Raw genomic sequence first — 131589 nt, 5'->3', positions numbered from 1 at the left:
CTCAATGTGTCAGCTATTCGGTAACAAGACCCATCAGTCCAGTACTCCACGTCGGATTCAGGTAATGGAAAGGCCTGCAAATCTGATCTGAGCTTTGCATACCTCTCCACCTCCCCTATACAATCATGTGGCTCTCCATCTTCCGGGGTTGGCAAATGTTCAGCCGGATTTACCGTAGCACATCTCACTAAGGTAACATCTTCTTGCTCTAAAAGTCTGTGATAATCTCTAAGCCTGGGCATAGTCAATGTGCATTTACCAAAGTTCAAAAGATTCCTAAGACTGTGATGGGTAAGAATTGTAACCGGATAACCCATCGTCACCGATGACGCTCTATCGTACATTAGATAAACGCCTACCATGGCTCTGTAGCACAGTGGCAGTCCTAATTCCACTTCTGAATAAGCGGTAGAGTAATACGCAACAGGTTGAGGACTTATTCCTGTTCCCGTGGACTGACAAAGAACTGCATTAGCATATTTGCCTCCTGTTGATGTTGCTACATATAGCAAAAAGTTCTTAGAATAATCTGGCAGAGCTAGTGCCGGTGCTTCCTGTAATCTCTGTTTAATTGTTTGAAATGCCATAAGCCCTTCCTGCGTCCAGGTAAGATTGCAATAGAGTCGATCACTCCCTGTTTCTTTAATCATGGCCCTCAAAGGTCCTGTTAGACTGGCATAGTCTTCTACCCAGGCTGAAGAATAACCTGCGATACCAAGAAATGTCATCATTTCTCTGACTGTTCTAGGTTTTGGTGCTGTACGGATTGCTTCTAAATGGCTTTCAGAGATACTTCTCTGTCCATGAGTTATCCTCTGACCTAGATAAACTACTGTTTCTTGGCAATACTGCAGTTTCTTCTGAGAAGCTTTGTGACCTTTGTTTGCCAATGTCTGCAACAATTTGATCGAGTCTTCATGGCATGTTTCTTTATTTGGCGAGCAGATGATGATGTCATCAACATACTGGATAACAGTGCTTTTTAAGATCAGGCCAAGTCCAGTCAAGTCATCTTGTATCACTTTGTTGAAAATATGAGGGCTGTGTTTGAACCCTTGAGGGAGTCTTCTGTACTTGAAATGTTGCCCTTTATATGTGAAACCGAACAACTCTTGACTTTCCTCGCTTAATGGGATACTGAAGAATGCTCCACACAAATCTAACACTGTGAAATGTGTTGCTTCTGGGGGGATTTGAGCTAACAACGTGTGCGGGTCTGGTACATCTGCGGGATAGTCTGCCACCACATCATTTACTGCTCTCAGATCATGTACCAAGCGAAATGTTCCATCTGGTTTTTGTTGTGGCAAAAGGGGAGTATTGCTTTGTGGATTTACACATATGTCTATGACACCGGCCTTCATCAAGCCTTCAATTTGTGATTCAATTCCCTTGGTTGCTTCTTCTTTCAACGGATATTGATTCCTCCAAGGGGGTCTAGCTCCTGGTCGCAGGTCAACTTTCACTGGTTGGGCTGATGTTACAAGTCCGATGTCAGTACTATGTTGAGACCACAGACATTCTGGAACTTTCTGCAGCATTTCTTCTTTCATTCTGTCGGAGTCATGGTTTGCACTACACATTGATTCATGTGTCATTTGTACTGCTTGAGGTTTACCCCGTCCTTGAGCCGAGATCATGATTTTCATGAATTTTCGATCTTCACTCATCCATATAGCCAAATTCTCTTTAAGAGGTATAAAAAGAGTCTTTTCGGCCTCTTTCATCATGTGACTCACATGCTTTTGCTCGAAACCTTCAGCAACCATTAGCGTCACATGAGGGATGCTTTTATCAATGTCATGTTCTTTTTCAAGGTATTCGTTAGTGTTTATCTTCATGGCTGCCCCTTCTGGGCCCAATATTATGCAGTACGAAGTCAGCTCAACATGTTTGGGTTGATTACTTAACCACTGTTCTGGATTTGCCTGGTCAGAGTTCTTGAAGTATTTGAGTGTGCAATGATGTGGATACTCTGGCAGCCTGGCGTTAGGCATGTTTGCCACGATGAACTTTTCCCACATATTAGCTGATTGTAGCAGTTCTGGATCTAGATCTCCAATCCAGTATACTGAAGAGGTCCCTGAGTCTGGTGCCATGTGTAGTTGATGGTGAGTATCAGAAGGTACATCCACCTGGCAGCCATTAGGTGTGCATTGTATCGTACATTCAAGTTGGCACATTGCATCTCTTCCCAGGAGAGCAATGGGTGTATGTTCTGACACCAATATGGGTAAGGTGATTTTTCGGTTTTTGTAGCAGAGCTCAACTGGCTCTGTGAGAGGAATCAGCTGTTTCACGCCCTCAAACCCGATTGTCCGTATTAGTTGTCCAGACATGGGAAGATGTATAGCGTCTTTCGGCCGAATACAGGTGAAAGCAGCACCACAATCAGCCATAACTTCCAATGGTTGATTGTTTATCTTCACCTCTATTGTTGGTTCTTGCTCCGACCCTGACACTACCAGCTGACACCTCCCCTTCGAGTTCTCTGGGCACCTCTAGAAACCAGGTACCGGGCCCCTATATGGGTTTACCGGTCCCCTGGCTGACTGTTGTTGACCTCTGTAGCCTCTTCTGAAGCTATTCCTGAAACCTCCCCTGAAGTTTCCTCTGAAGCTTCCTCTGGAGCTGTAGCAATTACGAGCAAAATGGCCCATTTGTCCACAATTATGACATGGTCCTTGTATCTGTGGAAAGTATCCTTCTCTTCCGAAGTTTGCTTGGCCTCTTCCTCTCTCTATATGTGGTTGATCACACGATGGCTGTTGTAGAGAGGCAATGGGAACCTCAAGTGGCTGTTGCTGAAACTGTTGTTGGGGTTGGGGTTGCACTTGAGTAGGTTGTGGCTGACTCTGCATGACAATTGCTTGATTCTTTTCTTTTTTCTTATTATCGATCAACTGTATTTGGGTGAGCTTTCGGAGAGTATCTTGATCTTGTTCCTTCTGGTCATGTTCCTTTTTCCGATACAATTCCACCTGATGTGCGATGTGATCTGTATATATTCCTTTGGTCATACTTCCAAGACCAACCACTTCAGCCAGCTTGCTCCTCACCGTCAGGGGCAATCCTTTCTGGATTTTGGCCCTCAAAATTGATTTCTCCATTTGGTTCAATTCGGGATCATTTCCCGTAACGTTTCTCCACATTTGATGAGCTCTTGATACATATGCTCTCGGATTCTCTTGGTGGTCAAGTGGCTCAATGAAGATGTTGTCAGGGTGCACGTTTGTTGGGAAAAGTCCTCTCACGGCTCTCCACACCCGTCCTCGACTTGCAGCAAACAGTTCTGGATCATTGACTGACGTGCCAACATATCTGTTTAAGCCTGCTGATTGCAGAATCTCTTCCATCGCTGGGACTCCAATAAGGCTGGCCAAAAGCCTCTTAATATCTCCGATCGCTGGCTGTGTTCCCACCAGAACCTCTTCCAGCTTTGAGATCCATGGGTGTGCACCATCTTGAAGCGTTGGTAGTTTTTCAAGTATGTCAGACATGTCAGTATTCTGCCAGGGCTTATACTCCAGATTTTGTCCCCGAACTATCACTGGGCACATTTTGTCGTCTTTCTTTTCGGTTCTTGGACGTAGTGCATACTTCCAGGTGTCTGACTTTTGAGACTTTTTCTTTTCTTTGGTGGGTAGACTCCGTTGGAGATATTTTCCTCCTTCCACTTCATCTTCACTTTCATATTTTTCACTATCATCTGTATCGTCTTCCTCTGATGTCAGTTGCTTTGTTGAGCGGTCTCCTCTTCTTTCTGCTTTTGCCAACATTCGTCTGATTTCAGGATCATATCCTCCAATTGCTTCGTCGGGTTCACTCACAACTTCGTCCCCGATTTCCAGGCTTCTGAACTGTCGTCCGCTTAAGCCACTCAAACGGGACCTTCTCTTTGGAATGTTGGATGTTGGGTACATTTTTATGCTTGTCCTAGCAGTTCCCATCTCTGTTATTTGTTCATCATCATCTTTAATGTTATAGTTGCCTTCTTGAGTTATCATTGGCAGCTGAGGATAGACATCAGTGAAACGTACTTCTTTTCCATATGGTGGTGGCTTCTTTGTTGATGTTGCATGAGAAAAAGACATATTGGCTTTCTTTGTCAGTCTGCCTGTGGTCTTCTCATTTTCCTTAATATCTTGTATGTTTTGTATCTTTTTATCATTTGCCAGTTTGGACAGTCTTTGCCCTTCAATCTCAAACAACTGCAGTATGCCAAGTTCAATTTGTCTTTTTTCACTCCGTTTCTTTCCTTGTTTTCCTTTCCTCTGACTTACTTTATAGGTAGACACTAGGACTTGTAAGGTGTTAATCACATCTGGATTAAAGGTACCCTCAACTGGCCATGGCTGTGTGATGCAAGGCCACCGCTTATTCCATTTTTCCGAATGTTTAGCAACACTCTGAACAAGGGGATTATTCTTGATTACCAAATCCACAGGTGTAATAGCCTTTGTGATTTTAGAATCCATACTCGACATTATAAAGAACTTCTCTTAACTTTATCTGTACTGTAAACCTAATGTTGAATGAAATATGGTATGCTTTACGCAGTTTATGGTCATCGAACTTTGCCAACCGCAGAAGAAGTGATGTGAGAATAAATCCACTTGAATCGTACTGATATAGTTGACCAAACCTTAAATCGTCTCCAAACTGGAATGATATCAATATCTCAGACAGTCCACTTCAAAGTAAACTTAAGCACAGATACTGAAATTATTATTCACTATATTCACTTGATAGTTTAAATAGATTAGCTATCTCGCAGACAACCAGTTAACTTAGTCTCAATAAAGTAAACAAATTCAGTATTCAGTCACTTGTCAAGCCCTTTCATGTATATGTAAAGCCATGCATAAGTGAATAAACCGTGTATTTATTGTTTGTGTGAGGTAATGTGTCGCTATAAATGTGTGAAAAATAAACAAAAGCAAATGCTCTATTTGAGTAATGTCGTGAATAAACGCACCAGTTTCTCTCGCCAGGAATTCGGGGATCGTATCGTCCACAAAGCCAAAGCCACCAGATGTATTTCAGTGCGTTAGGATTTGTGATTCAGGTACTCCTCTCCTCAACTCCTCATGTGAAAAAGGAAAAAAATAAATTCAGCCTCATATCAACAGTCATCACCTTTTTAAAGCTTTAAATCCAATCTAAAAATGAAACCTTGAAAAGTTTCTGTAAATCCTAATCATGGCTCAATTTTGTGGAGCAATTATAATTATGATCAATTATAATACGTAAATATTAAGGAATAAACTGTATTTAAATGAACGAGTAATTTCTATATGTGTTAACTTCATGTTACCAGCAGAGAGCAACATTACTTCCATAAAAGCATGCAATTTCCCATATGTACCGCTAGAGGGCAATATTTAACCACATTGGAGTAAAAATTGTGCAGTTCTCCATCTCTTCAACTAGATGGCGCCACAACTAATAATCCTCCCCCCTTTGGGCGGACCTCAGTCCGTCCACACCATGACGTAACTCGTAGCTCCGCCTCTCAAAAACAAATGGACTCCCAGTAACAAAGTTGACGACGACGAGTTGATATCACGGGAGCTCAAACAGACGCCAAAAAAACAACAAGGAAACAAATCGACACAACACATTCACATTATACCGGAGCAAACTCACAACGAAATTACAACACTAACCAGGACGGCTCAACAAAAAGACACATTTTCCATAAACATCAACATCCGAGAACAGACAAAGTCCCAACAACCAAAACCCACGAACCCGGCGCCCCGGGCCGAATATATTCATGCATAATAACACACCGCTAGCTCACAAAAAGACAAAAAATACGAGACAGTCAAAACAAAAACAAAACAACATGGCATGTTCACAATTATCTTACGTTAACAAAAATTCTAATGGTCACAGTCAAACACTTAACCAAGATTCCTGCCCGCCGGAAATTACGGACCAGTTCTTATTACCAAATACACAGTTTACCACTTCGTTCACAACACCCACAACTTTCTCAGCGGAACCAAATAAACCTAAACAGCTTACACATAAACACACATGACAAACAGAGGCACAAATCACAGAATCACAACAGACGCACAAAAAGAAAGACGCGATCGGTCCGAGACAGGTCACTCCGAACCCTGCAGCGGAACGCCGTGAACAAGTCCGAAACCGTAAATACACGTCAGTGGAATAAGGAAATGCCAACGGACAAAACAGATCCATAAATACATAAAACACCGCTGAACAATAACATAATTCAGCAAACAATGCCATCAAACGGCAAAGCAAATAAGCGATCACATAATTAAGAAAAACCACACGTTAATCCAATCAGATTGCTAGTCAATAATCAAAAGCAGCATCGAACATTATCATTATCATTATTGTTATCATTATTAAATCAGGCCTTCATCCGGAACGTATTTTACCATAACCAGATGAATACTGATATTGTATGTAATTTAATTCATCATTATGAATTAATCCAGTAATATAACGCTGTAACACCAACAGCAACACTGAATTAAAGAATGCATGTAACGGCGGCTGATGCCGGCTTCATGTATCAGACAATGCTAAAAGTGTAAAATCTAAATTAAAACCCAGACGTCAGCATGCAGCACAACGCTATTTATTTATTAAGAACTTTAAACCAGAGCGTCAATCGTGGCAACAGTCAGAATCCAAACACACACACACAGCTCCGTCAAACACTGAATAGTAACTTCACCAATAAGTCACAAGTTATATTAAAATCAGTTATAACAGCTATTTCACTACCATTCATTCAACGCATGACAGGGAGAGAACACACACACACGCATTCGCACACACAAACACACCCCCCTGCAGCGTGCAGGAGGAACACAAGGGCAGCCACAGCGGACCGCAGATCAACATAGGGCAAGCGGCCCCAAACAAGGTCGACATCAAAACCAACCTCAAACAGAGCTAAATCATTATTTTTTAATTAAGATATGTTTAACATTATGTTGAAAATATATTCTAGATAATAATCGATCTCAAAAAGCACCATAGTCTAACAAAAGTCCCCATAATTTATAGGGCTCATATTTCTTAACCCTTAACCAAATCTATCTTATGTAACATTAGGGCTTATATCCAATTACCCTCTTTTGCATTAAATCATATACAATTCAAAACACAACTTACATTTACAAACATGACATACAAATGAACATTAAATTCACACACAAACAGAAAACAGAAAAAACAAATACAATTGACCAGCAGATGTATTCGTTAATTCCTATTGACACACAAAACATCAAAACAGCGCTTTATTCCATAGTGGCTCATTCATTTTCCACCATATTGAGTAAATTCCTGAATCTTTACTCAAAAATAATCATCTTAACTCAACTCATGAATTCATACCATAGTCAAGTCATTCTTATTTCCATTATTTCAACTCAACTCAACTCATGAATTCATACCATAGTCAAGTCATTCTTATTTCTCTCTCATTTCCTTTATTTCAAAATTTAACTTTACCAAATTAAGTGTTAATCCCCTATAGCATATCTCATGATTAAGTGACAAAACCTGCGACAGAGACTTACAGAATGTAGGAAAAATGGGCCCTTATTCCCAATTCTTGCATGGATATTAAGTCCCAAAACCATAAAATAGCCATTACATCCCTACCATTCCAAACAAAACTATCCTAGCAATTTAGTTCTCATTTTCTTTTGTTATTGTTGTCATTACCGATAATCCAAAGTCTGTCTCAATTTAACAACATAATTTAGGCGAAACCCTTTCCACTCCTCATCGTTACAAACATCACACAATGCACAAGTTCTTTTAAACTGTACAATATCCATGTTAACACAGTGACCCCAAACACCCATCTCATACTCACCAAGGATGTTGGATGAACTCAGGGACACCATGGCACGGAAGAACAATTGTAGCAGCCGCTGCCCGACAACGCCAAATTTGTCGTGGTTTTCCCAGGTGGAGATGTGAACGATGAAAAAGATGTAGAGTGGAAAAAAGGGATCGTAGAAACTGGCTTGCATAATAACACAAAGTTTATTAACACAAGCAGAATCAAAAGAACAGGGCTGAGGCAGAAGCCCTGTGAGAGCAGCCGGGGTCAAATTTACTCTGAAGAATCTTAGCCAAGAAAGGCATATATGATATGACAGGAAACTGGAAACCAACGGGAGGAGTCTAAGACTTTAGCCTTAGACCAAAGAAAGAAAGCCACAAACTTTCACACCTCAACAAATGGAGGAAGTACCAACCTGGGAACAAGAAACTTTCAGGGTTCACAAGTTAATCAACATCCAACAGTCGAGTTACAGAGATAACGGCAGGGGTCACAAACCCCCTATGTCTAAAGCCGTCTGTTGACATCTTATACTCAGCTTGAAGTGAAGAGGTATGTTGCATAGAATGAATACTTTCCAAACAAATACATATTCTTTGATCTCATTTTGAGGGGGAAACAAACAGCTGGTATTCTTCCAACATCCTGAGTAACCTTTGGGGGTGATAAAATCCCCTGGGCTCCGATTGGGGTCGGAGCCCAGAGTCTGAAAACTTAGCAAGTAAACATTGATTGATTGTTTTAATGTAACAAAAAGGTGAGAACAGGAACGAACCTGTTCTTTGATCCTACTGTTCCTTTGCTTGGCCAGGAAGGGGAAAGGATCCCCCCTTGGTCCACATTTACACTTCACAGAGAGAGAGAGACCTTCTGACCCCAAGACTGAGGCTAATACAGTTTCTCAGTCAAAGTTCAATTTAGATGCTTTAATTTCCTACACATGTGAAGCAGTCAATACACCTCAGCCCTCTGAAGTGATTTTTAACATTGCATCTTGAAACTTTAAGACAACAACTAAATTTTATAGTATGGCCTAAAACAGCTTCAACTCGCTGAGAAAACGTCAGTTTGGGCCCTCTGAAGTGATTTTTAACATTGCAACTTGAAACTTTAAGACAACAACTAAATTTTTAAGTATGGCCAAAAACAGCTTCAACACGCTGAGAAAATGTCAGTTTGGGCCCTCTGAAGTGATTTTTAACATTGCAACTTAAAACTTAAAGAAAACAACTACATTTTGAAGTATGGCCTACAACAGCTTCAACACGCTGAGAAAACGTCAGTTTGGGCCCTCTGAAGTGATTTTTAACATTGCAACTTGAAACTTTAAGACAACAACTAAATTTTTTAGTATGGCCAAAAAGAGCTTCAACAAGCTGAGAAAACATCAGTTTGGGCCCTCTGAAGTGATTTTTAACATTGCATCTTGAAACTTTAACAGAACATCTAAATTTTATAGTATTGCCTAAAACAGCTTCAACAAGCTGAGAAAACGTCAGTTTGGGCCCTCTGAAGTGATTTTTAACATTGCAACTTGAAACTTTAAGACAACAACTAAATTTTATAGTATGGCCTAAAACAGCTTCAACTCGCTGAGAAAACGTCAGTTTGGGCCCTCTGAAGTGATTTTTAACATTGCAACTTGAAACTTTAAGACAACAACTAAATTTTTAAGTATGGCCAAAAACAGCTTCAACACGCTGAGAAAATGTCAGTTTGGGCCCTCTGAAGTGATTTTTAACATTGCAACTTAAAACTTAAAGAAAACAACTACATTTTGAAGTATGGCCTACAACAGCTTCAACACGCTGAGAAAACGTCAGTTTGGGCCCTCTGAAGTGATTTTTAACATTGCAACTTGAAACTTTAAGACAACAACTAAATTTTTTAGTATGGCCAAAAAGAGCTTCAACAAGCTGAGAAAACATCAGTTTGGGCCCTCTGAAGTGATTTTTAACATTGCATCTTGAAACTTTAACAGAACATCTAAATTTTATAGTATTGCCTAAAACAGCTTCAACAAGCTGAGAAAACGTCAGTTTGGGCCCTCTGAAGTGATTTTTAACATTGCAACTTGAAACTTTAAGACAACAACTAAATTTTATAGTATGGCCTAAAACAGCTTCAACTCGCTGAGAAAAGGTCAGTTTGGGCCCTCTGAAGTGATTTTTAACATTGCAACTTGAAACTTTAAGAGAACAACTACATTTTTTAATATGGCCAAAAACAGCTTCAACACGCTGAGAAAACGTCAGTTTGGGCCCTCTGAAGTGATTTTTAGCATTGCAACTTGAAACTTTAAGAGAACAACTAAATTTTTTATAATGGCCAAAAACAGCTTCAACACGCAGAGAAAACGTCAGTTTGGGCCCTCTGAAGTGATTTTTACCTTTGCAACTTGAAACTTTAAGAGAACAACTAAATTTTTTAGTATGGCCAAAAACAGCTTCAACATGCTGAGAAAACGTCAGTTTGGGCCCTCTGAAGTGATTTTTAACATTGCAACTTGAAACTTTAAGAGAACATCTAAATTTTTTAGTATGGCCAAAAACAGCTTCAACATGCTGAGAAAACGTCAGTTTGGGCCCTCTGAAGTGATTTTTAACTTTGCAACTTGAAACTTTAAGAGAACAACTAAATTTTATAGTATGGCCTAAAACAGCTTCAACTTGCTGAGAAAACGTCAGTTTGGGCCCTCTGAAGTGATTTTTAACATTGCAACTTAAAACTTAAAAAAAACAACTACATTTTTAAGTATGGCCTAAAACAGCTTCAACACGTTGAGAAAACGTCAGTTTGGGCCCTCTGAAGTGATTTTTAACATTGCAACTTGAAACTTAAAGAAAACAACTACATTTTTAAGTATGGCCAAAAACAGCTTCAACAAGCTGAGAAAACGTCAGTTTGGGCCCTCTGAAGTGATTTTTAACATTGTAACTTGAAACTTTAAGACAACAACTAAATTTTATAGTATGGCCTAAAACAGCTTCAACTCGCTGAGAAAACGTCAGTTTGGGCCCTCTGAAGTGATTTTTAACATTGCAACTTGAAACTTAAAGAAACAACTACATTTTTAAGTATGGCCAAAAACAGCTTCAACACGCTGAGAAAACGTGAGTTTGGGCCCTCTGAAGTGATTTTTAACATTGCAACTTGAAACTTAAAGAAACAACTACATTTTTAAGTATGGCCAAAAACAGCTTCAACACGCTGAGAAAACGTGAGTTTGGGCCCTCTGAAGTGATTTTTAACATTGCAACTTGAAACTTAAAGAAACAACTAAAATTTTTAGTATGGCCAAAAAGAGCTTCAACACGCTGAGAAAACGTCAGTTTGGGCCCTCTGAAGTGATTTTTAACATTGCAACTTGAAACTTTAAGAGAACATCTACATTTTTTAGTATGGCCAAAAACAGCTTCAACACGCTGAGAAAACATCAGTTTGGGCCCTCTGAAGTGATTTTTAACATTGCAACCTAAAACATTAAGAGAACAAGTAAATGTTTTTTTATAACAGCTTTTTCAAGCTGAGAAAACATCAGTTTGGACCCCCTGAACTGGTTTTTAACTTTGCAGCTGGAAACTTCAAGATTACAACCTAATTTTTTACAATGGCCTAAAAACACATTTTCATGCCGAGAAAACATCAGTTTGTGCCCCCTGGAGTGATTTTTAGCATGTTTTCTTTCACCACTAGGCCCAGATTACAGCCTTCTATCACTTGGCTAATAAAGGCTTCTTACACCAGGCTCAGGCTCCAGCCTTTAACCACCAGGCCCAGGTTACACATTGATGCCTTCTATTACTAGGCTACAGGGTATGGCCTTTTACCACTAGGCCTCAGGGCCAGGCTATAGCCTTCTACCACCAGTTTACAAGTTTCTACCACCGGGCTCAGGCTACAGTCTTCCACCATCAGGCTAAAGGCTTTTACACCCAGGCTAAAGGTTTCTTTAGTATGGCCTACAGGCTAGATCCTACAGGCCTCTCGGTATTGAGCGCGCTATTTCCGGTTCCAGTTTCATGACCTCATTGTGTCGCAGTTTGTTTGGGTGTAAAAAAGGTCAAAATTAAAAAAGTTTTTGTACTGCTATAAGTTATTTAAGTTTATATTTCATTGTTACTTAAAATGAACCCCATGATACTAAACTTCCTTTAAATCACGGAGTTCACTTTCTCGTCAGTCTCCATTACTGTGCACAGCGGCACCATATCACAAACTATTTGTTTTGTCAGACAGATGGGTCCACAATGACAATGATTTGTTCTGCGCAAGGGTGAGTGATATACTAGCAAAGCTCTCAAGTTGGAGTAGGTGCATGCGCGCGGCAGATGCGCGTGCATGTGTGTGAGACTGCGCCCACGGAGGAGTCCACGGACAGGTACACACAAGCATGCACACACACACGTATGAATTAATGTCTTTTATCAGATTTTACCGAAACTGCCGCTTTAGTACAAACTTTATTTATCAATTCATCATGCACATGTCCCAACCAGGGAAATCACAGATTGCTATTTTACTTTGCACCTGCAAATACACCCCTTCATAACACTACAGAGTATGTACATCTTTTTTGTGCATCCAACCTTCAAACACATACTCATTTGGCCATAACTGACAACTCTACTTAATCTCCCACATGACTACATACTTCCAACGGGCACTCGTCTTTAATAAAATCCTATTGGCGACACAAATGCATTTGTCCCAATGTTGTGGTAAACATTTAGTTTTAAAGATTAATAGATTTAATGCAAGGGCGTCAAACTCATTTTAGTTCAGGGGCCAAATACAGAGCAGTTGGATTTCAAGTGGGCCACATGTGAGAAAACAAGTAATTTCAACATTATTCTTACATAAAATACAGAATATGTAAGAAACCAACAATATCCAATTAATAAGTGACAGCTATTAGTCCCAACATCTTCACTTTAAATTTCCTAGATTTGGTGACTAATTTCTATTTAATTAAGGGAAATATGTGGTAATTATATGAAAATAAAAGTATTTTGTAAGAATGTATCGTTTTTTCAACTGTTCAACATTAAAAATGACAGCAATCATAAGCACCGGGAAAACTATGAGGACCTACAATTATTGTTGGGCTTCATTTACACAAATGTCATACACCCCTCGGGTGTATGACATTGTTACTTTAGTTAGGCATGGAATAAAGTTCATATAGCAATTCAGGTTTAGTGTGCAATAATCCACTTTTTTTTTTTTTCTTTTTTGCTGTTATTCTTTGTGTGGGGCGTAACAGGTGTCAATAATATTTTAGTGCGCAATACTCTATTTATCTTTATTTCTGCATGTGTTATGTCTATGTAAGTTTTTGTAATATTTCAAGAAAATAACTCGTGATTTGTAATTCATACATCAGACACAAGTTCCTGTATTTTTTTTCCAATCTTTGATTTTATTGTAATTATAGATCTTTGTATTTTTTTATTTTAAAATAAATACATTCAGTTGCAAATGCAAAGCTGTATTTGTTTTCTTTAAGTGTTTAAAAAATGCTATTTGTGGCGGAATTGGCTGAAAAGGTTGAATTTCCCACTACTTCCTCTGCAGATCGCCAATGTCAAGACCGGAAATATAAGCCTATAAACTATTTCAAAATAAAATCTGGTCGCACTTCCTGTTTAGCGTTTCTATTTATAAATGCTTCACGGGAATGCCCGCAAAATATTCAATAAAATATATTATGTCAATTCCAAAACTTGAGATTAAAGGCAAAAAAAAAATTATATTTTATGTTTTTAGTTTACAGCAATGAGGGAATACATGGCAGGCAGGCCTAGTTAGTTTCAATTTCTTAAGTATCTTCACTTTATGACATCACAATATGTAATAGGTTGTATTTATCATGTTTCATTCTGTTGACATGCTTCATGAAGTGATCATTTCACTCTGAGGCACTACTGGCTGAAGTCTCTGAATATAGTTTAACTATTGTTTATCATTATAGTTTTGGTGGGCTGATGTGGTTCAAACACAATGTGCCATCAAGCGGCTGCTTTGGACTTTTTGCTTCATAATCTGGGTGATTTAGAAATGTTTGGCTCATTCAAACATACAGCACAGCGGTATGTGTGGTCAATGAGTTCATGTGAAAAGGTCAGTTTGGAAGCTGTAAGAACTCGTCAATGCTCCAATGAAAGAAATGCTCGGGAACATTTACACTGCCATATGACTTGAAAGTCATTCCCATGAAGTCAACTGTGTTTGTCCCTATTTTCACTTCAGAATGGAATCCCAATGGACCTGACTTGGTGTAGAGAACATGTGTAAGTGCATACTGTTTGTAACATGACTGGAGATGTTAGGGAACAGATGGAGGGCCAAGGAGGTGTTTATTAGGATCATCATATCCACATGAGACACAGAAGCGTCAATATCCAATCCCCACCCATCAACCCTCATTAGTCAGCTGCCAATCTTAATTCACTTCCTGGATTGATTCAGTTCACAGCGACCATGGTCAGTACCCAAAGATATCTCCAGCATGCAGTACAGCAGCCTGTTGGTCCTCGTCCTTCAGTGAAAAACTGGAGAGACAGAAATGAGCTTTCTATACATGTTTCCTATAACCCTAATCCTACCCTGCTGGAGAGTCGAGTATGAAGCTCTGACAGGAAGTGGATCCTTTGCTGTGATGTTCTGATGGAAACTCCTTTTGGTCTGTGCCTTACTGACACAGTAAGGCACATCATGGTTGGATTGACTTAATAGAATACTGCGATTTGATTTAATGTTTAAGATGTGGAGGTTTTAAAGTCAAATGAAATATAATTTATTATTATAGTAGTTGTTACGCTCCAGTCTCGGAGCTCCAACATAAAAAAAAACATAATCTAAATAAAACTTGGTCTCCAAAAATTAACACAAGTTTATTCCTGAACAAAAAGTGGCCTGCCCAGCAGGTACAAAATGCAATGAACAAAAATATGCTGAGAAACGGAAAACTGCACAAAATGCAGGAACTCAGAACTATATAAGAAGGGAAATAAAGTACACTATATATACAGTACAGGTGACAAGCTTAACCAAAATAATAATCACTTCACAAATGGGGATTACAAAAGTACAAACAGATTCGAAGACAGAGTTTTTCATACAGACAAAAAGTGATGCTGCTGCTGTCAAGGTTGGTGAACCCCGACTGGCTTTTTGAAAGTGGTGACATCCTCCTCAGCCAATCCGAGCTGCTCACCACTCGTTCTGCTGGCAGCCAATCCTGGGATGCGTCATCAAAGTTGTTCCATTGGGGAGGACATCCCACTCTGTCACAGAAACACAACCCAAGTAGCAAACAAACAAGAGCACAAACTGAACACGATATATATATATATATATATATATATATGCATCCCAAACTGGGGTACGTGAACACCTTTCAGGAGGTACAAAAAACATTTAAGTTTATTTTTTACCATTATAGATTTTTATTTATTTTTTTACATGCACACAGGCTTCTTTCTATTCCATCAATAATAATAATAAATAGTCTAGATGATTTGAATAATTTGCTTAATTTCCTGTTTAGCTTCATTTGCCCTGTGCTGATTGATGCTCTGTGCTCCGCCAGAGGGTTAGGGCTAGGGTTAGGGTTAGGGTTAGGGCTTCTATATCTGGCGGAGGGCACCGGACTGCCGCAGCTGGGATGCATGATGTCTGCACTCCAATGTTCTACTAACAGACCTCTGAGACCATAACCAATCAGCAGTATTTGAACTGAGATTAGATTAGATTGGACTTTATTTAGTCATTAGGTCAACATGTGGCCATTCAGAAATCATCATGCAACTTCTCAAGGCAATTGGTTGCACTAAGAGGAAAGGAGGGTAGATACTTTTGCACATCCCACTTTTCAGTTTTTTGTTTTTTTTTTTAAAGTTCAAAATCTATCCCCTATCTATCTATGAAGCAAGAAAGGTCTGCTGTGTAGTCTTGTACATAGGCCGAATGTGTGCATGCATCAATTTGGTCTTATTTGGTGATTTCAAAACGTTTATTTTCATGTTTGTTATACCGTTTGCTGTTAAGACCATACAGACGGGACCCGAAAGTTGAAAGCAAACGGCATTGTAAACACTGATATTTTTACCATGTGCTATATAACCAAATGCACACCTTGCATGTACTGTACATGCTGAAGCACACAGCCGTTCAGAGAGTGAGTTGCGACAATGGAAGAGTTCCCGCAAGAAACAAAAAATAAGCTATGATCAACACCGATGCTAAATTATTATGACGCATGCAATGTTCGCTCCAAAACAAAGCAAAAGGTAAGGCAAACGAACTAGTCAGTCTTTAACTATGCAGTCGCAGTTAATAAAGGAAACGTATACATTGTAACAGAGCCAAAAACAATAACACAACACAATCGCTTACAACAGTGTTTCCCAACCAGGGGTACGTGAGCACATTGCAGGGGGTACATGGAAAATTTAAAATGTATTTCCAAGATAATAAAAATATTTTCAGTCATTTCACAAGTTCATCAATAAAAAGGTATGTGTGCGCGATGACTTGTTTTTAAAGTTTAAATGTCTGTTCAAAGGGGACATATTCAAAGAAGTGCCTTTTGTGTCATAAAAGTTATATATAACACAGGCAGATTAATAATTTGTTTTTTCTGTATTTATATTACTATTTTTATTACTTTTTTTCTAATTTCAACTTTATTATTTTTTATTTAATAACAATATAATCATAAAATATGCGTATTAATAATACAAACATTTACTATATTATTTTTTCTTATATTTATTTGTATTGCCTTGAAGGCAACATCATTTTATGTTTAATTTGAGTTAAATAAGAAGATATTGCCTGATCATAATAGTTCAGTTTAAGAAGATGAAAAAAATGATTTGCGTTGAATATTCAGTTGTATTATATTCTACTTTTGGAGAATCATGAACACGTATGAGTGAGGGGAATGTCATGGTATGACAAAAACGCTCAAAGGGGTACACAAGACAAGAAAGACAAAAATATTGATAAATAAAGCATACCTTCCACCATTTCTGACAAGAACGCCAGTTCTTTGCAGCAGAGAGAATCAACTTGGGTCGGTATTAGTGAGCAGCAATCAGATGTAAGGTATTTGTATTTACATGCACCGAATCGTCTCCCTCCTCTTCCGTTTCACTGACCGGTCAGTCTTCTCCCGAGGAATACATTTCTGCGCCATTTTAATTGCTTTTGATGACGTAAACAACACGACACTTATTGAGCATCATAGGAAAAAAAATGCAATGGGGCTGTATGATATCAATCACATAAGGGGAGTAAACTAAAGATCCCTTTAAGGAGCTCCTCTTCTCTGCTTCATGTTGTCTATGAAACGGCAGAGCTGGAACTGTCACTCACTGTGGTCACAGATTTTCTCGGGTCACTTCTTTCGGTAAACAAGTGGTTTACATCGACATTTTCAACTTTTACTGATTTTTAGAGCAACCTAAAGTAGCACAAGTTGTCATTTTGACTGAAAAACCGTCATCAATCACGTGATTTCAAGATGGCGGTGCACAGGTCGTAAAATAGTAAAGTAGTGTCATTTTTAAAAGTTAATAAAACACATATAGTGCATAATAATTTTGTGTTTTGTTAGACATAGATCTTCTAATCAGGACATTTTCAAAGGCATTTGATGCATGTCCAAAAGCATCTTCAGTTTGTTTTGGACACAATCAGGTCGATGAAATAATTTTACAGTATTTTAATTTCTTTTCAAAATCTTCCTTGCTTTAGAAAAATGAGTGTAGTAGTAAATAATGTAATTGTTGTCTAAATTAAACTATCTTTAACCAAAGTGGAGACTTATTTAATACAAAGCTCCATTGCACCTGTCGGGCCCTCTTGGACACGTAGCTGTAGGTCTGGGGGCTGGACCTCACTTGGCTGAAATTTTTTCCAAAAATGAAAATATAATGAAACATAGGCCTTAAAAGAAAATTGTGCATATACAACCAGAAACTCTGGCACCCTGTTGGTGACGTCCCCAGTGTGTGTGTGTGTGCAGCAGAATAATTTGACCTATATGCTGACAGAAGTGAGGCTGTAGAAACTGGGGATTTTATTGTTTTCACCATTTTACTGGTGATAGAAAGTTAACAACAAACATATTAGAACAAATAATAGCAGTCTACAAATCTGGAACAAAAACCCTGTTAGTGTGTTAAAAGAGCTAATGTATCAATGGAAACAAAGTGTCACTTCTTCTCTTTAACAAACCTCATGGTATAACAGATTGTAAATGTAGTGTGTTGGAGAAAAGTACAAACTAAAATGGACCCCAGTCATCAGAGTCTTTCTGCAGCAGTCTGTCCCAGTAGATGTTCATCAGAGCGTTGGGCAGTCTTTCCTCATCACCCACCAAATAGATAAACTTGATATTCATCACGTCCTGCAGGGACACGGCCTCGGGGGAGAGGAGTGTAGAGGACACACAGATGGAACGATGGACAGGAATGCTTCCAGCAGGGGGAGACAGAGGAAAGCAGGCTGCCTGCTCTGTGTGTGAGTTTTATGAAAGAGGATTAGGGACAACTTTAAAGGAGAAAATAACCTTGGGTAAATCGAGAATAAAGGTGAAATGTCAATATTAAAGTTGACATTTTGGGAATAAAGTTTAAATATAATATCGTGATCAACTTCAAAGGTATGATTATGAAAACAAATCTACAGAAGCTGACGAGGGCCAATTCACCATATGAAAACAAACAGCAGATTGTGGCAGTATATCTATGAATGCATTAAACTAAACTTAGAAGTTGGGTTTAATAACAAATAAATAATTTCTGTTTTAGCTCAAACACAGCGTTGTAATGTCTTTAATGACTTTGAAGTGATATTGAAAAAAATGAATCTGTTCAGTTGCTATCGAAGAGCTACAGAAACAGACTCGGGCCAGTTTGGATGACTTCATTAGCAAACCTTTGACTTTTATCACAATATTGTATTTTGAGTTTATTTTCAAAATTTCGATTTTGATCTCGTATTTTCAACTTTATTCTCAATGTTATTCTTGGTTTGCACAGAATTATTTTCTCCATCAAAATTGGCCCTAATTCACTTTTGTAGAGTTTAAAGGCAGAGGAATGTGAAAACCTGTGCTCAGCTCCTCCTGAGGCGAGACGGGGTCCTCGGCGTGTGTCTGAAGAGGATTTTTTTCACCCTCCTCACTCAGTATGAAGTCAGACAAAGCTCTGTCACTGTAGAGCACCTGGAAAAGAAAGGAAGACATCCATCTTTCATCCCTGACTTCTTTGCTTTCCCACTGTGATTCATTTATTGTAATCCATGAAAGGGAGACGTTTGACAGCTGATTTAATCACATCCAAACACACTAGGGATGCACCGAAATGAAATTTTTGGCCGAAGCCGGAAACCAATAATGAACAAGCCAAGACCTGACTGACTGAGCTGCTGAAAGAGGGTCAAATTACATCTGTTATCTCATAGAAACTCAAAGTGCACTGAAGTCAAAAAGATCTGTGTGCTTTGTGATCTGTGCTATGATTGCGGCGTGAATCATTTCTTGTGAGCGTTGCTTTAATCCTAGCCAAGTGAAGATCTTTATAACGCAGATCAAGTACAGTAATGATGAAGAGGATTTTTGTGGAATGTGCGCTGACAAACTGAAACTAGATTCTGCCGCTAATACGCAGCCATTCACAACCATGCTCTGTGTTTTTATAAACGTACACTACAGTGTCGACGTGACACAGAAACATAAATCACACTAACTGCTCAGAAAACTCTTTAGTGCTCACATGTATTGGAATTAAAAGAAAACAAGTTAGCCTGTTTCCAGACAAGCGCTCGCATCACATCCTGTTTAGAAAAGTGTTTTGGTCGAAAACCAAAAAAAGCTTTTTTTGGCCGAAAATTTTTTGTGGCATCACAATAATGTACAACTCATAATAGGTCTGACGTCAAAATGAGTATGTAGTGCGTTCACATCAGATAGTATGGGAAGATTGAGTCGGTGAGAAATACCCGGATGTATACTGTACTATAACGGAAGCACACTAGTCATACTCAGCCACCCCATGATGCATTGCGAGCGGAATGGTCAAACATCCTTTTTTCAGAACAAAAGCATCTCTTCTTGTCTTCCATTAGTTTTTAATGCTTTTGTAAATAGGGCTCTTGTTTTGAAGATGACCGGTAGTTTTGTCAGGAGCACAATGGAGGATTTCTGAAAATCTGTGAATGAAATGTGTATACGTGAGTTTTATGGATCAAATGAGCACATGTTGATATTCTACTTGGCCACTTTCTCACTTCAAATGTTTTCAGAACTTTCAAAAGTGGAGATATTTAGCCTCAGTGTGCTTCAGGTTTTTTGTCGTTGTAGGTTCCAAATGCATCTTGGGAAACTTGGAAGTATACTTTAGTGAGAACGGTCACCATCCTAATCATAGTTATAGTATATAGTAAACAGTATATACTCATTGAGTTCATTTCATTTTTTTTTTTCATTTAATCTAATTGGGGGTTTTTTTCGAGCAGGGACAAGAAAACAAAACAAAAGAAACAAAAAATCTCTGTGTACAAGGTACACCAGAGAAAAACAGTGAGAGATTTTCAAAATAATAGAGTCCCTGTCACTTATAATTGTAATAATAGGTCTGTTCAAAAGAGAGTGGGAAGAAGAAATACTTTTTGAATCTCCCCCTCCCCATTTCTTAATGAACCAGTTTGATCATATTGCTTCTGTATGTTTGGACTTCTAGAAATACACAATAAATACTAAACAGAATAGGAAATAACTGACTAATAATCAGTAACTAAGATATACAAGAATACATTTAATTCAGCTAAATTTGCTTTTAAAGACACCACTTGCCATAGATGTAATCGACCTATTAGTTGCATTAAGCCCCGCCTCTATCCTCCTGTTTTGTGACCAGATCATACATTTATGAAGTTATTTGAAACTCTGAATACTGTGGCATTGCTTTTATACTGAATCCAGGCTGTTCCAAGATTTCACCCCACACACAAACAGACAAAAACTCTTCCTAGTGCTTCCAATCTTGGGTATTAGTTTGTAGTGCATCGTACATTAATGGGACATTTCAAACACAGTCCCTCTGATGTCCTCACTCTGTAACTCAACCCTGTCTGTCATCTGTGCTCTGGAGTAAAAGGCTGCCCTCTAGTGTTCAACAAGGCCTTCCTCAATCTGACTTGAACAAAGTGTGTTCACAGTAAAGAAACTGAGACGTAAATTGCAATCATGAACTGCTGCTGCTTGTGAAATAACAGATTTGTATCACTATTGTTTCCTATGTGGACATTAATCAATGTAATGATCAAATCTGGACAAATCCAAATCAATTTGCTCAAAGTTACAAACATCTGACACAGGCTTTTATTTCATAGTTCCTGTTTTGTCAGTAACTTTCTTCTCTTACTAGATGCTATGATGGCTAAAAAAGTGCATTGATTTTGACACATGTGCATTAGTGATTTAGTAAATTACTAAGTTCTACATATCTGGAACTTAAGCTACACTGCAATGCACTTTCAGAAGTGTAATGAAATTAACCTTAACCTATTATTTACCTTGTAGAGAGACAGCAGCCCATAGTGTCTGATGTATTTGGCTGGTACAATTATAAACCTTTAACAGCTAATGCACAGCCAGCCAAAAACTACGGAAGAGGATTAGGTCCAATTTTGTGGAGAAAATAATTTTGGGCAAAATCAAGAATAAAGTAGAAATCTCAAGATTAAAGTCAAAATTTGGAAAATAAAAAGTATTGTGATAAAAGTCGAAGGTTTGCTATTGAAGTCAAATCTATGGAAGCTATTGAGGGACAATTCACCATAGGACAACAAACAGCAGATCGTGGCAGTGTATTGATGAATGTGTGAAACTATACTTCAAAGTTGGGTTTAAAAACAAAGAGATTATTTCTCTTAGCGCATAAACACGCGTTGTAATGTTTTTAAGGACTTTGAAGAGATATTGACAAAAAACTTAATCTGTTCAGAAGGAAAAACCAGTGAAGCTCTTGTCATTTATGGTGAATTGGCCCTCGTCAACTTCCATAGATTTGACTTTAATAAGAAACATTCAACTTTCATCATGATATTGTATTTTGAGTTTATTTTCAAAATTTCGATTTTAATCTCGTCACTTCGACTTTATTCTTGATTTGACCAAAATTATTTACTCCATCAAAATTGACCCTAATCCGCTTCTGTAGAAAACAGCCATGGCTCTATTGAAGAAAAAATTACACCTTTAAACACTACTGTAAGCAGCAAAAATAGCCTTTTTCCAAACAAGATACACCGTACTCTCCCACTACCCCTGTCTGAGGGATCAGGAACACTGACGTACATTTCCTCCTTTCATTAAAGGCTAATAAGTTGAGCTTAGGCCCGTCTGGTAGGGAGCTGAAGGTCCATCTCACCTGTTGACCAGTGATGTTTGTGGCAGCCGTCAGAGCACGGTGCTGCTCGGCCTGCTGTCTCGCTGTGATGACCCTTTGATGCTTGGGAGCAGCAAAACTGTCCACAAAATCCTTGTGTTTCAGGAGGACTTCCATCAGCTTCCTCTGACAGGAGGCGAGGGAGAGGAGCTCTCCTTTCAGCACACGTTGTCGAAGAGGATCCGACATTTTCCTGTCCCAAGAGAAGATCAAAGAGTGGATATCTACAAAAAGCTGCGTTTACAAATGCAGCAGAATATTGAAGCTAACACCTTCCTGAATTTCACTCTACAATACATCCACTGCAACTTCCTGAACCAGAAGGATCTGTAGCTAACCATGAACTCAACATGCATTCCTTTACTGTGAAAGACAGGCTGTGCTATGTGAACCAGAGAATCTTCACACTGCAGCTGACCCAATGTGACACATGAACGAGAGACATTCTCATACGTTATTAAAAACACACAATTTCATAACATTCAGTGAGTGACAAAAATACTTAAAATGCAGTCCACTGGTAGAGGGCTTCTAAACATTGGGCATTTGGAGAGGGTCGCCAGATGACTTCAAGAAACTATTCATATTTTTTGCATATTTTTACCCTTTTTCTGCAACTTGACCAAACTTCGCCATATTTTTGCTTCTTTTAATGCATTTATGCTGCATTACTCCCATTTTTGACACTTCTCCATCAAATTGCAATGTCTTTTCTACAATTGTTTTCCACTTTCAAGACATTTCAGCACTTATATACCTCTTTTCGCCATATTACATGCTTATTTTTGGCAATTATTTTTTTCTGATTCACTGGGACCTGATTCACTCTCCCAGATGAATCAGGCTTTGGGACAGTGCGGCAAAGGGACAGGACTATCAAGGAATCGGATCATTTACATTTTTACAGCTCAAAGCATGATATTCCGTCCAACCTTTCTTCTTGCTTCTCTCGACGAGGTCAGTCGCACTCTCTGTTTCTCCCTCCCTTCCGTCTTATCTCTCTCCTAGCTGCTGCTTTGTCAGGTCTTGTGAAACTAACAAGAGCCTCTCTCTGCAACTCATCCAAAACCGGAATAATGGAATTAATTAGTTGTTCTCTCAGTGCTATCGATCAGATTTTTTCGACGCAAAGAACCAGGGGTGGTGACCCCGCATGTCCAAGCGGGACGTTTGCGGCTGGATACACACTTGACCCTTGGAACAAGTGGCGAGTTGTGTGTCTGTCCATCCTTTCCGTGGAAGACGTGGAGGACATCTACATGATTGGAATAATGATAGTAGGCATGCTGCTGATTGGAGCTGGTGGCTTCCTAATCTATCGAAAAGTCCGTACTACGCTGGTGACTGTTTTGGAAAAGCTGCCAGTGATTTCTGAAGGATGTAGCAGGGCTCTGAACACTCAGACTCATGTGTTGATCGATATCAAAAGCAAGCAAGAGCTGCTTTTGGATCGTCTACGCGTTATGGATAACAACTGGGAGAAGTTTGGAGACCAGGCTTGGAAGCGGAAACTAGGCCACTCATTGGATTACAGCAGAGAGACCCAGGACAGAAGGCTATTGGAAATTAACATAGCCTGTATCAAATCACATTGCTTATCTCCCTTTCGGCTCCCCAGCCAGCCAAGGCTAAAGCCAAGGTTGTCTCAACTCTTATCACCAGGAAGTTTCTGCAGACGGCGGCTCTTACCCCCACTCCCTCCCCCCGCTCCTTCCCTACATTCCTCCTGGAACTGTTGATGCTGAACTTTTCCACACGTCATCTGGTTGTCAGTAACGCAGCTACAGGTCTTCAACTTCAAATGCCTCGTCGGCCATCTTTCCCCACCTCCCAACCGCAGCTGCATGGAGGCGTGGTTGCAGCGCCGACTGGCAGCACGCCCATGTCCCCAAATGGCTGGACTCCTGTTGTTCTTCCCACCTGACCCCCTCCCCCAGCCAACCTCCCACCCAACCCTTCCTACATGCCTTGTCTCGAGTTGTTTGACTGTGTCATGCTTACATTATGTTTGCAGAGGCGTTTTTTTTTTCCTGGTTTCACACTGCTTTCTCTGTTTAGGGAAATCAGTTTCAAACTGGCAGTTTTTTTTTCCCCTCACCCCTCCTCTCCTCCTGTTATTGATCCCTTTTTCACCTAAATATGTGGGCGCCGCAAATGGCTGCTCCGGTGTGTTGATGTGTCTCCTTTCACTGCAACTACCTAGTCAAATTCCTCGTATTGTTCTAAACTGTACCTGGTCAATAAAGTTGATTCTGATTCTGATTCTGATTCTGAACCTATGGCACAACGCACTGACACAAAGGAAGAAGGAGAGAGCGGACATGTCAGTTTTTAGCTGCGGGAAGATTGATTGTGGCTCGCTCAGTGGATTGGTGCTGCTGCTTCATACATACAGTAGGTTGGATTTCCACTATGGTCCATAAGAAGCGAAAACTAAAACAAAAACATCAGTAATGCAGTAATTGTATTTTCTTTTTTACTTTTTTCTTTCTTTTTTATTGTGCTTATTGTGTTGTGTAATCAAGCCAGTCTGGTGATAAGCATGAGGCTTAGGTATAATGGTGGTGGCTGTGGACAGAAGGAAGGAGTGAGTGGTAATACCTAAAACAGGTATTTGGGATTAACGTGTCTAAAGTTAAGCCCACTACGAGTTTTATCCCACAGTCCAAGGCATGCCAGTGAATCATAGACCAATGTATGTGCAAGAACCGCCACTGCAAACCCAAGCGCTGTCCCGGACCCAAAGATGCAGCCAGGCTAGCAGAAAGAGCGGGGGCCAGGGAGCCCAGGCACCCCCCCACAGCCGAGCAGCACACCCCTAAGACCCCAAGCCGAGAGGCAGCCACCGCCCCCTACACACACACACCCGAGAAAGCACCAAGGAGCCGAGGACCCAGCGCACCCCGCCACCAACCCCAACCCCATGGCCCCCCTCCAATTGTTGTCTTTTCTGAGTGAGTGTGGTGTGTGAGTGTGTGTCTTTGGACCAAGAGTCAGCTGGGACTTGGATCAGTGCATGGAGGATGAATGTTGGGACTGACCGGTATTTGTGGGCGAGCTTCTCCTTCTCCATGCGCTGCTTGGTGAGCACTTCAGTCAGAACACTCTGGATCTCTGAGAGCACTGAAAAAGCAAAGAATACACATGAAATCACACAAGCTTGGCATCCTTTGATTTTGTTATCAACCTGACAAGGGCTGTAAGCTAGAACTTTGACTTATTTTTGTTTCCATACATCACCTTCTTTGGTATACATTAAATACTGCACATGTGAAGCAGGCCACTCATACCCTAAAGCAGTGCTGATATGCTGTTGGAGCATTTTCAAAAGGAAAATGCAATATTACTAGTAATACTTTTAAAGTGTAACTGAGCTACTGGTAATAACACTTTGACTTCAAAGTACAAGAAACAAAGTAAACATCAGACAGAGGGGAAAAAAAACCTTTGATGTTTAATGTACTCTTTTCAATGTCTGGTCACATTCAAAGTGTGTATGTGTGGGCATTCATAGGTTCGAATGGGAAGTTGTGTGTGACGTGTGCTCTGTTAATTTGGACAGGCTACAGCAGGGGTCCCTTATCACTGGGCCAGTACTGGTTCATGGACCATTTGGAGCGGGACCGCAAGAAATAAAGCATAAAAAATTATAGGTATTTTGTATTCTGGGAGTTTTACTTTGAAAAATTCTGACTTCAGCACTAAGGCTGTCTGATATAACGATATATATTGTTGTGCAAAACAACATCTACCGTACGATATAACCCTCTGGTTTATATGGCTAATTGAATGTGTGTCGTTTTGGTTTACATCACCCAGACACTAGATTACAGCACTGTTGGAGGTGTTAGTGCCTGATCCTTTCATGGGCCGGTGTCATGTTCTGAGTGTGCATCATACTGACATTGTATATGCGCATATATGCACATGCGCATAAATGCTCACCACCAGAAAATGAATTTTTGCTAAAAAATAATTCATTTTTGTTTTCAAAGTGAACGGACACGTGTTTTATTTGTTTATTGGATTAAGTTAGGGATTGGGTTATAATCTCAGTACGGAGGTAAACTCAGACCGTAACATCGGATCTTTTCGGATCCTTTCAACGAATGCACGCACGCTACGTCACTTCCTTCAACTGCAATCTTTACGACAGGACTCCTGGGATGTGATATTTGAATGTAAACCGATCATACGACGTTAGTTAAAGATTTTAATAGTACACATGTAAATACAGTATGTGATTGTTTTGTGATGTTTTTAATTGTTAATTTAAAAAAAAGACAAAAACTAAAAAAACAACTGCAAGATGATATATACAAAAATGAATCAAAACACAATACACAACAATGACAATCAAAAACCAAACAAACAAACAAACAAAATAGTACACTACCTGTCGTAAAATAGGCCGACCAGATGTAGACGCGTTTCACGTATGCGTTGAGAGGATACGAAAGGATCAGGCCCATGAAAGGATTGGGCACTGACAAGAGGAGCAGCTCTTGTCAGTGGATCGGTAAAGTAGGTCCTCTTTGTGTAAGCTACCATCAGCTACTGAAGCCATGCCCACTGTCAGATCCAACCTAATTCTACATCATTTAACACCAGAAATGAGCATTACGTGTTTAGTTTAGAGCCACAAAGATGCACAAAATTAATACTATGGTATGCGGAGGCAAAACGCTGCTTATTTTGCTTAGTAGCAATCGGCATCATCAATTAGTCTGGTTACAAACTGTGTCACTACAAAATTGTCTCACAAATAGAAGTTAATTTATCTCCCCGGAGGCATTTCCACATTCAAATTTACAAATCAGAACACGTGACAACAGCATATGTAGCAAAAGTCACGAATATTCCTTCATTGAGAAAATTCTTAAAGGAGAAGTATCATTTAATTTAATTAAACTTACACAAACACTGATACTCTATGTAATATTATCTGCACTAGACCTTGAAAATTGTTGTGAATCTGCCCTTTTCTGTATTGATATGAAAATAATTGAAAATCAATCAGTTTTTTAGGGGGGAAATTCACCAGTCTATGCAAAGTTATAGAAAATAATAACGCCTTATTGTAAAAAAAATAAGTAGCCTTAGTCACAACTTTTAAAACAATATTTGGGAAAAGCTGCTGCAAAATCAAGCATTTTAGGCCCAAACAATTGCAGAAATTGGTCCTAAAGGTACTGAGAAATAGGAAAAGGTGATGTTACAAATTTATTTATAGAAGCCTTTTTCTATATAACAAAATAGCAAAGCAATTTTTCATTTTAAGGAAGAAATACAATATCGAGAAATATATCGTTATCAGGATATAAATCTCGTTATATAAAATTTTCTGTTCAGTGCTCATCACTCCTGCTCGATTGCTGCGCACCACTAACGCCTTAAATGCTGTTGCAATTGTGTGTGTCAGAATAAAGACCAGAAAAGCTACACACTGCCCTGGGTTTGTTTGAAGGATGAGAGCAAATCCTTCATCTTGTCTTCCTTTGCCATGTTGAAGGCACTGAGACCACCAACAGTCTTGTCCTCAGGATTACACCCAGTGAGAAGAAGAAGTTTCACCAACTGTATAAAGAAAACAAAGTGGGAACATTCAGATCTAGCACTGGTTCAGTGCTGGATGTTTGCTGTGTATCCCATTATATACATGAGGTGGCTCACATATCTTGACATTAATGTGTGCTAGATAAGAAATGGTCGTATCAACACCAGCAGAAATCCACATAGAAGTAGGAAAAGCCTCCAAGATATTTACTTTGCTGCATACGTGCTGATCTCTGGGAGAACCAACCAATCAGTGACAAAGACTGAGTTACACATTAAACTTCTGCTTTGGTTCAAATCAAGGTAACCCAAAGGTAGGCTGACTGTGTCAATGTAAATGGCCCTGGTTTATCCAGTGTTTACAGTATGATAACTTTGATAATAAGTTTTTGGCTTTGTTATGGGGAGAGATTTGTCTCACAAATATTCACAATTTTCACATTTTTATCCTAATTCGAATGGATTTTTATTAGTAAATTTTCAATGACACTTCTCTTGATTAATGTGATGCTATATCTTATATAACGCACAGTAAAAATGGCGTAGGTCTACAGTGCATTGGTTTGGCAAAACACACGATAGTGTATAGTAATTACACACAGAGAATCAGACATTAATATACCAATAAACTATTCAGACTGCACCTCAAGTACAGACAAATAAGAGGAAATAAAAAAGTACTTACAAATTTGCCAAATCAAGTGTTGTATTATGATCAGCAGAACCTTTGAGTTTCATTAGTCTACAGCAGGGGTTCCTCTTAAAAAACAGAACAATGTAATGTCATATACATTGTATCACTACAGTGAAATTTGCACTGCATTTTAGCTCTCCTGTTGAAGAATAATATGTAATTGAAAAAAGAATAATAATCTGTAAGCACACAAGAAAACATCTTGTTTAGAATAATCACTAGACCTGCCATTTTCAGTGAGAAACAATCTCTTTTATTTTGGAAAAAAAATTCTACCAAACATTTATTGATTTAAAAATATAGCAGTAATACAACAAATTCATCACTGTGAAACAGTATAATAAATAGGGATGTAAAGCATAATCGTGAGGCAGTTAAAAATGGATTCATAGGTGTAGGTTCATATCGATACTCTGAAAATCTAATCGCAGCACTTTTTTTAAACAGCAGAGGGCGTTATCTATTTATTCTTCTTTTCCCAAAAAAAAAATTTGTCTACAGTCCCATTTTGTAAAATAAATCGCGAGAGAATCGTATCGTGAACCCAGTATCGTGAATCGAATCGTATCGGGAGTTGAGTGAATCGTTACATCCCTAATAGTAAACAATGCAAAACTACATAATAGTTGTTTTTCTTTTTAAAAGTGCAACTGAAAATTTATTTTGTGCCTTAACAATTGGACTTAAAAAAAACAGTCTGCATTGTATTTACCTTAGATATTTGTTTGAACCAGCAGAGGGCGCTGGTACCCCAGTAGTCTGTTGGCATGCAGCTAATCTAACAGTGAAGAAGAGACAGAGCTAATAAAAAAATGTGAGATATTCACGTATTATTACAGATATTCTTTCGGTGCTAAAGGGGTAAGGAATCATTTATTAACATGTTTAAGAGTAGTAGGCGGCCAGAAAGACAGAAGCAGCAGATTCCGCCCGCCGCCTACACTTTTGGATGAAAAGAATAAATATATATATAGCGCCCTCTACTGCGATTCAATTTTCAAAGTATCGATGTCAACCGTGATACCTATGAATTGATTTTTAACTGCCTTACGATTAATCGTTACATCCCTAGTCTATAGTATCCTTTTGTAAAAGAAATCGGGAGAGAATCGCATTGTGAATCGAATCGTATCGGGAGTTGGGTGAATCGTTACATCCCTATGTTCTCCTATTGATGTTACGGCCGTCTCTGCCTCTCAGTGTGAGCAAAGGCCTCATCTGTTGTGTCCTGTGCGCGGGTATGTGGATTTGACAGGAAGTTTCAGGAGGAGCGATCAACTCTTCATCTCCTGGGCTCCGCCCCATAAGGGGAAGCCTGTTGCTAAGCAACGCCTGTCACATTGGGTGTTGGAAGTGAGTGCTTTGGCTTATTCGAGTCAGGGTTTGCAGCTGCGAGTGGGCCTGTGTGCACATTTGACTCTGGGTTTAGCCACCTCCTGGGCCTTGTTCAGGGGGGATCTGTTCAGGATGTTTGTGCGGCGGCAAGCTGGTCCTCGCCCCTCACTTTGACTGGTAGTCATGTTATCCCGTGACTGGTTTGACTGCTTTGTATTGGGCACTCATAAAATAGTGTTACACTTTGACTGGTGGTCATGTTATCTCGTGACTGCTTTGTATTGGGCGCACATAGAAAATAGTGTTACATTTTGACTGGTGGTCATGTTATCTCAAGACTGGTTTGACTGCTTTGTATTGAGCACTCATAAAATAGTGTTACACTTTGACTGGTGGTCATGTTATCTCGTGACTGCTTTGTATTGGGCGCTCATAGAAAATTGTGTTACAATTTTACTGGTCACCATGTTGGCAGCAGTAAAAACAGTGGACTAAAAAAGATAATAAAACAATAGAAACAAAAAGAAAAAGATTGTATATCTTGTCATGTCATTACATTATAGTTGTTTCTAGCTCTATTGTTTCATATGAATATGCCTAGACTTTAAATATTTATGATATCTTTAACTTACCAGACTTTAACTTTGTCTGCTTTTGTGATTCTGACGGTCATTGTTACTTATTGTGCCATGAGCCTTCACTGTGCCTATTATATTAAGTTGTTAGTCATTATGCTATACCACATCACCCTCCACTGGATATATAATCAGCTGCAATGAACTATATTTTAGCATTTTAGAATGCTAGTCATACTTAAGCAGTAATTTTGGTGAAAGTAACTCAAAAGTAGTGAAAAAGTAAAAGTACCTAACATTTGTACAGTTGTTTGCTTTGTTACTTAACAAAGTTGTTGATTCATGAGCCGTTTATATCATCCACTCTCATTCTCCACTGCTTTTGCTTTGTTCTCAACTGCACTGCACTTTCTACATAGGATGAAATAACAAACATTAACAGGACTTACATAGGGCACTATAAAATAAATTTTATTTTTCTCAAATTCTGTTTTCCACATTGTTATTTTGTATTCTGTTTTTTTATTTTTTTCAGAAAAATTGCATCTATTTTTTTTTTTCAGAAAATATTGGTTTTCAACTCTTGTGAGTAAACAAAATGAATATTTTTTTTAAAAAAAAGAAAAGAAAACCATAATTAAACCGAAAAGTATGTAAAAAAAAGTGTAATTTAAAACCATGTGTACACTCCAGTTGAAAGGTAGCTATAGATTGCACTGACTTGGATTATTCTTACTGCTCCTTTTTAATTATTTAAAATATGTCATATACAGATTCATGAATGAGAGCAGCATTAATGTCACCCAATTTCCCCTCAGGGATCAATGGTTTACTGAATTTGAGCAGGTTTACTAAGTACTGATCAACCTAATTTAAGATAACCTAATTTAAATTATCCTGATGATATTATGACTAGACAAAAATAAATAAACACAAGATACATCAGTTACTTCACCAGAAATGGGTGTAGCTTCACAGACACAAAAGTTAAGCGGGAGCTGCTCGGCTCTGTATATAGGAGTGCGTGATGAGTTGCATAGTCTTTTTTTTGGAAGTTCAGTCGGTGTTGTGGGTGGCCGATTCGACAAGTGTTTAGCTCTGGACCGGGAAAAGTGCGGGGCGGGGGAATTAATGAACGGCCACTTCATAATGACGGCGTTTCATTCACATTATGTCACTTTCAGTGGATTAAATTTTTATTGGTCGATTAAATGATTCCTTAACATGAAAGATATAGGGGTGTGTATTTTTCTGGTCAAGTGAAACCGGTTTAATCCACTCCTGTGACTTGTCCCAAGCAGGTCCGTGCAGAGCGCTGAGGGCTACGCGCTCACATAATAGTCCGCCGTGGAGTAATATGTAGAAATTACATCTGTTTGTGTATGGTAGATATGTGTGGAATGGATCTAGTCTCCAGCATGCAAGGAGTGGCAAACAGCCTATGACCACGACCCCCTCCATATCTATACGATTCACATAAATGGCCTATTTTGAGTTCATACATGCAATTGGCAAGTATGACACACACACGCACACACACACATGAAAATTGTGGGTATAGCTGTGCATCTTAAAAAAACGTGAAAATCTGAAAATCACAAATTGTGGACATATTTGTGAATATTTTTGAGACAATTTTTTCTCCCCATACTTTGTTTGTTTTTAGCAGTCGAACATTATTGCCGTCTCAGGCTTTACTAGAACAAACTTCACCATCAGCATCATCACCTGATCATTTCCAGCAGAAACAGCATCATGTAGGGGTGTGACACCATCACAGCTGTTAGCATTGATGCTGGCTCCAGCCTTAAGTAACGCCTGCACTACTGCCTCATCCCCAACCACACAGGCCTCATGCAGGGCAGTCCATCCTGGAAACAGCAGAGAAGCACATCCTGCATCTTCTGCTCATACTGCAGATGAGTGGATTTGGCGTCACACACCGGCGTAGTCCTCTATGTTGACATTAATACCAGCCTGAATGAGGGCTGTGACTGCACCAACGTCTCCTCTGCTGCATGCTGTGTGCAGTTGAGTCTCTCCACGGCCGTTTCTCTTATGAAGACACTTCAAATTCCCCTTTGGCATCATTTTGGCTGAAATAAGAACAAATGGAAAGTTTGCAGATGTTAGAGGTGGAGCTGCTTTAGAAGAGGACGTCCCTCAGCATCAGCACCTTGGACCTGATCCACATCTCCCACAGCTTTGTCCGCAGCTTGCTGATCTTCGCTGTGATTGCTCATGTCCTCGGCTGCTCCTTGGCTTTGGTCGGGGCAAAGATCCCACAGCAGACTTACGGAATCGTCATCTGAAGGTGCTCCATCTTCACTCATCTTCCAAATGTTCTCACTGGATTTCAGCTGTAATTCACAGTAAATAGGAATGAGAGGAAAACATTTCTAAAAGTCAGTATTGAGAATTGTTACAAGATTCAGAAAGCATCGCACTCACTCAGCCCAACAGAAGCTTTGGTTTTTTTATTTGACAAAGTTTTTCTGCAGTGACACTGACCGCTAAACCTCAAGGAAAAGGACTGACACCTAAAAATAACACTTATTTAGACTGCAAGAAATGCACCTTTTTAAGCTTTCGTTTTGAATAAAATTAATCTAATTCTCTGCGTAAACAGGAGTTGTTTAATTTGTAACATTACAGTTCGTTAAATGACAAATATCTAATGTAGTTGTTTTTAAGCAGGTGGAGGCTGTACCTTTACCCCACAAGTGGACTAGGGCCATTTTTGATGGACAAAATAATTTTGGGCAAATCAAGATTAAAGTGGAAATGTTGAGAAAAAAGTTGAAAAAACAAGATTAAAGTTGAAATTTAAAAAATAAACTAAAAATACAATATTGTGATAAATATCAAAGATTTGCTATTAAAGTCAAATCTACAGAAGCTGACTTGGGCCAATTCACCAATTGTGAGTTTATTTTTTATTTGCGCTATGGAATAAAGTTATCTTAATGATATAAAGCCTTGTTTTAATCAGAAATAAAAATGGGTTAAAGCCTAAATGTGGCCAAAAAAGGTGGAAAAGGTGGTGAAATGGGATTTTAAAAACAAGAAATTGGTTAAAGGTTGCAAACGAGAACAGAAAAATGTCAATATTGGAACAATGTGTTTAAACTGGCAATTAATGGGCATGACAAATCGTGAATGTGGTTAAAATGGCAAAAATAAGCATGAAATATGGTGAAAATAAGTCAAAAGTGACAATAATGGGTCAACATATGCAACATTAGGTGGAAAAAGGCTAGAAATGGTTTATAAATGCTGAAAATGTATTGAAAGTAGAAAAAATGTGTAGAAAAGGCATTCAAATCTAATGGAGAAGTGGCAGTGAATGGGTGGGCAAAAAGATAGAAAAGGACATTCTTGCAAAAAATCTGACAAAATATAACACATTATTAAAGAGTTCGCCTACTGAAATGGAATTAGCTGAATGACATGAACTAAACCCTCAAATACTATGTTGTTGCGGTTCTTAGAACAAATGGAGATGGGTGAAAAATAGCATAATACTGGACCTTTAAAGGCATCTGGCGACCACCTCCCAATGTCTCGATACCCCAAATGGGGTCCTGACCCTAAGGTTGAGAACCCCTGCTTTATCAAAAACTCTTAAGATGGATGTGGATGTTTTTATGGGGAAAGATTTGTCTCAAAAATAGTCACAAATAGATCCACGATTTTCACATGTATTTTTCAGATTTTCACATGTGTTTTTTACAGATCCACAAATATCCACAATTGAATGTACACATGTGCTTTATCATGAATTGTCATGTGTAAATCTTCAATTGTACTTGTGGCTGGTGTGTGCATTTATTTTTCAGAGTCACACACAGAGCTGCCGACCCACATGTGTGTAGAGCCCCACGCCTCCACTAGGGGACAGTATTAAAGTGTTAATAAATTCCATTTACCAATACGAAAACAGACACTACTAGAATATCTAATAAAGTCACTGGTATTTACTGCAGTGTCACCAAAATCACTGCAGCTTTTACTTGCTTCCTGCTGATCATAGTTGGTTTGACAAAAAATACAGAATTAATAGATTTTTATATTTGTAAAATTGTTTTTAATGAGACTTCTCTTGATTTATGTAACGAATTTTTAAAAAAAATATTAATTCGGACAACGGATTTTAAAAAAAAATTATTTCGGAAAACGGATTAAAAAAAAAATTAATTCGGAAAACGGATTTAAAAAAAATTGAATTCAGAAAATGGATTTTTAAAAAAATTAATTCGGAAAATGGATTTTTTTTTAAAAATTGATTGGGAAAACGGATTTAAAAAAAAAAAAATTAATTCGGAAAACAGATTTTTTTTTTACTGACTACAATGGTACACAATCGTAAATACTGCCAAATGGGAGGCATGGGATCTGTTCAGGATGTTTGTGCGGCGGCAAGCTGGTCCTCGCCCCTCACTTTGACTGGTAGTCATGTTATCCCGTGACTGGTTTGACTGCTTTGTATTGGGCACTCATAAAATAGTGTTACACTTTGACTGGTGGTCATGTTATCTCGTGACTGCTTTGTATTGGGCGCTCATAGAAAATTGTGTTACAATTTTACTGGTCACCATGTTGGCAGCAGTAAAAACAGTGGACTAAAAAAGATAATAAAACAATAGAAACAAAAAGAAAAAGATTGTATATCTTGTCATGTCATTACATTATAGTTGTTTCTAGCTCTATTGTTTCATATGAATATGCCTAGACTTTAAATATTTATGATATCTTTAACTTACCAGACTTTAACTTTGTCTGCTTTTGTGATTCTGACGGTCATTGTTACTTATTGCGCCATGAGCCTTCACTGTGCCTATTATATTAAGTTGTTAGTCATTATGCTATACCACATCACCCTCCACTGGATATATAATCAGATGCAATAAACTATATTTTAGCATTTTAGAATGCTAGTCATACTTAAGCAGTTATTTTAGTGAAAGTAACTCAAAAGTAGTGAAACGCATTACAATCCAGAAACAGTAATATTGTAATGTAACTAATTACTTTTGAATGACAGTAACTACTAATATAAAATGTGTTACATTTTGAAAGTAACTTGCCCAACATTGTCAGGGAATGAATGTCGCGGGCAGCGAAGAAACCGCAACGTTAGTGTTACCTTACGCTGTGTGAGAAAAGTACGTCTATCCCTGATAAAGTCAACCGCAAACATTATCCCTGCACGATCAAACACTAAACATATGTCCTTAGGTTGCTTTGTGTATACGGGCACAGGACCTTTGTGTGTGTGAATTTGAGCAAAACTGTGAAGTGTTTGCCTCAAAAATAAATGCACATGATGATAATTCATGATAAATACACGCAAACACCAAAGGCATGAAAAAGGTGACAAAAAAATCCATCATAGGGAGGGTTTGGTGGGATCCTCCCCTAGAGAAATGTTTTGATTTTAACACATAAATTAAGCAATCTTGAACACTCTGAAGAGTACACTAAGGCAAAACACACTTTTTTCTTCAAGCAAAAAAATAAACAAAAATATATATATGAAGAATTGTGATGTTAAAGTAAAAGTACCTAACATTTGTACAGTTGTTTGCTTTGTTACTTAACACAGTTGTTGATTCATGAGCCGTTTATATCATCCACTCTCATTCTCCACTGCTTTTGCTTTGTTCTCAACTGCACTGCACTCTACATAGGATGAAATAACAAACATTAACAGGACTTACATAGGGCACTATAAAATAAATTTTATTTTTCTCAAATTCTGTTTTCCACATTGTTATTTTGTATTCTGTTTTTTTATTTTTTTCAGAAAAATTGCATCTATTTTTTTTTTCAGAAAATATTGGTTTTCAACTCTTGTGAGTAAACAAAATGAATATTTTTTTTAAAAAAAAGAAAAGAAAACCATAATTAAACCGAAATGTATGTAAAAAAAAAGTGTAATTTAAAACCATGTGTAAACTCCAGTTGAAAGGTAGCTATAGATTGCACTGACTTGGATTATTCTTACTGCTCCTTTTTAATTATTTAAAATATGTCATATACAGATTCATGAATGAGAGCAGCATTAATGTCACCCAATTTCCCCTCAGGGATCAATAGTTTACTGAATTTGAGCAGGTTTACTAAGTACTGATCAACCTAATTTAAGATAACCTAATTTAAATTATCCTGATGATATTATGACTAGACAAAAATAAATAAACACAAGATACATCAGTTACTTCACCAGAAATGGGTGTAGCTTCACAGACACAAAAGTTAAGTGGGAGCTGCTCGGCTCTGTATATAGGAGTGCGTGATGAGTTGCATAGTCTTTTTTTTGGAAGTTCAGTCGGTGTTGTGGGTGGCCGATTCGACAAGTGTTTAGCTCTGGACCGGGAAAAGTGCGGGGCGGGGGAATTAATGAACGGCCCCTTCATAATGACGGCGTTTCATTCACATTATGTCACTTTCAGTGGATTAAATTTTTATTGGTCGATTAAATGATTCCTTAACATGAAAGATATAGGGGTGTGTATTTTTCTGGTCAAGTGAAACCGGTTTAATCCACTCCTGTGACTTGTCCCAAGCAGGTCCGTGCAGAGCGCTGAGGGCTACGCGCTCACATAATAGTCCGCCGTGGAGTAATATGTAGAAATTACATCTGTTTGTGTATGGTAGATATGTGTGGAATGCATCTAGTCTCCAGCATGCAAGGAGTGGCAAACAGCCTATGACCACGACCCCCTCCATATCTATACGATTCACATAAATGGCCTATTTTGAGTTCATACATGCAATTGGCAAGTATGACACACACACACACGAAAATTGTGGGTATAGCTGTGCATCTTAAAAAAACGTGAAAATCTGAAAATCACAAATTGTGGACATATTTGTGAATATTTTTGAGACAATTTCTTCTCCCCATACTTTGTTTGTTTTTAGCAGTCGAACATTATTGCCGTCTCAGGCTTTACTAGAACAAACTTCACCATCAGCATCATCACCTGAACATTTCCAGCAGAAACAGCATCATGTAGGGGTGTGACACCATCACAGCTGTTAGCATTGATGCTGGCTCCAGCCTTAAGTAACGCCTGCACTACTGCCTCATCCCCAACCACACAGGCCTCATGCAGGGCAGTCCATCCTGGAAACAGCAGAGAAGCACATCCTGCATCTTCTGCTCATACTGCAGATGAGTGGATTTGGCGTCACACACCGGCGTAGTCCTCTATGTTGACATTAATACCAGCCTGAATGAGGGCTGTGACTGCACCAACGTCTCCTCTGCTGCATGCTGTGTGCAGTTGAGTCTCTCCACGGCCGTTTCTCTTATGAAGACACTTCAAATTCCCCTTTGGCATCATTTTGGCTGAAATAAGAACAAATGGAAAGTTTGCAGATGTTAGAGGTGGAGCTGCTTTAGAAGAGGACGTCCCTCAGCATCAGCACCTTGGACCTGATCCACATCTCCCACAGCTTTGTCCGCAGCTTGCTGATCTTCGCTGTGATTGCTCATGTCCTCAGCTGCTCCTTGGCTTTGGTCGGGGCAAAGATCCCACAGCAGACTTACGGAATCGTCATCTGAAGGTGCTCCATCTTCACTCATCTTCCAAATGTTCTCACTGGATTTCAGCTGTAATTCACAGTAAATAGGAATGAGAGGAAAACATTTCTAAAAGTCAGTATTGAGAATTGTTACAAGATTCAGAAAGCATCGCACTCACTCAGCCCAACAGAAGCTTTGGTTTTTTTATTTGACAAAGTTTTTCTGCAGTGACACTGACCGCTAAACCTCAAGGAAAAGGACTGACACCTAAAAATAACACTTATTTAGACTGCAAGAAATGCACCTTTTTAAGCTTTCGTTTTGAATAAAATTAATCTAATTCTCTGCGTAAACAGGAGTTGTTTAATTTGTAACATTACAGTTCGTTAAATGACAAATATCTAATGTAGTTGTTTTTAAGCAGGTGGAGGCTGTACCTTTACCCCACCAGTGGACTAGGGCCTATTTTGATGGACAAAATAATTTTGGGCAAATCAACATTAAAGTGGAAATGTTGAGAAAAAAGTTGAAAAAACAAGATTAAAGTTGAAATTTAAAAAATAAACTAAAAATACAATATTGTGATAAATATCAAAGATTTGCTATTAAAGTCAAATCTACAGAAGCTGACTCGGGCCAATTCACCAATTATGAGTTTATTTTTTATTTGCTCTATGGAATAAAGTTATCTTAATGATATAAAGCCTTGTTTTAATCAGAAATAAAAATGGGTTAAAGCCTAAATGTGGCCAAAAAAGGTGGAGAAGGTGGTGAAATGGGATTTTAAAAACAAGAAATTGGTTAAAGGTTGCAAACGAGAACAGAAAAATGGCAATATTGGAACAATGTGTTTAAACTGGCAATTAATGGGCATGACAAATCGTGAATGTGGTTAAAATGGCAAAAATAAGCATGAAATATGGTGAAAATAAGTCAAAAGTGACAATAATGGGTCAACATATGCAACATTAGGTGGAAAAAGGCTGGAAATGGTTTATAAATGCTGGAAATGTATTGAAAGTAGAAAAAATGTGTAGAAAAGGCATTCAAATCTGATGGAGAAGTGGCAGTGAATGGGTGGGCAAAAAGATAGAAAAGGACATTCTTGCAAAAAATCTGACAAAATATAACACATTATTAAAGAGTTCGCCTACTGAAATGGAATTAGCTGAATGACATGAACTAAACCCTCAAATACTATGTTGTTGCGGTTCTTAGAACAAATGGAGATGGGTGAAAAATAGCATAATACTGGACCTTTAAAGGCATCTGGCGACCACCTCCCAATGTCTCGATACCCCAAATGGGGTCCTGACCCTAAGGTTGAGAACCCCTGCTTTATCAAAAACTCTTAAGATGGATGTGGATGTTTTTATGGGGAAAGATTTGTCTCAAAAATAGTCACAAATAGATCCACGATTTTCACATGTATTTTTCAGATTTTCACGTGTTTTTTACAGATCCACAAATATATCCACAATTGAATGTACACATGTGCTTTATCATGAATAGTCATGTGTAAATCTTCAATTGTACTTGTGGCTGGTGTGTGCATTTATTTTTCAGATTCACACACAGAGCTGCCGACCCACATGTGTGTAGAGCCCCACCCCTCCACTAGGGGGCAGTATTAAAGTGTTAATAAATTCCATTTACCAATACGAAAACAGACACTACTAGAATATCTAATAAAGTCACTGGTATTTACTGCAGTGTCACCAAAATCACTGCAGCTTGTACTTGCTTCCTGCTGATCATAGTTGGTTTGACAAAAAATACAGAATTAATAGATTTTAATATTTGTAAAATTGTTTTTAATGAGACTTCTCTTGATTTATGTAACGAATTTTTAAAAAAATATTAATTCGGACAACGGATTTAAAAAAAAAAAATTATTTCGGAAAATAGATTAAAAAAAAAAAATTAATTCGGAAAACGGATTTAAAAAAAATTGAATTCAGAAAATGGATTTTAAAAAAAATTAATTCGGAAAATGGATTTTTAAAAAAATTGATTCGGAAAACGGATTTAAAAAAATTAATTCGGAAAACAGATTTAAAAAAATATTAATTCGGAAAACAGATTTTAAAAAAAATGAAATAATTCGGAAAACGGATTCAAAAAAATTAATTCGGAAAACGGATTTTAAAAAAATTAATTCGGAAAACAGATTTTTTTTTACTGACTACAATGGTACACAATCGTAAATACTGCCAAATGGGAGGCAATAAAAATAGGACACCTGAAACGGTGTCAGTGTTAATTTATTATTGAAACCAGAATATTTAAATTGATGAAATAGCCTTTTACTATTTAAAAAAAATGTTTTAACAAAAAGCCATTAAAATTATGATTTATTTTTTTTTGCAATACTAAGTGTACAGTGGTGTGATCAACACTTTGCTCAGTCCACAAGCACAATTAACACATGATAATTAATGATGAATACACAAGCAAATGATAAAACACGTGGAAATTGTGGATCCATGTGTGATATATTTTTTAGACAAATCTCTCCACATATGTTTCTACACTTCACCAGTTGTTCACCAAGTCACAAAGATTGTACACAGATGTACACAACTTTAAATGGTGACTGACTGTGCTAAGCTAATTAGCATTAGCTACTTCATGCATACAAGAAGCAAAAAAAATCCTCTTTTTAAGACGACACAAATACAGAAGTCTGCGTGGAAATCATTTTTACAGTTAAAAACACGTCAGGTGTAAAAAATGAAATTAAAATAAATGCCATTCTTACCGTTTTAAAAATGAGAAAAACACGGTCCTTCTTTTCTGCCAGGCCTGGAGGACTGAACGATCCACTGCAGAAAACTGAGCAGAGAAGAAGAAAGAGAGCGGGAAATATTTCATATTTAAAACTGGAGAGTAAAAAAAAAAAACACAATGTGTCAGTCCCCAACTGTTAATTCATTTAAAGTCCCTCCGGAATTCAAATATAACATACAGCACAAAAGTTTAATTCTTTTATAATTTCACATGCAATACAAATACTGTTACACTTAAAGTAAATGTTTGAAACCACTAAGGCAGACCCCAAAAAAATCTTAATATTTAATCCAAAAGACAAATGATAGTCTATAGCCTAGGTTCCCAAAGTGATGTACCGGTACCCCCAGGGGTACGCAAATTGTCATAGGAAGTTTTTTTAATAAAAAAAATTAAAATTGGAAACTAAAATATAAATCGACCAGCAGTCAGGAGCCTCCATGCATTACCATTTTTTTTTTTTTTTAATTCTTATATAGTCAAATTTCACTGTAGGGCTACATTGTATGTGAGTCGTGACAATATTTTCCAGATATTTTTTTTTGTTTTTTAATTTCTAGAATTAGCTTTTGATAATCTTAGTTGTTGCCAGGATTAGAGCGCAAAGTGACAAGATGTGTCAGCTCAGATACTGTATATATGTTAAATGACTTGACATGATATATAGATAGGTAAACATATTATAGACAGATAAATTATTGAGAAAAACGTTAATATTTACCCGTGCCCTTTTTACTTTTACATTTTTAATAAAACTGTATTTTATATGTAAACTTTTGTTTTATTAGTATTCGTTGTCAATCTACTTCATAAATAATAAATAACTTTCATCTACTTTTATCTGTTGTGTGCTACATCTTAAATTTGTACATATTTTATTTTATTTATAAATATATAAATATTTATCAATTTCTAATGACATCATGCATATCCTATGACTTGATTTGCTTGATAGACTAGCCAGTGGGTTCACATTCTGTTTTTGTTTTCCTTCAGATGAACAGGAAATTTGCCGATGTCATAGATTACTTCACAGGCAGGAAAACCAAGGGCCTCATGTACAGTACAAAGACTTGCATGACAAATGGTGTGAAATAGGCGTACGTCTCAATCCAGAGACAGGCGTACGCTCGTAAAAATTCAGATCTTTAAATCTTTGCATAGGACTGGTTCCACGCACCTATCCTTTGAACATCTGAATTAGCGTGGATGTGAGTACACGTGTGGCCTCCCTGTTAACGCCTCCATTTACATACAGTATGCAAATGATATTGAAATGTCATCAGCACCGGGATTCCCCTCAGCGTGATCAGAAAAAGTGGCAGCTCTTACCACCAGTAACAGGAAAGAAGATATCTTTCAAATCATTAGACCGACAGCAACATGTAAGACAAAGATGATTCAACAGTGAAGATACTTGAATTATTATAGGCAAAGACACACACAGTTCACTGAATGCTTGACTGTGGGTGTGAGGAAGTGACGGAAATGCTCTACTTCTTACTTTGTCTGCACATGCTGTCGGAGGTCAACACTACAAGTAGTGCAGTCTTTTTAAGACTGCTATGCATGTTTTGTTATTGCATTTAAATAAATGAATTGTTTTATTTTTGCATAATTGTGACAATCACCAGCTATCACTTTGGAAGGGTAAGAAACACTTCATTATAGGGTCCTCCATAAAAAGAGAGGGCAGTGTTACATCAAGGTAAGGGGGAAGGGAACAGGGAAGAAGAAGTCAGGGTAGGAAAATGGAAGGGGCGGGGAAGAGTCGAGTGTCTTAAGGTGAGAGTAAAATGGTATGTTATAGTCGTGCATATTGTGCTCATTTCAGCCAGACTGATGACAAGAAGAAATTGAAGCGGGTGACACAGCACCCAACTTAAATATAATAGTGGTGGCCGTGAACAGAGGGAAGGAGTGAGTGTTTATACCTAAAACTGGTAGTATTGTAATGTTAAATCTGGGAGACTGTGAATGTCAGTAGTAAAACATTGCAGTCATAAGTATTTAAATCAAAAAGAATACTTGATGAGCCAAAGCTCCAATATCTATCTTTTATCTTTATCTTGTTTTTTGTGCAATGCCTTACTCTAATAATATTAATAATTTGTATTTTGAACCTGATACTAAGATGTATATTTAAATTGCCTTTTATTTACTTGTTTGTGTTCTTTTATATGTGTATGTGAAACCCTTTTATCAAAATTAAATAAAATGTTGCTCATGTTTTCTCCTTAGTTAAAGTGTCTGTGTGGGTATGGTAAAAACCACTATGCAAGTGTTATAAAGGATTCTGATAATAAAGATATGACAATAATGTAAATATCAATTACTTGGTATAAAAAAAACTCCATATAAGGGGGCGCCAAAAGTATATCTTGCCTAGAGTGCCAAAGAGGCAAGGGCCGTGCCATGATATTACTTAAATACAAAAACATTGGTTTAGAAACTAAGTTTATGATTGTATGTAACTTAGAAGGGTCATTATGTGTCAAATTCTACGTGAAGGGGGCAATTTTGGAAATAGTTTCATAAAACGAGGTTGAGGGGCAGGAAAAAATGAACCCCAATATTTCAGGTTTATTTGACCCCTAAACTCTTGCTGCTGAGATTTCATAGGTTCATGTTAGACACAAACTCCCAAGTATTATGAATATAATAGGCCTAACAAAGCACGAGCATTAGTCAGTTGGGAGTCTTTGGCTTTTACCAAAACCCATTTTCACGTGTTTAAGAATTTCAAGACTCTTGAATTTTCCACAATCTCTAATCCCTGGTGGTCACAACGGACTCACAAGTTCCTTTTTTCTTCTGTTAGTGAGATTTCTTGCTGTCTTCATGAAGTTGTTGGCAGTTTGAACATATTGATCACAGCTGGAGATGAAATTCTTCAAAACATTTTGTTAAATCCAAGTGAAATTACGTGTCATGGTCTGAGTTCACATCGTACTGAGTTCCTCTTAAAATCTCAATACATGACTGCTACGTACTGAGATGTACCTGTACTGGGTTATACTGATTTTAAAAAATAAGGTTACATTAGCTTAACTGTTTTTTACTGCAATGTATATTATAATCATGTTTTTTTGGAAGTTTGGAGTTTTATAATAATTTTATGTTCCTGAGCTCCTTCTTGTTGGTGTCTGGTGATGGCGTACCCTTCATCCTTTCTTTGTGGCGTTGGAACTGTAGTGACTTCCCCAGGTGATGATGTGGATGATGAAAAAGGTGTAGTGTGGAAAAAAGGTTGTCGATGAAACTGGCTAGCATAATAATACAAAGTTTACTAACACAAGCAGAATCAAAAAACCAGGGGAGAGACAAAAACCCTGGGAGAACAAAGGAGGTCAAATCATGTTCTCAGGCCAAAACAGGAGAAAGGCAGAACTCCTGTGAGAGCACTGATGGCCAAATTGTACTCTGAAGAAATTCAGCTTGGTGATCACATATATTGGCTGACGAGAAATTTGAAACCAACAAGTGAAGTCTAAGGCTTTAGCCTTAAGATAAAGACAGGAAGCCACAAATGTTTATTGGTGGAAGAACTCGCTTGTATCAGCAAAGAAGCTAAAGTTAGACTGTTTTTGATATACTGCTGTCAAGGAGGAAAGATAAGTCTGGGGACAGGCAACTTTCAAGGGTCACAAGTCAATCAACATTCCAACAGCCGAGCTACAGAGAGAACTGGCTGGGATTGTAAACCCCCATATGTTAAAGGCATCCTGTTGAACTCAGCTTTAAGTGAAGAGGTATATTGCATAGAATGAATATCATATTGGGGCAGTCAATACACCTCAGAACCTCTCTGCCTCGTATATTGAGCAGTTGTACATTTTTGTAAAGAAAAGGAGACATTCAGCACTCGTCAAATAACATTAGCTTTGAACCTTAGCTTTGAAATAAAAAATTTTATCTCAGCACGGCGGAAGTGGAAAAAAGCTAAGCGGAAGTAGCATAAATTCATTTTCCGGTAGTGCACATGCTCATAACCGATCTCAGACGTCATTCATTCATTAGTCCATCACTCATTGTTTTGAGATCACTTGTTTTAAAAAGAGATATTCCTTCTTTGGAGCTAAACTGAATCCAGGCTAATGCAATAATGCCTTATTAATGTAGGAACAATCCCAAACTAAAGATGTCTGCACTTGTTTGTCTCATTTTGTCAAGATGAGTTGCAAAGACACCCTGACTGGAAGTTAAATAATTTGCAGCAACTCTAAAAGTCTATTCAAACTCCTTTAGTTTCACAAAGTCTGTCAGTTTATAGAGGACCCTTCAAAGCTGCCACCTACCAACTTCTTGTTCTTAAATCCATCCATGCACCTCTTCTCCACATTCTTCTCATTGAAACCATGTGTGTTTGATGAAGGATTAGTATGTATGTATACACATGCCGCATTTTGAATCCATTAAACATCACAGATAACATCTTTATTCAATCGAACAAAGCTCGACTAGACATTTGATATCTTCACATTCACACATTTATTTAAACTTCATGTCAGAAGAAATCAAAGGAGATTTAAGAGGAACTTTAGGTTTCATCATGGTGTGATAGAACTATTCTAAATTCTAAAGAAAGGTTAAAGAACATTTCAGAGTTACAAATATCACTTAAAAAACTATGAGCTCTAATCAAAGAGTTAATAGAAAATTGTAAATATGGCTTGTAGTAAATGTGTAATAAAATGGGAGTGATCACACCAAGGTGTAATCACTTTAGGCATGGTTTCCCTGTTTAAGAAACTTTTTTTTTTTTTAAACTTAATTTTAATTCATCTCAGCCAACACAGTACAGTTAGAAAATGTAGAGCTTCTTTACTCAATCTGTAAACTTTAGGTGAAATAAAAATAAAAACAGTATATATAGCATATAGTATAGCAATACATAAAACAACAATATCAACATGGCAAGCACGAGGTTAGACCAGAAAATTTACCAAAATAATAAAATGTTAACAATGGACAATATTGTAGTTAGTCTTTAAGACGCATACAATGAGATGTATATATGTCCACCATATATTGATCTCATATATAAAAATACAAGCGTAAACAAAAATCTTAAGTACCAATGACAAAGAACAAAAACAGCAGGGACAATAGGAAGTACACCACAAATCCTCTCCATCCAAAACTCAGACACATGGTGCATAGTCAGTTTCCAGGAATACTGGTACAGTACATGTTGCAAACACTCAAGGCATCAGAGGAGGCATTACCAACTACAGCTGAAAAACGGGCAGAGCGATCTCCATCTCACAATGAAAACGTCTTTCTGGAGTCTTAATAAGTATGTAATTTCCTCCATATGATAGATGTCTTGGACTTTTTGAACCCAGATATCATAAGTAGGGGGTCCGGTTTCAACCACCTTAAAGTTACACACTTGAGCTGCACCTAACATATATTTTGGTAGAGTTCTTACGTGGAGGAAACACAAAATAAAAGCTTTGAGAGAAGCAGAGGCTATACTTAAAACATTTTGATCATATTCACTTCAACTGCATTGTCACAATCTGCAGGGTGTGTTATTAACAAGAAAATCACATCCAACACATCAGATATAAAAACAAGCAAATACAATTATGAGATTACTTTGATACACATTTCACACCCATTACAAAGAAAAATGGCTTTAAAAACGAAGATGATGGGCTGCATTAACACAATCTGTTATGGATACATTTATTCAGACAACTGTTTTTCAGGAAATTTACTTTGATTTCCTGACATAATTCAACTGTCCCAGCCAGTCTTCTTCAGAGGTGGTTTGATGTTTATATCTGGCATTTGTTAAACAAAGATATACATGGCGCAGAGGAAAACAGGCCAGTAGAATTTATTATTTTCTGATTGATTTCTAAGAGTATTAAACTGTTGCATTGGTGACTACTTAAGCTCTGATCATAGTCTGGTTACTTTCCCGATGATAATCTGCAATATTCCAGAGGACGTGGTTACTGGAAATTCAATGTATCGCTTCTAAATGATGATTTTTTTTTCCTTGATATTACCAGACTTGTCAAATAATTTTTTGAAGATAATAAAAACTTCAACTTCAATTTTTCATTTTAATAGGGTATTCTATCAAAATCACAAAGAGAGGTAGTTATCTCAATACTTTTAAAAAGAAATCCAGACATATCTCTCTTCAAAATGAGCCTTCGCCCATACATACACTTTGCTCCAAAGATGTTGTTATACTAGGTGTATACTGGACCTTTAATCACTCTGTCAGTTGTATTTCAAAGTTATCAATAACCCATGCATCCCTTTATGTAAGACTATATCTTCAGGAAATGGTTGTTCTAAAGTGTTCAAGTTAAAGCATGTTAAAATTTTCAGGTACTTTAAATACCTTATCTTTTTTATATATATATAATTCTATATTGTGATATAAAATGTTATCCATATTGCACCACACTACCTTGAGGGGCTGCTGATGTGCACAATACTACAGCAGATTTTACTTAAAAAACAAAAAAAAACATTTCATTGATAGAATAGACTGAATTAGTTCCAATCAACATCAAAACATGAGGACCAATGAAGACAAAAGTAAGGACAATACCAGATCTTCCAAGATAGATAACTTCCTGTACTCTTAAGTGTTCATTTTCCAGCTGACAGCAAGATTATGTTGGAATCCTGTGCAGTCTGATCTCTGGGTTCTTCAACCCAACACTGGAACCAGAAGGTATCATCACCATCTGTGTGTCGCTGTGATCTGAAGATGATCCCTGCTCCATGTCTCCAACCACACAGAGGTGGGAGTGGAGGACAGATGAACTGCTGAAGGTTTTCCCACACTGGTCACAGTTATAGGATCTCTTAGCACATCTGGGAAGCCTGGGATTACCTGGTGAAGAGAGGCTGTTCTCACAGTGCTGACAGGAGACTCCATTTGTGCTGCTCTGCTGTCCAACAGAGACAAAGACTGACTCATTATTCACAAACACAGATACATTTTCTGCTGCAAACTACAATTGATCTCTTTTACAAACCTGACAGTGGCCACACTTGGAAGACCTCTTCTTCCTGCTGTGGGTACCTTCGTGGACTTTCAGCCTCTCAGAGCTGATGAAACCTTTCCCACACTGGTCACATTTGAAAGACTTCTTCTCATGGCCTTGTTGGTGGCGATTAAGGTCACGTTTATATTTGTAAGATTTGCCACATGTTTCACATTTGAGAGGCCTTTCTGAAGAGTGGCTGGTTTGGTGACGTTTCAACAAATGATATGTTGTAAAAACTTTGTCACACTGGTCACAGGGACACACTTCATGTCCAGTGTGAGACCTCAGGTGTATATTTAGATAGTATTTGTCTCTATACATTTTCCCACAGTGGTCACAGCGATACAACTCCGCTCTTGAGTGAGTCTTCATGTGCATATAAAAACCAGATCTTCGTGTGAAAGCCTTTCCACACTCTCCACATCTGTGTGGTTTAATTCCACGGTGCACAAATACATGTATTTTTAGGTTTTCAAATGTTCTAAAAGTATTTCCACATTCATCACACGTGTATGGTTTCTCTCCACTGTGAACAAGCAGGTGGATTTTCAGGCGTCGCTTATGAGCACAAACTTTTCCACACTCGTCACAGCTTAACGATTCACCTCCAGAATGGATTCTTTGATGTCTAGTGAGGTGTGATTTCCTAGTAAAGGCCTCCCCGCACTGATCACATGCATGTTGTTTGACTTTAAGGTTGGCTCCAGGTTGGCTCTGCTGTTGAACTCTCTGCTCCGTTGCTGAAGTTTTTCTCTTGGATTTGTTTCTTTGTTTTGGCTGAGCTTTGTTCACTTCAGAGCGCTGAGGTCTCACTGTGTTCTGTCTTCCAGAGTCCTGTAGAACAGTAAGAGATTAAATACAGAGAAAGAACAAAACAAAGTCCTTGGAAACACTTGTTTCTAAATGTGTTGCCTAGGAAAAAAATGGGTGTTAAAGATGGATAAGACATGGCATTAGGCTTGAGGTAAGAAAAGAGCGGCCCTAAGGTTTTTAAGCACAACACATTTTGTACCCTTTATTTGTCGTGATAATCAACAAATCAATTATTTGCACAATAATTAAAAATGAGCTCGATAAGTGCCGGGCTCATCATTTTTCATTTACCAAAGACACTGGATAATGAGTTAACTTTGCCACATCAGTCACGACTGACTCCTCTTGGTTCCTTAGCGTAATAAGGAATGAACCCTCCTGCCGGTCACTCTGTTACTGTGTGGGGAGGCGGGGCACCTGGCTCACCATAAAGTGCAGCATGAGCGGCACATGAGGAGTAGAGGGAGAGATTTGGAGGAATAAAACAACAATGAATGGATTTCTAAGCCGAAAGCAACTGTTTCAAAACAGTTCACGCTAAAAGCGGCAACACGACAAACTTGTGCCTTCACCTCAAACACAACCACCCGTTACAGTTTTCCCAGCTGGGGATAAAAGTTGGCATCATCCAAACAGCTTAAATTGTGGGAGAGGCAGGGGTGTACAGCAAAGCCATGCATGTTGATGAATAGTTGACTTAACTGGCGTACCGTAGTTTTGTATGAAGTAAAAATTGACAATAACTCCAGATATGATATTTGCAAAATGTTTTAAGGTTTTAGTGTCAATAAAAAAAAAATCTGTAACAAGCAGTGGCTGAAATAACAGATCATTCATTTTATATAATTTTAAAAGAAGATGTAACAAAAATGTTTTAAATAACAGCAATGCATAACAGGTTACATGTATTCTGTTTTTATATTTTGCAGAAAGGCTGTACTTGAATTAACTTAACAGTAGCATAACTTAGCATTTGCATTTCTTCACCCAATGGAATTCAATTCAGAGGAGCCAGTTCTCATAGTGGGGTCTCCTAACCCTCTTCCTCTGGTGAGGGGTCTATAACCTTTACTCTCAAAGGAGCCATTTTGCCTCATCTCACCTGGATTCAAGTCCTCCCAGAGCCGAAAATAATACCTTTTTAATGAAGACAATACAGTGTATTAAATTCTATACAGTTACAATTATATTTGATTTATATTGATCATGTAAATAGCAACTAAGAATGTGCAATATATCGTCATTCAAGATATATCGTCAAAAACATTCTTACCATTAAGAATATGTCATCCCACGATAGAAACGATAAATGCCCATCTCGGGCCATTTGTCCCTCAATAGCGATGTAACGATTCACTCAACTCCTGATACGATTCGATTCACAATACGATTCTCTTACGACTTATTTTACAAAATGGGACTGTAGACAAATGATGACTGAAAAATATTCCTTTATTTTTTTCGGGGAAAATCTAGAAAATAATATACTATTTTCCTTTAATTTTTCATTGTCAAAATAATCCCTTGATAAACTATTCAAAACAATGCAATTTACCTAAAAATAAATCCTGAATGAAATAAATAAAGGATTAATACAAATGAAGAAGAAGCCTATTATTTAAATTCAGGTTCTATAGTAAACAATGCAAAACTACATAATAGTTCCATTTCTTTTTAAAAGTGCAACTGAAAATGTATTTTGTGCCTTAACAATTGGACTTTAAAAAACTCCAATTTGATATTTGATTGAACCTGCAGAGGGCGCTGGTAACCCAGTGGTCAGTTGGCATGCAGATATTCTAGCAGTGAAGAAGAGATGCTATGCTAGCAGACAAAGCTAATAGAAAAACATGACTTTTACAGATGTTCACGTAATATTACAGATATTCTTTCGGTGCTAAAGGGGTAAGGAAGCAATTATGAACATGTTTAAGAGTAGAAGGCAGCCAGAAAGAGAGTAGTAGGCGATTCCGCCCATCGCCTACGCTTCTGGAAAAAAGAAAAATAGATAGCGCCCTCTGCTGTTTAAAAAAAGTGCTGCAATTTTCAGAGTATCGATATCAACCGTGATACCTATGAATCAATTTTTAACTGCCTTACGATTAATCATTACATCCCTATCCCTCAATTTGGCCAAGAATGACCATAAAAAAACTTGGTCCACGGTCCAAAATTGTCCACGTTTGTTGTCTGGAACGGAGAGGACTGTTCACGGCAACTGCGCAGTGAAGCCTGCACAGTGTGCACCACCGCCGCTCCCGCCCCCAGCCCTCACACACACGGCGGTGCTCGCTGCCATACAACACGAACCATTACTAAAACCAGACAACCATCCAACAAAGTGAACCATTCCAAGTTCCTCCTCCAGATCCACCCAAAGTTCCACAAACACGGGAACGAGATGAACCTGCAGCAACGATTAGGAACTGGAAACTCAACTAAAGCTAACTATGCAAAGCTAACCCACCAACACATAGAGACTGGGCTAAGAGCTATTGCTAACCACTCCATATAAGGAATAGACCAAGTAAAAAGAACACATCTTACTGTCATAAAGCCACCAACTTGTTCATGGTCAGATTTAACACTTGTCTGGAAGGATAAAAGCTAAACATGTCACACATTGTGTGAAATAAATGTTAGCATAAATGCTAATGTCACTATTTTTTAATTATATTTCACGTGTCCACAAGACAAAGTTGGTCCCATTAGACTAATATAACTATTGAGATTAAAACACCTAAATATACTGAATAATTAAATCATCAGCTTGATCTGGTTTAATTATAGGAAATCAGAGAGTTATTTATCAACCATAACTTTATGTAACTCATTAAGATAAATGAAACAAGATTCAGCAGCAGGAAAAACACTAATGGAGTTATTTGTGCTTTTCATGTGCTTTTTTTTTTTTAGAAAATAATTTCACTTTAAGTGAGGAAATAAATGAATTACATACAATAACACTAATAGAGTGACCCACATGTACCAATATATTCCATAAAATATAAGCTCATAGAGTCAACAGCTATTGTAGCCTTTTTTAATGTGTCTAGTGTTGATTTATTCAAGTGTATTTGTGTTTGTAAGGGACCTGTTTACACTTTAAGTTGGGAATTGTTTTATTTATTTATAGTTTTTTTTAATTTATCGTGATGTTTATCGTTATCGTGATAAATACCAGAAATTATCGGGATATTTTTTTTTTTAGTCCATATCGCTCATCCCTAATGGCAACTTAAAAACTGTTTAAAATAGAATAAATTGAGATCAAGAAATAAAACAGTATCTGGCATCTTCAAATTCTTATATAGAGAAGATTTTTTTTTTAGTTAATGTATTTGAAAGGCTACAAAAAGTAACTTAAATTTGATAACACATGATCATATGGTCAACAGATGCTAATTGCTAATTTCTTGCCACACATAAAGCATGCATATGTAACCGGCATAGTGGCGGTTAAATAAATCTGTCCCCAAACAATTGAAGTCTCTATTTTCTTCCAGAATAGTGTTTTTGTTTGTTTAGTTATCTTACCAGGGATTTAAAACTCAAGGTTAGTCACGGGTGCAGGAAAGTTGATGATTTGTAGATGTTGCAGGAGGTGAAGCAGGAAGGTGGCACAGTCACTGCACAACTTGATTTATTTTAAGTAAACAAATTGTTATATCTTGATCTTATTTGTCATTAATCATTGATAGCCTCTGTAAAATAACTTCATTTCAAAAGTTTTTTTTTTTAATCTATAGGGAGCCATTGCAAAAGAGTCAAAGAGCCACATTAGGGTCCAGAGCCAGAGGTTGCAGACCCCTGCTCTGAGAGATCCATAGTTGATCATCTGGCGTGGCATCATAGTCCATCAGTTCTGGTACCTTCATGCTGATTCTGATGAGCGTGTATGCTCTATCCCTGCGCTCAGCGCGTTCTTCCTTTTTACTGCTGCCCTCAATGAGAGCATCAATGGCAGAGACCCTGTCAGTACAAATATGTGGGCAAACAAGGCCAGAAGTCTGAAAGGCTCAAACTTACGTTATATTAACAGGTCTATGTAAATAGCTAGAAACTCAACATACGCATAAACATGTCGAGCTGCTGCTGTTAGGTTACCTCAGTTATTTATTCAACCTCATTATTTTTATCATAATTCAAGTGTGTTTTATTTAGTTTAAATGCATTTATTTGAAGTAAAGTTTATTTGTAACTCCTTGTTTTTCTTTCCTTTTTTGCGCATGTCCCAATCCCCCGGTACCCCAGCAACCTCAGTCTTCAACCCACTCTTTTCTTACCTTTTCTGAGAAGTCCATGTTTGCTGTCACAGCTAAGTGGAGCCACAATCCTCCTTCAGACACTTCCATTCACCTGCAACATCAGCGTAGAATCAGCACTACCTGAAGGAGGGAAAAGACAGAATGACAGTGAAGCGGTGTTTCACCAACGTTCATATATTTGTGGCAGTCCGCCACATTCGTGTACATTTGATGGCATCGCATCCACCAATAAAATCAAAGATGTGCTTCTAAAGGCACTTGGTCTTCCAGAGAAGAAGAAGATGCTGCAGATGCGGGAAACAAGGCCTGAAACTGTATCTTTCCCCACCGAAACAACGCAGCAGAAACCGGATGTTGTGATGATGCGGCCTAACACTGGAGTCAGCGCATGTGTGACAGGAAACGAGCCAACGTGTCCATGTAGGTTGAGACAGAACGAAAACAATGAAAGCTACTCTAAGGTGCAATTTATGTTTCTGTCAGATCGACGTGTGACTCAAACTCGTGTTATATTAACTATAGCTATTAACATTTATAAAAATCGATGCAACGGTGCTGTAATCGATATTTATTGTATTTTAACTTTTACTTAAACCCTAGTATTCTGACGATAGCAGTGCAACACAGAGTGCTTTCAATGCAAACAAGGCAGATGCAGACGGTGCTCCACTATGTAAGCCGCCCCAGCTGAAGTCAGAAGTTTGGAACATGCGAGCTTGAGAAAACTGAAGCTATTGGGAAGTAAGTGATATAGCAAAATGAATATATAATATTCATTTATGTATCTTATTCATAAAATGTGTGCTTACTTATAATAAGATATGACATTCTACAGAGATGTGCTTTTCTTTGTCTTTCTTGGGAGAGAGTCAGATGGCAGTCACATGCCTTCATCATCCTCCACACGAGATAAGACACCAGCTGGCTCTTTACCTGGTCTCCAAGGCCAGAGTCAAACTCAAACACACACACTCACATCAACACACGCACACACACAAAGACCGATATCAGTGACGCCAATGTCTCCTAGGTCCCGAGCTCAGTCAGGCCATCTGACCCTCTCCTTTCTTTCCATCTTAGGGTGGGGTTCTTCCTACCTGTAAAAAATTGGTGCTCTTTCCAGTTAGTTGCTTGCCTTTTTGTACTCCTTTATTTAGTTTAGAATACAGTAAAAATTTTTATTACTTCATCACGTCCTTGTCTGGATCTCATTTTCAACACAGAGCACTTACAACTGAGTTTAAAACGATGACAACCGTAAATTTGCCGTGACATGAGGTACTGTAGAAAAAACCACTTAATGAGGTACCACTTCTGCCTACGACACGGCACCCATGTTTACACAAAAGAAACTGACGGAATCACTACAACTACCTCCCGAGTCTCCACGTGCTATAAAAATGACAGAAGCTATTGCAGCTTTTATTTGCAAAGATTTAAGCCAGTACTCAGTGGTGGAAAGCAAAGGCTTCAAGTCGGTCCCACATAATACCTCATTTAAATTTGAAAAGCGCATCTTGGAATCAGTCATTTGAATAAAACGTTATTTGTTGTCTATACAGTGTCGGAGTATTTGTCAGTGGAGGACCTACACCAAGCATGACAATAAATAAACTCGACATTCACCATGACCCTTCACCAATTCAACAAACTAGTACAGTGCCCGTCGGAAGTATGTATTCATGTGGGAGCATTAGGAGTATATTTGCGGGTGCAATTTTCCTGGTTTAATTCTATGGGACATGTGCATGACTTCATCACTTTTATATTTTTTTTGTATGGTGTATTTTTCTGTAACGTATGTTTTTTGGAGTCATGTGTATTTGTGTATCTTTCTGTTGTCTTTTTGTGCATAAATGTTTGCTGTTTTTATTTTAATTTTTTGTAATGTGTTTTTTTTGGAGTCGTGTATTTTTGTATAATTATTGTTTTTGTTGCTATTGTAGTGTTATTCAGGAGTAATTTTGTGTATTTTTTGTATAAATATTTAGTTTTGTGTATTTTGAGCCATTTTCATATTTTTGTTGTATTTTTCTGTAAATGTATGTTTTTTTTAAGTCGAGTACAGTGCCTGTTGGAAGTATGTATTCATATAGTGGGAGCTTAAGAAGAGTTGTCAATAATGGGCATAATAACAACATACTCTGTAGAATTATAAAGGGGTATATTTGCAGGTGCAAAGTAAAATAGCGTGTGCAATTTCTCTGGTTTAATTCTATGAGACATGCGCATAAGTGTTTTTTTTTTAACTAATTTTTTTATATTTTTTCGTTTGGTGTTTTTTTCTGTAATGTACAGTGCCCGTCGGAAGTATGCATTCATGTGGGATTATAAGTATTTAGTTTAGTGTATTTTGAGTCATTTTCATGTTTTTGTTGTCGTTTGGTGTATTTTTCTGTGTTGTCTTTTGTGTAATTTTTGTATAAATATTTAGTTTTGTGTATTTTGAGTCATTTTCATATTTTTTGTTGTCGTTTAGTGTGCATGTGCCTGTCTAACTTTCACTAAACTTATCTATTTTCAGTAGTTAGGTGTAGTGGCAGGTGTGTCGTGAGTGAAGCTGCAGTAATCATCAGGCGGGCTTCACTATGTAGCACCGTTTACTGATCTGACTCAACACTACAATCACTACCACCCAATGGACGGGTGTCGTGACACTGACTGTAACCGGACTAAATGGTGGTCCATTACACACATCGATAGTGAAGCGCACCTGATCGGTGTGTGTGTGAGAGAGACTCTCTACCTTGAACACAAATCTCCTCCATTGGTTCTCTCTCACACACGCGCGCTGCTGAGAAATGTAGAGCTTTCCACACAGCAGCCATTGCCATCAATGACTTCCGGGTGAGGTCTGTCTGGTCTAAATGGCGAACGGTCAGACGAACACGAAAATAAACGTTAAATGTCATCACCAAATAATGAACAACAAAAAAAATTATTTTTCCTCAAAAGAGAAAAGAGAAGTCCAGGGAGATCATGCACGCACCGGAAGTGAGCTATGCAGCGAAACAGATAAAGTGCGCTAGCGCCCCCTCACACCCTGAGGTCAAAAGTTGAAAAGGTTTCATTTCAGGGCCATCCAGAAGTGAAATACAATTAAAATAAACATTCTGAAATGATAAAATTACTCCAAAATAACAGATACACACATTTGGGGTATTTGGAACCCGTTGACCAAGTTTGAGGTTGAACTTGCACCATGTCGTGGAGATATTTGCTCCACACGCACGGAAGCACACACTCCTCCCTTGCTTTTATAGGTAGAAGTAAAGATTGACAATGACTCGAGATATATTTGATAAATGTTTTAATGTTTTATTGACAATATTAAGTTTTTATGCAACAAGCAGTGGCTGAAATAACAGGTAATTTCTTATATAAAATTTAAAAGTCCTAACATTTTTTTTTTTAAATAACAGCAAAGCATAACAGGTTACAAGTTAAATGCTGTACTTGATCTAACATAACAGTAGCATAACCAACTTAGCATCTGCATTGCTATTGGAATTCAATTCAGAGGGTCCAGCTCTCATAGTGGGGTCTCCTAACCCTCTTCCCCTGGTCAGGGGTCTACAACCTTTACTCAACAAGGAGCCATTTTGCCTCATCTCAGCTGGATTAAAAAATACCATCTCAATGAAGACAATACAGTATTAAATTCTATATAAAATTATATAGAATAACGTTTGATTTAATTTGATTTATATTGATCATGTCAATGGAAACTTTAAAACAGTTTAAAAATAAAACAAATTGACATCAAGAAAAAAAACAGTATCTTGCATCTTCAAATTCTTACACATCTCAGTTTACATGAACTCAATGTTATATAAAGAAGTTAATGTATTTGAAAGTCTACAAAAAGTAACTTGAGTTTGATAACACATGATCATGTGGTCAACACATAAAGCATGCGCACTGGCGATTAAATCAATCAAATCTCTATTTTCTTCCAGAACAATGTTTTTATTGGTTTAGTTATCTTACCAGGGATTTAAAACTTAAGGTAAAAATAGTTGTTGGTTGCATCCTGATTTGAAACACTAATGGTTGAAATTGAATCGATTCAGCCAACTGTCCGTGATACCCAGTTCTAATATCAACCTGTGTCTATATAAATGTAGCTGGAAACTCAACATGTGCATAAACATTAACTCATGCTGTTTGTAGTGTTAGACAACAGGATAACCACTAGAGCTGCCATTGGTTGGGCAGTTAAGTTACCCAATTTATTATTTTATTGAAGTATTTCTTTTAAATGCATGTACATTACATTTTATCTATTTTAAATCTCATTTATGTCTAACTCGTTTTTTTTGCACATGCATATGTACACACTGAGGTTTACACTGAGTAGCAATGCATCAAAAATTATTTATATATATTGTGCATTGTTTAATTCTAATTTATTCATTGCAACATCTTGATTTTATTAAGGTTGGCGCACAGTCACAGCCATAAATACAATGTTACTAATAAATGGCATAATAATTTATTTGGGTGTTTTGGTTTTCTGCCTTGGTTTCCCCATTTCCAGCCCAGAATTTTCATTTTGGTGCATCTCTAGTAAGTTGGGAAATAATCATCATAAAATTGTAGGATGTTGGTTCAGTGCCCCACTCAGCCTCATTCCTCTGCCTATGTAAGGCCCAATAAAATCCTTTTTTTTTTTTTAAATTCCGTTTATTTCTTCTTCCCCAAATTCTGTTTTTTTCCACTTTAATTTTTTTAATTCCGTTTTTTAGGAAATAATTATCTTTTTTAGGAAAATATTAATTTTTAACTATTGTGAGGAAACAATAAATACTGTGGTGGCAAAATTAATAAATTATTTTTACTCAGATCTTACTCAACTTTCCATTCTCTCTTGTCTGTCTCTCTCAGGAAGATCAGTTGGTCTCATATGGGCAGTCCTGTCCCATTGGTGTGTGAATGTGAGAGTGATTGGGTGAATGAGATGGTATGTAAAGCTCTTTGGGACTGCTTCAGTGTGGTTATAAGGCGCTATATAAATCTAGTCCATTTACATCCGAAACAGGGTGGCGCCATCCCCGGAGAGCAAACTGACCTCCTCCCTTCCTATCTGTTGGGGTGGAACTGTCGATCTGTGTAGAAATGTGTGTGAAAAAGAACTTTTAGTCAATCTTGCATCTTTTCTGGCCGGAGGAAGAACTCTTCTTGATCATCCTGCTTTGAACCCTTTATTATTTAGTTTAGAATATTTTTTTTTTTTTTTTTTTTACTTCATCACCTCTTCAGTCTGGTTCTCATCATTTATCAGCGCAGAACCTGTATCACAAGTTAAAGCCGAGGTAACTGTAGAATTTCCTCCAAGGGATCAATGGTTTACTGATTCTGAGCAGGTTTATTGATTAAGTTTTGATCAACTTAGTTTAACTTAACCTAAGTTAAATGATCCTATCTTCTGTAGCTCTGATGAGATGTTGTTAGAATGTAACATTCTAATAACGTTGCTCCAACGGACTTTTATTTTGTAAACCGGAAGTTCCCACTGAAACGGTTGTACTTGAGGTAGCTTGCCGACTGTGAATGTTTACCAACAAGGCACTGACAAAAGGCTGGAATAAATATAAATAAAGGACAACATGGACTGAGTTATTCTTAGTTAGCCAGACACAACAGTTCGAACACTGAGCAGGGGAAGATGATTAAAGCTGATCACGTTTTCACAGAGCGCCGCTGCACTACACAAAAAACAGACAGAGCTTCACAGGAATAGCAAAGTTAAACGGGCACTGGAGGCTGTAGTTAGGAGTCAGTGTTTGAAGTGGTTTAAGATGAGTTTAATGCAACCAGGACAGGAGGCGGGAGGGCGGTAGTGATCGACCGATTCATCGGCCGGCCGATTTTTGCATCTTTTACGTGTATCGACATCGGCCGATGAGCGCTGTTGCATTCGCTGATTCACTTTATTAACAGAGCGGCTGCTCGTGTTGGTGGAGACACAGTGTCCCTCCCCCCAACTAGCAGAGCGTGAAGCAAGCTCTAAAATCCCAGGCAGGTTTAAACTTTCAATGCATCTTTTAACTGTTTAACTTATCTGTTCTGTGGGTCCGTGGTTCTACGTGTTGTGTCGCAGTTATAGTTAACGAGCAGCTGGCCGGAGGTTTGGCGTGTGTTTGTGTTTCTTTCCCTCTCTCTCTGCTTCTCTCAGCGCTGCGCTGAGAAGTTTTTTAACTTTGAGAAGCAGTTTGCTACTTGTTTGAATATTTATTCTTGTTAATGTTGATGTAATTTAGAACAGCAACTTGAACAGTTTGTTGCTTATTGTGCATCTGACATCACATTATTTTCCTCTGTTATCGTATGTTCTAGGGTTGTGTTGGAATGGACTATTATTCATGGTTTCTTTTTGTGTTTAATATTATAATTATATTACTTATACCCAATAATCCTGTTAATCAAATATATCTTCAGTCAGGCCAACTTTTGTCAAAGCTATTTTCAGGACAAGGACAAAGTTATCTTTCATAACATGTCACTATTTTTTACTTGCTGTTTTTATTATTTGTTGAATATTTTTTACTTGGTGTCGTTCTACCTCACCTTTGTTAATTTCAATATGTTAATGTTCCTTTTTTTTTTTTTTTAAATGAGACTTGTACCATTTATCGTCGTCATAGTGTAATTTTTATGATATAAATTGAGGGAGCAAAAGTAGTATGGGCTCAAGAAAATCGTCAGTCTGTATCGGTATCGGCCCTAAAAACCCATATTGGTCGATCCCTAATAAGCGGTCGCCTGAAACATTTCCCCATAAAATGTTCTTTGCCGATTTTGTCCATTTCCGCGTTTAACTGTTTTCATTGGTCGATTCGTGATTCCATCCGCGATTCAGTTAACGCAGATTTTATAGGGCCCTACCTATGTATCGCACACATACTGACAAGATAGAGAGTGGCTGGAAACCCAGAGAGGAGCCAACCTAAAGACCACAGAACATCTAACTTACAGAAAAAAATCAGTTGATTAGGGTTCAATCTCACTATACCCCAAGTCTGCAAACTGAAAATAATAGCAGTGTGCCGCATGATGAGCTGTTATTTAGTAGTTTAAACCATGAGAACTTTCTGTGAGGGACGGAGGGTGATGACCAACTACTGAAATATTTCTGAAGAGTGAATTCAGCTATGAGTTTGTTGTGGACCTGCTGAGTAAGGGTGTAATAAAAAAAAAATTCTGCAGTATATCGCAATATTTCACCAGGCGATTATCGTATCGATCCAAAAAAATTCCAAACAAATCTTTTAAAAGACATAATACAACAGGAATAAATAATAGAAATAAATAATAAAGTTAGTTAACATTGTAAAGGTGACATTTGTAATGATTGATATTACGATGTATATTGTATTGTTTAGTATCAATATATATAGTCATATTGTATTGTTAGATTCATGGCAATGTACCCCGACTGCTGAGTGTCTCTGGTCCCTGTAGCTCTCCATTTCCTGCTTGTGATGCACATGACGTGGGTTTCTCACATATCTGCCGTGTGTCACCGTCATATCCCTGTGTCTTTCCACGCCAAGACTCCATACCTTATTTAGAGTATCATCCTAGCCATCCATTCCCAGCTTTCCACTTTGTAAAAGCCAGAAAAAAAAAAGCTTCAAATATTTTTATGAAAGCAAATACAAACAAAATATGAAAACATGCACATTTTAGTGATTCTAGGGGCCTAAGACCTTTGATATGGGGCATTATTGTAACAAACAATGTGTGTGTGTGTGTGTAATACTATCTGTTAGAGGTGTCCCAATCCGATATTGATATTGAATATCGGTCCGATATTAGCTAGAAAACGAATACCGGATTTTATCGGACTGCACCTAAAATCACCGATATAAGCTCTCCGATAAAAATTCCTGCTCCAGCACTTCTATCCATAAGTGACTGTGGTTCACGCTTCAACAAAGTAACCTACTATTGTTCTCTGAGTAACATCACTTTATCAAGCCTTTTCTAACATTTCACACAACAAAATAAGTAATAAAAGTATGTATGATTCCTGCTGGTATCGTATCAGATCAATATCGGCCGATACGGAAGGCTGCAATATCGGAAGTGAAAAAGTTGTATCGGGACATCCCTACTAACTGTGTGTCTATACCATGATCCGTGTGTATGTTTCAATCTGTGTGTGTAGAATTAGGATTTGTAAACAAAGTTGTCTGTGTGTAATCCATTCTGTGTGTCTGTATTAACATCCGTATACATTTAGAGAAGGCGATCTGTAACTTTTAAACTTATAACTCCTGCTATACCACTAGAAACCAGCAGTTGTTGCTGGTACCAAGTGACAGATCCTCCAACAGGAAAATCAAAAGCCACGTTCACAAGATCTAGAGCCAAATGGATCAAACAAGGTGAGAAAAACCCACCTTATTTCTATGGGCTTAAAAAAAGGCAATATTAAAAAAAAGATACACAGGTTAAATATTACAGGTATTCAAAATGAAGTCCGAATTCATTAAGAATTACAAACATTCTATGGTGAATTATACACAAGAAAGTTTAAGAAACAGGATTGTGATGTTTTATGGACTTAATAAAGGATAAAGTAAATAAGTAAACAGAAGCCAGATTAAGATTGGAGGAAGATTTGACTATAAATGAAACAGAAAAATCCCTGAAACTAGGGCTGGGCGATATAGCGAATATACTCGATATATCGCAGCTTGTAGTCTGTGCGGTGTTGAAAATGACCATACCGTTAAACTCGCGGACTTTTTTTTTTTTTTAAATATCTTAGTGGCATTATGCACAAAAGGTGCACTTAAATTTAGTGTTGTTTTGAAATGTCATCTTAATGACAACATGCACAAAAGGGCACTATTTGTTTTAAAATATTGTAGTGGCATTATGTACAAAAAGTGCACTTCAATTTTGTGTTTTGAAATGCCATGTGAGTTGCATCCTGCACTAATGTCTTGTTTTGAAATGTCTCTGTGACAATTTTGCACAGAACGTGCACTTTCTGTTGACAATTTTATGTTTGAGCCACTCACTGTTTAATAAATACAGTTATGTCAACTTTGACTTAGTTGTGATATCCCCTTTTTTGCATGAAAGTTTAAAATTTGCATATATTAATGCAGTATGATCAAGAATGTTTTAATGTAGACATATAGAATCATCATACTGGTGTGATTTTGTGCATCAAAGTGTTAATTCAAGGGTAATTCAAAATATCGAGATATATATCGTGTATCGTGACATGGCCTAAAAATATCGCGGTATTTATAAAAGGCCATATCGCCCAGCCCTACCTGAAACAATTGAAAAATGGTAAATCCCCTGACATGGATGAATTAACAATAGAGTTCTATAAAACTTTTTGGCAAGACATCAAAGATCTACTATTCCAAGCATATACTGAGTGTATAAATAAAGGACAACTTTCCTCTACAATGAAAACAGGATAGATACCCCTACTACCCAAACCCAATAAAGATGTATCAGTTTCAGACAACTGGAGATCCAGAACTCTTCTTTGTGATGATTACAAATGAATGGCCTTAGTTTATGTCAATAGAATCAAGGGTGTCTTAGATCAACTAATAGATGAAGTCCAATCCGCCTTCATTAAAGGTACACAAATACACAATAATGTTCGGCTTATACTAGACATATCAGATTACAATTTCCCCTTTAAATTCAGAAGGTTTAATTTTGTTCATTTATCTTCATAAAACTCTTTTATTACAGATTATTTATAGTTATATTTCACTCAATCGGGGCATATCTCAGAAAATAAATATATCATGTTGTATCAGACAAGGATGTCCAATATCTCCTACATTATTCATTCTTTGTACTCAGTTAATGGCCTACCTCATTGTTAACCATTAAGATATTGAAGGAATTCATATTTATGATGCTGAATTTAAATTGAGTCAATTTGCTGACAACACCGTGATCTTTCTAAAAAATAAATCAGTATTAAAAAAGGCATTGAATGTTGATCTCAATTTTTCAAAGGCATGAGGCCTTAAAAAGTGTGAGATTTTGCCCGTTTATAATTGTGTATACAGTACACCAAGTTTGAATCGATTCACACCAAAACTATAGTTAAATACCTTGGCATACAGATGTCCAAAAATACAAACACTAGAAAATCATAAATATTGGAAAATGTGTCCAAAACGCAAAATCACTGGCTTTCAAGAGACTTAACAATATTTGGACGGAATCGACTATCAAAATCGCAAGACATCTCAAAACCGGTTAACCCAAGTTAGTCTTCATTCATTAATCCCAAAAATATTAGAAAAACAAATTCAATAGTATATAAACATATTTGGCAGAATAAAACGCTTTATATTAAAAAATCACAACTCGTAAAAGATTGTGACTTAAGTGGGATTAAATAATTGGATTTTGAAGCAATGATTGGTACTTTCAGAATAAATTGGATTATAGAATTTTTAGCAAAGCCGGATTCCATCTGGTTTCACATCCCTAAAAACATCTATAAGAAAGTGGGAGGACGAGAATTTTTACTAAAATGTGACTCCGACATCTCCAAACTACCAATAAAACTAGCAGACTATCAAAAACAAGTTCTGCTATATTGGAAAATTGTGTTTTCCCACAACTTTGCAGCACCTTGTGGAAAAATAGAACAATTACATTTTACAGAAGAACTTTTTTCATATCCAGCTGGTATGAAAGAATATAATATTTGTTACCGATCTATTAAATGAGCAGGGAAAACCTAAATTTGACAAATTGTTCAAGAAACTTAAAAAAGTATGCAATGCATTACCAATTTCCTTATTAAACTAATGCAAAAATATTTTACATTATTCAGATGCTTTGACAATAAATACACCTACATTACAACTATCGCAAATTCAATTACAAGACAAGAAATGTAATAATAAAATGATGAATAAATTGTTCAGAAATGAACTATTCCATGATCTCAATAAAAATATAAAAAAATATTATCAAGTAGGAAAATTATTAACAAAACAACAAAAATGTATTAATTGGCCAACACCCCGCAAACTTAAAGAAATGCAGTTTAAAATCCTTAACGGATACTAACCAGTCGCGGCAATGCTGAAGAAAAGGTTTGGGTTTTAAGGTGGAGCCATGTGGATTCTGCTCAAAAAAAGAAGAAACAAAATGTTTTTCTATTGCTCAATTGTAAAGTCATTTTAGACTTAAATTACAAATTGGATGTACAGTAAATAAAAATGGACAAAATAACTGAGTTGAATATGGAACGTACGCTATACGGAATCAATGACTTCTCTAGGGAAAGAGAATTCGTAACAGTGTTAATTATGGGCAAACACCACATACATAAATGCAAATGGTAAAAACTAAAGTCCAATTGTTGCTGCACTTAAGGGTGAGATAAAATCTTTGAGTGGTCACTCATACGTAATACCAATGAATACATTAACAGTTTGTGTGCAGATACTGTGCTTTAGTGTATTAAAAGAAAAAAGACAAATGTAATGGTAAATGGACTTGATTTTATATAGCGCTTTATCACCACACTGAAGCAGTCTCAAAGCGCTTTACATATCAGCTCATAGGGCTGCTCGATTATGGCAAAAATCATAATCACGATTATTTTGATTGATATTGTAATCACGATTATTAAAGACGATTATTCATTGATTTGAGAAAAAGCATTTATTGATCTTTTAACTCTGGTATTTCTTTTAACACCATAAGCTTGAAGTGAAAAACAAGAAAAATGCAAATAATTAAGATAAAAAATATATTGATAAAATGAATTAAATAATATGTAAAAAATAAAAAAATAAACACTATCCCAGACTTAAAGTATTATACACTGAAACAAAATTACTTTACCATAAAAAAAATTCCAACTCCAACTCTGGTGTAATGCACTTGCTACAACAACCTTACCTAGTACTGCAAAAAAACCACTGTCGTATTAATCAGTATATTAACGATATAACAGTTAACAAATTAAAACTATATTTGAGGTAAAGGCACACCCTTTTGGCCAAAATTAGTCTTAACAAGAATAAATGGACTGAATCGTACTCACGAGAAAAATCAGCTGCCAAAACTTATTTTTAAACTCTTTTTAAAAACAAAACAACAGTAGTTGGCACCTAGTCCCATACTCCCTCATCCAGGCTCCCTGCAATCTGACACCTACAACCTCTTAAAGGTTTTTAGCCAGGAACACCAGTCTGTTAACTTGGTCTGGTTTCAGGGATGAGCGCAGGCAGGTGACGACATTACCACCTGTACTGAAAACCCTCTCTGACGAGGCACTTGTGGCTGGAATACAAAGATATTTCCTTGCCAGGTTGGAGAGCCGTGGGTAGAACTTCTGGGATACCTTCCACCACTCTAGTGGGTCCGCCTCAGTGTCCAGTGTCCCTGCCTGAAGGTAGGACTGTAGCTCAAAAGCTATGGCCTTGTCCTGGTCCTGGTCCGGTTGCAAAGCAGCGGATCTTGGAGCTGTGCCTTCAATGACCGGCTTGAAGAAGCTGCCCAGGGCTTTCTTCTTTCGTGCACCACCAGCAGCGGTGGCGTCAGTGTCATCAGCAGGAGTCACTGCTCTCTCAGGGGCCTTCTCCTGGGAAAAGGAGGAGGAGAATATTGTGAAGAGAAATGATTAAAATGTTTAATCTGACTAAATGGTTATGTCTATTCACAACTAGAAATATTAAAGTATAACTTAAACGACTTTTGTTTACATTAAATTACATTGTATTTACTGGTTGTTATTAGTACCATAGCATTGTTATTATTATTATAATTATAATTACCATGACAGCCTTCATCTCAGATGACAGTCTTTCTTCAATTGACCCATGCTTGTCTTCACTCACATATGTGAGCTTGAACCTTGGGTCCAGGGCTGAAGCCATGTCCAACAGCTCTTGTGTTGGTGCATCATCATATTTCTCATTGAGATAGCCCACGATCTTCTTCTTGATACACTTTGCAAGGTCTGTGTCGTCCTCCTGCACAGCCAATATGGATGTGTTGAAAAGGTGGAGAGTTGGCTTGACAAAAGACACACTCACATATTGCTCCCCAGAAAGTGCATCGGTAAATTCAACGAGAGGGCTTAGTGACTTGTTGATGGCCTCCAGTACATCGATGTCCTGCCATGAGGGGGTGAGGTGTCTGTTTCTTGTGTCATTGTAGAGGACCTCTGCAATGGCCTTCTGCTGCTCTAGGACCCTGCCAATCATAGCCTGCCGAGACCCCCACCTCGTTGGACACTCCGTCGTAAGAGAGTGTTCAGGCAAATTCAGCCTCTTCTGTACATCTGTCAGCTCCCTTTTTTTTTTCCAACTGTAGGAGAAGGCACTGACCAGTTTTTTGCAGACCCCCATTGCACGGCCAATCCTGTGGTCCTTCATTGCATTCTCTAAAAGTACAATAAATATAAACATTTATCATCATTACCATCATCATAATCTTCATCAATGTATCAATAGGCTGGGAAATATGAATTATTATTAGGAATTAAATACATTATCGTGTGTGTGATAGATGGATAGATAGATAGCTAACATGATATATTCTACATCCTAGATTCCCAAAGTGGGGAACGCAAATTGTCATAGAGGGTATGTGAATAAAAAAAATAAAAAATGGAAACTAGAATATAAATCGACCAGCAGTCAGGAGCCTCCATGCTTTGCCACAAATTACACATTAGCTGATGTAAGACAACCCATGGTTACAGAATATTATTATTATTTAATTTATTATTATTATTATTATTATATATTTCACTGTAGGGCTACATTGTTTATCAGTGGTTCCCAACTTTTTTGGGTTGTGACCCCATTTTAATCTCCAGACTTTTTTCTTTCTTTCTAGAATTAGCTTTTGATAATGTTTATTGTTTGTTTTTTATTCTGCAATTTATTTTGAACTAGATTTATATTTGAGAAAGTGAAAGTATACAATACAGTTTAAGATTGTTGTGTGATGTTAAAATTTGAAAAATAATAATTACAACATTTTTAAAAATACATTGATATTCAGCTTTGTTTTTTTTTTTTTTTATCATTATAAACTATTAGACTTTTCAGGGGACCCCATTTGAATTCCAGGCGACCCCACATGGGGTCCTGACCCCAAAGTTGGGAAAAAACTGCATTTCATTATTATAATTTTTAAGTGTGCAGAAGTAGGGGCTACATGGCTTAAGATTACATGTCTGAAGGGGTACGGGACTGTGAAAAGTTTGAGAACCACTGTTGTACATGATTTGTTTAGTTATTAATAAATTGCATCACACAATCAGGAGAAGGAAACCTACTACTCACCTATGGCCAAGTGGAGTCTGTGCCCGAAGCACTGCAGCCTCATCCAGCCATTGAGTTCAGCTGCCAGCTTCATATTTGAGGCATTGTCTGTTGTGATACAGACGAGTTTCTCTTCGTTCAAGTCCCATGCAGCCATCGCTTGCCTCAGGCCATCGGCTATATTTTGCCCTGTGTGGTCTTCGGGGAAAAAAGCCGTTTGGAGACAATTCGTCTTTATGGTGAAATCCGCGTCGATGTAATGAAGTGTGAGGCTAATATATGGCTCCATGGTGCGGCTCGACCATAGGTCCGTTGTGGTGGCAAAATATACTGCTGTTGACACTTCTTTTGCAACTTTTCCACGACATTCGTCATAAAGTGCAGGCAGCGCAATTCTGCTAAAATGGTGACGTGATGGTAACACATACCGCTTGTCCATTGTGTTCATCAGTTTAATGAACCCCGGGTCGTTAACGGTGTTGATAGGGCTCATGTCTTTGGCAATCATGTATGTGACTGCATCAGTTATTTCTTTATGCCTGCGGGAGCTGGGTGGATATGCGGTGGCATTATAAAGCGTGTCCTTAATTGAGGACTGCGTGGCGGTGGCAGGAGTCGAGGAGCTTTTCATTTTTGAGTTTTGTTCCTTCACTGCTTGGTCATATATTATTCTGTGTGTGGACTTTAAATGGTTAAATAAATTGGTTGTGTTTCCTTGAGGTGCAGACACGGTCGCGTGACATATCTTGCACAATATCTTAGTTTGTTCCGAGTCAGACTCCTCAAAACCGAAGTGTTTCCACACCACAGAATTCACCTTTCCTTTCTTCACGACCAAAAGCTCCCTTTCTGCCATCTTCTACCGTCTCCTTCCACAAGATTTTTCTAAACACTCACTTGCACCGGGGACTGGGAAGGGGCGGGGCGGAGTGCACAGTTGGAAGGGTCGCTGCATTTACCACACAAGACGCGCCGTGCGGGCGGCAGAATGATCGTTTTATAACGATTATCTTGTTTTTGTAATCGAGGGCAGCCAAAATCGAAATCGAAATCGAAATTCAATTAATCGCCCAGCCATATCAGCTCATTCACCCTATGTGTCAATATGTTGTGTACATGTGCTTGGGTTTGTTGAATTGTAAATGTATTAGGGCCCTAACAAATCAGAGTTATCGGAATCGACCCATGATAACTGTTAAACACGGAAATGGACAGAGTCGGCATGAAATGCTGTTAACGTGAGGCAAATAACACTTTTTATGGGGAATTGTTTCCCGGGGAACACTGACTGGGTGTACCGCCCTGCCCCCTCTTGTCCTGGCTGCTTTAAACCACCACAAACAGCGCCTAAACTGCCAAAAAACTACGCAAATCATCACTGACTCCTAAATACAGAGCCACCAGTGTCCGTTTATCGTGTAGCGCTCCGTCAAAAACGTGATCAGCTTTAATCAGCTTCACCTGCTGAGAGCGTTTGAACAACATCTCATCAGAGCTACAGAAGATGTGTGGATAAAGTTGTTCTGTGGTTGTGGACTAGACCATCTACGCTAGGGATTTTAAAGTCTTAAACATTGTAGTTTAATGATAACTTCTGATACTGTCAAATATTCTGGCCCCGAGTGGTGAAATAACTGATGCATCCTTGTGCCCATTTGTTTTTGTGTAACCATTACGATCTGGAATGATGTCATCAGGATCATTTAAATCAGGTTAATTTAAATTAAGTTGATCAAAACACAATAATCCTGATCAGATTCAGTAAACCATTGATCCCTGAGGGGCAATATTGTGACATTAATGCTGTTTACAAACATCTTTATACGACATAAATAATAAAAAAGGAGTCGAAATAATCCATGTCAGTACAATTTATATCTACCTTTTAATTGTATCTTACTTTTTTTTTGACATATTTGTTTAATTTATTAAAATTTATTTTATTTCCTCAAAGAAGTTAAAACTAACATGTTCTGAAAAAAAAAGGAATTTTAAAAAATTGATGAGGAAAACACAAAATTTGGGAAAACAAAAAACAAACAAAAAAAGATTTATAGGGCCCTAACGGATGCAATATAAAACTACACACACACATACATACATACATATATACATATATACATATATATATATATATAATTTACTGCTTTGTATGGATGCATTTCATAATACAGAGGAAAACTCTATACTTAATGTTTTTTTTGTTGTTGAAATATTTCACTAATAAATATTTCATGAGTAATATAGTTGTCTTTGTCACCTTTTATTTGTCATTAGTAAATACATATGCTCATTTACATATAATGTACATGAGTGATAACACATTGGTGTGCCTCTACTGCGGTAGAGGGTGCATTGAACTATAAGGTATTATTATTACGCAGAGCAGCGTGCAAATGACCTAAGTGGAAACACCACTAAAGATTTATTCTGCACTTTAAGTAACACACGTACCAAATTAGACGGCACATCTAAAGGAGGGCGCCGCCATTTTGGGGTGCTTGGATCCTGCCCGAATTCTAGGACCGTTTTATTGCACTTTTCCGATTCGTTCTGTCGTATTTATCCGGGTTCCGAGTGCAATCGAATGTAGCATTATAATGGCCCCATACTATGACACCCCCGACTCTATTTTTGAGGTCATTGCACATGTTCAACTCTCTTCATTGAAAACAAGCCAACAAACGTATGTATGGTAATCACATCATGCGTGTTCACCTTTTAAGAAGAAAAGTTCACCTCCAATGACGAAATACCGACCAACTGACGATGTCCTCGTGCCGTTCGTCCTCTGCTCACATCTACTGACTCAGTTCACTCAATATTCTTCTTCAAATCTTCAACAACCAAGAGAAAAGAAACTATGTTTTCTGTCCGTCACTGCAGTGTAGAAGAAGAGTTCTTTTTCTTCTTCTTCTTTGGGTTTATTGGCAGTTTGCACTCAATGATAGGTGCATTACCGCCATCCACTGGCCACAAAACATTTGATTTTTTTTCACTGGTTACAAAACTGACCATTCAAAAACAGAGGGTTTTTTTTTTGTTTTTTTTTAACCACATTTCCAGGTCTTCAGAGGGTGTTAAAGTTTCATCAATTTTAAAAACTGATTTTTTTTTTTATTTATTTATTTTTTTTTAATAACGCCGAAACACATTCAATCAAAACTCGAAGCATGCGCAGAACGGGAAATGTGCTCCACATGCAATGACATGACGTGACAAGTCTTACTGCCCCCTGGTGGTGATGGAAAAGCACTTTTTTTCATTCTACTATGCATTGTGTTGACAGTTTGCAACTGTGTGGACTCTTTTAAAAAGACCGCGCTTTTCAGAAAGGCTTTTGGATAAATTGCTTTTAACTTTTATTATATTTTTCATGATCTTCCTCCTGTTGTTTTAAATCATCTTGTATTTTATTATCCTTTTGTGATGTTGCTGCTGTTGTTTTAGTTTCACCTTTGTTTGTCAGCACTTTGTGATTTTATCTGTGAAAAGCGCTATATAAATAAAATGTACTTACTTAAATATACACTTACTTCCCAAATGTGTTCAGAAGTGCTCTGGACAAGTGGATGATTATTTGTCAGGAACTTGCTGTGGCAGAGCGCCATTCGCCAAAAAAAAAAAAAAAGAAAAAGCGGATTGTCTCAATAGGAGTAGTTAGAAATTTTTGACGAAACCTGCCATGTATGTAAAGAGCACCAAAACCTCAAATTTCAAAACATTTTTGTAATTACTTTTTTTTTAAAAAAATAGCTCTGTAGCACCCCCCAAACCTTTAAACTTTTAAATCAATTTAATGAACTCACCTAAAAGGATCACTAAAAAATTGATGAGAAGTTGATAGGTTTTAAAGGGGACATATCATGCTAAATCCACTTTTTTAGCCCTTAAATGCATTTTGTTGTATATTTAGAGTGCTTAGAAGTACAGAAAAATCAAATTAGTATCTTCAGGTGCTTCGTAGATATCTTTATATTCTGTTTTGCTCATCATTTTCAATCTGTTTCGATTTTTCTATTCTCTATTACGTTTTTTGAACTATTACATCACAGTATTTGCAGCGGAACTGCCAAATTAGTACATCAACTCCAGGTCCAACATTTCGATCAATCCGCCATTTTTATTTCTCGCTTTTATTTTGTAGTCCAAGCTCAAGGATGCCGAAGTTACGAGAGGATAAGTCAAAATGTTCGGTTGTTGGATGTAGTAACCCACACGCTTCACTACACCGTCTCCCAGCATCAGAACCTTTTCAAAGTGCCTGGTTGAGTTTTATTTTTCACGGAAATGTACCCACATCTGTGGGTAAGGTCATTTTTGTGTGTGTGAAGCACTTCAAGGATGACTGCTTCTGCAACCTCCACCAGTATAAAGAAGGATTTGCCGAAAGACTTTGTCTGATTGAGGGTTCAATTCCTTCTATCTTTGGAGACGACGAACAGAGCACTTCGGTAAGCTGTAAATAACGCTAAAAAGTGTGATAAGACGTCCCTGTCATTGTTTTGTTAGCATTAGCAGTTGCACCGTCTTCATATGTTAGCGCTGTGTGCTCGTTTTAGATCCTTGATGATATGGCCTACGTGATTTAATTTAAGTCTGAAGCTTTCATTAGTCATTTCATTTTGCCGTTTTTGTCTTTGAAAAGACTGTATTAAAATGCATTTTGTGACGTTAGCTTGGCGCTAGCGTTAGCTCGGTGCTTGTGTTAGCTCACTTGTTAGGGTTCTGCAGGTTCATCATCTTCATTTTCATCTCGCTCCGCTGGGTCCAACTCTGGCTGGAACATGTAAGGCTGGATGGACAAGTCTTCTGTTGTTGACATTTTGTAAATAACCTCTGAATAAAAAGTTTATGTGCCGCTACATAGCCATATCTCTTCTATCAAACTACAAAAATGGCCGAGCAGGGCGGAGCTGAACCGAGTGACTGAAGAGGGGGCGGGGTATGGAGTGTCTCATTTGCATTTAAAGAGACCGCACCAAATCGAGTTGCTCTCAGACGCACATCAGAAAAGGGGTGGAGCTATAATAATGAGGAATTCAGACCCAAGCATTGCAGTTCCGCTTTATATAGACCACAACTGTATGATTTATATGTAAAAAGGAAGGATTTAAAACCATGATATGTCCCCTTTAAAGTATTTTTCACACAGTGTGGGCGTGGCAAGCCTTCAACTCTGGTCGAGATCGCCATTTTAACCCCTGAAACACTTTATGACAACAAACACATACCAATAAAAATAACTGACTGTACACACAGCGCTACCTACTTGTAAACATGAGATGTTTTTTCACAAAATTTCCAAAATTCGTAAAAAAAAAAAAAAAAATCTTAGGAAGGTCCAAGGAGGCTCAAAACTGTACGTAATCAGCTTTTTATGGCCGACTTTTCATACACTGCAACCTATGGTCTACAAAGAAGTCCACCACTCTAACTTTTTACAGATATGTCACATGTTTGTTCTTGGCCAATAGCATTTCAATGCTTTATGCAGGGAGCAAAATTTTAGCAACAACTTTTGAATGATCCAGATCAGACTAACGGTTGAATTGTATGAATATTTTACTAAACCAAATTCCTCTGTGTGATCAGGTCCTGTCTTCTTAAGCACTGCTAATAAGCATTTAAACTTCCTCATTGGTTTGTTAAATTGATATGAGGTTTTAAAACAATGTTAATTCGGTACTTAAACCTAATATAGCAAATATAGTTTACTAAATATAGTTTGGTCAAAATATTCTCAGCATTTATGCTGTTTTGATACATTTTTAAAGGTAATGCTTGTGTGACTGATTACTCACCCCTCCCCAAACGGATTATACACGGACAGACACACAGAGCTACACAGACTTAAGACAGACAGAAAACAGGGACACAGAGACAAACATGGAGACACACAGAGAGACATAAATGTTTCTACATGAAAGTTGCAATTTTTCGAACTTTTTGTGTGCACATTGTTCAATGTCACACTTGCTTTGGCAATGTAAATATGTTTTATATGCTTTTTCGAACGTGGCCGGTAGGAAGGAGTCGCCTCGTGTCCCGATGGGCGCTAATGCTAATGTTAGGTTAATATTAGGCTAATGCTAGGCTAATGCAGTGTTCCACGACGCGAGCAGGCACCTGCATCCTCACTATTTTTTTTCTTCAGAAAATTCAAATATTCTAGTTATTATGATTATTATTGTTATTAGGAGTATAGTATTTTCCCCTCTCCTTCTTAATCCGTTTCCCACATATAGTCAAAGCAAACTGTGTCTATATTAATTCAAGTATCTTCACGGTCGAATCATCTGCGTCATACGTGTTGCTGTTGCTTTAATAATTTAAAAAATCATTTTCATACATCTGAATTTTCATGCGCGTACGCCTGTCTCTGGGTTTAAACGTATGCGTATTTCATGCCATTTTTTACGCAAGTCTTTGTCTTTGCTGTGGCCATCTCAGTGAAATCTCAGACGTTAGGGCTGGGCGGTATACCGATTCATACCAAATACCGGTATACATTTTCGTTATGATATGAATTTTTAATATACCGCTGTATTTGATTACACAACTTTCGGAATGCTACGCTGCACCGTGTTTCAGACCAACGTTGCACTTTGTTACGGCAGAATTTACGGTTGACCTCATTTGAGACATGATTCATTGCTCTGGTTGAATAATGGAATCCAGGAGAAGCATTGATGGTTTTATAAAAAAGGTTTATTCTAAGGCTAAGTAAAAAGGTACAAGATGGAACAAAGTGAAACAAAATTAGCGTCCGTCCAAGTGGACGCCCGAAGGAAGTGCCGCGCCCCGCTCCAACAGTTTCAAAGCTTAAGCTTTTTATACAGATAAGAAAAGGTCCCAACAGTGAGAGACAAAAGGGAGGGAGTCAGATGCCCATAGTGGCAATGTTGGAGGATGATGAAGATGTTATGAGAAGGTTTGGCTCCAGTCTTTATCTGTCTTGATAAGTGTGTACGTCAGTGTGTGTCTGCATGTGAGCCTTGGCAGAGACTGTGCTGCACTGAGAATAATACGATCTGTACTGTTTAATCATGATTCAGCTGTTCAAAAGTGTAAAGATTAATGGAGTCGTCATGTATTAAAACATGACAAATTGTACACATGAACATACATTTGAGGATATGATGATGAATATAAATTTGCCATGACATTCCCCACTTTTGGTCGCCTCAACGACCAAATCAAGAAACAAAATTATTATATTCCACCTTTGCTGTCTGTCAGGGTTAACCATTAGCATCGTTATTGTCATACATTGGATATATTCTTCTTTTGTGAGGCACAGATATATCAAGAAAAATGTGGAAATAAACTTCTTCATCATTATTATTAATGGCATGAATCATCAAAAATCATCCTTTATTGCATCTAGATAAGCAAAAATCATCATTTGCATCAAGGACGTCACTCGTCTTCATCGGCTGAGTTCAGTGGTAACTGGGGTAACCAATAGCATCATGAGTGAAGAACCTTGAGTATTTTCCTCAATCGTAGCAGAAGGGTTTATGACTGTATTCCTGCAGCTAGGTGTGAGGTTGTTGTCCCTCAACCTAGCTATGAGCATTTGGTGTGGCTTATAAACAAAGCTAGGCCCTTGTTCTAGAGAGTTTTCTTGTGTGTGTGTGTCTCAGTGGCCTTGTCGGTTCCCCCTTCATTGTTCGGTCAGCCTTCGTCTCAGCATCAGCTGGTGTCGGCAATCATCTTGGATCCATGTTGCCTGCTCCGCGACCTTCACTGCCGTGTGGGTCGTTCGTTTCCGGTCGGCGTTGTAGATGATTGGTTGTTGTCTGAGGAAGGGTAGTCTCCACACACACCTGGCAACCTCTCTTGGGATCGGAAGGTACCTGAACAGAAGAGGGGGAAAAACACCGAAACAGAACTCTTGGGATTGGCTGGTACCTGAACACATGCGCGATCCCACTACTGAGGCTTTAGCTGGTACCTGGTACCTGGTAGGCTTTAGCTGGTACCTGGACAGAAGAAAAAGGGGGTGGGGGGGAAAAACACCAAAACCAAACTCACCCAAAACAAAACAGAACAGAACAGAATAGAATAGAATAGAATAGAATAGAATAGAAGTTTTAGGGGTGTTAGGTTTAGTTAACTGACTAAATGAATAGTTAGTATGGCCAGGAAGGCAGAGACAGGTCAGAGGTCAGGATCTGAGAGCTTTTCAGATCCTAAAAGGTGCTGCTGCACAATCACACAATGGTTAGGTGTGGGTTAGTGAGCTTTTAGCCATGCTAGCTCTGTAGCCCATTCGCACGCGAGTGGGAAAATATGAGGCTGAAAGAAAAGCAGGAAGTATTAATTCGATTTTCTTTTCCTGGAGTAAGAAGAAGCATAGCTGGAGTTGCAGTGATTATCTGTGGTACATCTACTTACCTGGTGAGAAGCAATTTGAGAACCACTGTTTACAAGGACATGCAAGTCGGACGGAGAAGGACATGCAAGTCAGACGGAGAAGTGTGGAGTGTGATTACATGTCTTCTCAAGATGAATACATACAATTGGGAGACATGGAGATGTGAGAAAGCTAACTGAGTTTAACCAAATAAATAAATAATGTTATTTATTTATTTAAATTGTTTGTTTATTTTCTTTGCTATCTCTTATTTGTGAAGGAGAAATCTTATTCTATCCTTTATTTATTCTGAATAATGTTAACACTCCACACCTAATTACATAGCCTAATTCTTTTATAGAGCTGAATTTGTCAGTTCATTTATTTCATTATTTTCCCTCATAATTATTATTTGAGATGTAATTTACTTAATTTTGAAGGTCAATTGGTGGCAAAAGTGTCTCCTATTCTGTGTCTGAACCAGAGTTTAGCGAGATTATTGGCCCTTTAAGGTTAGACAGAATTAAAGTTAAGTTGAGTCGAACAATCATATTGTCTTTTGCTCTCTGTATTTATCCCATTCGTAGGGGTGACGAGCCCCAGCACGGTTTGGAGAGCTTCCTTAAATGCTTGGAAGTTACTTAACTTTAAACTATCTCTTATTTCAATCAATTATCAAGAATTTCAGGAGGACCCTTTTTTTAAATCTCAGGCGACCCAGATTGGGCCACCAACCCAATGTTGAGAACACTTAATTTTTCCCTTAAACGTGTCTAAACCCAGTGAAGGTGTTTTATGGTCTTGCACGCTAAGTGCTGTTGGAACAAGAAGAAAATGGTTGGAGGGTTTTGGGGTATATTATTTTCCTATGATAAAATATAAATCAAAAATCAGAGGGACGTTGGCCCCTCCCTTCCCTTTTTTTACATAAGAATACATTTGGATTCTTAAAACCATATAATAAATATCATTGGAAAATCACTTATCTGATCATTTTGGATGTGTCTCCGTTTTCCTCTCTCTTGTGTCCGCCTGCCTTTGTGCCCTCCAACCTCCTCGACCTCCTTCTCCTCAGCCATAAAGGTCAAAGCCAGGGTCAACTGTACGCTCCTTTTGGAAATTTGAAGATCTGTCCCCACTTTTGCAGTTGGATTGGAAGTCTCTGTAGTCTCTGGAATAGATATTATGTTAGAACATCCACAATATGTCATATTGTCACGTGTCTATTTCAATCTATTTCCCCTTTGCTTCCCAGTTACAGTTATGGACAATACTTCCCTTTAATTCTCATCCTTCATCATAAGAAGCAGTGACCAGGCATGGCGGCTGGAGGAGACAGGATCGGAGTCGAAAAGGCGGTGGCATTCTGTTAGGAAACACTCAGAAACAGAAAGAGAGGAAACCATTAAGACTTAACTGGATAATTTAAAATATCTCTTTTCTTTAGTTGGATCTGATTCGTCTCCTTACAGCGACCTGTATTTTGGAAAAAGCTACATAATAACAACAACTAAGACGAAGACGTAGACAAGTGCACACCACAACGAGTATACACATATAACAACAAAAAAACATGGACACTGAACATGTAAGGTCAGTCAAGGTCAAAGCCAGTCATTCCACTGAAAGTGGTATCATATATAAAAAAACGTCGTTTGGTGTTTTTAAACACCCAGAAAAAAAACCCTTTAAAACCTGGTAAACTTTTTAGAAGGCCCAAGGCCTAAAACCATAGTTCTTTTAACAAGCAGCAGTGTTTTCTGAACACCCCACTACATAATTGGCAAAAACAGGGAGAAGATCTAGTGCATCAAAACCCAGGAGGAAAAGAAGGTGAAACAGAGGAACATGTGTAGTCAAACAGCCATTCATCGGTCAATCACTCAATGACACGTCCACGGCACATTCGCACTCACAACGCGGTTCTCTCAGGCATACGTAACGTGTCATCATTCAGTCACTCATGCACCGCACACGTTCATGCCTCAATTTTCACGTCCATGCATTCACAAGGTTTTGCTGCATAGTGTCTAAGTGGAATATAGGTCTCATCTAACCCACCAATGGCGATAGCCAGTCCACCTCGTCTCTCGGGGTCAATGAACTCTTATTGCCCCCCCATGCTTGGCAACCTTTTAGTGTTAATTAATTGCTTTTTACTGGTATCATCTGATTACTAAGAGGTACGCTCCTTTTTACTTCCGCCTTTGCGGAGTCTTAGATTATCGCCCGTGGTACTGACAGTCTGCTCATCTGCTGATCAGGCAGGAATAGCACAGCCGTGTCTAACTCAACAAACTCAACCGCGGTACCAAACCGCGGGAAATTCACCCGCCGTCCGTCTCCAGAAATGTAAAAAAGAATCTCTGAATCAGCAGGGCTCAACCACCGCTCTTGAAAATAAGAGTTTGGGAGAATAATTCACAACAGTACCAAACTGAAGGAAAACACAACCTCCGGTACCAAACCTGAAGGAAACTCACCCGCCGTCCGTCTCCAAAGAAAAAAGGATCTCTGAATCAGCAGGGCTCAACCACCGCTCTCGAAAATAAGAGTTTGGGAGAATAATTCACAACAGTACCAAACTGAAGGAAAACACAACCTCAGTACCAAACTGAAGGAAAACACATAAACTCAACCTCGGTACCAAACCGAGGGAAGATTTCGCACAACTGTCAGGACTTTTATTGGGCACCTCTAAGATAGAACGGAGCACGCAACCTCTAATAACCCTCACTCTAAGGGAACGTAGAAATTTGTTCAGAACGGTATTCGGTTACCAAGCATGTATCAAATCAGGTGGACTGCTATCCCCCGAAGAGTGCTTTCCCTAGCAAGGTTTATCCTTTTTCTGCACATTAAACCAGGACTTCTTGTTTGAAAAGTAATTGCCTATGTACTCATAGCAACTAATGGGACATTTTTTCTCAGGAAAAATTTGGTACCCCCCCCCATGCTGTCGAGTGGCTTTGGGCCGGCCAGACAGTCCGACGCGGTAAGGGGGAAACGCGCAAAATGAAAACAATGAATGTTGAACTAGGCTGTCTGTCGCAAGCAGCTTCAAAAAGGGTAAGGTACAGATTGTTTACGAGGGTATCGGTCAAAAAAAATGTCAAAATTTAAACTTGTTGAGGCTGCAGTCCTCAATCTCTGTCTCAATTTTCCTGAAATTGAGTAAAAACAAAAGAGAAAAAGAAGAATCGTTCAGAAATAACAAAGGAGAAAAACGTGTGAGCTCAAAAAAAATCATGGCCAATAAAAATTAAAACTTCAGCTCCAAAAGCTGAGGCAACAGAGGGCTCTGTCTTCAGCGGATGTAACCATATCTTGCATTGTGGGGGCCCTCCCCTCAATCAAGAAAATAAATGAAAGAAAAGCCTTATCAGTAACACTATTTTCTTCCCCTTTGTTTGTTGTTTTCTCATAAAGGCCAAAGCAGTGTAAATAAATGAGCAACATAATGAATAAAAGCAAAGATAAATGATGGGCACACTTGATCTCATGTGGCAAACAGAAGGGTTCTGTGTGAAGTTCTGGTGGTCCTGTGTTTCTCATAGTTGTGAATGTGGGTGTGTGACTGTATGTCTGGTCTGTCTGCGTGTGAGAGAATAAATGAAAACAAAATAATCTAGTGCACAGTCAGAAGATAGAGGGGTTAGTATTGTGCGAAGGAGAAGCTTGTTGGCTATTTGCTAGTTGTCCCCCTCCATGCCAAAGTTCAAGGCTAAAGTGATTTAGCTCTGTGCGTGCGCGTGCCTGTGCGTGTGCGTGCGCACTACCACCAAAGGCTGTGGTGGACTTCTTGTGGCTTGGTATCCTTGTGGCTTTTGAAACAGTGTCTTTTTGGTGAAGATTTCCAGCAGACGTGTGACCAGTCTGCAGTTGCTGCCCATCATTCAGGCAGTAGTCGTGGCGTTTAACTCGCAACTCATTGGTGGGGGGAGTGTCCACTCCGACGCCCACAGGTTCTCAGTCTTTGATGATGGGGCAGGATGTGTTAATCCAGCATTGGCATGCGGCCCATTCATAGACGATGAAGAGTTGACTTGGGACTGAGCGAGTTATTTCAGCATTGCTTTGCTGAATGGGAGTTGAGTCCTTGAGTCCTGAAAGGTCACACACCTTTGATTGTCCATTTCCTTCTGATGCTTGGTCCTTTGAATGATGTTGACATTCCATTAGAAGAGTTGAAGGTGATTTCATTCTTTCATTGAAGATGTCGTTTCTTCAGGGGGCAACCACAAAGCCAACAGAAACTAACAATTTAAATAATAAAAAATGATAATGATGGTAACAGTAATATTAAAATAAAATAAAATGAAATACTGTATTCATCTGTGTGTGTGTGTGTGTGTTGCCCATCAAACATGAAATCAAAATAAAATTTAAAATAAAAATAAAAATAGTGTCTGTGTGTAATGGCACTATTCTATCGGCAGGGGAGAAGTGAGAAATCACAATGTTGTGTCACAAGTGTGTAGTGCACTAAACTGGCCAGTGAGGGGCGCCACCTCTCTCTTGGGATGGGTGTGGCGTGTGCGTGCGCCCGTGCGCGTGCCTGTGTGTGTGCTCTCTCTCTCTCCCTTTCTCTCTCTGTACGTGTGTGTGGGTGTGTGTGTGTGTGTGTGGGTGTGTGGGTGTATGTGTGTGTGTGTGTGTGTGTGTGTGTGTGTGTGTGTGTGTGTGTGTTCACACGTCAAAAAAAAAGAAAAAACACAGCAGCGACGTGTGTGTGTGTTTGGCTCTCTGTATTTCTCTCCCTTTCTAAAAAGCTGACACTCGTCAAATGAAAGCATTAAAGCCAAGCCAAAGGGAGAAATCTGATTCCACGTTTAAACAAAATAAAAACAAAGATAAAAAAAAGTAAAACTCGCCTGAAAGCATGATCTGAGTTCACATCATACCAAGATTGTATATGCGTATGCATATATTATTTGTTTATTGGGTTGTTCATCTGTTTGATTCACAGAAACACAATTTAGGTTAGATTCGGGGTTTTAATCTATTTTGCTTTCGGTACAGAGGTGAACTCAGATCATGGCACCGCTGGGATGTTTTGGAAACTTTGGTTGCCCGTCTATCTCTGGTCAGGACCTCACAGGCTGTCTGTGGGTGTCCGAACAAAACCAAAGTAAATAATGACCTAAACAAAATATCCGAGCCCGAAGAAAACCAGAGAGAACCTACAGCATTAAAAAGCACAGAACCTCAACCATTTGAGCCTTTCTCATGGCTATTCACTGCGTCAAAACACAGAACAGCTGAGGATCAAAATCAAAGCTCAAAGCTGAAAATCAATACAATGCTTGACTGGTTCCAAAAAAAAATCAACACAGAGCGAATATATATATATGTAAATGAAAATTTACATATATATATATTTATAAAGGCAGCTTTACCTTAGTCCGAATTGGTGTTTGAGGTTCAACCGATGGTTCGTGATCCAGTCTCTGTCCGAGGGGTGGACAGAAGATGGTCCTGTTCGTGATCGCCAATTGTTACGGCAGAATTTACGGTTGACCTCATTTGAGACATGATTCATTGCTCTGGTTGAATAATGGAATCCAGGAGAAGCATTGATGGTTTTATAAAAAAGGTTTATTCTAAGGCTAAGTAAAAAGGTACAAGATGGAACAAAGTGAAACAAAATTAGCGTCCGTCCAAGTGGACGCCCGAAGGAAGTGCCGCGCCCCGCTCCAACAGTTTCAAAGCTTAAGCTTTTTATACAGATAAGAAAAGGTCCCAACAGTGAGAGACAAAAGGGAGGGAGTCAGATGCCCATAGTGGCAATGTTGGAGGATGATGAAGATGTTATGAGAAGGTTTGGCTCCAGTCTTTATCTGTCTTGATAAGTGTGTACGTCAGTGTGTGTCTGCATGTGAGCCTTGGCAGAGACTGTGCTGCACTGAGAATAATACGATCTGTACTGTTTAATCATGATTCAGCTGTTCAAAAGTGTAAAGATTAATGGAGTCGTCATGTATTAAAACATGACAAATTGTACACATGAACATACATTTGAGGATATGATGATGAATATAAAATTTGCCATGACAACTTCTAAATAGGAAGGTAAACAGTAGCGCTCTGGTGTTAGTTGTGGTGTAAATCACACGTATAAATGGATAAGAAAGACAATTAAAAGCTCTGAAGCTGCATGTGAGCATGTGCCTGCCTTTGCTACAGGAGAACAACACTGACGAACACGGAGGTACGGTTAGCTTAGCGTGTCGGCAGTAATGCACAAAAAAAGAGAGCAAAGAATCGCAATTTGTAATTCCTATAACGCGGAAATAAATCCTGGTGGAGCTACAAACAAAACGCGACCTTATTCACCATAAGAAACCACTGAGTATCATTTAAAGCTAGAAATCAAGCTAATGCTAAAGCTAAGCTAGCGGGGCAAAGAGCCATTGGGCTGCTGTTGCAAACTTGTATTACTACTAATGTGGAATTATTCTACAATATTCACTCATCATCATGAAAGTAAAATATACCATCCTAAGTCAATCTACTGCAGTAATTCCTCTCTCAACCAGTAGGAAAAAATACTGTCATATACCGTGAAACCATTAGAATTTTGAAAAATACCGTGATATACATTTTTGGTCATACCGTCCAGTACTATCAGACCTCATCCGACAGTCCAAACCATCCTCCTGTCAGTTGGACCCTCTCCCCACAGTCCTGGTTAAAGCCTCCCTCCCCCATCATTTGTACCATCATCCGCTCCTCACTCATCACTGGAACTGTTCCCTTATCCTTTAAAACCTGTCTTTCCACCAAGGTGGGGGCAGAGCTTTCAACCACTCTGCTCCCCGGCTCTGGAACTCACTAGCTTTGGATCTCAAGAACATGGACTCATTCTCACAAAGCATTTCCCACCTGACCCTGTCTCTGTGTTTTAGCTTCACCTTTACTGTTGTTTATACTGTTTAAGCTTGTACGATGCACTGTAAGTGACCTTGGGTGACCTGAAAGGCGCTTGTTTTCATATAAAATGTATTATTATTATTATTATTATTAATATTACTATTATTCAGTGACGTGCCGTGAGCACTAGGGTAGGGTAAGGCAGGGCGTTCCAAATCCAGACCAATGTCAACACCAATGACAATTTCATATGTTTCTGCTGGCAATTGTTAATTCAATTCAATGTTATTTGTATAGCGCAATTTACAACAAAGTCATCTCAATGCGCTTATCAAAATATAAAATTCATAATAAGAAATAAAAAACCCAACAAGATCCACATGAACGAGTATTTAGCCATCTAACAAAATCAACACCATTTAAGAAACATAAACAATTATTTAATATAGCCTCCATACTCTCCCAACAAGATATATCTCATGACACGGCAGCGCATCCTTTGTTTGTGTTGGAAACACAGAAACACAGAGAAAATGACAACAACAACAACTCGGAACAGCCTCAGTAAGGCTCATCCACAAAGTCAATCCTTCCTTTTGTTCCATTCACTGTGGAAAATACGAAGAATTTTCTGACTTTACCTTTGTTGAAAGTCTGGTAGCTCAGGTGTTGGTCTCCCATCCTTTAAAAGAACGTAGCAGCAGCGGTCACGTGATATCAATTCACTAATGCACTGTGAACTTAGGTATAGCATTTAGCATAGCGCGGTTACGTCCAAGTAAATGGTTGTCATCTTGGGGAACTGACTGCGCATGCACAAACACATAAAAACACGCTATGGGAACAGAGGCAGAGCAGCAACATGCCTTTGAGAAGGGGTGTGGCCTCCTCCTGCCTTACAGCGGTTAAAAAATAGTGATGTTTAGCGATTTGGGCTGTGAAAAGCACAAAATGCTGACACTTTCAAACTCAAAGTTATTGTAGGCTGAAAAATAAAATAATAAATTGAAAAATAAATAATCTATATTTATATTATAATTAAAACAAATAAACAAAATATCAATTCACCCTTGGGTAAGCACTGCACGTCACTGCTATTATTATTATTATTATTATCATTATTAATATTGGACACCAGAAGCAATAGGAAGTGCTGCAGTGCATCTCTGCTACCAGCAGGGGGGATCGAACACCTTGACCTTAGTACGGCCCCCCCAAAATAAATGGACAAAATAACATTCAAATAAACATGAATTTATTATCACTTCTGAGGAGTTTTGTCCATTTCAGTCAAGATATCCACAGAGAATATTTCCAAAATTAAAGTGATTCAATTTGAGTAGAAAAACTGAAGTACATTACAGAAACATTACAATTTTAGTTGAAAGTCCAGCAGAAAGAAAACCGTTTAAACTGCTTCCTGTTTTCAAGAAAATACACTTTGTGTAATATTACTGCTGTAACGGAACAGGCTGTGAAACTACAAGTAAACAAATAATGGTTTCACTCCCTGTTGTAACAGAAAAGAAGAAGAGTGGGGAATATTGGGCCGTTTCCCGTTTCACTCTTTGTGCAACATTCACCAAGTGTACAAAATCAGACATTTCACCATGTGACTACGTTTGTGTCATTTTATATATATTTTTTGCTCATTTTGTGTACTTTTGTGTATTTTTGGATTAATTTCTTATAATTTTGTTGGAATTATTTGAATTTTTTTCCAACAAAATACATAAAGCATTGTTGTCATTTTATGTGTTTACTCTTTTTGTGTTTTTATGTCATTTTTGTTTATATTTGTTATTGTCTTGTGTGAATTGGGAGTCACTGTGTATTTGTGTGTAAAATTGTTATTGTCTTGCGTTCTTGGAGTCATTTTGTGTATTTATGTTAATTTTGTGTATACTTAGTCATCTCAATGCGCTTATCAAAATATAAAATTCATAATCAGAAATAAAAAACCCAACAAGATCCACATGAACGAATATTTAGCCATCTAACAAAATAAACACCATTTAAGAAACATAAACAATTATTTAATAAAGCCTCCATACTCTCCCAACAAGATATATCTCATGACACGGCAGCGCATCCGTTGTTTGTGTTGGAAACACAGAAACACAGAGAAAATGACAACAACAACAACAACTCGGAACATTTCACCATGCGACTACGTTTGTGTCATTTTATATATATACTTTGCTCATTTTGTGTACTTCTGTGTATTTTTGGATTCATTTCTTATAATTTTGTTGGAATTATTTGAATTTTTTTCCAACAAAATACATAAAGCATTGTTGTCATTTTATGTGTTTACTCTTTTTGTGTTTTTATGTCATTTTTGTTCACATTTGTTATCGTCTTGTGTGAATTGGGAGTCACTGTGTATTTGTGTGTAAAATTGTTATTGTCTTGCGTTCTTGGAGTCATTTTGTGTATTTATGTTAATTTTGTGTATACTTATAGTAGATTTGTGTGTTTTTGTTGAGAAAAATCTTTTTTTGTTTTTTGTTCTGTCTCTTTGTGCAATTTCTGTAATTTTGCATGTTTTTTTTTTTTTTTTTTTAGTAATATTGTGTATGTTTGCTGTTGTTTTGTGTATATTTGTTGTTGTTTTGTTTGTTTTAGTGTGTTCTTGGAGACTTTTTTTTGCATTTGCTTTGGGTGCCATACTTAGATCAAGATCAAGTTCTGCAGGTTGCCCATGTCTGCATAAAGTTACATTATATATACTTCATAATTGACAGAACCTCTTTTCCCTTTTGGCTGTTTTTGAGCAGGCACATCCTGACATGGTGAAATGTCGCCCCCTGTGGCCAGATAATCTGACAGGTCACACTGCAAATTATGGAAGAAAAACTTTGTGCATCCCAGCCTTCTGATTACTCCTTTTCCTTCCATGTTTTGTTTTCATTCTTTTATTGTTCTGTCTTTTTTTTTTTTTAGAAGTTTTCCTTGTTGAAAATGAACTTGACTTCACCCTCAGAATAGGACAGGCACTGCTTCTCCAATGACTTTCCCAGCTGAGGTGGACCACACAGGAACACGCCCACTTTTGTTCTGCCAATGAAACAAAATATGAGTTTATTTTATATATAATTTTTTGCATTTAGGCCATGTTTATCTTCAAATAAAAGATATCTTTTTACTTGAAGTTTCATACATAAGGCTGACATTACACTGTCATTATCAAGACATGACACCTGTTATTGGCATGAATAAGGTGTCATTGAAGGCTGTCAATAAGCGTTGTTCACTAAATTATGACACTTTTGGAGCTATGTTGGCTTTTTTGGGTTAGGTGGAGGGATCTAGTGGGGTTGGGGTAAAGAAGGGTCAGGGTTAGGGCAAAACAACACAATCATCCCAGTTGTTCAAAGAAAAATTGATTGGATTAGTCTGATTTCAATTTATAGAACTATTGGGCCAGTTGTTCAAAAGGTAATCTGATCGGATATTTGATAATGGATTATATATTCGTCGTTGAAAGTGAAGTTGGATTGCAGTAGCAACCAAACTTTTAGCCCAGTTGTTCAAAATCAAAAGGCGTAAAATGGATCCTTTTTTTTGAACCACATTTTTTGGATGTGTCTGCAATATCAAGTTTGAAATTAGAGTTAGAATTGCATATTGTTTGATTTTTACAGCTTTTGAAAGGATTACTTTAATTCAACGTCATTGGCCTGTATTGTGAACTAGTTAGTAATTCAACTGTATGCTTTAAAAATCGATTGAAAAAACATCACTAAATACATGTATATCTACCAGTTAGAATTTAATTGAAATCACATTTTGTTCCTGAATCCACCAAACTACTGGGATTCAAATAGCAACACAAACAGAGTTCTATCCAGATTAAAACCAAAATTGGATTATACGTGATCTCAGATCTCAGAATCCGTTTCTGGTCAGATACAATCATATTTTTGTGGCCTTGCAGTGATAAACAATGCCCATTCCTGCTTGATTGCCAAGCTGCAGCCCTACATTCTACAGTGAAGTGAATTTATTCATTTCCTTCCAAAGTCCACGGCCCACTTTTGGGTCCTAAATACTTTTGTTGTCTGGGGTTTGCTTGTATTTCTCACCGTGGGTGCTTGGATGCTATACTGGTGAACTCATTGTCCCAGTTTGGTTTCCCAAAATGAGTCTTCTGTTTGAGCCCAGTGATGGGATCGTTCTCCGCCTGATGTTGAACCCAATAATGTTCCGCCTGACGACAAAGAAGAGAATAATCTTTAACTCATGCTGGGAACATTTTCCTGAAAATAACATCAAAATACAGTTTGAATTTAGCAGAATAAAGTGGCTTTTTGACTCCATTTTGGATTATATTGATAACTTCATGGGCTCTAAAAGTTGAAACTTCTGGCACAATAAATAATTACCTTAAAATGAAAGTTCTTCATGTAATTTCAAGAGAACAGCTTTGCATTTATTGTTTGGAAATAAAGAAATGAAATGTGAACGGACAGGGGTAGAATAAAAATTGAAAAAAATACTATGATGCCATTACAGGCATATATAATCATGACAAAATATTGTGACAACAAATATAAGTTATTATATATTATTGATAATAACAACATGGCTGTCTCATTTGTAGTGTTGCTGATGTCAGAAAAATTTGCAGTGGTCTCTTTTTTTTTTTCCAGAGCTGTATATACATACCTACACTGGGTAAAATAAGTGACAAACATTTTTCTTGGTAAATATATTTCCAAAGGGGCTAGTGATGTGAAATTTTCAGATGTTGGTAACAGCCCATGTAATGCACACATGCAAAGGAATCAAACCATAGATGTCCATAAATTAAGTTATGTGTAACAATGTGAACTGACAGGGAAAAAGTACTGTGTACACGCTTACTGAAATGTATTTAACACTTTTTACAAAAGTCTTTGTTGGTAATGACAGCTTCTCGTGTATGGGAAAACTAGTTGCATGCATTGTTAGGTGTAATTATGGATTAAGTCCGAAAAATCTCCGAAATGTCGGCATGAAATGTGTTTTATGGATCAAATGAGCGCATGTTGATATTCTACTTGGTCATTTTCTCACTTGAAATGTTTTCAACACTTTCAAAGATGGAGAGATATTTAGCCTCAGTGTGATTCAGGTTTGTGTTGTTGTAGGTTCAAAATCCATCTTGGAAAACTTGGAAGTATACTTCAGTGAGAACGCTCGTCATCCTAATCTTAACCATACATATAGTACCGGTATACAGTAGACAGTGTATACTCATTGTGTTTGTAGTGCATAGTACGGAGCATGCCATTTCGTACATAGCCAATGTCTACCATCGATTCGTTTCCCACCTCTAAAACTTCACTGTCCAAATGTTGTGCAGCATACTATAATTGAGCGTCAACATGCTTTTTCTTCAGCAATGGAGTCTTGCGTGCATACAGGCCATGGAAGTTGATTGCATTACTTATTGTTTTCTTTGAAACAATTGTATTTCAGGTTTTTCTGAAACTCTCCCCACAAGTGATCTTTGGCCTCTCTTTTGAATATTCTTTTTACTCCTCTGTCAGAATTCTTGCGAGGAGGCCTGATTTTGACAATAGCTAAGGCTCATCGTGCTGGCGTCATGGGTGGAAAGTGATCTAGGACGCTCTGGGGGGCCCAGGGTGCCAGTGGAGTGGCTTGTAGCGTCCCCCTGGTGTCCTGGGGTGGGCTGCCGTCGGTGCTGCCTCTGGACCGGTTCCTTCTAGCCTGGATTCTGGCCTCGGCCACTGCTGACTCTGGGCCTGGCTGCCGGCTGGCGCCCGCTGGGTATGGAGTTAGGGCGGTGGCGGGGTGTGCTGGATCCTCAACTCCCTGGGTTCTTTCTCGGGTGTGTATGTAGGGATGGTTGCAACCTCTCAGCCTGGGATCTCTGGAGTGTCTGGGGGCCTGCTCGGTCGTAAATAAATACATTCTTGCGAGGAGTACCAGGTCGTGGCCGGTTTATGGTGAAATTATTTTCTTTCCACTTCCGGATCATGGCCCCAACAGTATTCAACAGGAACATTCAAAGGTTTTGTAATCCTAAGTTTTGCAACAAGAAGGTTGCGAAGGTCTTGAAAGATTGGGTGACACCTTGGTAATGAGACATCTTCTTATAGGCCATCAGTTGATACTGAACCAGCTCATGGGAATTATCCGACAAGCGGCAGGAATACTCTCTTCCTTCATGTGTCCAATACTTTTTCCCTGTGTAATTTCACATTGTTACACATAGGCATAGCTTAATGTATGGACAAATATGGTTAGATTTTTTTTTTTGCACATGTGAATTACATAGGTTGTTACCAACATCTGGTGAAACTTTCACGTCAATAGCACCTTTAGAAATGTATTTACTGAGAAAAATAGTGACATTTTACCTGATGTATATATAAAATGTTAATATTATCATCAATATATATAATATCATATACCAAACAGCAACAAATTATGTACATGTATTTACAATATTTACATAAACAAACAAATATGTATCTAAATAAAATGTGAGTATAAATATGTAAATATAGCTGCACAGGTTGGCTGTGTGTTGTCTTACATCTTCCTGCTTCCAGCGCGTGAGGTACATGTTGTAGCTGAGAAAGTCGGACACTCCTCTCTCTTCCATCTGTCCTTCCAGAGAATGCAGCAGGTCAGCAAACCACTCAAAGGCCTGGGTCTCCGGACACAGCCAGTAAAAGTAGATCTACAACAGAAAGCAGGTGAGATAATGTTCCCCAACCACTGGGCCGGAGCCTGTTAACGGTCCATGGACCATTTTGTACTATTGTCACTGGGAGGAGACAGGACCTAACTGCAGGACTCCGAGGCAGGGTTTGCTTAACAAAGTCTTTATTATGTCAGACAGCACAGACCAACATGAGATGCAGGTTGATCCTCAACCTGGGGTGCGCGGCCGACTTAGGGTGTGCTCACACTGGCAACCAGGGCCGTTCCTAACCAGCTCTGTGCATGTGTGAAACCATGGGGGGCCATTGTCTGGCCCGCTTTGGTGTGAACTGCACCGCGGGGGGGGGGGGTAACGGCCCAATGGTCCTGCTGGAAGAGGTGGTCCAAACAAACTGTGAGCCGCGCACACACAACTCGCCTCGACCCGCGACGCAAAATGTGATGACGTTAGTACCGCGCGACGCTTTACGTATTCCGTAATGATAGCAGTGTCAGAAGTGCTCTTTAGCCGACGAAAAGGTCAGAGTTGGTGTTACCTGAGGGTATATGGACGACACCACAGAGAACTCATGGCGGTAGAGGACAACGTAACCGTCAAGACTTCTCTTTGAACAGCCGACAGTAACGGAGTGTAGCAGCTCATCATCAGGTTCAGGTTTTTCCGAGGATATATTAACATATAAACACATATTACTGGTATATTAACCCATATAAACCAAAAAATATGGAAATGGGACATTTTACTACTGCAAATGTGTAACATATTACTGGTATTTTGTGGACAGGACACATGTGGTTGGCTATTATATAATCCAGAAAAAATGGAAATTGGACATTGTACTGCTGCTAATGTATGTGTATATATATATGTGTATATATATATATACAGTATATATATGTGTATATATATATGTGTACATATATATATATATATATGGTGTTTCAGTGTTCTGGGATGCATACTCAAAATCAGAATCAAAACATACAGTTTTGGGGAGAAAAGTGTAGTGTATTAATTTATTCATCTAAATGTAACCAAAAACAGATCATCACAAATACAAGCCCAAATAAATGAAATGTCTAAAAGAAAGGGTAATAATTTGCCAAACAAAAATCAATAAGCCAGAAATAAAGTGCAACCTTTTGCAAATTTTAACATGAACCTTAAAAACAAAACATTTAAACATTGGAAGTACAAGGATGGGAATATTATGACAGCAGAACCTGGAACAAGACTGCAAAATGTTGCAACTATTTATTTATTTTTAATCTTGTTTTAGTTCTCTTCTTAGGTCGTGTCATGTTAGTGCACTTGTGACAATACCAATTTTCAGTATGTGGAGTTCCTGTTAGTCCTGCACAACTATAATGAATTGCTCAGAAATCTACATGTTTCCTGTTCTCAAAATGGTAATATGTTACACATTTGCAGCCGTAAAATGTCCCATTTCTATATTTTTTGGTTTATATGGGTTAATATACCAGTAATGTTTAAACCCTCAAAATTACCTTGGAATTCTGGGTTTCACTCGAACCCCTCATCATCACGTCTCTGCAGAAGAAGACCCTCCGCTGCACCTCAGCACTTTTCAAACAACTCACTAATTTCGCAATTTAAATACACAATTTCTACTTTTGTTTTTCTATTTGCATGTCGTTTGCTTTGTATGTAATAAAATGGTTTATCCAACAGTTGGTTAATTCTACACATTTATACTGTATACAATGCACATGCAGGATTATGTGTAACAATAATCAGTAAAATTAGCTGTAAACACATTTTGTAGAACTAAATATAAGGTTATGCTGTGAACAGAAAGAAAAGAAGACGAGCCAGATAATTCTAAACTTTAGAATATAATACAATCATAACTTTTAATCATAAATATGACTCTTCTCAAAACAACAAACTTTTCACTGATGGTGACATTGAGATCTCAACGTCACCATCAGTTAACTTTTTTTTAGTTTGTAAATTATTCACTGGAAGCTTCTCTGGTGACGTGTGTAGTGGTTGTTATTGTATGAAGCCAACATTACTGCAGCCCTGCACATCATTGTTGTCCTGTTAAAATCTCTATACAAAAACTTAAAAACAATCTGAAATTAGTGGAGACTCAAGTAACTTGTGTCGATTTCGTCAAAACAAAGCGGCATCTTTAATGTTTCCGTTACATGTGAGTAAAATTACCGCAATGTACCGACACTGGCTGTAAAGAGCAACTACTTGTCTTTCATAAACGGGTGGAATTTCTCCGATAGAACAAATATGAGCAGAGTTACGGTCATTTAAATTAACATGACGCGTTCAAGGGCCCTGGGAAACCCAGCCCGTTCCTTTAATCCAGCTGTGAAAAGAGCACGTGTCTGGGTAAATCTTGATTTATAGTTACCCTACGCAACATAAAATATGAAATTAACAGAATGTACTGTCAACAACAAACCCAGAGTCGCTTAATGGTGACGTAACGCCATACGTGTGTCACAAATTAACGTGATGATGTGTTTCTCTGTGGGAACCGAGTTGAGCTGGTGATCACGTCCGTTCTACCGTGCCAGAAAAGGGACAGGGAGGGGGGGATTCCTGCTGTGAGCTTGGAACGGCCCCAGTTGCCAGTGTGAGTACACCCCAACAGACCAACAAGAGTCATACACACAGACAGGATAGATACTCAAATTTAAAATTCAAAAAGCTTTATTTGTCCCCGGGGGGCAATTCAAAGGCACACAGAGCAGTAAATGAATGACATTGCAGCTATACTACAAATTTAACAAAAGAATAAAGTTTCAAGATGCAAGTACAAAGTTAAAATACAAAAAAGAAGGTATAAGTGGACAGCGATCGGACTAAACAGACATATATGCAGTAATGAACAGATGTAAACAGAACTATAATGCAGTAAATAGGAAATAAATATAAATACATATATATATATATATATATATATATATATATATATACATCTGAGCTATCAGGGGTTGAGGACAGCCCTGGGGGCAAAGGTTGCTCTTCTCCTCTGTGTCCGAGTGCAGGAGGGGCAGCGAAGCCGGCGTCATGACTGGGGGTTTCCACTGGTTACGTTTTCGCTGCGCCATGGCACCGATCCGGTTTTGCTCCGCCGTCCGCCGTCCGGTAATCCCCACTGGTTGCGCTTTGAGTGCGCCACGGTGCACTCTGGTTGGACGACTGTGACGTCACGAGAGAGCGGAGTTCTCACGATATTTATATAAATGCGCAAGAACGCAGTTACAGGTATGTGTTATAAATGCAACAATAAACAGATAAACAGGTCAGTGTTCCTAACGAAAGAGTACAAGAAGGATGGACTCTGGATTTGTCATAGCCACATTGTTTAGCAAGTATGAGAGGAAACAATATAGTGGATGTGATTTTGTTTTTACACATTGACATTTTGGTGATGTAGTTACTTGAAATATAATCTGAAGTGTTTTATTTTGAAAAGTAACTGGATATTTTATGCGGAGTACGTGCTTAATTTCCTGTTTAGCTTTATTTGCTCTGTGTTGATAGATGCATCGTGCTCCGGTGTCCGCCAGAAATAGAAGCCCTGCGTATATCTGGCGGAGGGCACCGGACTGTCGCAGCTGGAATGGAGCAGACACGCATTGCAGGAAATTAATGCAAGTGAAAACATATCAGCTCCGGTGGCGCGGAGGAGACGTAACTCAGCAGAGCTGCATCCAGTGGACATCGGGGGTGAGGTGGACCACTCAAACGCTGGGAAGAGAGCGTGTGAGAGGGGTCCTGCATGATCCAACCTGCTAACCTGAGTGTCTGTTGCCCGTAGATGGTAGACAGAGTTCTTACAGGAAGTACGATGATCTTGCAGCAGACTTTGACCGTGCTCTGCAGGCGGTTTCTGTTCTGGAGGCTGGTAGAGTAGAACTAGCAGAATATGGAGAATGTAATGATGTTCTCTATGAAGAAGTAGTAGAAAGTCAGGAGGATGTTCTTGCTGACTCCAAAGAAATTGAGCTTTCTAAGGAGGTATTTCCACTGACGGGAGTCTGGCTGAGGTGTTGGGGTGCTCCAGGTGTTTGTGGACAGTGTCTATATAAATGTTTTTGCATCAATGACGTCTCTGCCTGTGCGATAAGCATATTGGAGCGGGTCCATCTGGGAGCCGGCTGTGTATTTTAGTTGTAATTTTGCTGTGATGGACTGGCGCCATGTCCAGGATGTAGAAGGGTGTTGTTTTGTGTATTTTTGTGATCATTTAGGGCCTATGTTACATTCTAGATTGAATTACTCTCCGTTAGCTAGCTCCAAGTAACCAACCATTCCCTGTCAGGCAGGAGCTGTCATACGAAGGTCGATCAACTATGATCACAACACGCTAATTTTAGCCAAGTGATTACAGCCTCGCTACAAGCGCTTGCCCATAAAAGGGGTGGAGATTGCAGCGTCTGACTAATCAATGGAGACAACTGGCAATGAATTACAATGAATGGAGGAACAGCTTCTGATCTTAAACATATATAATGAATATAAATCCATGATGACAGCAAAGAGCAACAATGAATTAGTGCAGCGTACAGCAGGAGGCGGAGCTTTTATACTTGCTCATATCTGATCTACTTCATAACTTGGTACCGACCAGGTTGCTGAAGTTTAAAATGATCCATAATTCAGACCAAAGACAACCCTGTTGTTACAGAAAATGCGCAAAAGCCCGAGATCATTTATTGTATGACTCCATTGGATGATAAACTGACAGTGCTCTGCAGTTAAACTTTATTACAGCACATGTGCATGTGCACATGTAATGTCAGCCCCAGCATATGAATGAATTAATTAATTACTTCAGCTGTCTGTGCACGTAGATCGACACACAGTCTTCATCAGCTGACTATAAATCAAAAAACAAAAGCCATTTTCCCTTAGACCCGCAATAACAGGAAGTTACTCGGCACCAGGAGGCACTACTTCTGGTTGTCGTGAAAAAGGTCTATGGGCAGGTTGTTTTCTAAGATATCTGATTGGTCAGGAGGTGGTTAAGACTCGCTAGTATCCAAGCCAGAGCAAAACCTTTCCACGACCAGGTTAATTAGGCTTTGTAGTCGAGCACACACTGATTAAAATCCGGAAGTTAGCGCGATAAGAGATCATCTAGATTTGTAACATACCCCCTTAGAGTGTTTTAGATTTGTGTATTTTTTCTCTCATTTTGTGTATTGTTGTCACATTGCATATTTTTCTCTCATTTCTTTAATTGTCTGTTTTGCTGTCTTGACGTTCCTTAATTTTGTCTTGACTTTATTTTATTATTACGTACTTTTTCTCTTTAGTTAGTTTAAATGTTTTATCGGGAACCCTCTTCTTCAAGCCCCTTGAGTGTTTTTTGGGTTTTCCCTGGAATGCCTCTGAAGTGTCTGTCCGCTGTTGATATTATTATGTTTCGTTGTATTTTAAACTGTGCCAAATAAAGAATTGTCGTCATGTCAGTTTATTTATTTTTGTCTCAATTTGTGTGTGTTGTTTTGTGGTCTTCTGGAGTCATTTAGTGTGTTTTAGTTGTCATTTAGTATATTTTTCTCTCATTTAAGTGTATTTTGCTCTCATTTTGTTTGTATGTGTGTGTGTGTGTGTGTGTTGTTATGTGGTTTTCCAAAGTAATTTAGTGTTTAGTGATTCTCTTTAAGTTTGAATACATTCTAAAGGAAAGAGAAAGTCTTTACTCACGTTCTTGGTGAAAACCTCCTGGTTGTTTTGGATGCGTTTGTACCAAACGGACTTGAGGATGGAGGCGAAAGGAGTCACTCCGATTCCAGCGCCGACCAGCATGACCACCTCATACTGAAACACGTCCTCGCTGGCCGTACCAAACGGACCGTCAATGGCAACCCTGGAATGCGGAGATGGGCAACTGTTAATACAGCAGCGCAACAATAATGTTATAGTATCTGATCCGAGGGTCACATGATCAACATTCATGTCAGCATTTAGAATAATGACCGATCTGAGCATTAACACAGGAAAAAACAAAGAGTTGTGGTGTGTTTTTGTTGTCATTGTGTGTTTTCAGAGTCATTTTGTACATTTTTGCTGTCATTTTGTTTATTCTATCAGTTTTGACGAGGGATGTAATGATTAATCGTAAGGCAGTTAAAAATCGATTCATAGGTATCACGGTTGATATCGATTTTCTGAAAATTGAATCGCAGTACTTTTTTGAAACAGCAGAGGTATCCAAAAGTGTAGGCGGTGGGCGGATTCTGCTAATACTTTCTTTCTGGCTGCCTTCTACTCTTAAATATGTTAATAAATGATTAATTGCCCCTTTAGCACCGAAAGAATATCTGTAATATTACTTGAATATCTGTAAAAGTCACATTTTCTATTAGCTCTGTCTGCTAGCATAGCTTCTCTTCTTCACTGCTAGAATATCTGCATGCCAACCGACCACTGTATTACCAGCGCCCTCTGCTGGTCCAAACAAATATGACGTAAATCAGTGCAATCACGGTTTTTTTTTTTTTTTTTTTTTAAGTCCAATTGTTAAGGCACAAAATACATTTTCAGTTGCACTTTTAAAAAGAAAAAGAACTATTATGCAGTTTTGCATTGTTTATTATAGAACCAGAATTTAAATTAATAGGCTTCTTCATTTGTGTTATTCCTTTATTTATTTCATTCAAGATTTATTTTTAGTTAAAACGCATTGTTTTGAATAGTTTATCAAGGAATTCTTTTGACAATAAAAAATAAAAGGAAAATAGTACCGTATTTTGTAAAAAAAAATAAAAGAATATTTTTCAATCATCATTTGTCTACAGTCCCATTTTGTAAAATAAATCGTGAGAGAATCGTATCGTGAATCGAATCGTATCGGGAGTTAAGTGAATCGTTACATCCCTAGGTTTGACTGATTGTCAGTGGTCAAAAGTTTTAATTACAGTTTTCCCAATTCTTAATATAATTTACAAAATATACAAATGTTTTAAGTGCCAAAAAAGGAAATAAACTATGGGAATAAAAAATGGGAATATAAAATGCAATGGTTCACAAAATAAAACCAAGTAAAAAAAGTTTTAAAGGAGCAGCGCGATGACATTTGACGAGCCTTCCCGCGGGTACTTCGTAGACTTATAAGTCTGTCCTTTGTTTATGTTACACACATTGTGGTTGGCGTGAATCTCGAGGCGATCTATATATTTAATTCTATTTTTTATTTATTTTTTGCCCCACCCCTTGCAAAAATCTCAAACTTCGTCTATGCTTTTTTTCCTTGTACGTTTGAAAAGCAGCAATTTACCCAGCGGGAGGGACATACACGCGTACTGCCCCCTACAGGGCGTCCTATAGGACCTCCCTTAGCCACTAATACAATAAGGACTGTTGGATCTGTAGGCAGCACTCAGAAGCAATTACAAACATTTATAGCCCACTGTGCTGCTGCTCCTACTTTGGAAGTTTCCAGGCCTCCTGAGGCTCGTTCTTGTCTCCTCCGCAGGCCTCGTACAGCGCCTGCGTCCAGTCCCCGACAATGCGAATATGAGCGCTGAAATAGTCCTCCTCGGGGGCCGAGGTCAGCGTGAATGGATGCCATTCCAGCCTGGACACAGACGGACACTGGATGAAGACGTACTGCCCCACCTCCATGTGGAAGCCCTTCCTCCTCATCTGCAGCTCCAGAGTCTTGGAGGGATGCATCACCACCTGGAGAGCCAGGAGGGAACAGGACACGTGTTCTACTTTGCTCAAATTATTAAATGTACTCAGCAGAGTGTCGCCCACCTTAGTGATCACCACTTTCTGATGGGATCGGTAGAAACGGACCAGCCTCTCACACACGTACAGGATGATAGGAGCCAACACCCACCGCCACGTCTGAGGGTTGGGAAGCAAATGTTGAAGTGGGATAAAGGGTGGGAGAAAAAGAGGCAAAAGTGTCAATGGAAGAAAATAAGGGAAGTAAATGCTATCCATCAATGCTCCTTTTTTAGGGTTGCTGGGAAAAGCATGAATATAGCTTACTTAAATTTAAGTTTGTGCTTTGTGAACAATGTAATCATAATATTCTTTATTCATATTGCACATTATGTTAGCCCTCAGTGATACAAAAAAAAAGTTTTAAATGATTCAGTCATATCAAAATCTATTTAAATTGGAAAAACGTTGCTTCTCGTGTCAAATATCTGTGGGCAATTTATTTACATTAATTGAGATTAATTACAGTCTCTAATTAATTACATTAACTTTTTTAATTGAGTCCCAACACTAAAAAATACACAAAAATGACTCAAAAAACACCCAAAATGACAGAAAAGTAACCATAAGGACAACTAAAATACTGTAAAGGTACTCAAAAAAAACAACTTTATTCATAACAGGAATTTTTGTGAGAATTTTTCAACCAGCTTTTTTATTTCAAGGGATATGTTTAAAATATGACTCCAAAAATACACAAAATGACTCAAAAAATAAATAAATAAAAACTTTTCATAGTGGGCATTTTTGTCTGAAATGACGGTACTTTTCTTTATCTCTGAGCCTGGTTCTGCTGGAGACTTCTTCCCGTTAAAAGGGAGTTTTTAATTCCCACTGTAGCTGATGCTTGTTGGATTTGTTGTTTTTCTTCTATTTTCTTAAGAATTTTATATTGATAGTGCTTTGAGATGACTCTTGTTGTCATTTTCACAATATGAATAAAGTTGAATTGAATTGAATTAGGGGAAGGGAAGGATGTAGCAATAGATCGACAGGCAAAGGGGTAAATAGAAGAAAATAAGAAAAAAAGAGAAGCAAATGCCATGTTACAGGAAAAAAGAAAACAGGGAGAAAAGGTGGGAATGTTAATGGTAAAATTAAACAAAATGGGAAAAATGCAGGGGAAAAGGGAGAATAAAGGTAAGCAAATGTTATAGGAAAAAAGGGGAAAGGTAAATAAATGTTGAAGTATAAAAAAAGAAAATTGGAATAAAAAGGTGGGAAGGAAAACAGTAAATGCACAAAATTACTCCAAAAACACACAAAATGACAGAAAAATACAAAAAAACAAAAGCAAAAATACACAAAAAAAAGCAAAACTAACTAAAATGACCCCCAAAAACATATAAAATTAATAATAATAATAATAATAATGGCTTGGATTTATATAGGAAAAACACTCAAAATGACTCACAAAAGCGTATTGAATTACAAATGCACAAAAAGGGCAACAGAAACACACAAAACAACTCCAAAAACACAAAATCTGACTTATAAAACACAATAAATTAAATATATACACAATGACAGAAAGATATGCAAACAACAAAAATGCACAGAATATTTTCAAAAACACACAAGATACCTACAAAAACACCCAAAACAACAAAAATATAGAGAATGGCAAAAACATAAAAAAAGACAACAAAAATAAACAAAATCTTTTAAAAAACGCATGCATAAAGTATAATGAAAATACACAAAATGACTCCGCAACACATAAAACCCTTTGTTCATTCCTGTGTTAACGTTCGAAATGGTCATTATTCTATAATGTGGCTCTAACAATCAGAGAATCACATCTTTGTGGCTTCCGTGGTGATAAAAGTTGCCCATCTCTGCTTTACAACTTGATGTGGACACAGCCTTTCAAACACAAATGTGTTAGTGTGTGTGTGTTCTTTTTACCCCAGGTTGGTTTCCAGCAAACACTGGCACCTCACAGCCAGAGCCGTCTCTGCCCCATTCCTCAAACCTGTTGGCGCAGACCAAAGGGTTGTTGGTGGCCGTGCTGTTCTCCGTCTGTCCTCGCACGATACGTCTGCAAGCAGAAACGCAACAAAGGATGAATAAAAGCTGTCTGCGTGTGACATTTCCTGTCACAACTCACCCGAAGCCGTGGAAGACCAGGCCAACGAAGAACAGCACAAAGAGGTGGTGAGTGTACCAGAACACTTCGAAGTACGACCTTCGGATGACCTCAACGGAAGAGGTGATGATGAGGATGAGGGCAAGGGTGATGGCCACACCTGTCAGCCCAGCGACTGTGGTGAACATGACGAAGGTGGGATTCTATCGGAGAAACACACTATGTCAACCCATTATGTCAGAATTGTACAAAATGCACTGTGATGGCACATCAAATTAGAGCGAGTTACTGGTTCTCTGTGTATCGTAGCATATTGTTTTAAATCATTCACTTATCATAATTAAATTAGCCATGGGCAACTGGCGGCCCCAAAATGAGCACATAATACTGCCCCAAAAACACACAAATAAACAAAGCATAAAAGGCAACGAAAATACATAAAATTTCACTCGAAACACACACGACGATGACAAAAACACAAATAACAGAAAATTACACATAAAAAACTCCCAATATACACAACATGATGGAAAGATAACCAAAAGGACAACTAAAATACTCAAAATAACTCCAAAAACATACAAAATGACTCCAAATACCCAAAAGCACAACAAAATGACCCCCAACACACGAAATAACTCTAAGAACGCAAAAGCACAAGACAGAGAAATACACAAAAATACAAGGGCTGGGACTTACTGCGTTAATTGTGATTAATTAATGAATTACGCACTGAAAAGAATAAAGCAGTTAATCTTTTTTTTTCTTTTCTCACTCCTAAGAGTGCAGAACCATTCTCATTGCACAAGTTCCCTTTATACCCATAATACTGATGCACAGACCACAACACAAAAAACAGGAGAACCTGAAAAGAAGTTGTTGCTGTGCTTCGTGGGCATTAATCTTTGTTTATAATAATAAAGTCAGAAAGAAAAACTAAAGCCCAGTTGTGTGCAAATTGTGCAAGAAAAAGTTTGCTGATCACCGGAGCTTTGTAGCCTCCATTACCACCTGAATGCTAAACGTGTAGCAGCTAGCACCTGAATGCTAAACATGTAGCAGCTAGCACCTGAATGCTAAACGTGTAGCAGCTAGCACCTGAATGCTAAACATGTAGCAGCTAGCACCTGAATGCTAAACATGTAGCAGCTAGCACCTGAATGCTAAACATGTAGCAGCTAGCACCTGAATGCTAAAAATGTTGCAGCTAACACCTGAAAGCTAAAAATGAAGGAGCTAGCCCCTCAATGCTAATCATGTAGCAGCTATCACCTGAATGCTAAATATGTAGCAGCTGGCACCTGAATGATAAACATGTAGCAGCTCGCACGTGAATGCTAAATATGTAGCAGCTAGCACCTGAATGCTAAACATGTAGTAGCTAGCACCTGAATGCTAAACATGTGGCAGCTAGCACCTGAATGCTAAACATGTAGTAGCTAGCACCTGAATGCTAACCATGTAGCAGCTAGCACCTGAATGCTAAATATGTAGCAGCTAGCACCTGAATGATAATCATGTGGCAGCTAGCACCTGAATGCTAAATATGTAGAAGCTCGCACCTCAATGCTAAAAACTAAATTCATTAGCTTCATCAGTTCCTCTATTTATTTCATGCTAACTATTTTGCATTCTTCAGTTTCCACTTTTCTGGAATGTTCTGTACTAAGTGCTGTTTTTTTATATTTTAATACACAAAAATAATAATATTCTTCATTCATATTGCCCATATGTTAGAACTCAGCACACAGTTTTGTTGTTTAAGCTCATTTATTGTTTTCATTGATTCAGTCATAAAACGTTGCTTCTCTTGTGAAATATTGTTCTGAGATTAATTTAGATTAATCAAGATTAATTCATTACAAAGCCTCTAATTAATTAGACACATTTTTTAACTAAAATACTGTAAAGGTACTAGTGGGAATATAACTCCAAAATGACAGAAAAATATACAAGACTACAAAAACACAAAATGGCACAACAACTCCACAAACACACAAAATGACAGAAAAATAACCCAAAGGACATAAAAAATGACAACAAAAGGACAACAAAAACGCTATTTTCTTTAATTTAATGAACGAATATGTTGTTACCTAGCAGACATTTTCTCGTTTTGAACATTTTCTGCAAGCGTTTGCCATTTTGCAGAGGTGTACAGTGTACAGATACTAGTTACTAGTTGCTTTCACCCCCCACGCTTATTTTTGGTAATAAATCTTGCCACAGTTCCCTTGCATATAGTAAACATCTCATGTATAGACTTAAAAATCTTGCACTATTGGAACTTCATTTATTTTTATCAATTCATTTTATCAATTTATTCAATTCAAAATAAAACAGTTCTGAGGCTCTATGTACAGTATAGCTACATTTATGAACTCTAAAACGGATAAAATAATTTAATCCTGTGTTTGTGCGGTTCGTTACGTTTAATCTGATTGGTCGGCTATGATGTGTTGCATTTGATTGTTGTCTAGTGGTCATTTTAATTTTTGTAGTTTCACAATGTTCGTTGATCATTTTAAAACAAAAAAAATAATAATTGACACAGTAACGGATGGGTGTAGAAATGTAACAAATTACTTTACATCTTTTAAAACCTACTTAAGTACAATTTAAATTTCCACTAAAAGCAACTCAATTACAGCAACGTGAGTACTTGCAATCCATTAATTTCACCTCTAACTAACCAACTATAATGTTAGCGCAATTTTCCTCATTTTAAAATCTGCTATTACTGTTTACATGATATGAATGCCATCTTATGCATTTCATTAACACAAACATTTCAAATCCCTACCTGCAGGGCCAGCCCAGGTCATTTGGGGGCCCTAAGCAAAATCAGTATATGGGGCCCATAGTGTGCGTGCGCCGCAAGAAATTTTTTTGGTTAAATGAAAACATTTTTTTGCGTATACACTAGGGATGTAACCATTAATCGTAAGGCAGTTAAAAATCAATTCATAGGTATCACGGTTGAAATCGATTTTCTAACAATTGAATCACAGTACTTTTTTTAACCAGCAGAGGGCGCTATCCGGAAGTGTTGGCGGCGGGCGGAGTCTGCTAATACTTTCTTTCTGGCTGCCTTCTACTCTTAAATATGTTAATAAATGATTCATTACCCCTTTAACACCGAAAGAATATCTGTAATATTACTTGAATATCTGTAAAAGTCACGCTTTTCTATTAGCTCTGTCTGCTAGCATAGCATCTCTTCTTCACTGCTAGAATATCTGCATGCCAACCAACCACTGTGTTACCAGCGCCCTCTGCTGGTCCAAACAAATATGACGTAAATCAGTGCAATGACGGTTTTTTTTTTATTTTTAAAGTCCAATTGTTAAGGCACAAAATACATTTTCAGTTGCACTTTTAAAAAAAAAAGAACTATTATGCAGTTTGGCATTGTTTATTATAGAACCAGAATTTAAATTAATAGACTTCATTTTCATTGGTATTATTCCTTTATTTATTTAATTCAAGATTTATTTTTAGATAAATTGCATTGTTTTGAATAGTTTATCAAGGAATTCTTTTGACAATGAAAAATAAAAGGAAAATAATACAGTATTTTCTAGTTTTTTTCCCCAAAAAAAAAATTTGTCTACAGTCCCATTTTGTAAATGAAAAAATCGTGAGAGAATCGTATCGTGAACCCAGTATCGTGAATCGAATCGTATCGGGAGTTGAGTGAATCGTTACATCTCTAGTATACACCTATATTTTATTTGTCATTCCTGTTGATTGAAACTTACACTAGATGGTTCCAAACCTCAATTGAAACTGAAAAGACAAAGAAATTCTGCAATTCCTGCTTTTATTTTTTGTAACATGCAATCATTACGTGTCAAAAGTAGAGTGAAATAGTAAAGGACTTTTAAATTCAAGTAAAGCAAACAGAGAACACAGGTAAACACTCCAAATGTAAGTATTGAACAAACAGTTACCTGCAATATTTTAATCTCTGCAGACCAAACACACTCGAGTCAATTAACAAAGAGACACATTGTCTGTTTTGCGAATACAAAGTCAAACACCAGTGGTGGTAGAGAAGCCCACCGACGGCCCACTGTGTTTTTGTAAAAAAAAAATTTAAGTTAACAGGAATTTTGAAATTATGACTATTATGTGTTATTATAAGCCATTTATGAACGATATTTGAACTTAGAGTCTTACAAAAAGGCATAATCTTGAAATACGATTTTAACAAACACAACGACAAATATACAATTAAAATATATTATATCAATTGTTTTCACTTAAGTTAAATCCTATAGTGAATCTTAAAACAAGCCATTGCTGGTCACATTTCAAAGTAAAATAAATAAATATAAATAAAAAAGTACAAACATGGCCAAGGGGTAAAACCAGGAAACTCAGAAGCTTTAGTGATTGACAAGCCGACAACATGTAAAACTTGTAAGCTATTAGTTATTTCATAAAAGATGTTACATTTTAGTCCGTGTACTGTAGTTTCGACCAGCAGAGGGCGCTGGTAACCCAGTGGTTGGTTGGCATGCAGATATCCTTACAGTGAAGAAGAGATGCTATGCTAGCAGACAGAGCTAATAGAAAAATGTGACTTTTACAGATATTCACGTAATATTAGAGATATTCTTTCAGTGCTAAAGAGGTAAGGAATCATTTATGAACATGTTTAAGAGTAGTAGGCGATTCCAGTTCAATACACAGCAGTAGCAGTAACATGCAAGTGGGGTTGTCAGGTTGGGGGCCCTCTCGTGGCCAGGGGGCCCTAAGCAGCCTCTTAGTCTGCGTATAGGCTGGCCAGCTCTGCCTACCTGTGAGTGTGTTGAAGAAAAACATGTGGTCTCCACAAACTGTATGAAAGCAGAAGCTTCTCCAAACATTTAGGGACAAACATTGTGAATGAGGAAGCCTCCTACGAAGTAATACTGTGAATGTCCTCACTGACCTCAGATGAAGCAACGCTGCTGCTGGGCTTTCACACATTTCATTAGAGCATGGTGCAAGTGCAAGGTTTCCTCACCGTCTCATTGCTCCTGATGGGGTTCAGGAACGAGGCGTTGTCCCCGCTGCCGATTTCAGACAGGACAAAAGTCAGCAGGCTGCTGTTCCTGTTCAGCTGGGCGTCCATGAAGTACTCAAAGTTGAACAAATGTGCAATGATGTGCACGGCTGTGGAGGAAAACAAAGGACAATTACAAAAACCATCCAATGAAGCCCATGTTTTTTGTCTGAACCAGACCTAGACAACTGCTGGCCCACAGGGCCAAATGTGGCCCCCAAAGTAAATGCACATATCGATCTCGACCAGAGTTGAAGGCTTGCCACGCCCACACAGTCGTTTCAGGCCTCTATGATGATTCCTCTTGAAACTAGAGGCTAAAACGTGGGTCGGATTAAAAATAATAATTGATTAAAAATAGCAGACTTCCTGTGGGTTTTAGAACATGTCTTCGAGAGATGTTTTTGTATGTCTTAACAGATTCTGTAACAGTCATATTTGGGATGTCTAGTGCAAATGTGCGCCAGGGGCTGCTCTATAAAAATGTTCAAGGGAGCGCTATGAGCCAATTTTGAAAAAAATGTTTTGAAATTTGAGGTTTTGGTTCCATTAAGATACATAGCAGATTTCGTCACTTGCAAAAATGTCTAACTAACTACTATTTTGGCATATGCCGCTCTGCCACAGGAAGTGAGTTCTGTAAAAACTGACCATCTTCCTGACAAATGATCCACTTGTCCAGAGCATTTCTAAACACATTTGGAAAGTATGTGTTGCAAACTGAGAATGAAAGTAGAATGAAAACTTTTCTATCACCACCAGGGGGCAGTAAGACTAGTCACGTGAATTGTCATGTCATTGCATATGGAACGCATTTCCCATTCCGCACATTACTTTGGGTTTTGATTTAATGAGTTTCGGCTGAGTTATTCAAAAATGTCCAGTTTTAAAATTTATGAAACATAGCACCCCCTGTAGACTTGAAAATCTGCTATGTGAATGTGGAGTTTGTTTTTGAAGACGTTGTGGTTTGGCCAAAAATTGAGGAAAAAGTGCAAAATTTGACCAGCTAAATTAAAAATTGCAGACTTCCTGTTGAATTTTGGTTATTAGAGGTCCAAATTACATTTTTGCTAGTCACGATCCACTGCATATACCTATTGAATGGCATCCAGCTAGTTTAAACCACTGAAAAGTTACAAACTCTAGGTGGCGCTAACAAGTAATTATAATACATGAAAAAATGACACTTTCAATTTTTCACCAAAATTTCATGAAAGGGCCTCAGAAATCCAAGTAAAGTGTCAGAAAAAGAAGAAGAAGAAGAAAAATCTGCACAGATTTGCACAACAATTAACAAAATATCCAAATACAGACAAATAAAATACAAAAACACACAAACAATGACTAAAATACACAAAACTATAACAAAAGTACTTAAAACAACAACCAAAATACAAAAAATGTGGACAAAAACACATGAAAAAATAATTTTTGTTTGAAGCTTTATTTAACCAGGTAGAACATTTAAAACGTTATCATTTGCAATAAGTTATAATTTCCAAAAATAAATTTTAAAAACACACCAAAAATGATCAAAACGACAATAAAAATACACAAAAGGAAAAGAAAAAAAAATTGCATAATTACTCCAGAAACACACAAAAAAACCAACAAGAAAATAATACACAAAACGACACCAAAGTAAATGCACAAAATGACTCCATAAACCAAAATTACATCATCAGAAAAGGAAACAGAAATGACAGAAAAATACACTAAACGAAGAAAAAAAAATACACAATACAACAGAAAAATTTACAAAATAAATTTTCAAAAGAGTGGTATATCGGCCGCTTATCGGCTGCTGATGACGATTTCATTGATTAAAACTTTGTGTCCCTGGCCCAGATTCCCCTTCAGCTACTGTTAATGCACTGGATGGCAGGATTCTCCCGAGTAACTCGTCACACCATTCCCCTTTCCCTAACTGTCTCCGAGAATAATTGGGAGGTAATACAGCTCTTTGTAATTCCCTCGTTTATGTCTCCTGTGGTTTTGGGGCTCTCATGGTTAAGATGTCATAGCCCTCATCTGAATTGGGAAACCTCCTCCATCGTCAGCTGGAGTCTTCCCAGTCACTCACTCTGCTTGCAGTCGGCAGCTCCGATCAAACCCAGTGAAGACTGAGGCCGTTGCTGATTGGTCACCTCCAGGCAACCATCAAGAGCTTCAGTAGTTCCTTGGCTTTACTAAATTGGTTCATCTGTAACTACAGCTCCATTGCAGCCTCCCTTACGAGCCTTGCCTACCAAGTTTTCAAGAAACTTAAGACTATTTTTACTAGTGCCCCAGTGTTGAAACACCCTTACCCTTTTCTCCAGTTTGTGGTAGAGGTAGACGCCTCTGACTCTGTTGTTGTGGCCATGCTCTCTCAACGAGACTCCGACACTCTCAAGCTACACCCTTGTACTTTTTCCTGTCATCGGTTAAGTCTGGCTGAGGGGACATATAACATTGAAGATCGAGAAGTACTGGCAGTGGTTTTGGCGCTCCAGGAGTGGAGGCACTGGTTGGAAGGCTCGGAGTTATCATTTTTGATCTGGTCAGATCTCAAGAACTTCGTCTCACCTCTTGCCAAGCCCGTTGGGCGCCTTCTCAGTCATTTCAAGTTCTCACTCTCTAATTGCGCTCGATCTCGCAACACCCAGCCCGACTCCTTGTCACGTATCCATTCTACTTCTTCCTGCCTGGGGGAGTCTGACCCCATGATCCCTGTCTCCTGTGTGGTGGGAGATGAAGAATATGGTTCGGCTGCTTGTGCCACTCCAAGCTAACTATTCGATGCCTCCAAGCTTCCAGGCTAGCTCTCCTGAGTCTTCTAACTTCCTGGTTTGTTCCCCAGTGTTCCCTAGTTCTCCATTGTTTTTAGGCTTCCAGGTTAAGTTTTTGCATGGATTTTTTCAATAAAAATTGCATATTGTACCCCAAATTGTCATGAAAAGGGAATTACTGTTGTATTTTTAAACTTGAACTTGAAGATTGAACATCTCCAGTATGATCTGAAAAATTCCATGAGGTTGGTAGAGAACATACCGGTGTGGAAGGCAATCATGTAGGCCACCAGTTTGTGGAAGGTGATGTTTCGGTCCAGCTGTCGAGCTGCTGTGCGACTGCAGCACTGAAAGCAGGAAACACAGGCCGAATCACGTGAGATCTGCGACAGAATGAAACTTTCCTGAATCCACTAGAGGAGCAAACCTGGATGGAGCCTCTCAGAAAGGACAGGAGGTTTCTGCACACTGGCAGCAGGATGAGCATACAGTTAAAGTTGAGACAGGCAGCAGGAGCTCTGGCCCAGGGCAAGGCATGCTGGGAGTTTGAAAGAAACAGGTTGATGGATTACTCCAAGTAGACTTATTTACTGCATGTTGGGGACACAAACGTGATTGTATCTGATCATTGGGTCACATGATCAACATCAGCATTTAGAATAAAACCAATCTAAGCGTTAACACAGGAAACAACAAAGGGTTTGGGTGGTATTATGTGTTTTGTTGACATTTAGAACAATCTCTGCTATTTTGTGTTGTTTTAGTGGTCTTGTGCAATTTTTGGGTAATTTTGTGTATTTCTGTTGTTGTTTTTATATAGTGTTCCTTTATTTTTGTGTATTTTGTTATCCTTGTGTATTTATCCTTGAGTCGTCTTGCGCAATTTTTGAAATGTTTTGTGTATTTACGTCTGCTGTCATTTTAATATATTTTTTTGTTTTCTTTGTGTATTTTTACTATTCTTGTATTTATCCAAGTTATTTTCTGTATTTTGGTGTAGTTTTTACATTTTTTATTTCTTTTTTTTTTCTTTTGGCTTGTTTTTGTTTTTCTTTATCTTATTTTATAGTTTTTGAGTCATTTTGTGTATTTTTGTTATTGTCATCTAATAATATTATAAGTTATTTTTCAGTATTTTTTAGCTGCCTTGTGTATTTTTTTTGTTAATTTTGTGCATTTCTCTTCTCATTTTATAAATTTTTCTGTTCTGGTAGTTGCAGTGAAAGAGTACACATCAACACACCGGAGCAGCCATTTGCGGCGCCCACATATTTAGGTGAAAAAGGGATCAACAACAACCCTGATTGCCTCTTTCCACTACTTAATTTGTGTTTTACAGGGTCGCGGGGGTCTGCCCATACCTGTCAAGTTTCGAATTTGAAAATAATTAATAATGATAATAAAATTTTCTGGCGCCCACTACGAGCCGTCCCACCCGCTCAACCAAGTAGTATCCCTTGTATTTTAAGACAAGTGTACAATAAATCTAAAATACCCACTTGTCAACCACTTACTAAATATAATTATGTGATTAGAGTCTGGTAGGTCGACCTTTATTAACATTTAAATGCTGTGAACATTCCTACTAGGGCTGGGCACTATGGACCAAAACTCATATCTCAATATATTTTTCTCAAAATGGTGACATACAATATAAATCTAGATAATTTTATCAAATAAAGTCTGACCAGAAAGACAATTCTGGGTTAAATTTGCTGATGCAAAATGCTACACAGGGACATTTATTAGCAAACAGCTGATCAATATGTGCACTCAGATATCCATCTAACTGAGCTTTACATATTGTTCTGAGAAGTAAAAGCAGCAACTCCTAAAACTAGTATTTTGATACATAATAAGCTATAATATATATGAAATAATATATATCTATATCACCAAAATAGAAAACTCGATACATCTTGAATCTCGATATATCGCCCAGCTCTAATTCCTAAATTATAAAACAGCCTAAATAAAAACCTAAATGTGTATATGAAGCACATGTGTTTATTTTATTTACTTGCAGTTTATATACAAATCAACACATTGCATATTTATTATTAATTTCACATTGTTTGTCTTTAAGTTAAATATTAACATTTTATTTTATTTTCATTATATATTTTCTTATTTTTTCTCATGCTCACTCATGTGGTTCTCTGGTATTCACTAATGACTTATTAGACACATTTGTTACAGACTTTACATTCTTTAACACTTTTTAAAGCAGTGTATATTTGTGGAGCTTGTGATTGGCTGATTTTTCATGGTGACTTACGCTGTGGTAGACGTTAAAATCTCAGTTACTAATCTAACAGAATGTGTAACTGTGTCCCATCCTGATGCTCTATAGGAAGATAAACTATCTTTCCCATTTCACAACGTATTTACACCAGTTCTTTGTTTTTTTCGCCGGAACGTCTTCATTCATTCATTCATCTCTGTTCATCTCACGAGAACTGCCACTAAGCCAGGCCATTTCAGGAGGCATGGCTTATTACATGGCTTATTACATTAAAATACGGGATATTTACGGGAAAATACTAATACGGGAAGATGGTGGGAAAGAGGGGTAAAATACGGGAGTTTCCCGGCCTATACTTAACAGGTATGGGTCTGCCGGTGCCAATCTCCGGCTCTTATTGGGCGCTGGGCGGGGGGTACACCCTGGACAGGGAGCCAGTCCATTGCAGGGCAACACAGATAAACAACCACTCACTCTCATTCACTCGTATGGGCAATTTTTAGAGACCCCAATCAACCTTACAGTCATGTTTTTGGATTGTGGGAGGAAGTCGGAGTACCCGGAGGAAACCCACGCAGCACGGGGAGAACATGCAAACTCCACACAGAAAGGACTCAGGTGTCCACCTCAGGGCTTGAACCCTGAACCATGCTGTGAGGCGGATGTGCTCACCACTAAGACACCATGCGCCCGCTGCAACAACTTCAACAACAAAATCATACTCAGCGGCTCATCCACTTCTCTTCTAGAGCTGCATTTGAATTATTTATATGTTAAACTGATGTTTTAAAGTTCCTGTTTCACATGCTTTCTTTATTCTTGTGCTTTAGGCTTTGTGTTGCAGCACTTCTTTATTTGTAACTGTGTGGGTTGACATTAGAAAGACGGAAGTTTCCAGCAGTTGCTGCGATTTGGAGTAAATAGAGGAACAAACAAGCTTGATTTCAAACCAAAATGTAACGCTCTTTGATGAAGCGGCCAGTGAATCGCCACAAAATGACATGGGCAACTGATGGCCAGGTGGCCGTCATTCATTTTGTGCAGCCCCAAAAGTAAACACACAAAATAACAGCAATAAACGTACAAGATGAATGCAAATATACAGAAAAATAACAGAAACATTTAAAATGACAAGAAAACTACACAAAATGACCCCAAAAACCTACAGTGTCCCAGACATCTTAAAATATAGAAAACAACTCTAGTTTGTGGTACATATGGAATGTATTTTATTGCGTGATTATCGTATCGATCCCAAAAAAAAGCCCAAATTGATTTTTTTTTAATCATGTACATTTTAGCTTGAAAGTTGATAAAACTTTATTTTCATGAAACATACTGGGCACTTTTATATATGTATGTGGTTCCTTTTTTTTTCTTTCTTCTTTTTAACAGAATCAGAATCTGTTGTAGAAGCAAAAGTTGAACTTTTTAAAAAAATGTAATTTGACAGTTTGATAACCATAGCAACATGGCTTGAAGAAATGAGCCCGCGTTGGCTCTATCGCAGTGGGCGTGTCAGGAACCGAGATGGGAGAATACGTGCGGTAACTGCAGGCCCGTAAAAAATAGGGACCTGAGAACATATGCTAAAACCAAAGGTATTATTTTACTGAAATGATAAAAAATGCTTAGCGTGTTTTGTGTAAAGTGTATAATCTTGCCACTGTTCTTAAAATGTGTTGAAATTATTAACGTGTCTAATCAGTTTGACACCAAAATAGCATTTAGACAAACTGTTGTTCAGTTTAGATGAGTGTGGCCAAGAATTTAATGGTTCATCCTGAAGTATGTAGTGTGGAATGTTGGGACTATGAGTCAATGCTGACATGAATGTTGATAACGTGATCCTCAAATCAGACACAGTCACATCTTTGTGGCCCCGCTGTGAGAAGTTGCCCATCTCTGCACTACAAAGTGTTCATGGGGGTTTCATTGCACGAGTAGCGATCGGACTCACCCCCAGCAGCACTCTGGTGTAGAACCAGCGATCCACCAAGAACTTGAGGTAGAATTCGACAAACAGGAACACATTGATTCCCAACCACACAATCTGGAAAAAAAACAACAACCCTGGTTTTACACTTCCAATTTTGATGGAGAAAATAATTTTGGGCAAATCAAGAATAAAGTCGAAATGTCGAGAAGAAAGTTGAAAAATTGAGATTAAATTCGAAATTTAGAAAATAAACTCAAAATGCAATATCGTGAAAAAAGTCCAAGGTTTGCTCATAAAGTCGAATCTATGGAAGCTGAGTGTCTCCATCCAAACTGGCCCTAATCTGTTTCCATTACTCCTCAATAGACACAGATGGACTGAATGCTCCACCTCCAAACTTCACTGGTTTTTACTTCTGAACCGTTTTTTCTCTTCAAAGTCCTTAAAGACATTACAACGCCATGTTTATGAGCGAAAAGAGAAATAATGTCTTTGTTATTAAACCCAACTTCATATAGTTTAACACATTCAGTGATGCACGGCTACAATCTGCTGTTTATTGTCATGTCGTGAATTGACCCTAGTCAGCTTCCGTAGATTTGACTTTATTAGCAGACGTTCGACTTTTGTTTTTGTTGGATTTTAAGTTCATTTTTAAAATTTAGACTTTAATCTTGTCATCATATTTCAACTTTATTCTCGACATTTTAACTTTAGTGTTGATTTCTCAAAATTAATCTTAATCTGCTTCCGTATAACTTCCCAAAACAATATGAAACAATATAAATAATTTACAGTTAAAGTGTGAAGCAATATTTTTCAGAAATTATATGGGATTCATTTTAGATAACTTCAATTAAAAATTAGTGCAATCGGATTGGTCATTATTCTAAATATTATCATGAATGTTGACAATGTGATCCTCAAATCGGACACAATCACATTTTTGTGGCATGACTGTGATAATAGTTGTCCATCACTGTATTGCTGTGTGATGGATTGTCCTAGTTTATAGAAAATGTAAAACACTATTTATTTGCATAAACAGAACTGAACTGTGTGAATATACTTACAATCACAAAGATAGAGAGTCCCTCGTTGGCGACAAAGTTTCCCATGATGAAGCGTGTGTTTGTAAAGGACGCAGGGAGCAGTGAGGGGCGCAGTGTGCTGAGGACTGTTTATAAGCTCTGACAGCAAGGAATAAGGAAGTAGGCCTTTGAGCGTTTTCTGAAGGATGTCTGCTGGTTTCCCCACAGTCGTAAAGTACTTTCTTATCCCGTGTGTGTCTGAAGCTCATCAATGTTTAACAATGACATCAAACACAGAGAAAATAAGGGCCATTTCCTGGACCAGGCAGGTAAATATATTCATACCATCACCATGACATCATGATGAAATCCTCTGTTTGGCATCAGATGTGGAACATCTTATCTGTGAGACTCAGGGCATCAGGATTGATTAGCAGTGAAGATATCGTGATGTTTCTAAAAAAAACATACTCCATACTCTAATATCCACCTATCTAACTCATATATCTAGTATCTACTCATACTCAGAGACAGACAACATTTAGGGTCACATGATAAACACACAAGTGTTTCAGATTGGGTGTATGGGTTGTGGTATGTTATATATCAGGGGTCCCCAACTAAATTGGCAAGAGGTCCACTAACCCGATCAGCCCAGTCGACGAGGGTCCGGACATCCAAAAACACCCAACAATAATTCAGTTTTCTGTCCTTTTATTAAATTGTTACTTTGTCAACAAGTTGACAATAAAACTATCTTTATCTTTAAATTTATTCAACTGATTTTGTTGAAATTCATTCAAGTATGTTATTTCCTTTTAGTACAAATAAAACCTTTCAACATTAATAACAGCAACAGGAAGCATAAAAATAAATACTGAATGTCTTAATACATTAGGTGCAAATGAATTACCATCATAACCCCTCAGAAAAAAAATACATTCAGTGTTGTGAACAGCTGCTAATGCACATAAACTTGCAAACATTGTATTTCAAAAGTGCAAATAGGAAACAAATGTTGCACCTCATAATGCATTATATATAAAAATGTAAAACAATACTTCTGTTAGTGCAACAAAAAAAAGTTAACATTTTGTAAACAAGCAAGTTTGTGAACTCTCTTAAATCAAAAGGAATGGAGTCAAAGCAATTCTCAGACATGTATGCACATGTAATGGTCAGTTGTGAGCGGTACTTATTCTTAATGATGTTTAGTGTAGAAAAGGCTATAGGTAGAGCCAAACAATGTTAATGTGTACACTGCCACTTTATTAAGTACAGGAAACTTTGCCTTTGGCACAGTCTGCAGCCAAAATGGATTCACATTGCTCTCTTAACACTACATCAGTCAGAAAATCTAATAGCTCCAATTGAAGGGCCTGTGCATTAGACCATTTGTACACATGCATTGCCTCCTTTCAGAAATAGATAACATTCTTAACAAAAAATGGACTCCTTACAAAAAGCATCAGCTGATCTCCCAATGTAAAGCCATCAAAATGAGCCCTAAAGTTTTCAATCAACTTTTGGATGAAGTCAGAATGAGCAGTGACATTGCTCTCCTGTATCTTCTTCAGTGAAGGAAAATGTGTACAGTCCTGATCAAGATCCATTTTCAGAATGTCCAGTTTCCTCTGAAAAGACTGGACAGCAGCCACCAAGTCACACACAGAATTGTCTTTCCCTTGAAGTTTCAGGTTGAGGTCATTTAAGTGCCCTGTGATGTCAACCAGAAAGGCCAGTGTGTTCATGTTACTTTCCTCTTCTAAAAAGTGCAAAAACATCTGAGACTTGTGACTCTTTTGTTGCACAAGGAAATCTTTAATTTCATTTCTTATCTTCCAAAAGCGTGCCAGCACTTTTCCTTTACTCAACCATCTGATACTGGAGTGCAAGAGCAGGTCATTGGCAGGAGCATCTACTTCTGCTAAGAACTCCCTGAGCAGACGAGATGAGCTGATGAAGCCCTAAGAAAGTTAACTAGTTTGGTGATGGTGTTCATAGCTTCTGCATGGTGCTCTGTAAAATGTTGAGCAGAGAACAGACGTGTGGATAATGCAGTGATATGACAAGAGCTCTGGGTTGTCCTCTTTTAGTAGACTGACTGCACCCTTTTCTCTTCCCATCATAGACGGTGCCCCATCAGTGGTGATGGAGACAAATTTTTTTACATCAATTCTCCTCTGTCAGCATTTACTTTATGGCCAAATATACAGTATGTCCTCTCCCCTGGTATGCGTTTTCAAAGCTGTGACTCCTAAAATGTCCTCTGCAAATATTTTAGTTTCTTGATGATAGAATCGGACATACACCAGAGCGTTGTCACTCACGTCAGTTGATTCATCAGCAGCTAACACAATGCACGGGGCACTTTGAATGGCGCTGTCAAGCTGGGACTGCACATCCTCCGACAGTAGCTCAGCTCTTCTAGTTGTTGTTGTGGATGATAAGGGAGTCTGACGAACCTTTTGTTTTAGCTGCTGTCCTTCTTTACACTTAAACAGCGTGTCTGCCATCGCCTCCATACACTCTTTCACCATTCCGGAGTCAGTAAAAGGCTTTTTATGTTTGCCCAAAATCCATTGTACATGAAGTGAGCACTCGTAGGCTTGTTGCTGTGCTGTAAGGGACTGCACTATTACCCGTGTTGCATGCTAATACTGTCTTTTCAGCTCACCAATTTTCCTCGTCCTCGCGGGTGATCCTAGCTTGTAATTTTCGTTGAAAGTTTTGTCTTGTCTCGAAATGCTGCTTGATGTTTCCACTTTTAACAAGAGCAAAAGACTCAACAAATAAATACTCGGTGAAGGCAAAATGAAAGCATACGCCTCAGTCCACTCATCTCGAAAGATGCGGTTTTCTGAGTCCACTTTTCTAATTTTTGACAATGCCATAATCCATTCACGTATCTCATAGTAATGTGTATACAAGCCAAAAAGTGATCTCTCCAGACCCCGGCTCTTGCAAAGGACCCAACACTGACATAGCTGCCCTCGCGCACGCCTGTTCAAAAATAACTTTCGATAAAATTTAATTTATATATTTTATTTCAGTACTTTTAAACAAAAATGTTTGGAGGTCCGGATAAAAAGGTCTTGGGGTCCAGACCTGGACCCCGGTCCGCCAGTTGGGGACCGCTGTTATATATATATATATATATATATAGACATAGTTTTAAAAACACAAGGTGTATTTTCACAAAATAGGACATATTTGTTACATTTTACAACAATGTTATGTTATACAATTAGTTGAAGGTTGTTTTTAGTAGCTAGGAAAATAGGAAGATGATCATTTAATTTTGAAAATGAAACAATTGCATGAATTAGGGGAAATAAAGTGTTGCATGTTGAAACTTAAACATTTCTTGCCTTTTTATGTTACTGCAAGCCTTCCTTATTATCTTATCTTTGGTATTTAAGAAGTTATTTTCGAACTGGTAGCCCTGAAGTAGGTGATGTCATTTTGTGTGATTTTGGCCGATCTATATTTTTGATTTGTGGACTCCTTTTGTGGGCGCACGGTGGCTTAGTGGTTAGCACATCCCCTTCACAGCAAGAAGGTCCTGGGTTTAAGCCCTGGGGTGGATACGTGGGTGCGTTCTCTGTGGAGTTTGCATGTTCTCCCCATGCTGCGTGGGTTTCCGCCGGGTCTTCGGGCTTCCTCCCACAATCCAAAAACATGACTGTTATGTAGATTGGAGTGAGTGTGTGTGGTTGTAGGTGTGTGTTGCCCTGTGATGGACTGGCACGCTGTCCAGGGTGTACCCCTGTCTAATGCCCAATGAGAGCTGGCGATAGGCCCCAGCAGACCCCCGCATCCCTGAAAACAGGAACAAGTGGGTCAGAAAATGGATGGATGGATGGATGGGTTCCTTTTATATACTTTTGCTTTCATTTTGTGTATTTTTACTGTCTTTTTGTTCCTTTTTTGTAATAATTGTGTATGACAGACACAGTCGACTTTTAGCAGGACAGACCGGGACAGGAGCCCTTTTTCAGGGTTATGGGGGTCTGCTGGGGCCTATCTCAGCTGTCATTGGACACTAGGTGGGGGGGGTACACCTTGGACAGGGCGTCAGTCTTGTAGGCTTAAAAAATGTTACAAGTAAAAACGTAAAGCTTTACTTGTACTAACACAACATTTTCTACTAGTAGATCTTCTGGTGCACTAGTGCACAAAATAACCTTTACTAAAACAGATTTTTTGTTCAACTAGTAAAATTTAAATATGTGACTAGTTGTACTAGTACAACAAAACATTCCCTAGTAGTACGAAAAGATCTAATGCAAATGAAGTCGGATAAATTATAACCAAATCCAGCTCTCTGAAATATTTTCAAACCCAATGGGAAGCCTGAATCTGCTTTTTCCCACCCCCTTATTGGCATAGAACACACTTTTAAGACTACTGTACTCGTACGGAAGCCGATTAGGGCCAATTTTGATGGAGAAAATAATTTTGGGCAAATCAAAAAAAAAAGTTAAAATGTCAAGAATAAATTAGAAATTTCGAAAATGAACTCAAAATACAACATCTCTCTTTAAAAGCAAGGAACGTCTGTCTGTTTGCGTGAGTGTGTGGCGCATATCTCCCTGACGCGGTATCTGATCGAGCTGAAACTTTTTTTAACAACTTGCACATAGTCTGAGTGTGTGCAGCCATTACTTTGGACTTATTTGGTGTTGCAGAACGTTGATTTTCATTTTATTTTGAGATTGCGGCACCCAATTTTGATACTTCCGGTTCCGGTTGAAGACATCACTGTGTTGCAGTTTGTTTGCGGGTTTAAAAAAGGCCAATATTATAAACGTTTTTGTACTGCAAAAAGTTATTTAAGTGTGTTGCAAAACGTTTATTTTAAGTTTATTTTGAACGCGGGTTAGACCAGATGTGACCACACAATAGTTCCTGGAAGTTATTGGCGGGTCGGGCAATTCGAATCCATTGATTTCTAGTGACATAACTGGGATTTTAGGTACTTTGTTGTCAATAACTGCTTGGTTTACGGATGGGGCATGAGAGGGGGGAGGAACATCTGAGCCGCACGCACACAGAGCTGTTTAGAGATTGGCCCTCGTCAGCTTCTGCAGCTTTGACTTTAATGGCAAACCTTTGACTTTTATCACGATTTTGTATTTTGAGTTTATTTTTGAAATTTCGACTTTAATCTCATCTTTTCGACTTTGATCTCGACATTTTGACTTCATTCTTGATTTGCCTAAAATTATTTTCTCTTTCTTGTACTCATGCACTAGTAAACAACAAGTACACATACTCCAAATATAAGCACTAGTTTAGTTTAGCTATAGCAGGAACATCAATCAAACATGCAGTATTTTCTCTTCCTACTTCATGTGTTGAAGTGGGCTGGAAAGAAAAGCTGTGGTGGTCAGACTTCTCACTTTCAGCAGATGTGCTTTGAAGAGAAACGCTACTGAACATAAAGAGATGCTTCCTTTTTATCGAGGAGTATAACGCCACATGCTTCCTGTTTCAGGATGGTGAAATCAAACATGGTGCAAACTTGTTGGATTTGTGGGAAACTTCAGTGTAGTTCACCTATTGAGGAAAAGAGGAATTAACACCAGTGACAGCATCCCATCAGACATGGGCAACGCATGCAGTGGTCGGTCTAATTTTGTGCGGCCCCCCAGAGTAGACAAACATTTGACCCCAAACGCACAAAAAATGACAAAAAATATTGTCAAAAGCAACACAAAAATAGATGCAAACAACTCCCAAATCCCAAAACAACAAGTCACAAAAATGACTCCAACAAGCCAAAACGACAACAAAAATGTACAAAATTATTCCAAAAATACGACATATGACAAGAAAAATGCACAAAATGAAAACAAAAGTACACAAAATCAGAGGGAAATCTGTATAACATGACAACAAAAATGTTTTAAAAAAACATACAACACAATCACTTGGTTGTTTCCTTTGTGTTGATGCTCAGAATGGTAATTATTCTAAATTCTGACCTGAATGTTGACAATGTGATCCTCAGTTCGAATACAATTACATTTATGTGGCCCCTCTGTGATAAAAGTTGCCCATCTGAGTTACATCTTTTAAAAAAAAAATAAAAACAAGGATGGTACATTGCTGCCACCTAGCAGTCACAGTAGTAACCCCTGCAAAGGGGAATCTTCCTTCTGTTGTAATTTTTACAAAGAATAGTTTTTCTTCATATGTAGTATTCTTATTTAGATATGTATAATTGTAAGTATGAATGTAAAAATGAATACAAATTTAGTTTCTATTGACCTTAAATCCTCATCAGATTCACATTTCTGTTTCCCTTGCATCAGTTTGTGCTCTTTTAGTTAGTTTTTAAATCAATACATTTTCTTTAAACATTTTCAAAATTCTTAGTTCATCATTTTATTGGATTCTAATTTCATTTTTTATTGTTGTTTTATTTGTTTTCCAATTTATATTTGTTTAATTTATTTTTTAAGGTTTAATTTTATTTTTGCATGTAATTGTCCTGATTTTTGGACTGGGGCCCTGTCCAATGTGTACCCCCCGCCGAGCACCCAAAGAAAGCTGGAGATAAGCACAAAGTAAACCTACAAAATGTAAAATACACAAAAATGCATCCTCCAAAAGCATGCAAAAAAGACTCAAAGAACTCACAAAACAACAGAATATACACAGAAGGGCAACACATACCCTCAAAATGACTCCAAAAACATACCAAAGGACAGAAAAATACATTTAAGGACAAAAAAATACACAGTATAACCCAGAGACAATGACAATGCTCAAAACCTACAAAAATTAAGAAAACAACATTTATTAAAAAAAACATGAAATAATGATACTTTCCAGCTCATTTGGCCAGTTTCTGTAGTGCAAGTATCATACTGAATTATTCTGCAGGCTCTTTATCATGTTGGTCTGATGACAAATGTAAATATAAGACAGAATGGCAGCGCTCCCTAGTTTATGCCCCAAGGTATAAAATTACTAGGGATGTAACGATTAATCGTAAGGCAGTTAAAAATCGATTCATAGGTATCACGGTTGATATCGATTTCCTGACAATTGAATCGCAGTACTTTTTTTTAACCAGCGGAGGGCGCTATCCGGAAGTGTTGGCGGCGGGCGGAGTCTGCTAATACTTTCTTTCTGGCCGCCTTCTACTCTTAAATATGTTAATAAATGATTCATTATCCCTTTAGCACCGAAAGAATATCTGTAATATTACTTGAATATCTGTAAAAGTCACGTTTTTCTATTAGCTCTGTCTGCTAGCATAGCTTCTCTTCTTCACTGCAAGATATCTGCATGCCAACCGACCACTGTGTTATCTGCTGGTCCAAACAAATATGACGTAAATACAGGGCAATGACATTTTTTTTTTTTTTTTAAAGTCCAATTGTTAAGGCACAAAATACATTTTCAGTTGCACTTTTAAAAGAAAAAGAACTATTATGCAGTTTTGCATTGTTTATTATAGAACCAGAATTTAAATTAATAGGCTTCAATTTCATTTGTATTATTCCTTTATTTATTTAATTCAAGATTTATTTTTAGTTAAATTGCATTGTTTTGAATAGTTTATCAAGGAATTCTTTTGACAATGAAAAATAAAAGGAAAATAATACAGTATTTTCTAGCTTTTTTCCCAAAAAAAAAATATGTCTACAGTCCCATTTTGTAAATGAAAAAATCGCGAGAGAATCGTATCGTGAACCCAGTATCGTGAATCGAATCGTATCGGGAGTTGAGTGAATCGTTACATCCCTAAAAATTACTCTAAAAAGTCATTTGATTGTGTTTAAATTAATAAATGGTGCACATATTTTGTTTATTGGTAATACAATTAACCCATTTTTGTTTTATAATTTTCCAGCAGGAACCCTTTAATTTTAAGGCACATAACAGCTGATACAGATCCAGGTCGATATAATTGTGCATCACTTCAAAACACACAAAATGACCGAAAAATACACAAAATGACAACAAATATACACGATAATGCTCAAACAACCCAAAGTGGCAAAAAAAAATATGCACAAAATGACTCATAAACATTTAAAAAAATACACAATATCGACAATGAAATACATGAAAGCACAATAGAAATGCACAAACTAATTCCAAAAAACCTACTTTCATGCAGGTAGAGCTTCATCCATGGGATCAGGCCAATGTGCAGCACCTGATGCACTTTGTAACCTTGTGTACTGTATCCCATAAAGAACATTAAGATATATGTATGTGATCTGAACTCAGACAGATGGTTCAGAAAGTAAAAAGGGAGGATGTATTATTTATCCAGAACAAGTCTGAAGTTTATTGGCGGGGTGACACACACACGATGTGACAGATTGAGTCCAGTGCCACACACACCACACCTATTGTGTTTCTGTGACGCTAAAATACACTTAAGATCGAAGCGTCGCCCTGTCAGCTGTCACCTTCTATTCAAGTCATCTGTGTGTGCTGATGCCAACGTGTCCCAACATTGACTGTAGTTCTGTGTTTAATTATAATGATCCAGTGTTTGTGTTTTAGTGTCCCGAGCTGTTGGAAAGGCTGGTTGGAGCCCTTAGGGCGTTTACATGGACACAACACTGAGCTGCATGATTTGAAGTGGTTGCTGGACATCATTTCACTCAGCTTATTGTTCCAAAAGGCAATGCTAATAGCAAAATGATGATAAGACTGTACACTAAACAAGGGTAACTGGTGGCACTCTTTTGTGTGTCCCTCAAAGTAAATGCACCAAATGACTAAAAAAACACACAAAAGGACACAAAAAGCACACTCACAAAAATTAAAGAAAAAAAAAAAGACTCCAAAAACTCCAAATCACAAAATAAAACTGCAAAGAAAACAAAAGGACCACAAACAAATACAAAAAAGACTCAATTACACAGGAATTACCCCAAAAACACACAAAATAAAAGGAAAAATACATAAAACAAGGGTACCCAATAGGCGGCCCTTGGTCTGCATTCTGCCCCCAAGCTGCACATTTCCGGACCTTATACTGTACGTGTGACACCTTCACATGAATTGATTGCTTTATATTAAACTAATAACTCAACATGCTTTCTACAGTCTCTCGTTTCCACTCCAGTGCTGATGCGTTCAAGTGCACTCAGGTTTTCCATAAATCACAAACTCCATGCAAACGATGCAGACGCACCGTGAACAGCACCGTACTCATTACTTTAGGATAGATGCAGTGGTTCACTCTTCGACTTTGGGTGTAGACTGGGCTCAACTACTGATGGTGATAAAGATTCTTCGTGAACGCACACAACTGTGGAGTTCTTAGCGACTTTTGTCTCTTGTGTTATTGGAGAATTTCCTGATGTTTTGGAAACTCTGACATGAGAGCTCGTCTCACTTTCGAGTTACTGCAGTGATCCCAGCTGCAGGTCAGAGCAGACCCACACCACTCCGGATATAGACTGCAAATGAATTGTGCATGTTGTCTCCACTTTGGATATTCTTCTCTTAGATTTACACACAATTTATTCCATCTGCTATCAATCTACCTCTGACAGTACGTGGCGCGGACAGCGTGTTGTCATGGACCTCCGTGTGGCCCTCCAGTGGCGGCTGGCCAATAGAGGTCGCTAGGGCGCCGCCCCACCACTCACCACGTTTGTTTGAGTGAGACATAAAAAATTATAAAAATTAATAATGAATTAAAAATACTATGAAACAAATGTATATCTGTATTTCAATCATCAGAATAAATATTATATAGATAATGATGATGTGTGAAGTTGTTTTGTTCATCTGTGTCTGATAGGTGACGTGTTTCCTCTTTACTGTCCACTCTCGTTCAAAGTTGTGCATTCACAGTAACGCCTCCTCAATACGAGTCAATGGAGTGACTGTGGGCGCAATTTACCAGCGTCCAGAGACACGCTGCAGCTGTGCAGAGTTGAATGCAGCCGGAACATTTACACAACATCCTCCTCCCGCCATGGGAGGGGCTGACGTCACAGTGGTCCATCATTAAGTGGCTTTGACAGGTGAAACCATGGGACGTTAAAAGGAAAAGCAAAATGAAGAAAGAGAAATTAAATAATTCTGCTTTCCCTGCATACCTGCTGACTCAGCATGGATAAAGACAGGCAGGACCCATTTAAAGCACTTTTCAGAGAAGGCAACGAAACATGAACACTCTAGAAACAAACTACATTTGATGATTTCAAATCTTGAATATGTCCATATTTTGTAAACTAGGTCTTAAATTTTATATTGTCAGGTCTTAAATTATGTATATTCATTTACCACTTCATTTTTCACCCCTGTTTTTATTTGATTACTTGTTAAAACTAACTAAAACTGGAGAAGAAAAGGTAAAATATGAAAAACAAAACAAATTAAATTTCAAGAAGTATAATAACTCTGACACACATTCACTCACTCTATTGTATATACCAGAGTTTCTCAAATTGGGGTAAGTGTACCCCTAAGGGTACGCAAAGGCACTACTTAAGAGAAAAGGAAAATTAACAAATGAAAGCATTAAAATCACAAAACGAGAATAAAAACACTAAATAAGAGAGAAATATACTGAACAATAAAAAGAACAGACAACCAACAACAAAATCTGCAAAATGACACCAAAAACACACACTAAGAGATTAAAACACTTACTGTTACGAGCAACACACATAACGACAATAAGGACACATTGCTACAAATAACACAAACATAACAGAGAAACATTCAAAATGACATAAGAAACATACTGAGATGAAATAATTTAAATAATACCAACCACACACAAAAACAAAATAGACAAAATGAAACCAGAAACACACACATTGACACAGAAAACACACAAAATGATGATAGAAATGATACTGATTACATGACAATAAATGTTAGTTTGAAAGCAGTTCTGTAAGCACATTTCTCCTTACTTATTTGTTCAAAGCAACACAAAACCTGTTTTTGGTGTATACTGTATCTATTTTGGAGTCATAGTCCCCCCTGGAGAAAATGCACCAGCCTCCACTGTGGCCCTCCATGTTTGTGCCTTTTTTTGGTAGCCTAATGCTGCAATTGAGACTTCTACTGCTGGAAAGTCTACCATGTTTGTAGAAAGATCTCTGATTGGCTGAAAAGTAGCATCACACTATTAAATTTCTAAAGTTCAAATACAGAGCCAAAAGGAGGAGCAGAGGTCCAGTGTCCTCTCAGAACAATATGTCCAAATATGTATTCCAAATTGTCAAAAATGAAAAAGCATTTCATTTTATTTTAGTATCTTTGTCTCACAAATTTACTCATTGACAGTCATCAATTATCCACCTGCGTTCATTCTTCCTAATTTTTATTTTTTTTCCCAGAGCTGTTTTTGGTTTGAATAAGATTTATGCTCCAAATGTGATGTAAGTTGCTCTGCATGGTTTCTCTGTGTTTATGATTTGGTGTGAGACTGCAATCTCCACCCGTTTTATGTGCGCGCGCACTGTGAACGTGTTGATATCCAGATTCGTAGTACAGCTGCTCTGTGACGACGAATGTTTGGTTCGGTGAAGCCCGCTAACGCAGAGATATCTCAAATATACTTATCTAGCATTGTAGTACAGGCCCTTAGTGTGTCATTGTTTTGGGTGTTTTTGTTGTATTAGTTAGCGCGATAGGAGGAAATCCAGCTTCGTAGTAACACCCTTTTCTATGTTTTTGGAGTCATCATTTTGTAAATGTATTTCTCCTTTTCTATATTTTTCCTTTATTTTGTGTAGTTTTTTTTTTTTTTTGTTGTTCTTGGATTAATTTTGTGTTTTTGTTTATATTTTTCTGTCATTTTGTATGTTTTTTTCAAGTCACAAGTCAAGGGCTATACAAAATTAGACCCCGGGCCACCAGTTGCCTACAGCTGTTGTAGGTAACCTGTCACTAAAAACAGTGCATGATAATGAATCTTTTACTGTACTCGTGTTTCACAGAAGAGGCTCCAACTCTGAGGTCAATTATTTATTTTTCCACGCCTTCACAGAACTGTTACCGTACACGATCGCTCACACATGGTGGATTATAAACCCCTGTAGGTGAAGGTTAAAGACACACAGGCACGCAGCGCTGTGTAATTCAGACAAAAGGCCCCCTGCTGATTTTTCCTCCTAATCTGAGGGAAAGAGATTAGAATAAATCTGTTGCTCAGCAACTATGACATCACCGCTCACTCATTTCCTAACGCATAATCACTAAAAACGCTGCTGGGGTTTCAGCTTTTTCGGCATCTAATGGTTTGTTTTACTGCCACAAATCTGGTTTACCTGTAAAAAGTGCAGTTCCTGTGTCTCCCTGACAACCAGGTTTTTTTCTCCTTCTGGGTTGTCTACAAGGACTTTTAAAGAACGTTACCTCGAGTATCAGATAGGATCTTTTCATGGAGATTGCAAAACAATAAAAATATACAAAATGACAGAAAAATATATGAAATAACTCCAAAAGTACAGGCAAAAAATGGTTGAAAGGTACACAAAAAAATGTTAAAATACACAAAGACAATGTGTCCCACGGCCTGTACTACAAAGCTGGATAAGTGTATCCAGGATATCTCTCCATTAGCTACACCAAACATTCTCTGTCACAAAGCAACTGCACTACGAAGCAGGTTATCAACATGTTCACTTAATCCAGGTGATGACTACGTGCACGTTCAAGGGGCGGAGATTACAGCATCAGACCAATCACAATCACGTAGAGAAACCGTTTGAGAAATAATTCTTTAAAAATATGAAGAAATAAAATCCTGGTTCCGACCGGGTTAGGTGTTCAGCCTAAGTTACCATGGTGATTTAGCTCAGTAAGAAATGAACCGGCGTCATAGTACAGCACACGTGGAATAAATAACAGAAGTTAGCGTGATAAGAGGAGACCCAGCTTCGTAGTACAGGGCTCCCAAAGATAACCAGAATTTCAAATACACAAAATGATTCCAAAAACACATACAAAGACAATGACAAACAAGTGACTGAAAAAAAAATTAGAAAACGACAACAAAAAGCTTCTCAAAAATACACAAAAGAACGTAAAATTTTAAAAAATGAAAAATTAAAACACAAGACAAAAACAAAAATACACACAAATGACTCCATAGTTGCACAAACCAACAAACTCACAAACCAGTCATGAAATGACTCATAAAACACAACACAACAAAAACTTACAGAATGACCAAAAAATATACAAAATGACTCCAAAAAAATCCGAAAGAAATCCGCAAATATTAGATACAAATGCATTTTTGTGGCCCCTCTGTAATAAAAGTAGCCAATCTCTGGGGTAATGACAATAGTAGTTTGCTATTGATAGCAAATGTAAAAAAATAAATAAATATCATAATCAAATTAATACAAGTACATAGGGAGGGCTTGTGTTCCTGAGTTTTTTTTCAGAAAGTCCTAGTTTATTTACTTGTTTGTAGTATAGATTTAGTTTATGTTTTGATTCATGTGTTAACTCTTGTGACCTTGCGTTCCTGGTGGGTGTTTAATCAAAGTGTGCTTAAAAGAACCAGGCTTTTGGGTCAATGTCTGGTTTACCTAAGTCCCCTCTGACCACACTGGCTTTTTCCATTTCCTCAAACTCTTTTCAGCTTCAAGAGCTGCGGTTCAGTCACTGCTGTCAGCTGTCATCTTTAGTTACTGTCCACCTATAATCTCAGCAGACTCATGACATTGATCATAGATGTTCTTCATAGTCTACAGTTCTGCCTTTAATTGCATAATACCAAACAAACTTATCCCCAAACTCTACGACTTAGTTCTCAACACCCCTCTGAGTAACTGGAAAAATGCGACTTCTTAACCAGCCGAACCCCAAGTAGGGCAAACATGTCTCCCCTTCCAGGGATGCATCTAATTCTGCTTCTTTACACCAGGGGTAACCAACGTCACCAGTGGGCCCCAGCTAGCCTGCATGGACCCCCACTGTAAAGGTGCGTTCACACCGAACGCGACTGAAGCGACTAGATTATATTCAAAATCAATGTAAATGACGCGACGTCAAGCGACCTCCCTTCAAGCGACCTCCCTTCTAGCGTCACGACTTGCGCATTTCCAAACTTTTCAAGCGACTTCAAGTGACAACTGAGGCAGAAGCCCCTCCCTCCCGCTACAGTGAGACGGCTGCAGCGGGAGGGCTGTACTACGCTTCCTCAACTTACCAGGACAAAATTAAAGCGGGTAACGCCTACATTCTAAGTGAACTCATCCTTTAGTAACTCCGTAAGTTGATCATTTAAACCGTAAAAGCGGCGCTGTCTATAATTAGTGCTGTAAACGTACGGCCGGAGAAGAAGTGATCAGCCCTCCCAGCGCTGCTGCTGGCTCTGCACACACACACACAATATTCCCTGGTCATCACGTCACTGGAGCGACCAAAAAGCGAGACAATGTTCAAGCGACTCATCACGGCGTGAACGCACCTTAAAGGTATTGTGGACGATGTTTAAAAAAGAAACGCCCTCTCCACATTTTGAAAAAAAATGCGCATGCGCAACACACCTACGTGTGCGGGAGAGCGTGCACGAGCCCCGTTTTCCTCGTGCACAGCTCTGTTTACAAGTTGGTGTGGACATCGGTCATACAAGCTTACCTTACAAAAGAAGATTTGCACTTTTCCCACTATGTCAGACTCGCCACCGGTAAGTGAAAATCCATTTTCAAAGGACCCGGTGCGCACCGGGCACGAGCACGAGCACATACGACGGCCTTTTGTAAACATGATTGACAATTAGGAGGACCAATAGTCTTGATGATCCACCCGGAAGCTAAACATCGTCCACAATACCTTTAAGTCTCCAGTCCTTAAAGCTGATATTTGGAGTTTTTGAGAAACGTCTCAATGTCCCTCCCTAAACAGCCTTACTTCCTCCCACTGCTTCTGCAATCTACCAGAAGCCACGCCTCTACTTTTCTGTATGCGCATCACGGAACATAACAAGGTCACATCGGTCGCATTGACACAGGTTTAACGGTCAGGTAAGAGCCAAAATCATATTTACCTGTTTGATGTTGTGATGCGCGGCCTTGTTTTCGTGCACAGTTCCGCATTCACTTTGATTGACAGTCTCAAAAGCAGGAAGTCAAAGCCTATTGGCTGGGAGCACTCGGCGAACGTTTTCATTTGTATAGTGGTCTATTACAAAGGAGGGACTTATATACATTAATGTATATGAATGACCACCGGCAGTAGACCATAGAAAAAGACTAGTTTTTTCGCATTTCGAGGTATTTCAAGAATCATACATAAACATAGGTTTCTCAGAAACTCCGGATATCAGCTTTAAAGGAGAAGGGAAATTAGTGACGTTTGATACAGTAAAACAAAGACATTCAACAAAAGAAAAAGTAAACAACTTAAATGACAACTTTAGCTGTCTGCAGTGGGCTGATATGGCACAGATAAACAAAATATAACAAATAAAACAAACACTAACCGCTTAAACGGCGATTAAACCAAACACAGAACCAAAACTAAGTTAAACACAACGGCAATCATTCATCCCAAACATAAGCCTGATAAAGGTTGTAGACATATTACTATTATAGACATAGTAATACAGCATGCTACTAACGTTCAGTGAGCTACCGCCAACAGTGCTTAGCAAAGTGAGGCTAAGCAGACAAAATACAATAACACAGAAAAGGACGAAGCAGCCTTCGCTGACCTTGAGGTCATGAAAATAGTTCTCGTGTGAGTTCAAACCAAAGCAATAGAGTTTCAGGGCCTATCAGACACACATTAAGAAATACAGAAATGATCCTTTTAATGGCAAATGGAGGATGGATGATACACACACGTTCTTATATAGACATTACTAACTGAAAAACACATTGGAGACTGTGATCATGCAATGAAAAAGTATGGTACACATTAAACATGTAATAAGACGATGACTTCATAGCAATTTGGATGGATTTAAAATCAAAATCAAACACTTTGAAAATAACTCCTCTCTTAATTCTCTTTCTGGAATTGACATTTTGAACCTGGCTCAAAAAAGTCCTCAATTGTTCTCCCCAAATGCCCTTCCGGATGAATGAGAAATAATAATTAAAAACACGCTGCTGAGAATGGGATCAGAAAAGTTATGTACTGTATATATAGCTCCCAAAGGATTCAGAGAGCTTTGAATCTAACAGCAAATCCAACTTTTCCCTGTAGATGCTTATGAAACAGATTTATGTGAGGAGAGAACTATTGTAGTCCTCTCCTGACTCGATGCATGCGTTTTATGAGTCATTTTCTATATATTTGCTTTTTTTTTTTTTTGCTTCTTCTTCTCTCCATTGCTGATTTACTTTATTTTCTTTATTTAAAAACTCTGGTGTGTAGCTTGAGCCACCACAATTCAATACAATACAGCACTGTAATTTACTGTCAGATACATTTTATTTAATAATGTACTGTCAGGCACTGCAATCGTCCCCTCTGATTCATTCATAGGAAGCATTTGTGTTTAGTGCAAGTTGTCATTTTTGAGGACTGTATCACATTTTTATACTTCATGTGAACACACAGTGAGAGATAGTGTTTTATATTTAGCAGTGCAGTGTGCTACTTTTGCTCTGTGTGTTAAATATTGAAAACAAAATTCAAATTTTGACAATAAAATGCACTTTTCACTTGATTCTGCACTACGGTGCAGGATACAGGGGCCACATGCAGCACTTGTTCTTATGTGGTGCGGCCCCCCAACATCAATGAAAAAATGACTCCTAAATCATGCAACAACAAAAAAAAAGAAAGAAAGACTCCCAAAAAAAAGAAAAAAAAAACATACACAACAATACACAGGTCAGGAAAAATGTTGAAAAATAAATTACTCAAACACCAAATTACAGAACTTACATTTATTCCACAAAAGTGAAGTTATGGAAATATTCGCAAAACGATCTAGAAAAGCGCCACAAAAATAAGGCACAGCCACCTCTGGCACAGGTGAGCGGTATCATCAGACAGAACACACTTTTTCAATAGTTTCTTCCCGAGCACAGTAAGACTCCTGGCAAAAAAAAATGTCTATAACTTCACATGTTTGGGGAGTACATTTATATTGGGGCAATATAACATTCCTTAGCAAAAAGTAGTATACTTGAAGTTTATTTTATTAAGTATTCTTGAGTATAACAAGTATACTATGTACTTGTAGCGTATTAGAAAGTATACTTAATACTTCTTTGGACAAAATTGCAAAATTTTAAGTTTATAAAAGTATATTTTAGGTATACTTTATAAGGTAATTATAAGTTTACAAAAGTAGTCTTTCAAGTGTATCTATATACTACTAGTAGGGATGTAACGATTCACTCAACTCCCGATACGATTCGATTCACGATACTAGGTTCACGATTTTTTCATTTACAAAATGGGACTCTAGACAAATTTTTTTTTTTGGGAAAAAAACTAGAAAATACTGTATTATTTTCCTTTTATTTTTCATTGTCAAAAGAATTCCTTGATAAACTATTCAAAACAATGCAATTTAACTAAAAATAAATCTTGAATTAAATAAATAAAGGATTAATACAAATGAAAATGAAGCCTATTAATTTAAATGCTGGTTCTATAATAAACAATGCAAAACTGCATAATAGTTCTTTTTCTTTTAAAAGTGCAACTGAAAATGTATTTTGTGCCTTAACAATTGGACTTTAAAAAAAAACCGTCATTGCACTGATTTACATCATATTTGTTTGGACCCACAGAGGGCGCTTATAACCCAGTGGTTGGTTGGCATGCAGATATCTTGCAGTGAAGAAGAGAAGCTATGCTAGCAGACAGAGCTAATAGAAAAACGTGACTTTTACAGATATTCAAGTAATATTACAGATATTCTTTTGGTGCTAAAGGGGTAATGAATCAATTATTAACATATTTAAGAGTAGAAGGCAGCCAGAAAGAAAGTATTAGCAGACTCCGCCCGCCAACACTACCCTCTGCTGGTTAAAAAAAGTACTGCGATTCAATTGTCAGAAAATTGATATCAACCATGATACCTATGAATCGATTTTTAACTGCCTTACGATTAATCGTTACATCTCTAACTACTAGTAATTTCATTTTTTTGAAATACAATATTAATCCTTCAAGTATTTCATCTGGGATTTGAACCGGCGACCGTCTGGTTGCCAACCCAAGCCCCGACAGCCTATACTAAATATTAGTACATCATGGCAGAAAGAAGTAAAAAAGTATAATAATGTACAAGTATAAGCTTTAATATTAAAGTATAAGTGTAAGTCTGAGTATTAATGTACTTAGTCTTAGACTATTCTTTATACTTTTCAGTATAAGCCAAGTTTACGTCAATATACTTTTCTTAAATATATAAAAAATAGTATATAAAGTACACTACAAATCTACTGCTTCAGTTTTAGTATAAAATAAGTGTACTTGAATGAACTATTTTTGGTAAGGACTGACATGATATCCACACTTTAAAACTGTTCTGTAACACAATAGGCTATGCTCTCCGTTGATGCACTTTTCTTGCTCAGTTGTGGTATTTTATATTTATGTGTTGCTTTTGTGTCTTTTTAAATGGTTTATGACTCACAGGAGTCTGTGAATGTGAATGTGAACGTGTGTGGACTACTAGTGTATGCACAAATGGCAAACTTCATTCTTGAAATACACAAAATGATTCCATACAAATCCAAATACACTAGACCAATGATTCCCAACCAGGGGTACGTGTAACCTTAGGGTTACTTAAACATCTCAGAGAAACATTTAATTTCTAACATAATAGGATATGCACACACATTTTCTTCATCCATCAATAATACATTGTAACACATAATTTAACATAGCTACATGAAAAAGTGAAGTTTAAAATCTTAAAATGGCCAAAACATAAACAATAGATGAAAAGAAGGCTTAAAGCTAAGGATAATTCCTGATGATGTAAATAAACAACGCATAACTGAGTAGAAGTTGCGATATGACAAAAATAATAAGGTGTAGATGGGACAAAAAAAGTTGGGAAACACTACTGCACTAGAGTGACGGGACAACAACAAAAACATAATCAAAAACATATCAGAAAAATGTACAAAAGACTCCTATAACAACAATGATTGTCTTTTTTGTTCTTCTGAAGTATAGATTTTTTTAAATTATTATTATTATTTTTTTTTTTCAAAACCTTTTCTGCTTTTTCACTAAAATGTGAGGTACGTCTTCACAGAAATGTTGTCACTGTTTGTTGAAGGAACCAATATATTGTTTAAATATTGCACTATAATGGTGTCACTGGTAAGAATTTTTTTGTTTACAGAAAGCACTATTGGAGATACTTATTTGTTTACGTTGGTATGTTGACACTTATTTACAGAAATGTTGCACTAAAATAGTGTCACTGTTCATTGGACACTTTTTCAATTTATTGTCTTTCAGAGATATACAATAAAAATAGTATTTTTTCACTTATTTTTTTCTTCTTCTTATGTCATAGATTATCGTAGATTAATTTCTGACCAATATATTGATAATCGCAGTATCGTCATATCGTGAGATAGCCATTATTGTGAGCTTTATACTGCGTATCGTATCGTATCGTATCGCGAGGTACCCAGAGGTTCCCACCCCTAAT

At 37.9% G+C, this 131589-nt stretch overlaps 4 protein-coding genes across 6 annotated transcripts; all 4 read right to left on the bottom strand.

The window, feature by feature from the left end:
- Window positions 1-18137: 18137 nt before the first annotated feature.
- Window positions 18138-40857, bottom strand: LOC114477741 (poly [ADP-ribose] polymerase tankyrase-2-like). The gene is made up of 12 exons (XM_028470283.1): window positions 40773-40857; window positions 37915-38098; window positions 37682-37834; window positions 37467-37609; window positions 32654-32837; window positions 32421-32573; window positions 32206-32348; window positions 27765-27894; window positions 25359-25440; window positions 22300-22510; window positions 18977-19091; window positions 18138-18379 (listed from the first exon to the last, which is right to left on the bottom strand). Exons 2-12 carry the CDS (start codon window positions 38069-38071, stop codon window positions 18150-18152), a joined length of 1701 nt encoding a protein of 566 aa, XP_028326084.1. The 5' UTR covers window positions 38072-38098; window positions 40773-40857; the 3' UTR covers window positions 18138-18149.
- A 4359-nt stretch (window positions 40858-45216) lies between these two features.
- On the bottom strand, window positions 45217-70116 carry LOC114478198 (oocyte zinc finger protein XlCOF6.1-like). Of its 3 annotated transcripts, none has more exons than XM_028471084.1 (4): window positions 69923-70116; window positions 52926-53027; window positions 47815-48660; window positions 45217-47727 (listed from the first exon to the last, which is right to left on the bottom strand). In XM_028471084.1, the coding sequence occupies exons 2-4, from the start codon at window positions 52992-52994 to the stop codon at window positions 47446-47448; spliced, it is 1197 nt and encodes a 398-aa protein (XP_028326885.1). In that variant the 5' UTR covers window positions 52995-53027; window positions 69923-70116; the 3' UTR covers window positions 45217-47445. The 3 variants fall into 3 exon arrangements, with proteins under 3 accessions (XP_028326885.1, XP_028326899.1, XP_028326893.1); XM_028471098.1 differs by having other exon boundaries at window positions 45217-47724; XM_028471092.1 differs by having other exon boundaries at window positions 69944-70116.
- LOC114478188 (zinc finger BED domain-containing protein 1-like) lies at window positions 64827-68329 on the bottom strand. The gene is made up of 3 exons (XM_028471072.1): window positions 67226-68329; window positions 65705-66315; window positions 64827-65511 (listed from the first exon to the last, which is right to left on the bottom strand). The coding sequence occupies exons 1-3, from the start codon at window positions 68058-68060 to the stop codon at window positions 65092-65094; spliced, it is 1866 nt and encodes a 621-aa protein (XP_028326873.1). The 5' UTR covers window positions 68061-68329; the 3' UTR covers window positions 64827-65091.
- Window positions 70117-84986: 14870 nt separating the features above from the next.
- Window positions 84987-112940, bottom strand: cybb (cytochrome b-245, beta polypeptide (chronic granulomatous disease)). The gene is made up of 13 exons (XM_028470977.1): window positions 112026-112940; window positions 110974-111066; window positions 107196-107306; window positions 107031-107115; window positions 103956-104104; window positions 98963-99144; window positions 98761-98893; window positions 96880-96972; window positions 96548-96801; window positions 94825-94987; window positions 88990-89136; window positions 86528-86652; window positions 84987-85499 (listed from the first exon to the last, which is right to left on the bottom strand). The coding sequence occupies exons 1-13, from the start codon at window positions 112068-112070 to the stop codon at window positions 85382-85384; spliced, it is 1698 nt and encodes a 565-aa protein (XP_028326778.1). The 5' UTR covers window positions 112071-112940; the 3' UTR covers window positions 84987-85381.
- Window positions 112941-131589: the final 18649 nt, after the last annotated feature.

The sequence above is a fragment of the Gouania willdenowi genome, chromosome 2, assembly GCF_900634775.1.
Source record: "Gouania willdenowi chromosome 2, fGouWil2.1, whole genome shotgun sequence".
Taxonomy (NCBI): Eukaryota; Metazoa; Chordata; class Actinopteri; order Blenniiformes; family Gobiesocidae; genus Gouania; species Gouania willdenowi.
This window is presented reverse-complemented; position numbering and strand designations above follow the sequence as displayed.

Excerpts from the sequence above, each read along its gene's own strand:
- LOC114477741 (XM_028470283.1), bottom strand. The coding sequence starts at position 38,071 with ATGAGTGAAGATGGAGCACCTTCAGATGACGATTCCGTAAGTCTGCTG. Across the intron at positions 37,835-37,914 it reads AGATGTGGATCAGGTCCAAG|CCAAAATGATGCCAAAGGGG; the intron begins GTGCTGATGCTG and ends TTCTTATTTCAG. Across the intron at positions 25,441-27,764 it reads CTTCAAACAAACCCAGGGCA|TGCTCTCAGAGATCCAGAGT; the intron begins GTGTGTAGCTTT and ends TTGCTTTTTCAG.
- LOC114478188 (XM_028471072.1), bottom strand. The coding sequence starts at position 68,060 with ATGGCAGAAAGGGAGCTTTTGGTCGTGAAGAAAGGAAAGGTGAATTCT. Across the intron at positions 66,316-67,225 it reads CAGACTCCACTTGGCCATAG|AGAATGCAATGAAGGACCAC; the intron begins GTGAGTAGTAGG and ends TTGTACTTTTAG. Across the intron at positions 65,512-65,704 it reads CTGAGATGAAGGCTGTCATG|GAGAAGGCCCCTGAGAGAGC; the intron begins GTAATTATAATT and ends TCCTTTTCCCAG.
- cybb (XM_028470977.1), bottom strand. The coding sequence starts at position 112,070 with ATGGGAAACTTTGTCGCCAACGAGGGACTCTCTATCTTTGTGATT. Across the intron at positions 111,067-112,025 it reads GACTCTCTATCTTTGTGATT|ATTGTGTGGTTGGGAATCAA; the intron begins GTAAGTATATTC and ends TTTTTTTTCCAG. Across the intron at positions 104,105-107,030 it reads CATGATTGCCTTCCACACCG|CCGTGCACATCATTGCACAT; the intron begins GTATGTTCTCTA and ends TTTCCTCCACAG.
- LOC114478198 (XM_028471084.1), bottom strand. The coding sequence starts at position 52,994 with ATGGAAGTGTCTGAAGGAGGATTGTGGCTCCACTTAGCTGTGACAGCA. Across the intron at positions 48,661-52,925 it reads ACATGGACTTCTCAGAAAAG|GACTCTGGAAGACAGAACAC; the intron begins GTAAGAAAAGAG and ends ACTGTTCTACAG. Across the intron at positions 47,728-47,814 it reads CCAAGTGTGGCCACTGTCAG|CAGAGCAGCACAAATGGAGT; the intron begins GTTTGTAAAAGA and ends TCTGTTGGACAG.